This window comes from Agelaius tricolor, unplaced genomic scaffold (assembly GCF_023055355.1).
Source record: "Agelaius tricolor isolate 1412-34295 unplaced genomic scaffold, bAgeTri1.0.p SCAF_2, whole genome shotgun sequence".
NCBI classification, from domain to species: domain Eukaryota; kingdom Metazoa; phylum Chordata; class Aves; order Passeriformes; family Icteridae; genus Agelaius; species Agelaius tricolor.
In genome coordinates this window covers 41584441-41728619 of record NW_027269262.1, presented here as the reverse complement: position 1 = coordinate 41728619, position 144179 = coordinate 41584441, and the positions used below count along the sequence as shown (strand labels likewise).

General features: G+C 36.7%; 1 long non-coding RNA gene across 1 annotated transcript; it reads left to right on the top strand.

The window, feature by feature from the left end:
• The first annotated feature begins 72570 nt into the window (after window positions 1-72570).
• On the top strand, window positions 72571-134384 carry LOC139600646 (uncharacterized). The gene is made up of 3 exons (XR_011682628.1): window positions 72571-72689; window positions 133449-133581; window positions 134310-134384. It is a non-coding gene; the product is annotated as an uncharacterized lncRNA (long non-coding RNA).
• The last annotated feature ends 9795 nt before the right edge of the window (window positions 134385-144179 follow it).

Here is a 144179-nt window from a genome sequence, read left to right as displayed (position 1 = left end):
GAGGGGATGCCCTCAGTCCCTACCAGCTCAGAATAATGAAAACAGTAAATTCCTAGAATTGTTTATTTCCTGCTCTTGTTCCCTTGTGATGCTCCCAGGCTGCCAGGGCTCCTTTGGTCCTTACACCAGGAGGTGACCATGCAAACTCATGAATCCAGAAAGAGGCACAACCACCTTGCTGGGCAGAGCCCACGCTGCACAGGCACCTAAGACAATGGCAGTCACAGGCTTTGCAATCTGCTTAGAGGGTTGTTTTTTTCCCCACCCATTTTTAATCTTTTATTTCTCTCCCTAGGTTTGCTGATGTGAATTATCTCCAAGTAAACATACTGAATTCTTTCCATCATGGCTGGATCTTTCCCTAATCCTTTGCCCCAAACCTACTCAGATAAGTTGTGATTCCCAAACTTGTAATTGTCCTGAAAGAAAAACCTACTGTAAGCTCTGATGACATTGATTTCTGCCTTCTCCATCCTTCTATCTGCTCTGCACTGAGATTATTTTGTTTATAACATTCAAAACAAGAAAACAAGTACCAGTGGATATAAAGCAGTTGGCAAGCAGACAGAGTACACAATTTTTAAATAGTTTATTTCACTAAATTAATGTATATTTTTCCTCCTGGCTATTTTGATGAAGATTGAATACAGTACATGTGAGAAACATTATAATGCAAAATATCCCCCAAAGTGCTGCTGGTAAATGGTAGTGTCTATTTCCCAACATTAGCATGACTAATTGGAGATAGGCAGCATCACCAAGTAATTAGGTACCTTAAGTAATCTCTCTTTGAATTACATATCCAGTCAGAAACAATAGATGAGATTATTCTGTAAGTGAGAACATGCATTATTAGAGCAGCAGAGAAATTTCTGGGCATTAAGTCTTCTCTGAGAAGCACAGCAAAGACTGCATTTTTCTTGGTGTCATTGTCATATAATTTTTAGTATAATTTTTAATTGCAGCAATTTTAGCTTCTCTCCTGTTTTCCACCCAACACTTCTTCTGGATTTGTTCTCTCAATGTTCCAGGAATGTGGATGTTAATGTGGTTAGGTCAAGCTTTTCACAATAACATCCCCTTAAAATGACTTTTGGGAATGGACAAGCTGATTCCCACTTTGCTCTGCTTATTTCAGTCCAGTGGGATGCCCTCCACAGGACATATGCTTCTTCGAGTAGATAACAAAATAGCTGAGCTACAAACTGTGGCTTAAAGAGAGGTGAAAAAAGAGCTTCTATGAAATGTTCTCTAAAATGTTCTCTCCACAGTATATTTTATATGACTTTGTAATTTCCCACTTGCTGCTAACACTAATGGAGAGCTACATCCTTGTGAAAGTAACTCACAAACTTTCCTTTAGCATCTTTAGATGTCACTGAAAGGGTTGAAGGTTAATTTGGGTATTTATCTTGGCTTGTTCTATTGCTCACCGTCCTTCAGTTCCTTTTCTGCCAAAGCTTATTAAGTTCACAACTGGATTTATCCATATAATCATATCTGCTCTCAGGAAAATAAAGTGGGTTTGAGGCCAGTACTCAGTTTTGTTCAGAGGATAATGGGAGGTTTTCTAATTTTTTAAAGAAGACACACAACATCAAAGAGCAAAGAAAGCAAACCTGCAGTGTCTTATTTTTCATTTTTCAAAAAAATAGAGCAGTTCAGACAGTATTTAGGTTTTTTCCCCCTCTCATATTGAAGGTATCAGCTTTGGTTTAATTGCTGATTTCTCTGTGGTACCTGTAACATATCAAATTAAGGCTTTGAAGGAAGGAGTCGAATGTCATCTTTGCAACTCATATACTGAACTGATCAAAAGCTCTTCAGTCTTTTCACTTAAACTGATTTAGGCTCATTTAAAAGTTGTATGCAAAAATGTTCGGAATTTAGCTAACAGGGGCAGATAACTTCACAAAATGGTCAGAAATACATTGTAATATCTATAGGGGGCACATATTTTACATGACTGTTTGCAGACACTTAGTGGATAAAAAGCAGATCCCATCCTGTGATCCTGATGTCCTCCTTCACTTATTTCTTTGCACTATTTCTGTTTTCTAGACTGGTGACTCACTAGGTTTTCTTTCTGCCCTTTAGCACATCCTTATTGGAAGAACTATTGTTGCCCTGTTGCAACTATCTTCAAAAATAGATATCTGGATCTACTGGTAAGAAAAAATAGAAATAGAAACAGAATGAAATCAACTCTCCCAGTTTCAAGACATGCAAAGAAATGCAGTAAATATTTCTTCCATGTGACTGTGTTGTGGGAGAGAAAAGAATAAGGACAAAGAAAACCTGTCTTAGGAAGGGTGGAATGCTCTGATCACAGCACAGAGTGGCATCACTTTGGAGGCCAGAGAAGAGCAGAACAGGTTTGCTGCTGTGTTGTTATCTTGGCAACTTGGGGTGGAAGTCCTGGCTCTGCCCAGCTGCTGCACAGGGAAGCTGGGTGCCAAAGAATGGGGCTAGATCTCATACACATGGACAGAGCAGGAGTAGATGACTAAGATTAGAGGTAAATTTAGCCTAAATTTTAGCTTTAATCCACATATTTACTTACTGCACTACATTTCTGCAGCACAAAGCAGAGCTGAGTCCAGGAGTGTGGAAATAACAGCGTCTGCCTGTACACTGAACCACCCTTCCCACAGATACAGAATGCACATTCCTTGCCTCTCTTCTCCTCCCTCCTCCCTCACTTGCAGCTTACAATAAGTGAGAGAATTAAGTTCCTTTTCATTTAAGGTTCGGGCAACCATTGGTGAAACTGTAAACATGGAGAACTCTATTACAACTTTTGTTATTCTTTCTCAGAAATTTGTTGGTCTGCCTCTACTTTATTACAACTGCAAGGCCAGATTTTTAGCAGGGGCAAAGTGATGTAGCTCTGTGGAGAAAAATTAAGTTATGGGGATTTAAACGAAAGAGAATTTCATCCCTCTATCACCTGCATCTTATGCACCAATATGCCTTTCTCTCAAATGTGATTATGTATGTATTTGCTAAGAATCAGAGCTAACAAAAGATTTCAAGTGGTAAAGAGTGCTGCTACATAGAAAAATAGAAGAAGAAAAAGCAGAAGAGGACAGGATTTCCCCCGCAACATTTTCCCAGTGTTGCAGTTTGCCAGCTTAATGATACATAATCTTAACTTTAAAAACAAATCATGGTAATGGGGCCTCAATTTGTGTTTCTTTTTTTTTTTTTTAATAGAATGTTAAAACAATGCAAATGAGGGTATTTATATTTATATTTATATTTATATTTATATTTATATTTATTTATATTTATATTTATGTATCACACACTGAATCAGCCCTTCACTAAAAAATATTTTCTTGCATGGTATTTGTTGCTGTATAGTTGCCACTGCTGCCATTCACTGACTGAGAGGCATCATGAACATCAAACTTTAACATCATTACATTTTCTGCCTCTTGGATCAGATTTGTGTTCTGTTTCCAGATTCTATTACTGGATGAGTGTCTCTGGCTTGAAAGAAAAAAAGGAAAGAAAAAAGAAAAAGGTATAAGAAATGTTTTTATTAAACCTTCCTCTTAGCTTTACACATCTTTTTTTTCATCTTTGTAGACTCCATGTTTTTTTAATGATTGCTCCATTGCTTGTAGAAAGTTGAGAGGATAAGAGAAGGAAGGAGAAAGCGCTCAGAATAATTCAATTTTCTACTATGTGAAGAGAAAAATCTGTTTCTGGGCTACAGCTAAAAAATAACAAAAAATGATGATTTCCTTTTGTAACTTCTAACACATTTTATTTAAGGAAAAAAATCCTTTTTAATCATAGATTTTTTTTTTGAAGAAGTCATGTGCTTTGTAAAATCTCAGAAGCAGGTGATGCACATACTTGAATTTGAAAGGAATCAAAAGAAATTTATAATGGAACAGACACTGAAGAGATACCTAATGAGGTTCAACAAGGGTGAGGGCAGGGTCCTGCACCTGGGGAGGAATAGCCCCAAGTACCAGCACAGGCTGGGGGCTCACCTTCCAGAGAGCAGCTCTGACTTTTGAGGGATGACCACTTGACCCTGAGCCAGCAGTGTGACCTTGTGCCCAGTAGAGCCAATGGCATCCTGAGGTACTTTGGAAGAGTGTGGCCAGCAGGCCAAGAAAGATGTTTAAGACCCAAATGTTAAAGGCTAATACTCAAAGAAATGGCCATTTACAAAGCAGTGGGAGCTTTGTTGAGGTCACATTTGCTCCTCCAATCAAAGGGGAAAAGGACAGGTTTCGGGTGTGTGGTAGCGAAACCTCTGACCTGCAATTATCTCTCAGTGTTAACATTTGCTCAGGTTGAACACACTTTTTCCTTAGAATGGACCACAAACTGAATACTCACTGACATCAGTGTGGGTGTTAAACTGAGTCTGTGCCTCATTTCAGTATATTTATCCACTATTTATGGTTAAAGGGAAAATCCTTTTCAACTCATGTGGTTTAAATCAAATCAGGTTTATCAAAAATCAAAGCAGTTTATTAATTTATTGACAGAATGTGTTTAACTGGAGAACAGATAAATCCCAATATTAGTCACTTGTAAAATGCTAATAAGCACCTAAAGTTTCTAAACACCCTTCTTTTACTAATCCATAAAAATTTTCATCCCATGAAGACAGATACACACATTCCAGTCCCACCTCCAATCACCCTGCTCCTGGAAATGCTCACATAGTTCTGATAAAGTACTCATCAGCATCACAGCATCCCATGTTTTGAAGAGAGACATCCCACGTCTCTGCTGTAGCAGAGACAGTGTTCAGGACTTGTTCTGCTTTATGAATTGCTGAGGATGAAAACACCCTGTCTCCTAACAGCTGTGTTTTAGAGAAGGTGAATAATGATTATTGACACTTAAAATTACTAACAATTGACTGCTGAAGACAACGAAGCAAGCCTAATGTTAATGCTAATCATGGGTACAAGTCAGGTGTGTTTTAATAGCAATACTCAGGGACTGATGCATTTAACTTCCATTAGTTTTAATAGGAGTTTTCCACATGAATCCATGCATATTGATAAGTAAAGTATACCTTGTATGTAGGAAATTCAGGCCATTCTATTTAGAGCAAAGAAGAATGGTTTAGTTAGAAATGGATTTCTTTTTACAGGATGGCAATTCTCATTGGGAGGTTCATTTTCAGATGCAGACTCCCCACTTTTCAAAATATCTACTGTTTGCTGCTGTCTGCAAAGACCATAAGAAGATTTTTAGGCAGTCTGGTTTATTTGAGTCTGGCTTCTCAGTCAGGAAACAATATTTTTGGTACTGAACTACAACTGACTAATTTATCTGATGCCTTAAATACAAGAGGGATTCCTGCAGCAGTGTGTACTTTGTCATGTTGGGATGCTACTGGCAGGAAGTTAGGGTTCATTTCATGAACTAAAAATAAGTTAAAGAATTTTAAGAGATCATTTAACATTTTAAGGGTCTAGTATAAAGTCGTATTCTTTTAAATAAGACCATACGATCCTTTTATTCTTTTTGATATACCAAAAGAAGTAAAGGCTTATTTAAAATTCTGATTTCCACAAAAAAATGTAAAAAACCCCAATTCTTACAGGTTGAGGAAAATAGAACAGGTTTTATAATGGAAAATTACAAGTGTACTGCAGACTTAAGATACTCCTCTTGTTTGCTGCTCAAGTTGTTTAACAGAATTAATGAAGGCGTCAAATGAGGGAAACAAAACTTCAAGTTTATTGTCCCATTTCTTCTTCTTCAGTTTTCTCCCTTTACCCAAGACTAATAATATGCCTCTAAAAGCTCTAATGTCATTGAGAAGAGAAAAAATCCCCCAGGAGAGCAATTCAGAGAATTTAAATTTAGCTCTGGCTCTGACTCTGATTTGCCAGAAAAGAAGAGAGGGGATCTCTTTTCTTTGCTGACTGCAGATGGAGTCCATGGAAAGACAGTGGCCACCCTAGGCAAAAGTTAGTTTGTAGAAAAACCTTCCTCTGTATCTGGGTGGCTCCCTAAAGGCCTGCACACCACCATCCAAGGGAACTTTTTGACTACTTGTGCTGAAGGGCTTCAGATTTTCTACTAAGATTAAGGATTTCTGGTGTTTGATCATGTTGGTTTTGCCATTGAAAATGCTTCAATGTGGTTGGTAAACCATTTGCTGTAAGAGAGAGAGTGCTTCTTGTGAAAAACAGAGTTCCTTCACTCCAACAGATATTTGATTTTTGTTTATTTTAGTGGTTTGGATAGGTATTAATACCTTGTTTCTCTCTCTATAGTCTTAGTGATTTAGTTCCGGGTTTGCTAGGGAACAGCCTTGGATATGAGTATAGGGAAATACAATGCAAATCATAGCTAGCATTGTTGTCTACTTGATTTTCAGTAAAGGACCCTTGGGAAGTATGCACTAAACAAATGTATTAATATGACAGGATCTATTTCATTGGGTTTGTGTTCTGAAAGACACGGTGAAATATGAAATTCACCAAGCAGGTAGGATGAAGTAAATTATTTGAAGCGAGCCCCAGATGATATAATAGCTCAAATCCACGAAAATCAATAGCAATGCACAAGGCCTTTGAGAGACCAAATTCTCACTGAAAACTTCATAAATTCTGTTTCTTTATTTGAGAGCTTCTATTCTGAGTACACTTTCAACCATATCACTAAAAGCCTTCCTGTTACACAGCAAGGCGTGATCTCATTTTGACAGACTCTGCCTATTTATTATTTGTACTGGATGAGTTTGCTCTGTTTGATAGAATTGACTGTTATCAAAAAGCTTTTAAATTATGCTAAAGGCAATTTTTATTTCTTTGTGATATTTACATTTAAAACCAAAGAAATATTAGTTACTATAATAAAGATTTTTTGGCTTTGTATTTTATCCTACATATGACATACATTTCTGAAGTGGAATGTAGGCTTCTTCTTTTCATATTATAGCTGTTATCAATGCCCTTCACTGTGATAGTCTTTACTGACATCATTTTTTGCTTTCTTACAAGCAGCCTATATATTTCCAGGTTCAAAATTTTATAGATGTTTGATCAGATCTTTTGCCAAGGAGCAAGATATCTCATGACTGTAAGTCTTTGGGAAGTGTTCATGTCTTTAATATGCTTCAGATGATTAATATTAATGGCTCTGGTGCAGTGGAGACCATGTGGAGGTGGCTCACACTGTGTGCAAGAAGGAGATGGGGACATGGCTCTGACTTATCCCTTCCAGTCACTGTGCTAAACTTCCAGTCAGTCTGAAAGGAGAGAAGAATATCTTCTCTTTAGTTCCCCAGCACTGCTTTCATTGCTTGTAGTGAAAGCTAAGTAAAGATAATGACTGTGTACTGTCAAAGTAATTTTCCTTAATATATATTTAGACTCCTGAAAAATATTATCAATTTTTGTAGATCCTCACTTCTTTTCAAAGGTATTGGTTGTTATAGACCCTTATTATATATTTAGGGTAAGTAAATCTTTAGCCTGCATTTGTATACATTGCCTTAATTACTTTCACAAAGTGCAAATGGAGTGGGAGTGCTTGTGTTTGTGTATTGTCCATTTAGTAAGTAGGTCATGCCAGTGGCATGCAATTGTGCTTATCAACCCCGTGGCAGTGCAAAGGCTCCCTGCTGCTGTGTTAATACTGAAGCAAAGCCAAGGGAGCTTATTTTCAAAGACAGACAAACACTAATCCTGCAATGACACCGTTTTATTACATTGTCAAGATGTCTGTGCCTTCTTCACTTCCCGTGACATAAGGGGATCGGTATGGACAGCTGGGTGTCCCTGCTCAGAGCTTACTGGATGTGACACAGGTGTGGCCTGGAAATAGCTGGGGTAGCTGGTAGCATGCTGCTCAGAGCTCTGACTTAGGAAATAACCTCTGCTGAGGTTACTCTGTCACATTAACCGGTGTCATGCACCACCTCTGAGGCTTCCAGGCTGAGCTGGACCCTCTCCAGCCAGCTACAAGCTCAGGCACACGTCTTGACTTGTCCCTGTAGACACACCTTGAGTAACTGAATGACCACTGGAAGACTGCAGGTGCAAATATTTGACAATTCTTTCCTTCTGTCACTGTCCACAGTATCCTGCTCAGCTCAGATAGCAGGGAAATATTCTTGTTTGCCTAAAACCAATCAGTTAGAGAGAGCTGCTTGCACCCCTGTGGGTTTTCTCTTTTAAAAATGCAACCAGGAGTCACAGGCATGGTTTAGCAGTCCACTATATTAGAAATGAATGTGGCAGAAGTTCCTTCGCAGAGAGAAGTCTAACTTAAATTTGGTGTTCTTCTCAAATTTAAGTCTAACTTAAATTTGCTGTGATTTTGAGTGAGTAGAGCTGTGATCTGAACAGCTGGTCCAGATGTGACTTGAATTCTGTCTACAAACTGCCCCCTTTTTAAGACAAAAGTATTTGAATACGTCAGAGTTTTTCACATACAGAAAAGCTATTTTGCTACATTCTGGAATATGAGCTAATTAAGCTCAGTTTTAGTTCCATTTAATTTTGATAGAAATAGATAATTTACATATTCAAAAAGATTTCATTTAGTAAAAACCAATTATTGTGGGTGAAAGAAATATGGGGTAATGATTCATTGAATTTACTGCTAGACAAAAATCTCATCATACTGTTTAATAAAAAAATCACTGCTTAGTGCCTAGTTAAGACGTGAAAAAGCCATTGCACTGTTTAATGCACATCAGAAGCAAAGTGACAATATAGGTCAGAAACTCTACAAGACTGGATAAACTTTTTTGATTGACGAATAAACAATTCATATATTTTCATCACATTGAAACTACTTAGCTTATAAAAATCAAATGTTTAAAATTCTGAATTAGAAAGAGATACAGAACAGGCTGATTGTTGCCTGCAGGAAATCTTCCAGACTGTTTTCTGACATTCTAAATATAAAATATGCCATATGAGAAATGTCTGATTCATTCTGAAGCCTGTGATGAATGTTTGCCAGGAACCATTGACCATTGCCTCATCTCAAGTGGAATCAAATTGGAAATTTTACAGAGAAAGCAAAGACAGACCTCTGGAGTTCAGTATTTAATCTAAGTTCCTTGTACACCTTTCATCTTGCCTGAGCAGATAAAGCATTTTTTTTTTCACAGTTTGGTGAGAAATGACCACTGTCAGCCGTACAGTGAGTCTGTAAATGTGGAAATATAATTGCTGGGAAACGAGGACAGTGAATTGTTAGGAAAGTTGTCCACCCTCATTTTTTTCCATTCCCTCGTTTTCATTCAACCCTTTTTTTTTTTCCCATGCAAAGACTGGGAAAACCCCACCCCAACTCTTTGTTTATTTTAAAGGCGTTCTGTCTCCTGAAAATATTTTAATGGGACTTGTCTCTTTTCCTGAGTTTTTTGCAATAGAAATTTCATATAGAAGTCGAAGCTCTGCTGTTGAAATGCTAGAACACAGCACTGGCATGGAAAGGACAGATAGATAAAAAAGTCCATAAACATACCAAATTTGTACACTGTTTAGCCATAAAACACACACACACACACACAGACAGACACACACACACTATCTTAAGGTATTTTGAATACTACATAATACAAAAAAAAATTGAACTGGAATAAGAAATTTAATGAAACATTCCTAAGCATGGAAACATAAAATCCTGTGAGATTTAATTCACAGTCTGTATGAAAGTTAAAGAACAATAGCAGACAAAGCAACATCTAAATGTGTGATGCATTTGCAGATTTGCAACCTGCCATTCATACTAACATTAAATGTGCAAATTTGTTAGCATTTTCTTGTGCATTTCCTGTTCTTTTCAGAAACTTTATTTTTATTGCTGGGTTTATTGCTGGCTACTGTTCATGCTTTATTTGTGTGAAAACACTCTTTCTTCCTCACAAAAAAACTAAAACATGGGAATTTCAATTTAAAAGGTCAAGTCAGTATTTGTTGCCTTTTAACTACAGCTTTCTATTGTAAATTGTTGCTGAAAAATTAATTGGAAAGAGCCAAGAGGGTATTCTTCATGACATTATTCCAGGGCGTAGTTTTCAAGCTGTTTCCTACAGAGACAGAAACACATTACAAGTTCTGTCCACATGTAAGATAGCATGCACTGGGGCATAATGATAAGCAGATGGCATTATTTGCAGTGGAAGTAATAGCAACCAGAAGCATTTCTGCCTACATTATTTTGCAAATGTTTTTATATTATGTTGTGTTAAAGTCTGGAACTTTATGTGTTTTTCCAGTCTAAAGCATAGGTATTGATAGCAATTGATGAGAGAGCTGGTGGTAATAAGTAAACAGAGTAGTTATTGGGAAGTAGGTGGTGTTTAAAAACAACACAACCACAGCAATCACTAGAAAAAGATAGAACAAGATAGAACAAATACTAGTGAAATACTAGTGAAATGTTCCAGAAAATGGGGGAAAGATGAAATTGGATGATGGTCTTGTGATTAAAGATGTTGTTTTGGAAAATCTTTACATGAATATGCCATTCAGAAAATCTGAAGCTTCTAACTCTTATTACCAATAATATTGCCTAATTTACCACCGCCATCTGCCTGGCAATTATTGCTGGAAGTAATGCATCCAAGGCAGATTATTTTAGAGAATGACTCTATAGTTCATGGATGCATTGTGAGATAGAATGTATTAGGGAGATTCCCAGGCTAGCAGAGACCTAAATCCCAGATTCTACATGCACATGTGCACACACAATTATATGCAGGTGTGTGGATAGATACACAATATATCTCTATGTGTGCACCTATACATAATAGCATAGAATGGAGTCTTATGCCATTCCACTATGATAGAGTATTGCCAGGTTAATACAATGTTCCCCTCTTGAGACTTAAATAAATCTTTGTGCTTGAAAAAAAACCAAAAACCAAACAATCTATTTAGAATAGTATTAAAATAATTTCCTTTGCAAAGGTATTTTGTATGAAGTTGAAGTTATAGTTCCTCTAGATATATGTCCTCATGGCCTTCTACACTTGGAGCCAGACTGCAACATTTTTAGTGTGACCAATACATTGAAAGAGATGGTGCAGAATGGACTTACATCTGTGGCAAGTCCCAAAGGGATTCAGCCTCCAATGGGCTGTATGCAACAGTGACAGTACCTGCTGGAAGACTGCAGCATGTCCTCCCTCTGGCACTGGCCTGAAGCAGCTGGTGTGGAAAAGGATGGGCAATGAGCACAAGCCAGCCTGTTCCCTGCTGGGCTGTGGAGCACAGCTAGCTGCTTTCCTTCTTACCCCTGCAGTGAAGAGCAGGATGCTGTGCCTCCATGGACTTCAACGGGAGGATGACTTCAGAAACTCTGCATTCACTGCAACTGTCAGCTGGGAGGAAGGACAGAGATGAGACCCTGCTGTACATTCTGCTGTACATCCCGTTCCAGAGAGGATACAGTCAGAGGGAGAACCACCATACTCTTGGGAACTGGAGTATTTTGAGTGAAAATAAGTCTGTGCATTTGATCAGAACAAAAATGAAATTATTTTGGAACCAAGTGTGAGAAATAATGCTGCCCCTGTAAACCCCTCTGTTAAAAAACTCAGTAACAATAACAAAAAAAAAAAAAAAAGATAATGCATACACAAAATTATTTTATGGTCTGTCCTGGGGTGACCATATCTCATGTTTTGGAAATTGTTCCAGTGATTCTACCACTCAAATGTTATAACCTCTCAAATGTGATAAGAAGCATCACCAAGGTACCTCGGTATTATTTATTTGTACCATGGTAAGGGCAAGAGATCTGAGAACAGAGAACAGTTACTGCAACATAGTGTACAATCCTGGCACTGAATAGTTTGTAGCCTGAGCAGTGAAAGGCTCAAGACTGGAGAAGGCTTTCATTTTGTGTAGGTGAAAGAGAGCTTCTACCTCAAATCTGGCGTTTCCTGATGTCTGTGGAGTTTAGATTGCACTCTGGAAAGACTCAGAGGTATGTCTTCAGTTATGTAGGAAGCTCTCTAGCACTGAAAGCAATAAGAACTGCATCACAATACATGATTATCCTTGTTTCCATGAGCTGCTCAAGGATGTAAAGGGCCAAGTGTGAAATCAAATTAGTGTCCACCAGATGATTTAGCAACAAGAGTGACAACTGCAGTAACCTGATTTCCTCTCTGGGGTTCAGCTAATACCTCTGTGACTGTAAAATACCTTACAGAAATACAGGGCCTCTATGTTAGCTGTGTTGAGTACTCACTCCTGACTGGTTAGCCACGTCAGCAGGGACATCAGCAAGGACAGCATTTCACTCTTCTTGCTGGCTCTGTCTGCAGTTCAAAGCTGGATGTGTAGCTGAGCTGCTAATGTGACACACATCTGACACAGTGACTTCAGCAGAGAGACTCTAAGAGCTAAATGACAATCTGAGAGAAAAATGATACTGTGAAGAAAACCAGTTGAAGTCCTGAGGAAAGTCCGTCACACCTAAGATTAAGTAAAGTATTGTCTATGTCAACTGAACTGGTGCAATCAGAAAAAAGCTGTAACAGAATGAAGAGAATTATTCTCTTGTACTCAGAGGAAAAAAAGAAATCAATATAAGAAAAAAGTCAATTGTAACATCTAAAATCTGTAACAATTAGTTCTTTAATATATGGCCTTTTGAAGTGCCAAAATAAACAACCTATTTTAAGCTGGACTTTTTTTTAATAGATATGGACTGCTTAATTGTACAGAAGCGATTATGTAAAGCTAAAAGGATGTATTAAAAAAACCCCATTCCTTTTCAAGTCCAACATCAAGTCTTATAAATTTGAAGTACACTATTTTCATAAAAGATCCTGTAAATCCCAGCATGGTACACAAGCCTAAACAGAGCTGTTATATTGAGCTTGAAATCAATGAGGGCACTGCGCTGTAAACAAAGGAACCATTTGCCCCAGTGAGCACAATTAAGTTTGGTTCAGTCTGGGATGTGAACTGTAGTCCGTGTGAAAATCTTCTCACAGAGCTTCAGACCACAGTACATCTGTTTCTCTCACCTAGCTTGCATGGTTCCAAATGGCAAAGTATTAGCTAAAAAACAAACAAGACGATTTTTAATGCATTATGCTTCCATGAAATAATAAAGCTAAATACTGTTTTTAACAAATTGATATCTAGCTATTGACCTACCATATGTGATAATGACTAAAATTTAAATAGAAAATATTATTTTAGGTCTTTGCATATGAATATGTAAGAAATCTACTGCATTGAAGATGGAGAACTTGTCATACAATTCAGAAAATATATCAATAATAACTTTGAATATAACTGTACATACAGGAAGAGTACAGCAGGATCAATACACATAGTCCCAAACACCACCCTCATTTTGATTCTTAAAATCTTCTCTTCCTCTACATATAAGTGATATACAGAAAATCCTGGGTTACTGATGCAATTTTTTTTCAGCAATCTTTATGACTTTCAGAGGATCAAGGTTGTATCCATATGTTCTTGAAATTTTCCCTGCAGTGTTTTTTTTGCAGCCATAAGTGGAAAATGAATTGCAATGGATTTTATAGGAGCATGTGGGTTAAAACTGGCTGAAAGACTATAAACAAAAGATTATGAGAGTGACTAGGGGAAAATATCTAGTAGGGTAATGAAGGGTGCAGATTCAGGATTGCTACTATTTAACATCTTCATTAGCAATCTGGAAGAAAGAATAAACAGCATGTTAATGAAATGCACAAATACTAAATTAGGAGGAGTCACAAATACTATTGAGGACAGAAACATAACCCAAAGGCCCTAGGGAGAAATGTGGCAGGAAATAACAAAGCACTACTCACAAAAAGCATACTAATACATTAAACCTAGAGCAGTGTGAATCAATGAGGGAAAATCCACAGCAGCAGTAACACTGGAAGAGATTCTGGGAGCAACATATTAAATATGTGGTGCAATGTGACAGGCTGGCAATAAAAGCCAATATATTCAGTGCCACATATGCAAAAGCAGAAAGTCATGGATCAAAGAGGCCATAGCTTTAAATGTTTCTCTACTAACAGAAAATGGAATATTCTGTTATGAAAACACAAGAGTCTTGATACTGAAGGAGACCCCCTAAGTCAGCATATCTATGCTCAGTTGAAATATTAAGTGTTTTGGTTAAAAAAATTCTGCAAGAAAGAACGGGAAGAAGTGATATATAAATTTATGGAAAGCCTCTGATGAGGATGAAGTTCAAGATGGGTTAATGGCAGGAAAAGTAACTGGCTATGCTCTGAAAAGCTTTTAAACATTTTTTCAGATCAACCACATTTTCTTCTGTAATGAAAGCTAGCAGAGGACAGGCTGGCACTTAAGTTGCAAAAGGAAAATCATGCACACTTTCCTATTGGTAAAATACTTTTTCCCCACCCATAACTTACATATAAATTGAATGAAAGGAATCCATTGTGAAAAAATTGGGATCAATACAGTTCCTCACACTGTGTTAAATTTATACCTGGTATCACCAGAAAATTGCTTGGTTCATTTGATTTTAGTTTTGATTTTGGGGTTTTTTTGAGAGGTAAGTAGGCCCCTCAGAAAGGAAGAGAAAGAGAAAATGAAGTTTATCCTCATTTTTTGGTGAGTTTTTTTTTAACGAGACCTAAGTCTGTATGTTGCATGAGTTGCATTTTCTTTTGAACAAGCAAAATGTCCTTTTTTTTTTCTTTGCAAGATGGAGGGATACAAAGAAAAAGAACAAAATACAAAAACCAACAATAAAACTAGTTGTGCCATTAATCTAATCCATGCTAGATTTGTGTTTTTGACACTGCATGCATTCTAGCTCTATCATACTTTTCTACAGTTCACCCAGAATCTAGTAAAATTGTAACTGAGTATACTCTGTTAAATCATGCAGTAAACAGTACAATGACAATGAAGCCATAACTGATTAAAGGTCCTTGACCCTGGGAGTGATGCTGCTTCTACAACAGTAGAAATTGAATTGATTATCATTGTTTGTTTGTAAAAAATGGGAAGGCATGGTTAACATTTATTTTTATGCACATTCATATACATACACTCAGTGATATGAACAATATGGAAGAGTGAATAATCACTCCTCATTCTTTTTCTTCTCACAATAAAAGTATGCAAGAGTAGAAAATGAAAGATCAGCAGCTGGTGTAAACCAGAGAAAAGTGTTATTCCACAGTATGTGTAATTAAGCCTCAGACCTCAGAACTCAAGAGGATGGTGCAAAAAGAGGTCAGAGAGGTCACGAAAGATAGGGGTATGGAAGGGCACTGAGAAGAAAGTTTCACATGAAACTTGTTGCTCTGAAAGTCCCTAAACTTCATTTACCAGGGCTATGCATTAAAACCTCAGGGGTCACTCTGTGCATACTCACTGTCTTATGCTGTTGCATATGTGTTTCTACCCAGACACCAGATATGCTATAGGCCTTCTATTATTAAGTTGATCCAAGGAAGTATTTTTTAAGCTAAAAGTTATTATTAAGCAATAATAATCACAATGAAATAACCTGTGAAGGCACTTTTTTAAAAAACAAGCGCAATAGGGGGAAATTTCGAAAGTGTACACATGCACACACACAACAAGGGTTGGGAAAACACCAGAATTGGGAATTGTGAGTACTTTTTGGATGAAAAGCAATGTTAATTGGGTGCCATCTTAGAAACTGCTGTTTTGCCATCAGGACCTGCATTAGGGTGCAAACACTAAGGTCTCTGAACAACTAAGAAACGGTTTTGTGTTTGAAAAATAACCCAATTGCCAAAGTACTTTAAAAATTTAGTCTTCAGGGACTTCTCTCCACAAGCAGAAATGCATAGGATATATTGTATAGGAGTGGTAATAAAATTTTGTGGTTAATAAAACACTTTTGGGGGTTTTAAGGGGACTATATAGGGACACATTTGCTCAGTACACACTGGGTCTAGTCCATGGCAAAATCAAGCTTGTTTAAAAAGATAATGTGGAACTGGGTTGTATCAAGCCTGAAGTGGTGGGAAGGGCCTTGCTCAGAAAAGCTAAAATCCAGCAGATGCTCTTGGGTGTGCATGATTGCTTCTATAACTTGCTGTGGGTTTGCTAGATTTATGCATCTGTCTAGCTTCCTTATGGTAGGTGGAAGGGAATGTGCCTCTCACACTGCATCAGTGAAAAAGCACGACATTATATCTAAGGAGTGTTAGACTCACTTGCTCAGCTCTTCTTTTCCTATCTCCAACACCCCACAGATTTTGAAAGCTCTGTTAAAACTGTTAGGTTTTGGTGGGTTAAATGTGCATTTCAGTTCTCTTTGCCAGGTGAGGAAAATAATTTCAGGTTTAGCAATTTGCTATTGCTTTCCTTATAAAAACCTCTAAAGGTTCTTATAAGGAAAGCAATGGCAAATATCTAAAAATAAGTAAAAGAATAAATTTATGCATGACATGTAGTATATGGTAAGTTATGATCCCAGAGGGAAGATTAACAAAGATGTCATAAATTGTAGGCTCTATCTTATTTATAATAGGTTAGAGATTTCATGTCCCAGATAGGTTACTGGGACATGAAATAGTTTATTTAATTATTAAACTTACTTGGATTGACAAGACTTCTGACATAATGTAATTATTTAATGCAACGTAAAAATGTATTCATAAAATATCTAGTTTCTATGAGAGGGTGAATTTTTCCTCTTTTATGTGGATTCTGTGAACTCAGTTGAATTACTTTTTCATAATATTTTCAGAATGTATTTAACTAGAAACCTGTGTAATTATATTTATTAGTCCTGTAAAGGCTGAAGAAGAACATGTGGGATAAGAATATGTAGTAATTTTCTTATTAGATTTACTGCAGCCTTTTGAGAAGCTATATCCTTACCTGTACCTGCACAGGTGTTTGCTGAAAAATATTGGTCCTTGATCAGTATATTTCAGACTGGAAGTAAATGACAGTGCCCTATTTTTATAGGAGGATCCACTCAGTTTGATTTTCATCCCAGAAAAACATCCTCATTAGCTCTGGTTGTGGGCTGGCACTTGTTACAAAGAGCTACTGATAGAGAAAGGTAACATAGTAAATAAAAAATGTGCATATCATTGAAGGCACAGACAGGCATATTTGGGGAACAGAAGATGCTAATTCGTATGCGTGTAAGTTTGCCTGTTAAGTAAATAAAACCAAATAATAGTAAACACCTTTGATTATGAACAATGATATTTGTATCAAATTCCTTCCAACAACAGATCAGCTTTAAAAATTCATTGAAAGTTTATTGAAAAATTGTCCCACATAGACAATTAAGCTTTTCATGGTAAGACATTTCAGCTTGGTATTTTTCTACAATTCTGTGTCTGAAAGGCATTGCTTTTGTCTCCTTTCCAATTCTTCTGCTCCAAATGACTGATTCCCCTTTCTAGGCTTCATCTGGCTCCAGCTGGTTCCTCTGGAAAAGGAGGTGCAGGATGCTGGTGCTTGTCTTCAGAGGGGCAAGGCAAGCCTGGCAGACTGGTAGGTAATGGTGGTGGGAATGGAGAACTAGGATAACTTCTCTGCTTCCTGAGCCTGAACTGTCCTGCAGTACTTACCCTGTTCGTGGTTGGTAGATGGCTTCACCACATGACTCGACTAAAAAGAAGCTCTCTAATATATTTTTAAAAGCTCTCTAGTGTTTTTTCTCTGTGGCTGAGATTGCTGCAACACACAGGCTCCTTGGCTTAAGCCAAATTATTAATACAGCCACAAAGAATATTTTGCAGTTGTCAGTTATTTTAATTTTTTTCTGTACTTAATTTTGGCCAATGAGTCTTGGCACCAGCCATGAGCTGTAGATCATAGTAGGTCCTTATTTCTCAGCTCCCTGAAATGCTAAAGAATTATGCCAAAATTAGATGAATGCTTCTTTATTGCATCCCCATGCCTTTTTCCACTCAAGTAAGGAGCAGAAGATGGGCTCACTTACATATTCTGTATTTGTCACTGAGTTCTGACTATTGCAGTAGAGTATACCATTTTAACCACAACAGCAGCCACCAGTTTTTAATATAATAAATATACCTAAAATACACTGGAGCAAATCTATGCTAAACTTAATAAGTAAATGGAAAGATAAACCACTTAAAAATAATGGGAACTAACACTAGAGGAAAGAAGACCAAATTCTTGCTGTATTAACAGCATGTCAATTTTTCTTCTGACACTTAATGCTTTGCTATGATTTCTTGGCATTCAGCACAACTCTCCAGAGTATCCCAACTGCAAGGTTTGATACTTGCCAGTTAAGATCCAAATGATGCTGAAGTGTGACGACTTGTATGTGGATTTATAGGTCTGTTAAGCTGTCAGTGTAATTATCATATTTATTTAAAACATTTCAACCTGCTTGAGAAATTAAAGATAATATACTAAATATAATAAATATAATTTTTACTTACTGTGGTAAATTTTTTTACATTGCCATGGTTGTACAAAGGGGCCATATGTCCATGATAATATCATGTTTTGTGCTTTGTGCTAAAACTGAATTTCTGTATTAAGCTTTGCAGTAGCAGAAGACTCAAGACTTCATTTTTTTAACGCTCAGTACTGTAGTTGAACATTACTTCATATCCCTTTGGTAAACACTTATCCAGTACCCTTTATTGTCCTTGGGAATTATGCATAGCTGTGAATGGGAGGACTGATAAGCACAAGTGTTAGAAACACATTATCTTCAAGTTTTGTATATGTTTTGGAAATTTATACTCTACTGCACATGTGAAATAATGGATTTGTTTTTAGATAGCATATCAACAAAAATAAAGTAGTCCATACCATAGATAAAGAATTAATAGTTTTCAAGCATTTTAGTTTGTCTGAAGTGATGACATGAGAATGTCTTGGAATTATTAAACCTCCCTGCCAGAAAGTAGACATGGTGAAGTGCTCAGATAACAGCTTCCTATAGCTACATGTTGTAAGTGTATGAGTAAAGAAACACAAGTGTGTTTCTATTCCATTGCTGGAAAAGAAACATATAATATTGATAAAGCGTATGTACATTACTAATCTGCAGGAAAATTATTCTATCAGTTACCAATCTTCAGAACTGTAACAAAGCATATCACTCTTCTGAATTACATCTAGGCATGTGCAGTATTTATTGAGGTTTAGTCAAAATTTAGCAAGAAAAAGTTCAACAAGCTGTCCGTTTGAGATGATCAGGATTGTTATTTCATGACAGCTGAGTCTGAATCTGCAAAAGACTCAACTTTGGCTCATTTAGAGGGCAGTGCTGAAGCAGACATTGCACTGGCTTCAGAGGATATAAGCAGATGCTTCAAAATTGGAACATCTGAGCACTGACCAGGGTATCATGTTTCCTCTAAAAAGAAGTTGAATATTTTAAATCTAATAGGTGATGTAACTTCACTGTAATCTATTTCCTGTTTTGTGTATATATTTAATAAAATGGCATACAGTGCATACATACAGTTAAAGAAATTGACATGATTTTAAAAATATTTTACTTAATTAAACCACATTATAGCAAAAAGTTTAGTTTACCATCTTGCAAAGGAATTGTTATGTGAGTAGCCATATGATGCTATGAAATATCAAAGGATGTAAGAATTCATTCTTTTGTGTGGGCATAAAAAATAAGCTTCCTTGTTATATATACCTAGAGTTCATAGAAAAAAAATTATCTCTCCAGAAAAAAACTTGCATTTCTTTCACTTGTACAAATTCAGAGTTGGGTTTACAAATACATAATTTTCCAGAAGATAATATATATATCCACTGTTTCTAATGCTCTAGTATTACTAAAGGCAGTCATTATCAAGACAGAGAGACAATCTCTGTTTGTTAATGTAAATCAGGTAAATATCCTGCTTATCCTTTTTGAAAATGAAAAATGGAAAACAGGCACTTAGGAAGACTCCTCTGGGTAACGTCCCCTTCTATAACTCAGTTGACCAAATCTTTCTTTCTAGTAGGAAAAGCATCTTTCAGTGGTTTAATTAAGAATTACCTATATATTAGAGTACAGTCTTCAAATAAGTATGCAAAAAGTTGGAACTAGAAGATCTTTGAGAAGATCTCCAATCCAAACAATTTTGGGATATATTTTATGATCTAAATACATGAAGAAATTGTCAAATACATCATCCAAATGTTGTTTGCTTGGTTTTTATTTTTTTTGTTTTCCAAAGAGGTCAAAAGAAAAATAAGAAATAGCTACTCACACACAAAACCCCCAAAATTCCTGTGTTTGTGATGGTGACAAAGGTATCTGTGAAATATAACCAGATGAATACTAATGTTATTAAATGAAAGTAGAATATGGATGATTTGCACTAAAAAGAAACAGAAAAATAAAAACATGAAGCAAAAAGGAGACATAAACACAGGCTATTAATAGTGCTTTTTAATTACTTTTGGTACTTGGTAAGCCTCAGATCTCACAAACAATTCTGTCAGTAAATGTAACATTATGGAGTCCTGTAAGCTGACAGACAGTTTTGCCTGGCTACAATTATTCCTGTGAATACGTGCAAGCTGGATGAGGAGGACACAAGCTCTGCTGAAATCACCAATAAGACTCTTGCTGACTGCAAAACTTCTATATGGAAAGTGAATTAGAAAATCTTCCATATGAAATAATTAATATCATAAACATGAAGTAGAGCAGATTGAATTATCTGTAGCACAACTCTGTAGAGAATTAAAACTCTTTAGAGATAACTTTCAGTGGTGGGATTCTTAAAGGATAACTTTCAGCTCCTAACAACAAATCCATTTAATAGGAAATGGTACAACAAGGTATCACATGATAGCATCTAATGTATTACAATAGGAATTGAATTAAATGGTTATTAATTAATTACAAGCATAACAGATGATAGCAATATCTTTAATCAGAAGTGATTACATTATACCAAGATCAAATAATATGGTAAAGAAAGGTATTTGAATAAATAATATCAGCTAACGTGCACCATTTAATTTATCTGCTGAGTAGAGGACCACAAAGTGTCTGATGAAGTATCCTTTCCTTCCCCCCCGCCCCCAGAGAAATAAGATTAAAATGGGTAAATATTAAAGGGGTATAAGCGGAACATCTGAATTTGTTCATAGTTATGCTTTCCTCCAGTTACTCTTAACTTTTGCAAGTTATGTTAGAGTATAAAACTCTCTTTTTCAGGTCAAAGGTGTGTTTTTTGGTTTTAAGTCATAATTCAAATTGCTTTTGCACAATTTGAACAGAGAAAAATAATTTTTTTGGAGAACTCATCTTTTACTAAGATTTGGAATACAATGAATACAGGAAGTCATATTTAAAATTAAAATTTTCATAGGAGAAGAAAACCCCAAGTGAAGCAATATAATTTTGAGTTTGCAGGTTGTTAAAGATAATTAATCAATATTTATTTGGGAGTTTGTTGTATTCCTTTCCCCTATACATATTTTTAAAATTCATTTGGTTGGAAAATCATAAAACACTGTATAATTTCTGTCTTAGGTCATTCTCAGCCCGTTACAATCAGAGATGGTTTTTTGTCTTTGCAGTTCAGACTAACTATTGACTTTGGTGCAAGACTTCTTCTAAAACTTTGCCCCAGATGATATTTATAAGAAATTAGGATGACTTCCAATCATTACAAATTTCAGAATGGCAGGACTGAGTAAATCCTTAATCTTCCTAATTCATCTTTTCTTAAAAAGTTCTGTATAATTACATACAAAAGGCATTTTAAACCTATGAAGATTTGGCGTCTTTAAACAGTCTCAGATTGCACACTCCAGGAGAAACATCTAAAATCACTTTTGAAAAATTTAGGTCAGTATATAATTAGAGGCCCAAGTTACCCAAAAGTATCAAATTTGAGCTGTGTAATGTTAGACACACGCCTTGACAGTTTGGCTACATTCAGTGGCAGTTTGAACTTTCAAATGCATGCCTGTAAAAATAGAAGGGAAACAAACTCCTAAAAATCACAGGAGACTTTCTTCCTTTTTTTTTTTTTCCTTTTTGTGCATCAACACCAAAGAGCTTTAACCAAATATATTTATAGTAAATTTTGTGATCCTGGTACTTTCATGCCGAAGTACAAACTTGTCATAGTACCCTCCAAGTGTGAAACTGTAACTGAGAAACTAAAGAGTGGGGTACTTCTCTACTCATGTTTCTGTTTAGAATTCACAGTGCAAAGTGTAAAAGCAAAAAAACATGAACAAAGTCTCTGTCAGCCCCTGGAGATATATTCACTGTTTCATTGACTGGAGAAGGACTGTTACAGCGTTGGTTTGTCCTACTGCCACCCCTAAAACCCAGGGGCTTTGGGAATTGTCATGTCTGGAAGACAGAGACCATCAAAAAATGTCTTTGGTTTGACAGTCCACCTATTCAGCCATCTTACTCTTGTGACCATACCTTGAGTGCATGCCCCTTGCATATAGTCAGAAAAATCTGACAGCTTAAATTCTTATTTTAATCCTACTTGGGATTTCTATGAAGACCTAAGGTACTGCTGCCAACTTGGTCTAATAGACATATTGCTAATCTGCAGTCTGAGAAGTGTAATTTCTATTTCCTTTGTCACATGATGGGAAAATTTTGTGTTTCAGATCTTGTTTTTGCAGAATAGAAGGCATTGTAACTTATTTATTCCTCAAAGCACTGCAAATTTATCAGTAAGTGTAAAAGAAAATGATCTGTGACAAGAATAGAGTGCGTTTCCTCTGGATAGCTGTATTTGTTTAGTTTTGTCTAACAAGAAGCAAATGCCAAAAGAAGTTTTATCTTAGATGCAATTATAACATCTATCCCAAGTGCAAATCAAATCAGGGTTGAATTCATACTTTATCTTTTCCTTAACATGGGCACCAAGAACCTCTATCCACTACGTAATTTCTCAATATCTACAACTTTGGTAGAAGTGAGTCATCCATGGCTCATCTTCCCCTCTGGAAAAAAGTGTTAAATATGGCCAACTCATTTAAAACCCTCTGGAAGGACACACATAAACATATGCACTCGATTTAGGGTCAGAGAAGTCTCAATTCTGTAAGGAACTGGGCAAACAAATACAGAGAAAACACCATCTCTGATATGTAGCCATTGAATCTAAGATACAGAATGACCATATGAACCAGATTATATCATTTTACTGTAAATTTTATGCTGGCAGTCATTGCCAAAAAGAAAACCCATAATCTCCAGTCCACTTTAAATACATGTATTACACTGCTGTGTCAGTGTAACACATTTCAGCCATCTCTCTTTCTTGACATCCTTATTCCTTTAGAAAGAAAGCCTTTTACAATTCAGGTGTACTCCAAAAAATGGCCTCTGAACCTGAAGTTCAAGATTTGGTGATAGATCATCTGTGAGCAGACACAGTAAGAAAAGTTTCCCCTGGTAAAATGCTTTAGATAAAATAAAATGAGGGTTACTTTTAGGTCAGACATACTGACATTTTCCTGGGAAGGGTAAGGAGGAGCCTCCTGCATTAGATGAGCTATCTCTTCAGTAGTTTCAGTCCTGGTGGATAGCAGTGACCTCTGGCTACCTGCACAAGCACTCTGTTGATAGCATAACTGAAGTGGGTTCTGATTTATGATAGCTCACCTTTACATGGCCCTTGTATGCTCCTGAAACACTCCCCACAGAATTTACTTCTCCACTGAGTTTACATATATACTCCCACACATATGTTAAAGTGTATCTAGTATCACAAAAATGCACATGTATATTACTAGCAGAAAGAAATTGTCTTTTAAATGATGATCCATTCCCCACAGAATCCTGACTCTTCTACAGGAAGCCCTCCTAGGACACTTGACTTCAGATATGATGCAAAAGTCTTTTTGATACATATTTGAAGATTTTCCCTTGGCATGTATCATAATACTGACTTCTCAACTTAAATCAACTTTAAGAGCTTTAAGAGGAATTAGTAGATGTAAAATGGTTCCCTTTGTGTCCAGATTGTGCTTAGGAAAAGTGCATTCTTTAATTATAAATATATTAATGTTGAAGATGGCATGCAAAATGTTTTCCATTACCATCTGTATGGCAGATTACCTTTGTCAGGTGGGCAGTTTGCTTTATCTCTCTCTTTGAGTGACCACATTCACACCTGTCTGGGGAGGGGACATCTGCTGATAACAGACTATTGAATGTCAGTGCATGCCTGATAGGAACTATAACATCCCATTGTGAGATGCTCCGCCCAGAGGGAGGAGCCAAGCATTGCTACCCAGATATAATCCAGAAATTTTTGAGACACTGGCATGGCTTTCTCCACGGGATTCCCCAGAGAAACAGCAGCTGTCTTCTTCTTCCATGGGATCTTCAGAGGAAGAATACATCCTTCTCTACAGATCCCCCTCGCTCCAACAGAACCACACCTGATACTTCAGGAGGACTGCAGCCACGTTTCCAATTGGACTGCTACCAACACCCCACAGGGTGTCAGGTTGAGTTCTGACTCTGTCAGTGTTGTTCTAGTGTACTGATCAAATATAAAATTGTTTATTTTATATTTTTTTTCTTTTCCCTATTAAAAAACTGTTATTTCCTGCTCCCATATTTTTTGCCTGAGAGCCCCTTAATTTAAAATTTATAGCAATTCGGAGGGGTAGGGAGGGTTTACATTCTCCATTTCAGGAGAGGCTCCTGCCTTCCTTAACAGACTCCTGTCTTTCCAAACCAAGACAATTACATTACCAGAATCCTCTCGTAAGCTTCAGCATAATGTTCTTAAAAAAGGACATTGAATTCTATGTACATTATGTAATAAAATCAATTCAGTGATGTGGTTGAGTCATCCAGACCAAAAATCAATAGGTTAATGAGTTTTAAAACAAGCAGAATAACATACAGCTCTCTATAATATTGATAGCCTGAAGATCTGTTATTCTCACAATTTCAGTTCTATTACTAATTAAGTTTAAAACTCTCTATAAAACTCTTTCAGAAAGCCGACCAAAGTTAATTCAAAGACCACCACTACTGACTAAAAAATACTTTGTGCTGCCAAGCTTCTGGGAAAAATAGCAGTGAATGATAGCCAAAGGAATTGTATATTTTTCTTCTAGTTACCAAAGAATATTTTAAAACTGCCCTGTGCTAATAATTTCTGCTTGAAATATTTTCTTTTGTAACTAGATTTTAGATTCCTTTCTCTTTGTCAATCACTTAGGCTTCAAGTTTAAATATGCAAGAACACAGAGCACAACAAAGGAACACACTAATCTTACTCTGTCAAAAGCAGATCCTCTTTCTTATTCCCTAAGGCCAGACAAAACAGAGCTGGGCTAAAACATTAAATACAGTGAAGCAAGCATACATATTTTCTTATCTCTTGCTAAAATACAGACCTGATATGCAAGAAGAAAATTCCACACAATTTTTTCTTTGCTACAGTTTTAGTTGATTGCAAAAACAAGCAAGTAAACACATTCCCTTAAAACTACAGGAACAAATTTTCAGAGTTTTCAACACCTAATTTTGGTGGAGTGGGTAGAGCCACCTGCCATTCTGCTGCGCACTTGGCTGGTAATCTGTACCTTGCAGAATTGTACATAAATCTATGAAATAGTGTGCTCAGTTGTGAATCTAATAATGTCCTTCCCTTGGTAAAAGAACTCCTTCAATAAATTGAGGTCCTTTGGACTTTCAGCCCCTTGTCTCACTTGCAAGTATAGTCTCATAACAATTGTACATAGAACATGGAATGTCTTTTTAAAGGCAAATCATTTTCCTGTTAAATACTGCACACAATACATCTTTTTAAAGATGCTTTTTCTTTTATATATTTACTCCAGCAAAGTGTAGCCTTGAACATTGCGGCCTGCTGGACAAATTTCTCGGGAAGTATAACTGAAAAATTGGAGTTGTTAAAAACCTATTATCTGCAAAGAGACACAAGGGTAAAGAAAAAACTCATCATTACAGCTGAAACTCTGTAAGTCAGTTATTGTTTCTGTTCTGCTTTCAGTGTAGCAACTTCACAATGTTTTGGGGTTTTTGTTTTATAATTATAATTATTTTTTAAAGGACACAGTTCGGGGCTTACACAACCAATAATACTTCCCATCTACTAAGATAGAGGTGTAAACATGTAGTATAATGGGTGACTAAGGATAGTCACCCATTATACTACATGTTTGCACCTCCATCGAGGTGTATTGCTGGTTTTCTTCAGGGAAAAAAAAAAAAAAGAAAACCAAAAGAAAATCAGACGAATTCGCTGGTTTTCTTCAGGGGAAATAAAAAGGAAACCAAAAGAGTGTGAAACCATGGCAGAACTATCTGATGCTCATTCTTCAAAATGGAGTTCACTAGGTTCAAGAAAGAACTTTCTGCATTGGCAACCAAATTAGCAGTCCTATGTTGAAGTCCTGTTTTGTATGACCTCACCTATCATGAAAGTGATTCTGGTGCAAAATGTCTGCAGGATTAATAAGACTCCTTTTTCCTTTATCTGTTGCAAAAGAGTAACATCAGGCCTCAAGAGTGACACGTTAACATGTACCATTCTGCACAGATAGCTCAGTGTAAAAGAGTAAACCAGTCTTCCAGATTAGCCACTCTGGGATTTTCTGAGGGGCTTGTATCAGAAATAAGGATGATATGGAAAGAAATGGGCAAACTTACTTGTAATGGTGTTTTTTGCCCTAATGACTTATATAGGTATATACATATGCAGCAAAACACATGCATTTGTGCACACAACTAAGTAGGCACCATCATCTGAGGAGTGTTTCTCACTTTATATACAGTTGCTTCTCAGCAGAAAGCAAAATGAGTCAGTAATTTCTGCTATTGCTCTCTGTGCATAAATTAAATCATCTTTCTATCCTGCTTTTCCCTCTTCTTGCCTGAAATATTCAGTGCCGTCATTTCAATACCCAGATGATTAATCTAATCATTAGAAATTACTAAAAATTTTTTTGCCTGAGACACAATGTTTGAGTGATTGTCACATCAAATTCCAGTTATTATCCAAGTACACATCACCAGCGCTACTCCAAAATAACTCAAAACTGAAAGAGTGTGGTGTCAGTAGTTTTTTTGGTTGGTTGAAGAAGATAGGGGAAAAGAGCATACACCAAGCTACTAACACAATACTACTTTTCCCACAAAATTTCACAGAATTTGCATATCCTGATGATATGCAGATGTTCTCCCAATTTGTGCATCCTCTTTGATGAAAATGAAAGCAAAAGTTTTAAATTCTTTTTCCCCATGCATTTTGCTGAAAATCTGATTGTGGCATTGAAATCCTTACAAAGGTGAGAATACAGACTGGAAAAGTATTTGGATTTAATTAGTTAGAGCAAAAGTCTTCTTTTAAATTTTACCAATGAAGATGTTAAGGAACAAATAGTTAAGTGCCTGAGCTTTTAGAAGAAAATGTTCAAAAAGTGCATAATATATTTGCTTGCAGATTTAGTCTTATTGGAGCTCATTCAATTTTCTACCAGAAAAATCAGTGACATAGGTTGTTTTGTTATTGGATAGTCAAGGTGATTATTTTACACCTGCAAACTAATAATAGTTGTGGGACTATGGAATATATTGTGACTAATACCTGAGTAATAAAAATATCTAAAATTCAGATATTCTCAGAACAGCTGGTTAACCAGCCTTGGTTCAGGACTCCAGTCAAAATTCCTTGAAAGAAGAGAAGAGAATACCACAACACATTAAGAGTGTTACTTTCCTCTGGTCTGGAATCTCCTACCAAACTGAGGCCTGAGCCTTTTCCTTTGATGGTGTTCATGGGTGAATGCATGAAGTGGACATAATTCAACAGATTCTCAGCACAAGTGCTACAGATTTTTAGATTTGTCTGGAGGCAAATTAAAATTCTGTTAAAACCCCTGAGATTAAATCATTAAGCTCTGAAATAACCTGGGGAATTTGAGAGAAAACTACAGTCCCCAGGCTGTGTTCTGTACACAGTTTGATAGTGCAGAATTCATGGGTCAGATGACAGTCTCCTTGCTCCTGGTTGTCTGAAGGGAAAAGGTAGTGAGAGAATCAGGTGACAAAGAAGATGTAGAGGATGCAGAAGAGGAACAGAACAGATGGGCGTGGGAGACAAAATGTGGCGCAAAAGTGACAGCACAATCATTGCATTCTAGGCAACTAAAAATACACAAATACTTTCATATTTGTTTCCCCTGCTGCAGTTGCCAGAAAGATGTCACATTATCACAAGTAAAAGGTGAGGTGGCACATGCAAAGAGAAGTCACGATGAGTGAGATGCACCAGGCACTTTCTTCTTTAAATGATGCTCCCACCTCTGAAAGCCAGAAGGCCTGTGGCTTTGGAATTTCGTGACTCCATACAGGAAAGGAATTGTTCCAGTTCCTTTGTGATGTTTCAAGTGTGTTAGTAAATTGCCTTGGACATGATCAGCTGTAATAAGATATAGGGGCAAAAAAAGAATAATTTCTAAGATATGAGCTATTTAAGGTCTTCAAGGTAAAATCTTACACATCAGGAACTGTAAAGTAACAAATGAAAAGTTTTAGTTTATGAACAGAATCATTGCAAATGCCAAAAATTACTTCTTCTTTATAGCTACATTAATAGTTTTTATAAAACAACTCAGATGCAAATTGCTTTATTCAGAGGTTTGAAAAGCCATCAGACAAATGGGGAATGCACCAGTGCTTTCTCTCAATCCTCAGCTATACTTCATATTGACCAAATACACAGTCTGAAAAGTGCCACAACTTCAGCATGCTCTGAAAGAAATACAATTTTCTTCTCATTCCTCTATAAATAGATTAGACTAGACCACCATAGAAAGAACTGAGTGTATAGCTAAGGTAAATTTACATTAGCTAAAATTAATCAAAGACTACACCCTCAGTTTGCTGAGATCATGAAGCAAGCTTTTGTGTTTTGTATTTTCCCTGAACCAGCTAAAAACATTTCCCTAGTTTGTATGTTGTACTGGCTGCCTGGATTTCTCAGCTTAGGATCAAAAGTTCTTTGCCCTTGGTCTATCTTCCCTTTATTTTAAAGGAAAAAAAAAAGGACACTGACAGAAGCAGTGAAAAAATCCATCATAATGTAATGGTAGTTTTATTATAGCTGAGGTATTTTAAGGACACAAGTAAGAGAAGCTCCATAGAAAGAGATAGCATCTTTTACTGGATCAACAAATACAGCTGGAAGGGTATACAGATCTGGATACATGAATGCCCTCCTGCAAGTTTAAAATGGAAACAGCTAGATGGTCTGAAATATTTATTTATAAATATAACATACATATTAAAAAGTATTACATTATAGAAAGTTTAAATTTTAACAAAAAATTATATCATTTTTAAAAATAAGGACAAATATTCTGGATATCTTGATAGCTAAAGGATACATAATTTTATCTAATTTAAGTAAATTTAAGACTGTTTTACTGTGTTTAGATCATTTTTGATTTCTGACGCTTCACTCTACAAGTTTAAGCTGCCTCATTTAACAGAAGCATATTTGGTCTCCTTTCAGCTACAATATGGCAGAAATAAAAGGGACATGTGTTAGTCCATAGCTTTTCTCATGGAAAACTTTCTCTCTCAAATATGTTTGGTGAGAAGATTCTATGGCTTTCTTATCATATCACACATTTTTGAGTGCTATATGCTGCTTTCTTTTGGTGTCAGATTAATCAGTATTTATTTCCTTTTCCTTTGCCCTCAACATCACAGCCAATTCTGGGGAAAACATATATGCTTTCCAAAGGTTATTATTTACAGAGATTGAGATACTATCTTGTCCAGGTTTTTGGCCAGGATGAAGTTGATTTTTCTTGCAGAACCTGTGAGGGAGTGGAGCCTGAAGGCATGTGGGCTTTTCTGGGTTGTTATCCTATACAAGCTCACCTCACTACTCAGGGGTGGAAGTAAGGGATTCTACTTCCAAGAAGAAGGTGGGGGTGGCTCACAGTTGGAGAAGAAAGTGTGGAGCACAGAGGGTCTGTCCACCACTAGTTTTCCGTGATCAGAGCTTGTGAACAGTTTTGCTTTTATACACTTTTGCTGCAGCTACTGTTTGTTTTTCTGTTCTCATTGCTGTTTCCAGGAAATTGTTCTTATCTCAACCTGTGAGCTCTGCCTTTGGACTCTCCCACCAGAGACCAGGGGAGGGGAAGGACAGGCCACACTGGAGCCTAGGGTGGGGCTGTGCTTCCACCCCTGGTACACTTGGTTCTGGGTGTGCTGCACACCCCTCTGGTGAAACCACAGCACATCTAAAAATAGGTCAGACACAATCTAAATGCAGAAGATGCAATCTGCTCTCAAGAGGCAGCAAGCAATTGTAGCCCAGTAAATGCGATTTTTACCATGACTAGCAAAAAGTTGTAGTCCTTTTGTTGCTCTGGTCTTAAGGCTCGTCTTGGTTTGCTGTGGCTGCAGCTGGGTTCAGTCTGGTTTGACAGCTGTGGGCTCTCCAGTTTTAACTTTTCTTTGCCCCTCAGTGGTGCTGTCCTGACCAAGGCAGGACTCAGCAGATGACGCACAGCAGCCCAGGTGCAGAGCTGAGGCTGGGGGAGTCCTTTGTGCCACATTTTGGCTTTAGATCAGAGCCTCTGAGAAGGAAGTGGGGGCTATGAGGGGAAAAAAAAAATAGTAGTCCTAGGTGGAAGATCAAGGAGAAAAATTCCCTGAAATTCCCTGTCAATATCTTCATATTGCTTCCAACAAAGACCTCTGGTGCTTATTGCTATACTATCCTATTCCCCCCTACTTTCTCTAGGAAGACTGAAACCATCACCCTTGGGATGCAAAGGGATACAAGAAGGGTGAGCTCCACACCACAAAAATAAACACTAGGAAAGGTGGGGTTTTGTTGGCTTTGTTTGTTTGTGGTTTTGTGGCTTTTTGTTTGTATGGGTTTTTTGTTTTGTTTTGTTTTGGGTTTTTTTTTCAATTTTATTTGTATTATTAGAATTTTCCGTTTTAATTAAATAAGCCATGTTGTTAAATCTGCTAAAACAGATTGTTCTCATTGCACACTAACATTTTAGCCTATGCATGCTTTTTTTGTTTCCTTTTGCACACAGCAAGATTTTGAACCTAAAAATGAAAAGCAGATTCAAATATACAATAGAACAAAATACTGCTTTTGCATTCTGCATAATTGGGAAATAATTCCTAGATTTAGCCAAATAGATCTTTGAAAAGGAGAAGGTAGAGAAAGTCACTAGGACTTAAGAACTAAATATTGTTGTGGAAAATCTGTGGGCTGGGATTTTATTTGACCTTTCAGCAGATACCAGCTGTACCTCAGTTTCTGGGCCTGTGATTGTAACACATATGTAATGCTTCAGTTCTCAGCCTTCTAGGTAAAATCCAGCACAATTTTTTTCATAAAGATATTAATAATAATCAGCTTTTTAATGGGGATGAAGTAAATGCATTCTGTTTTGCTGGTGGTTTTTCCCATTCAAGAAAGATTTTTCATCAATTTTCAATAGCTATGGTGGAGAAGAAACTTATAGGCAAAATTTTAAATATAAAAAGGATTAAATAATGAAGACATTATTAAGAATGCAGTATTAGTAAAGTTTCATCTTGCACACTCCCAAAATGTGAGGACAATCTTGATTTTTGTGTATGGTATTTTAATGTGTTTAAAGGCAAATACTTGCAGACTGTGCTGACAAGCTGGGAAATTTTAGCCTGGCAAACAACAACCTTGAAATGAATTTGAATGTTCACAGTGGATAATGAGCTAAATGGGAGTTCCCAAAAGAGAGAGTTAGAAGTATAAAGAGGGAATTTTTTTTTTTAATTAAGGGGCAATCTGATCTTACTATAGGTGCAAGCACCCATATGGAATGCAGTGCTCTTGGTTGTAGTTGAAATTGGAGAAAGTTTGTAGAAAATACAGGAGAATGATTCAAAGATTTGGAAACAGGCCCCCTTGAGGGTTTTAATCTGTTTATCAAAGACATAAAAGAGATAAATTTAAGGAGGATGGTGTACATGCTTGCATGTGTGGGTGAATGACTGTCGTGCATCCTGGAAGTATCTCCTGGCAAACAAAACTTTGATCAAGGGTTCTCTAATATAGTAGACAAAAGTGTAACAAAATTCAATGGCTGGAAGATGAAGCAAGACAAATTTAGAGTGATAGAATAAGGCTCCAATGTCTAACAGCGAAGATAATTAACTAGTGAGTACTATGATGAAATTGTGGTTAGTTTTCTGTGGAAATTTTAACTAAGACTCAACATAATTTTCTCACCACACTCTTTTAATTCTGTGGAAATTGCTTCTAGTAAATCCTGTAACCTTTGTCATTTGACAGGTCAGCTTAGATGAGGATGATAATTTTTTCCTGGTTTTGCCATTGATGTTGAAAATTCTTTTATCTCATGTTCTCATTTTTTATATACCAATATTTTATTTTAACATTTGCCTTCTAAACTCCCTGTCCCTGGACACAGGCCCTACTTTCCCTCTGTGGCCTTCACTCTTTTCTCTTGGGCCCTTCACATTGCAGACTCCTGTTCACATAAGCATTTTGAGTCTTTGGCTCACTACCTCACTGAAAGTAAGTCAGTGGATTCAAACTGTAAGAGGTCAATAATTGCATATCTATATATTAGGGACCTGAGAGTAGGCTAGAAGTGATTAGAAAAATTATTTCCATGTGTAAAGGTTTTATGGCTTTGGGTTTGTGAATTCCCTTGTTATTTTGCCAGGGATCTGTCTCTGGAACCTCTGTCTCCAGTAGTCCCCAGTGAGACAGAAAAATGTCAATGAATTAGGTTTTTTTATTTAGCACTCTTAGAATGATCCTGTTTTAAAAAGAAAGTAAACCTTTACTACAGCAAAAATGCTGCTCTGATATAAGTTTTCTGAACAGTAAGTGGATGAAGATCCAAATTAGGTTTTCACTGTGTCAGGTGCAATAGTAGCAACCAAACAAAAGCATTGCATAGCCTTAGGTCTGACAGTCTGTTAAGTGAATTTGTATGCACACAAGAAGTGTCTTTTTGAAACATGAAGATGCCCAAGAGAGAGACTCTGGAAAGGTTTTACAGCCATTTAATAGTTCAAGACATTATTTGTTCAATAACAAAAGAAAAAGGCTTAGAGAGCAATCAGATTTTCATGGAAAAAAGCTAGGCTCTTGTCCTGAGGGGAGAAAGGATCATAGGCAGTGATTTTTGTGTGTGTCAGGAAGGGATGCAAAAAAATGGTTTGACAGCTGGAGAAGCAAGAGAAGAGCTGCTCATTCTATCTCATCTATTTTGTATGCTTTTATACTCCATTTTATCTGAATGAGATTTCTAGCTCTTTTCTCCCCTCTCTAATGAATGTTTCATTTTCTTTTTACACTGCTCTTAGCACAAAAAACCCCCATTCTTCTTCATGTTCCCACTCAGTGCTTTTCCCGTCCTACACCCCTTTCAATACTGAATGACAACAGCTCCCTAACTTTCTAATAAGGATGCAAGTGCATTCTGATTTTGGTCACTTTTGTGTCCACATGGCTGCTATAGTCTCCCCTGTAGTCCATGTGATTTACCAGCTGTGCAGAATCTAGTGAAAGCTGATTACAAGCATGAGCATCCACTCCTCTGCCCTGAAGGAAATGGTACTTGTCAGCAAATGAAACTAGCTAAGAGACCCCCTAGTAGTGTAAACACAGCCTCAAATTCCCAAAGGACTTTAAATATACTTGGCTCTCCAGTTTGGTTCTTTCATGCTTTTGTTTTGTTTCTGCTCTTCAAAAGTGCACTAAGAAATCTATCTGAAGATGTGCCCAAGTGATAATTTTCTGGCCAGATATTTTTCACCGGGAAAAATATCTCAAAAAGACAACTCCAAGAATTATAGCAGTGCCAATACAAGGGGACAGATACTAATCTCCAAGCTACCTTGCAGTTTAACTATTTCTTCCACCTTAGCATTTTCTGGTTTTGAAGGAAATTGAAGGGACAAGATGATGAAACACTACTAGTTTTGAATGAGACAGGGCGACCTTCTTTATTTCTTCAGCCACAAGGTTGCAGTAAGGGCTAAAAGTGTCACTTATTTACTTATGTCCCCTATGACTGTGAAAAAACCCTCACATAACCCTAAGCAGAACAGTGAGCCTCCCCTGAAAAGAACATCTATCTAACTGTAGCAATGCTTACTTTATGTTTTTAGTAGTTTAGTCTGTTCAGGAGCTGGCTTAAGCCAAATGGTTGAACTGAATCTAAGCTGCTGCCCTGGGGTTGTTGTATACCATCAAAAACTTCTGAGTGTAACAAATGATATTTTTGCATGTGGGAGGATGATAGAACCAAAAGCATAGTTTACTTTTGTCAGGGACTGGGACAATACTTGTGGCATAATGTTTTGTTGGCCTGGCAAAAAATTCTGAGCATCGGCCTCTTAAATGTCACAGAGTTTTTGTAGGAAAGATTTTTATTAGGAAATGTCAAAGCAAATATCTAGGCATAGAATGGCTCAAAGCTGCCTGTCATAGATACAATATTGATGGATTCTTGGCTGTATCTTTTGTTAAGAAAATGAGAATACTGGCTTCATGAATTCTGGTTACATGTCTAAATGCAAGAGCTGCCCACGCAAAACCTGTGTTGGAACTTTCTAAGCTGACATGGTCGATAGAAGTGAGAAGTTCTGATTCAAAATAAAGAATCAGGACATCTGTTTCAAGTTTCATGCTTTTGGGGGAAAATGATGGAGGGGGAACACATTACTTTAATGTCACAAATACTGATCAATTTATTTCAAACTTTACTTTGATGATAAAGATACAAAGTGAAATACTAAAGTATTTGCCACTTTTCCCTAAATGCAAATATAGATATATCTTAACCCTTTCTTTCAAACTTAAACTTTATCATTCATCAGTATGATTGAGGCATACAAAGCAGAACTCGGGAATAAGAAGGAGCAATTCTTCTGGAAGGTTATATTGAGAATAAATATTTGGACTACATGACCATCGTAGTTCCTTTCCAACTGTAATATTCTAATACAGCTGAGTACCAGCATAAATACTGATAAAACTGCTTAACTGTGCATAGGTTTCTGAAGACAGAAGTGTATTTTCTAAGCCTGTTTTCCATTTGGCCCTTTGGCATCTGCGCCACCAGTGATATAAAATTCTGAAGCAATAACTTGAATATCAGCTTTTATCCTACTAAATTACAAGGTCAGCCAATCAGCATTTTTTTTCACTGGGCTGCCATCCTCCTGATAATCTTCTTGCAAAGCATTCTCATGAAAAACTTCAAATGACACTGTAGAGAGGTTTTATACAGCATATTTTATAAAATCAAACTCTGAGCAAAATTGTGTACAGAAAACGATTTTCATGCTTTTCAAAATATGGATTTGACATTATATCACAGAAAAACACACTTAGAATCCAAGAAAAAAAAACAAGGATATAATTCTCAGTTCTGACTGAGATTCTTCTATTCTTCTTGAGTAACCTTAGTTTAACCTGTTACACATTATTGATTTTTTCCAAATGGAAAGGTAGTTATCTCTTCATTACCTATATTTATGTTAGCAAAAATGCTTTTACAATCCTCCAGAACAAGTGTAGGGAGAAGATCCTAGCTTTTCCCATCTTAATTTTTTTTCCCAGTTGTTTTTCTGAGAATTTTTAATGAACAGATTCTCTCAGGACTTTCTGGAATTCCATTTAAAAGTTTTGCACCAGCAGAATACAGTAAATTTTCATGAGTATGTTCATCAAATATATATGGCTGCTTAGCCGGTCAGCAATATTCTGCCTACATTGTAAATAAAAGAAACAGTTGTGGCATAGCTGGCGTGCAGTACTCTAATTAAAAGCTGTGACCAGTAATTATGTGTATGACAAAATAAATGGCTGAGAAGCACCTTTTAACTTACCCAGCCAAGTGCTGAACTGCCATGTTACTCAGCAGCTGTAACTGCTCTACCCTTCTTACTCCTAGCATATTTTTCTTGAGATAGATAAAAGATCATAGTTTTCAAAAATGGGCTATGCAACTTAGGTACTGGGTTGGGTTGACCTTGATTGGCTGCAAGAAACCCATCCAAGATAGTCTTTAAGTCTCCTTTCTCAAGAGAATGAAGAAGGAAAACAAAATGAAAAAGCCCGTGGGTCAAGATAATGATCCCTTACCTAGTACAGTCAAGGCCAGAAGAGGCTAGGCATGGGGAGGATAAATTTAATTTATTGCTAAATAAAATAGATTTGGATAGTGAGAACCAAAAAGAATTTAAAACACCTTCCTCCCTCCCTGTTTTCCCAGGCTCAAACTCACTCCTTCATTCCTACTCTTCTACTTCCCCCTCTAAGGTAGCACAGTTGGGAGAGTGAATGGGGTCTGTGGACAGTCCAGAATGGTTCCTCTCTGCTGCTCCTTCCTTGCACTTTTTCAGCTGGACTCACCTCAGGCTGAAGAGAATTCCCTGCTCCAGTACCTGGAGCACCTCCTCACCCTTGTCTCAGCTCAGTGTCTCTGGGGCTGTCTGTCTCATGGGGGTTTTTCTCATTCATCACCCTCACCGCTGCTATGCCGTGTTTTGCCCTTCCTTAAATACTCTTCCCAGAGGTGCCACCATGTTGGCTGAGCAGCAAGATACGCTCAGCAAGGACTGCATTGGAGCCAGCTGGAAACACATGGAACTGTCTGGGGTGGGCTGTGTGCAGTCTGGGGCAGCCTCTTCTCACAGGAATCACCCCTACAACCATCCTGCTGCCACCACTTTGACACCATTTCCCCATGGATGCACAAAAGTGTCAGTAAACTGTCACCTCTGTCCAAAAAGACATGATGTTTCAAGCTTAATAAATACCTTTACTAGAGGGAAAGGCTAATTTTTAAAGAAGAGACATTGGGAAAATACTAGAAAAAAAGAAATGTCAATTTTACGTATCAAAAGCCACATCATCGTAGGAGGCACAAGTGAATCTAAATAAGGATTCTGTTTTGGCATATTTAAAGTTTATTAAACCTATGATTTCTTGAAAAAGTCAGACTTTTCCCTCCTCTCTCTCTACTCAGTTTAAATGTTAATTTGATAAATATCAGTCTTCAGCAAAAGCTATAGGAGAGTGTCATGATGAGTAATCTCACATTTCCTCTAGCATTTCATTTATCATTCAGGTGAGTTTAATTAAAGCCAAATGACAATTTCAGTGAAAAAAATAACGTGTGATTATTTCTAAGTTGGGAAATGCTTGAACTATCATAGCAAATCTTCTCTCTAGTATTTCTCAAAATCTGCTACATGTTTTCTCTCCCTCTTTTGGATTTGTGCTTTTATTGGAGATTCTTCTCTGCCCCAAATGTGTACTTAGGTTAGAGAGGCCACAGAAACAAAACTCACTCTTTAAGAGACTTCACTTTTTTTTCTTTGCTGCAGTGTACAGAATGTTCCCAAAGTGAGCTGCAAGTTCATGTTTGTGTGGTTGCAAAGAGTACACTAACCACACTGCGCCGGCATATCTAATTCATACCCCAACTGATAATTTACTAAATTTTTGTAACTTGATTGCATTTAATTAGTGTAAAAGGAACATCAGTTCTGATAGGTCTATTTATTCTTCACCTTATGAAGTAGATTCAGGTAAACCCATGCCACAAGTAACAAAAAGTTTCTCTAATTCTATGTAGATTAGACAAATACTGTAGTTTTACATCCTGTTGTGATTTTTTCTGAGCCATCCTAATTTCCAAAACTTGAGAATTATGTCCCAAATGGCTCCAACAAGGATATACAACTCAGTAACATGCTGCTGTGCTGTTTTCTTTGGGAGTGGTATGGTACTTTGCAGTGAGTTGGTGGGGCAGAGCAATGAAGATTGTGGGAGCTTATCTGATCTTTCCCTTTGAGATTTTTCTGAAAGAATTAAAAAGAGTCAATCCTTAATATTAATTCAAAATGGGCAATCACTCTTGTCATTCTGTCTCTTGTTGAAGGAGCTTTTCTTGAGAACAGTCATTAACAGGTCAGGAGATTTTAAATTGCCCCCTCAAATCTGTATTACATCATTAGAAGAGCTTTCAGTAATTTGGGATTACTGTGGTAAAAAAATTCTCTACCTGTCCATCATGAAAAGCTTTGCAGTAAAGTTGTACAGCTGTGTTTTGCAAATGTACAGTAGGGAAAGAATTCAAGAATACTTCAATCAGAAGCCTTTAAAAATAAATGTCAAAATTCCATTTCTCATATTAATAGTTTATGTAGGGCTTTGTATTTAAAGATTACATTTATTTAGTTTTGGTCTGCTGCATGACTTTGCTAACTCCCACACTTATGCAAATTTTATCCATGGGATGCAAAATATAGCTCTCATGCATATGTTACCCATTGTTCCTGATCTACTTCTATATTAAATGCATTTGCTAAACAGTAGGACAAGCTTTAGAGTAATGATGTTGATCAAATAAAAATTTCAAGTACAAAATGAAATGTGACACTTTATAATGGTCTTTGATTTGAAATATGTCCAGATTGGCATTGCATTTACTTTCATAATGACTTTTTTTTAATGGAATCAACTAAAGGCTGAAGTTTGTAGAGGGAGAAGTTCCCTTTTTAAGTAAAATATAAAAACCTGAAAAGTTTTTTTACCCATGGGAAAATACCATAAAATGATTTTACAAAAAGCAATAGTGGCCTTCACAAAAGGCCTCTATTATGAGGACACAATGTTTATCCATCTATAAAGAAGAGTCTGCCATCCTGAAATCAATTCTTTGCAATAATACTCTGCCATTTTCCACTATAAAGACTAAGTTTTATGTGCGGCCTAGAGAGACAAATGGCAATAATTATCCTTTTAAATGTATCATAATTAGGTGTAAGATATGTGAAATGTACAAATGTAATGTATTCCAGAATTACAGTAAATTTTGAATACACTGAGTAATGATAATGCTACTGCCACTTGGGAGGCATTACTTTTTTTAAAAAATAGTGTGAAATAAATTTATTCTATTTGTAAACCCAAAAAATATTAATTTGTTTTTTAATTCAGATCTCTCAGTAATCATCTTTTACCATAGAGATAAATACTATTCAGCTGTCTGGATTTTACAGGATGTTGATTGGTTAGGCTTCCTAGTTTATTTGGAGTTTAGTTGGCTTTTTGTAAGGACAGGTTTGGTAATTGGAATTTATTGTTAGAACTATTGTTTCATGATCAATACTTGTGTACTTGAAGTGGTAACTTCTTAAAATGCAACAGGAATTCAATTGCCATCAAGCTTGTGTGACCAGCTACAAGAGTTGTGAGAGAGTGCTTGTTAAATGAGACAGTGGATTTTCCTGCAAAGAGAGAGATATTCTACATTAAAGTGAGAACCATAGCTAATAAGCTGAGCAGAATTTTCCTTTAGGGTTCTAAATATTGAGATTTGCTGAGCCTGTAAAGTTCTTCCTATGGTGGCACCCCAGGAAGCATACCACAAGGTAAGAAAATGACATTTTAGGGTGGAAAGGTTTCCTGTCACAGAAGGAAATGAAAATATTAATTCTGCAAGTAATGTATGATCTGAATCTCGCATCCACCACTAGTGAGGGGTGCAATATACATAACAGCTTCACAGATACACTTAAAATGTGATTAATTCAAAGAGAGTCTTCTGTGATTCTTGGAGAAAGATATAAAAATGCCTTGTACTGCTTGATTTATTAATTTGAGTAACTTTGAAGTGTTGCACAAGACTTTCACTCTGCTTCCTGAATCAAGTTATTTTATTTCATAAACACCAATAGAATTTGCAGTGCTGCTGCAAACAGGAGTGGGATTTCCCAGCTGGCAGATGGTCCACCACGATTCAAAACACAAGCAGAGCAATATGAATGGAATATCTCACACAACTGAATGTTGTCATTTAAAGACTCCTACTTAGCAATAGCATTAAATACCTAATATTGAAGTCTCTTGAATATTTAGCTTTTGGAATATGTTAATAAAAATAAAATACTAAAATTTAATTGAAAAGAATTATCTCTATGATCTATATGCCTCGAGCCAAATGTGATTCGTGGTTATATCTGCAAAATAATTTTTAAGACAATGGTGTAATAAGGAGATAATTGAAACATCAGTTGAATGATTTTTAAATAGTCAAAGTTCAAGTCAGATGTATTTTTGAAAGAATTTTAATCTGAACAGCCTTTTTTTTAACTGAATAATATCTTAGAACTTTTGATTTTTTTTTTAAATTTTTTTCCAGACAGTTTTGTTTTTGCTAATTAAGTAAGAAAAGTTATTCTTGTTGGACAAAAAAGAAATAGGTGGAATTTTTAATGAAAATAATGTGATTTAATTCTACTTTCAGAAGCAAATTGAGTCACAGAATTTCAGAAGGCACTGAGCAAACACAAGAGTTACTAAGAAGAAATTAGTATGATAAAAGAAATAGTCAAACAAAGCAGAAATCGATGACTCTTGCCCTGGCTAGTTATCAGTAAGTCAGTCTTGAGTAAGCATAGAATTTGATCAAAGCTGCAGTTTTAATATTGTTAGCACGAGTAAAGCTCCATTTTCAATCCTGCATTTTTTCTTTTTTTTAGGTTTAAGAATATATGTAATTCTGAAATAAGATCAAGTCATGTCCCATCAAAACAAAAAAACTACAAAAACACCAAATTCACATACTGAATACTGAATATCTGAGGCAATGTTAGAGCTCTCAGGTGATACATAAGAAAAATTCTACCTGGTAATGTTAGATGAAGAGTCCTTAAATTGGAGTTCAATCACATCAAGGATGTGAATTCCTGGATGACTGGGATAACTGGGATACTGCTTACTCCAGCATGAGACACTTTCACTGTCTCCTGTTGGAGCCATTTCATTTTGGGTAGATAACGCATTTTCTTTGGTAGAGAGATTTTTATGTTGTTCTCTAGCATACCTAATCATTAGACTATGAAGTTACTCTCCCTTTCCACCTCTCGTTGTGTCCAAATGCAGTTATAATGTTTTATATAACATGAAAAGCCTCTGACCAGAGGGAGAGGGAGAGAAATACAGGTTGTCTCCACATAGATATTACCTAAAACTCCCATGGTAGTAGCTGAAGTTGCTGTCCTGAATAAATTTTCAAAATTTTGAACACACTTCCTATGTGGATTTAGCTCAAGTCCTGGAGATATTTCTTGCTTTCCTCCTACTTTGTTAGTACTAGAAAGTCTTTTTTTTTTTCCGTATGGGGGAGTATGTATTTGTGGAAGTATTTACTTCTGATAATTTCTAGTTTTCATGTAATTTTCAAGTGAAAAGACGTTGTGCTGGAAAATGCCCAACAAGCTCTAGTTATGTAGTTAATCTGAGATCAGATGTCTTCATATCTCTAATGGGATATTGCATAGCCTTGCTACTTTATTCAAGGGGAAAAAAATAAGGAATTTGTAACAACAGGAAGATTATCTTCATTCCTGTTCCTGAATCACCATATAACTGTCTAAGCTTCATGTGGCAAAAGAAGCTGAGTATTTCTGAATGACTTTTTTACAGTCCTAAACACAGATAAACTTCAATCTGGTTATTTTTAAAATGTAGTTTTTAATCTTTAATTTTTGTTTAAACATGGGCATGACATTACAGATTCACTGGGGAATACTTGCATGGTTTTGGGAAACTAGTACTTTTCACCAAAATAAATGCAGTGCTTTCCAGATCCAGACTACTGGTCTCTTAATACTCCAGAAAATAATGATTCCTTAAAAAGGTATTTTGTTCTATGAGAACATTTATGCTTTATCTTGTGGTTTCCTTATGTTGTTCTAGTGCTGTGTGCAATAAACTATAACCCCTATAAATATATAAGTAAATAAAAAGCTGTGGCATGGGAACAGAAATTTAATTTAAGTTCTCTGTCTTAGTATCCAGTGTATTCCAAGAAAATCTGCTTTTTAAAATTCATTATGTATTTCTGTTTTCTGTTTTAGTTGAAGTATTTGTACTATGCTCCTCTAGAAAAAAAAAAACCAAAAAAAGCTTTTAATTAAGAGTTGTTCTAAGTTAGTTGCCCAAGGGCAAGTAGCATTGTAGATGAAAGGTTGAAAGGTTCATTTTTTTTTTTTTTTTTCAGTTAGGACAGTGATTTATTAATTTTTATGTTAACTTTCTGTTCTGTCCCTAGTGAGCTGAAAATGTTATTGGATATTTGACATTATATCAGGAGATAAGAATTGACCTTGGAACTCTATAGTGAATGTTTTTCTACTAGAATATAGTACTGGACTACTACAAAGGCAGTTGGTAAGAGAAATCTTAAAAAAGTCCTTGGTTTATGTCCCTGCTTTTGAACCATCAGCACTTATAAATATACCTAACCCCAAAGTGCAGGCTTATGTTTTATGTAAGAGAATTGGTCTTTTAGAGGAGTATGTTAAGGGAAAGTGATGTGATTATCTGTTTTATGTGAGAGCTGTGCCTGTTTCAGAAGGCCATGCCTTGCCTTAAGTTTTTAAATACCAGAATTCCGTGCTTGTTTGTAAAATACAGGCTCATTTCTTTGAAAATGTATTTCTCTATATTTTAACATCTGTGTTCAATTTCTCAATAATTTTGATTTTTATCAATATTTGAAATGGAGTTTCACTAAGCCTAATATGTGTGCAGAATTACTATCATTGCTAGAGTTCTCTTCACTTTCCCCCCATTCCAATCTCTCTCACCTACCTACTGTATCACACAAAGCAGTGTTGAAGTGTTGAGATAGCTTTTCAAGGACTAAAGTCTTTAAAGTTTAAAGAAAATCTTAAAAAGAAGACAATCAAGTGAAGAAAAAGAGACCAACAATAGATCACTGAAGCTTGAAGAACAATGAAATCCTCTGTTTCAGCTCTTATTTAAGTTATCACATCTGGCAAACTAATAGAAAAACAATGCTGTGTTTTCTGGGCTTTTTTTCCCATTTCTCTTGCTTTCTTTTGTAGGGACTAATCTAAACTTCTTTGCATTTTGCAATCTGCCAGTACCTACATGCTGCTGCACAGTTTATTAGAAAAAGAAGGATGTATATTGAATGCAGTAGGAGAGAGAGGACTTTGACTCCAAATTATGCAAATAAAGAACAACAACAATACAAAACCCAAAGCAATACCCCTACCTGCTCTGCTGCTTTCAGATGGCTGCCACATTATGCATGCAGTGGTGTCTTGGAAGCCAGAGCTGGTATTGCTACGGCAGAACTTTAAACTGTCTGCACAGTACAAAGAACTTTAAGGAAGCTGGGACATTGCTTCAGAGTGTCAAAGTATTTTAGGGCCTTTAAAAAAAAATCATTATTATTGTTATTGTCATTGTGGTCCAGTATCTCTGTCCAGCATCTCCTCTGTGGAACAGGAAGAATTGCGGACTCTCTGGGGTTTGCTGATTGTGTTCAGCTGCAAACCAGAATAGATTCATGCAGCTAAAAGAGTGCTCATATTGTCATTGTGGCACTACTCCGTGTGAATAGCAATAAAGTTTTTTTTGTGATCCAAGTTTTCAGAGGTCCTTCTCACTCAAGTATTCGGCTTTGGTGAAAAAAAAAAGGTCTAAATTGAGGCATCTAAAGGTCCTAAATTGACTGTGAGATGAGAGAGCAGATTGGCATGAGATTCAGCAGAGCATGGCTAAGGAAAAAAAGAGTGAGGCTGTTTGAGTCTGAAAGGATCAAAGTATTAAAAGTCTTTTGCATGAGATGTGCAGTCTTGTAATCGATATGATGTTTAACACAATGAACAAATACTTCAATACTGACAATATACATTCTAATTAGTTCAAGTGATAAAACATGCTATTATATTGTGAAACTGCTGGACCCTGAACAATTCTTTATGAACAAAAACTGCAAACAGAATGGTGTGTTAGTCTCATCTCACATATATGAGTAAGGATGTGAAAACCTTTGCTTAATTGAACTTCAAAATGGAACAATGGCTTAAATCGTATGTAAAATCTTAGCCATTAGAAAAACCCTGCTAAAGAAGCTATTTTTGTACTCACAGTAATATCTACTCATGTCAACTGGCTCAGTCAGTAGAATTTCTCTTTACATTTTTCTTACTATGTTCCTAAATTCCAACTTATAATTCTCATTAGGAGAAGGACATAGAGCCACAGCAGCAGGAATTATTCCAACTCTTTTGTGCTGCTCTACTTGTAAGAGAATAACACAGTGAAGGCAGGAAAAATGCAAACTTTCTCTCTTTTGAGGTGGAAAAGATATAGGGTGAGCATAAAAATAGAGAAAATAAACTCGTAAGATTACTGAATAGATAATGATGTTACTGAGCTCTGTAGTGACATGGCACTTGCTATTGCTCTGTCTCTGTATTTTCTTGACAGCCAGCCCAGATTATCAGAGAGCAATGTAAACTATACTGCTGAAAAGGAATATTTCAGCTTAGAAATTCACAACCAACTTAATGCATCCTGCCTTGGTAAGAAGGCTGAAAATATAGTGTGGATATACACAATGTGATAACTGTTCTGTGCCAAACAGGTTTTACAAACAGCCCCACAAAGCCAGCACTTGGTGGAATCCTTTGAGTAAACACTATTTTTAGTACCTCCTAGTCTCAGTTTTGTGTTTTCAAGCAGACCAGGGACATCATGGTCTAAACTGGGGGGGTAGGTGATTGTAAGGGAGCAGGAAAAAGGAATTATTATTCTATAGATGGGGAATTTTGACTGAAAAGTGTGTGATTTGGTGTCAAAATAAATCCAGATTACCATGTCATTTCCCCAAATTAGGGGCCACTCTAACTTTCAGTGGAAAAACATCTTTGAATCATGTAGCAGTTGATGGGACAGGCATGGAGTACTTGATGAAGTTGCAGTACTCCAGTTCCCGGGGCTGCTTACACTACACACTAATTCAGAAGTGTTTCTTTAATGTAAAATACACTTCAGAGTTGATTAAGATGTTTTCAGTCACATTTGCTGGCAACTTTTCCAGTCTGTCTAGTAACAATCCATCCCCTGGCATATTTCTGGAATGCTTGTAGAATGAGCAAAAGCCTATTGAACAGCAGACTTTTCCTGGGGAAAGCATTTCCACAGAGTGGGCTCATGAATGGCTTCAGTCTGGAGGAAAGAAGGGCTGTGCAAAGTCTACAGGGACTTGGGTCAGCTGGAACACACCACTTTCCAGAGATCATCCAGATCCACTGGGTTTACTCCTCTGGATTTTCTACCCACTGTGGCAGCAATATCACATGAAGAGAGCCTGTACAGAGGGACAGCAATAGTAGTCAGACATAGGCACCCAAGATGACATGCACTGGTTTTTGAATGGCTAAATTCATTTTAATATCATGAATCATAGCTGAGGAAAGCTACAGAGAGGGAGAGACAGAGGATACGTCATATTTGAAGACTTTTTAGATGAAAAAAATCACTCTTAAGTTTGCTGGAACCAGGAAACAAATTAAAAAACAAACAGACAAAAAATATAGATGTGTTGCTTTCTATGTCACTAATTCTTTTCACAGAATGACCAACTCACAAAATGGGCAAGTTTGGAAGGGAGCACAGTGGGTCATCTGGTCCAACCTCCCTGCTTAAGCAGGGTCATCCCAGAGTACAATGCACAGGATTGTGCCCAGAAAGTTCTTGAATCCAGTGAGGGAGACTTCACAACCACTGACTGATAAATTATTACTCAGAACTGAGTAATTAAATGTTCAACATGGAGAGAGAGGGAGGTACTATTTTCCAGAAAAAACAAGAATGTTCAGAGAGAAAATGACACAGCTTTACAACCAGTTTTTCTTGAATTTAGAGAACACTGACTGTCTGGACTCAATGGTCCTTGAGGGTCCCTTCCAAGTCAGAATGTTCTGTGATTCTGCCTGCATTAAAGGTATAGAACTCCCCTGCAGCCCTCTGAAGGAAATGTGAAGGAGAGACTGAATTAGAAATTGGATGGTTGCAGCAAAAATAGTTTCTGGGTAGCAAATAAAGGTTTCAGTGGAGGTCAGGAGCTAAAACACTGTCACCTTTATCATGGGGCTGGATGGCTGTAAGTCATGGTGAGAACTTATCTGGCTAGGGACCATTGTGTAAGCATAGAAGAAACATAATGAAAGTATTTTTCTTTTCGTAAAACTGGATAATAACAGATTGACTTAAAACTACCTAAGGTGACTCAGTGTGGGGGTGAGTATCCCCACATGTGCCACTGGAGACTGAGATGCGCTTCTCCATTGGTACCAAAATCTGAGGTCATGAGGTTTTGAGATAAGGATAGTAACTGGGAGAGGTAACTGACAAAACAAGTACAGAACAACTCAGAGAGTAGAATGATCACGGGGGTTTTTTGTAATTATGGTGAGGGGAAAAGGAGTGGATTTTGTCTAAATTGTCCATTTTTTTTAATGTGTTGGTATGATGTTATTTTGATTTTTGATGGGAGAAATTTTCGTCTTACTTTGTTTGGTTGTTTTTGTTGATGTGAGTATTGGTTGTGTGATGAATGTGGATTTTAGTGATAATCCTTAAATATGTGATTCACAGAGGTGAGAGATGAAATGTATGGGGTTTGCATGGCCTGGTTCTGGTGGTGGGGGTGGGTCTACAGGTGTGGCTTCTGTGAGAAGGTGCCAGAAGCTTCCTTCATGTCCAGCAGAGCTAATCCCTGCTGTCTCCAAGAGGCATATGCCATGGTCAAGGCTGGAGCAATCAGAAATGATGGTAACACCTTGGTAATAACATATTTAAAAAGAAGAAAAACAAGCTTTTGTGCAGATATAATTGCAGCCAGAGAAGAGCAGGTTGAGAACATGTGAGAGGAATGGCCCTGCAGACACCAGGGTCACTTAAGAAGGAATGGCTGGAGTGCTGAGATTCCCCAGCAGCCCATGGTGCAGACCATGGTGAAGCAGCTGCACCCCTGCAGCCCGTGGAGGATCACAGGGATGCAGAGATCCCCCTGCAGCCCATGGAAAAGATGCATTCCAGAGCAGGCTGTTCCTGAAGGACCACACCCCATGAGGAGTGACCCATGTTGCAGAAGTTTGTGGAAAACTGTTGCCTGTGGGATGGCCTGTGTTTGATCTCAAACACTGGAGAAGTTTGTGGAGAACTGTCTCCTGTGGGATGGTGTCCCCTTGAAGAAGTTTGTGGAGAACTATCTCCTATGTGAGAGGCCCCATGGTAGAACAGGAGAAGGATTCCTCTCCCTGAGCAATAGCAGAAACAGCTTGTGAGGAACTGACCATAACCCCCATTCCTCATCTCCTTGCAGCTCTGGGGTAGGAGGTAGAGCAGGGAAGGAGGGAGGGGTGGGGAAAAGGTGTTTTTAAAGCTTTATTTTACTTCCTTTTATCCTGCTCTGATTTTGCCAGCAATAAATTCAATGAACATCAGTTTAGTGCTTCTCTTCAGAAACATTATGAATTTTCATTCCTTGTGAGCAGGACCTATATTCCTCACCAGTACTGCCCAATAAGTGGATACAGAGATGCTGCAGTGCTGCTTTTTTAAATTTTTTTTTTTTCAGAGCTTAAAAGCCAGTGAATAAATTTATTGCTTGAGGAAATTTTAAGTAAGTGAATATCATTACTGAAGATCACCATCAAGTTGCCAAGCTGAGGTACACGCAAAGGGAGCATGTGAAGTGAATAAACTTAGTGAACTAAAAAAAGAAGTGCTTTCTTAAGCAGAAAAATATTTCTCAGTGAAGTACATATTTCAACTCACTAGCTTTGATGATCAGTGAATATGTAACACAGACTTCAGTGATAATGACTCCTCCATTAGGGTACAGTTGATCAACTTTATCTGAATTCCCACTAGCAGAAAATAAAGCCCTGTACAGGGGCATAAGTAAGAAGAAGTGGGGAAAATTGTGTTATGCCTCTGGGTGGCACTAGGTATATTTAGGACTTTCTTGGTGGAGTTTAGAGATTACAGTTCAAATTCTCTCATGCAGAAGTCAAGAATTCAGAGTCAATCTCCTATAGCTTAAGAAAACCATAGGCTATTCAGGTCAAAAAGGAGCCAATTTCCCTTTGAATTTTGCTCTGAATATTTTGTTTCATTTTTTTCCAAATTTAGCTACTTGATGAATTAAGTTCAAATTGTCTATTATTTTGTGCATTTTAACTAACATACTATTAATTGCAAAACCCGTTTTTTGCTTGAAAGTTTGTGGTTTGATAAGAGAAGGGGAGAAATATATTGTTGTGAAAAGAAAAAAAATTGAAAATACACAATTTTTACAGTGAAAATTAACCCCCATAATTTTGGAGCCATCTTGCAGGTTTAAAGTACATGGATTCTATAATACTTGGAATACAGGACAGAATCTTGATTTTTTTGCAGTTTCTAAAAGGAATTGATGATTTCAAGTTTCATTTGTTCACAAGCCTTCTATCCCACATTTTTATTTCTTCCTTAACAAATGCTCAGTAGGTAAATATCCCAGCTGTTTTATTTGAATACTTAGAGGGGAAATAAGTTCTCATCTTGCTCTGTGCAGTATTGTGAGAGTTATGTATGGTTTATTATAATAGAAAGGTGTGCATGGAGTGGGGCAGAAAGAAAAACGGTGGAAACCGGTGAAGGCAAAAATTGCAGAGGGGCTTGGGCTTATACTTTTACTTTTCACTGAACCAGCTTGAGTTTTGAATTCACATACTGCAGCATGAATTTCAATCAAAATCCTTGAAAGAAGGTGACTCCTTTAAAATACTGAAGGGGTCAAGGAATTTATTTCAGGTGCCAGTGATCTTATTTACATTTTCAAAAGCAAGAGTTCCAATTGACTGGATTATTACATTGAGACCCTCAGAGCAAACACTTCACTAAGGATGGATCTATGTTCTCTTTCTACTTCCAAGAACACAGGCTCTATTTTTTGTAACATACGGAAATATTTGTTACCAGGGAAATTTCAGGACCCAGAAGAGAGATTGAAGGACTGAGATTCTGTGTGTATGAAAAACAAACATTAAAGTGAAAGTTGCTCTCAGACTCTGAATCGTCTCAGGAAGAGATAAGACATTAGCAGAGTCAAAGTGGGTTACCCCTGACTTAATGACATCTCAGATGCTGTGAATTTGTTGTTTAAAGTCTAGGTAGGTCAATGGTGAAACATTTGTGGGTGAAATGAGCTAGAGAAATGTGCATCTTTTGCAACTTCGAGCTGTTAAATAAACATTCTCATGCACTTATCAACAAACTGTACTGCTTATTTCTCTGAGAAACCTCTATGAATGGACCAACATTTTATTGGATTTGATAATGAGTGCATAATACTGCCTGACTGCTGCAAAAATGCTCTCTAACTTGCTTGACAGCTATTCTTTATGAGGTACTAATTATTCAAAATCTCCAGCTGTTTTAATGGAACACTTGGGTCAGGTGGGTTTCCTGATTAAGTGAGATAAATAGTGTCATTTAGACCAGCCTGGTGCCAGAACCGGTGTACATGAATCATTTTGTAGTTGAAATAACCTGTGTGAAAATGTGCTGTGTACAAAAACCCAGCACAAATTTTATGTACTGTTCAAATTCCGTCCTGAAAAGAAAAGCATGCATGATGAACCTCTAGGTCTTAAACTGTCTCAGTACAGAACTGTCTCCTTTGCATTTTGGAATGTTTAATTAACACTCACTGAGTTGTGGGTGGCTTTTTGTGCTTGTGTTTGTCAGAAACCCACTAAAACTGGTGAGATCACAGAGTCAAAATGCTTTCAAATAGTGTTCCCACCCTTGGGATTTCACTGTGTTGTAACATGACTGCTCTGCAGAGGTTTGCATTACACCCAGCTGATCATTACATCCTCAACCGATACTAGCCTGACAACCCATTGCATACTGACAAAACTTCTCAGTGTATCCAGTACATACTTCAATGCATTTAATGCATTAGGGGTCTTTGTGTCATGGCTGTGCCACGGAGTTGTGGGCTTAGTAGAAATGTTTTTAAGTTTTTGTTTGTTTTTTTTCTAGTTTAGAATAAAATAAGTAAATTGTACTCAAGTTTTCAAGCTGAAATCCTAAATTATGGCAACCTCAACTTGCTTCTGGAAAGAAATTATAGCTAAGAAACTTGTCTGGAGAAACCAGACTTGCAAGTTTCCAGCTTGCCAACAGCACACGGCAATGTGTGAGTGGCAGTGCTTACAGGGATAATGACACCCAGGCTTTTTCCCAGTTTGACTCTTACATTGTCCTTCAACACTATTCCCTAATCCTGTATTTCCTGAGATATTAACTACAATTTATTGTTTCTCATTTCCACATGCTGACCCATTCCTTCCCTCACTAGAATAATGAATAATTACCTTTGGGGCTAGAAATAAGTATCTTTAACTACATTTCTTGACCTGGACATCCCCAGTGTTAAGGTCATAAACCTTTCCAATTTTAGTCTCTTGAAACCTTCACACAAGTATTCCACAGCTTTGATCTTATCACCAGGCTTCAGTGAAAGCTCCATGCACAACATGACTTGCCTGTCTACTAGTGACCACTCAAGTTCAAACATCCCTGACTTGGCTTTCCCAAAGTCTTTGTCTCCTTTAAAACTCTAACTTACTTAGAACAGGCTTTCTGAATTGAATATGCTACAGCTGAGCTAAAAGACAAGGTAAAAAAAAAAAATCCCCCACCCCCCCAGCCCAACAAAAGTACAGAGAACCAAAACACCATAAGGTTTGCCTGTAGATATCACAGCCTTGAAGTTATTTTAAATACTGAGGCCTTAAAACCCTAAAGATCCCAAATTCTGGGCTGAAAAAAAAGTATATGTGTGTTTTCATTTGAACACAAGCTGCTGCATCATCTTTGATTTATCTTTGAAACAGATGTGTTTTGAATTGAAGCTAGACTTCAAAGGAGAAAGTAAATGTTCAATAGGAAATATTTTTCTTATTCAAAGTAGAGTCTTAAAGTGTAAAGTTTGCTCTGAAAAGATAAAATTTTATTCTAAAAATTCCATTCCAAAGTTCAGAAACGGTTCAGAGCTTTAGCTCAGAAAAGTGCAGAAAATTACAGTAGTGAACCTTAGGCACATTTCTTCAAACGAACAAGTCTGGAGGGTTAAGCAGGAAGATATAATATCTGGCTGTTGTTATAATTATGTATCTTCATGATAGAAATGCCGGAACACCCTATTGACACAGTTTTTCAACCAGCTTGACTTAATTTCCCCTATGCAGAGCCCAGAAATAGTCTGATCCTTCTTTTGTTCTTCAGCTCAAGCACTTTATATCCAAGCTCAGCTCCCTGATATTTTTGTCTTTGTGTCTAGATACTCACCCTTACACATATCCAGGCACATACTTATTTAGACATCTTGCTGAAACCTTCCCTCTTCAGTAAAGCCCTGGGCTAACTCCTACAGTTTTCCTCACATCCTCCCCACCAAGTGTGAGACTTCCTCTCGCCTGTCAGCTTTGCCCAACCGCTCCATGCCTTCAGCTTTGCTAGTGCTCCTTCCTGTTTCCTCTTTTCTACTTGTGCTTTTTACCAGCCCCTTTCTTGATGTACCTTCCTTTATACTTCCTCAGCTATCCAGGCCCGTGCTCAGAGCTAATTAGGGCTTCCTACTTTGCTCTGTTCTCCCAAAAAACTTCCCTATCTTCCATTGGATGGAAGACATACTTCAGCAAGAAGCTTTTTTTACCAATAGTCCAGTCAATTATTTGTAAAAAAGGAAGTCCGCATTTCTCCTAAAATATGGTTTCCAGGCACACATCCTGTTTCCTGTTAATAAAGCTGGTATCCTGTGTGAGCAGTGAGCAGGGTCAGGGCTTCAAACATCAACGCCCCGTTCTAACTGTCTAGGACTCTGTTATGATCCAGCTGTATGATCATACATCTCGATGGACACAGAGAATGCTGAAAAATTTTTTTCCTGTGAATAGTCAGTTAGAAGAGATTTCTAACCACGTCCTTAATAATATCTGCTTCTGAATCCCTTTTGCATGTAGTCAAAAATTATGTCTATGTAATATTTGGAGACATCTATCTTGAGTTATTCAAGGTCAAGCTGACATATATAGTAGGGAAGTGATAGCATGTCTTATCTTTAACTTCACATCTTATTTATAGTACATTTTCTCCTTTTGTATCTTCACTGTGAAGGCAACAATGTTAGTGATAAAGAAGATAAAGAACTGGCAGGCATCTGCGTTTAACCATTCTGTCATTTAGACTGCTCTCAAGGTCTCTGTATAAATAAGCTTTTGTGAACTTGACCACCTTTCCTTTAGTATGTAAGAAAGAGTGATTTGTACTGAAATATGAATGGAAAGCTATATGCACATGGCTTTCTATTACTACATAAAATTGTAGTTAATATATGTATTATAAATGTAAAACCTATGTAAAACTATATACTGGTTATATTTATTATATATATAGACCTATGTGCTGTTCATCCCCACCCTGCAAAATGTTAAACCATTGTATAATTTTATTGTTGTCTATAAATACAGAAATAAAATTAGAATGATATTTTATATATATCTGTGCTTTTCCCCCCCTTAAATATTAATAAAACAACCTGGACTGAAATAATTGTCTGAAAATAAATGAGTTTATATTAAGCCTTATGCATCATTTGAGGTTACAACATTCCAGCATACCAGACAATCAGTGAATTCATCTGACACCTCCCACGTCTGCTGTATGAACACCCCATTCTAACAAGGAGAAAAGGAACAATATAAAACCAACCAAACAGCAACTTCTAGATGTCTTGGAACAGTTTTTTTTTTGTTATTGATTTCATCATCTACCAGTGTTGTTTCCGTATCACAATGGTTCTTTACTTCTGGACTTATATGAAGTGGCCTGAATAGCATGACAGATTTCACTTGCAGGATAAAGATATTCACAGATGAGGCTTTTCTTTCCTTGCTGTTCAAATAAGATACCTGAACTTATTGCATCTTCTTTATCACTTCCCTGTTATCACTGTTGTGCATGATGATCTCAGGAAGAAGAAACTACAATATTCCAAGGTGTCAAAAGGCAGGCAGTTGTATCATAATTACTGTAAAGCAATTGAACTTGGCAGCGGCACTTTTCTGTAGTGTTCTTTTGCCCTCCTCACCTCTTGCTTTTGTCCCTTAGCACTAATCTCTAGATTCTGGTGTGCTGGTGGCATAGAGAAGAAGCATGTTCACTGGCACCCTCTGGAGGGCCCTCACAAGCCTGAAGGCTGGTTCTGTGGATGTTTCTGGACGGCACACTAGATCTAAACTGTACGATTAGCCTATTCCTTGCAAACTGGGGTCCAGTTCAACAGCCAGGGTTGAACATGCTTATTCCAAATGCTCATCCTCGTTCAGAGGCTGACCAACACAATGCATCCTTCTGAAAAGATAGAGGGGTTTGGGTCTTGACCACTGAACGTTTCTCTGCCCATCCAAGGTGTATTATCAGAAGGGGACTGCAGTGTCTAATCCTAGCTCAGCACGTCTGCTTACACAGTGAGAGCAGGGAACAGCTAAGTGACAGGTCCTTCGATAGCAGTCTGTCTGTGTGCTTGGGTCTTGTTCCCTGATTATCCTGAGGCTGAATTTAAAGTTCTGTCCTTGAAGCTCCTAGGAGTCGATGATTTAGAGTATCTCAGAGCACTGTTTTAGTGAGACACTTCCTCTGTGAAGGCGTGGAGGGAAGAGTGGAGGAGTTATCCAGGCTGCCAGGCACCTACACAGAGTGCCTACTGGCTTACTCCCCATCACACAGCTCATATGTGGTCAGAGCTGCACAAAAGACTTCTGAAAAGGATAAAGTCTACACACAGAAAATTTTTTAGTTTAAACTAACAGAAGAAGATTAAACACTGAATTCCATTATGAGACCAGAGGCGAGAGTGACTTCAGGTGTCATCTATTTTATGATTGAAGTTAATATGCTTTTAAAAAAGTGAATCAAAGTAGTATTTCAATTTAAACTGTCTTGTGCAAGTGTCTCACTGACCTGAGAGATAACGAAATGTAAATGGTATTCAAGCCTCTTAATTGCTGCCAATAGCAATTCTTTTGTTACTCTGCAAGGAAAACGGTAGAGGCATCTCTTTTAGAGAATAAAGCCCCAGGTAAAAAAGCAGTAAGTACCTCATTAGCAACACTGAGCTACAAGTGTGCCTAAGATCCCACAGACTTCAAGCCAAGTGTTAAAATAGGTTGCACTGAATGGATGACTAAATTGTTCCAATGACAGTCTCTCTTTGATGAAAGGTGCCTAGAGCTACCCTTACTTAGGTTTGCCTACCGTGCCCATCTGTCTTTTACCATTCAATACAGTTCACTTCTCTCTCAATTCCGTATCTTCAAGGTATTTGAAAGTTGGGAATTAGAGATTATAAAATAATAGCTCTTGCAGTAGGCACTCACAGTTAGGAGACTGTTAAAGTGATTGGGTATTTATTTTAGTGAGTGTCACAGAGCACTAAAACAAATAAAACCCACATTAGTTGTGAGTTACTGAAGGAGATGTTCTGAGCCATTGAAACTGGGTGAGTCAAGCCTAGGAAATTTAAAATATCCTTTGTGTGCTGGCAGATATATATATACACACATATATATATAACGTTTTAGATATACTCTAAGCTAAACTGCAGGCATTTCCTTTTCATCTTCTGTATACTTAATAACTCCATGAAAAGCATTGAATGCCATGATTGAGAGATGACATAAAAGTGTCTGGCCAGTTCCTGCTTGCTTTGCTCACGCAATTAGGTAGTGCCTGAATCAGTAAATCAGACGATGCTTTTTCCAGCACTTAGATGAACTGATTTCTCAGCTGCCTTCAGCAACCAAATGAGAGCACTTTTAGGTGTTTTAGGTACCTCAAAAATGCTCTAATGTAAAAAAAAAAAAAAAAAAAAAAAGCAAAGCACTTGCCTGAAACAGCCACCTCCTTTTTTTTGTAGATAAAACATATCATACAAATGGGTGGTGGATGGAAAAGTAACTTGTCAGTCCAGCACAGATATCACTGGAACCAAGTAGATTCCCAGTTCTCACGGTGAATTTTCAAGGCACAAGTATAGTGCCAATAAAAAAGGTGCATAAAATTGAGTCATAAATGTATATTTTAAAGTAGAATGTTAAATAAAATCACAATTAAGCAAAATCCAAGAGCTAGTTTCCAAATAAACAAAAAAACCCTACTGTAGAAAAAAAAAAAGGAAGTTTGTGTTTGATTCTCATCACATATTTTAACACTTGCTTTCTGGGATGAGGAATGTAGCAGAGAAATCTTATTAGAAGGAAATTTATTTGCCTTGTTAATTCTTTTCTTTATTTCCACTCTTTTGCCAGGAAGAACATTCACGGAAATCATTCAGTGTAAATTAAGTGGTATTTAAAGAGATGCAACTATTCAAAGTGTGCATGTGCTTCATACAGTCACATAAGCCAAACAGTTTGCTTAAAATATTTTACTGCCAGTTCCCAAAATGTATACTCAGTATGGTCTTTTTGGAAGGGCACTGCAGACTATATGTATCCTAGCCTGCATATACCCAGTTCCCTCAGCAGAGTTGGGGCATGCTTCTGGGCACAGGGCTCCAGCCCCTTCCTCATTAAGTGACAGCACAGTCCTAGCACCAGGTATAGTTCAGGCCAGCAGTAACTCTCTCCCTGGCCCCTTTCTGGTATTTACACATTCCAAGGACCACAAAAATAAAAGAATTTATGGATGTGCTTCCCACAAGAGCTTTGCACACCATCTGGATTTATCTGCGGGGGTAAGGATTTTGGGAATGAGTTTGCTACATATGAGGAGCATCCCATTTAAGAAATATTTGAGGTGTGGTCCTTATTCCCTAAAGAAACATCTCCTAAATCTTGCCTCCCCTAGGGCAGATTTCTCCTGCACTGTTGGCTTGCCCTGTCACTACAGTAGCTTAACCACAGTTAGTATTCAGGTGATTCAAACTAGAGCAGCTGACTGGGAAAATGATGTGAAAAATACTCCCTCACAAATGTTCCTCATTCCCTGTTGCCTTCTTACTGACCTGCACACCTAAGGCACCACATCTCACCAGCTGGACCAGTGAACTCCAGCCACGTGCCATATGTCAATGGGAAGTATTAATGAGAGAAGTACTTGGACTGGGCTTTGTAAAACTGGAAAATCTGGAAGCATGAATGTTCTTCACACTGTCCTGTGACTGCTGTGGATTTAAGTAGGCATTTGGAATTGTCCCAGCACTCTGTCTCTTCTTGACAGAGTTCAAGAAGCATTTGGAGAATACTCCTGGGCATATGGTGTGACTCTTGGGGATGCTGCTGTGGAGGGCCAAGAGATGGACTTGATCCTTGAGGATCACTTCCAAACTGTTTATTCTGTGATTCTGTGATTGATACCACTGTTTAAACTTCCTGGCAAGTTTAGAGTGTGCCAAGAAAGTCATAACCTCAACATTTACTGAAATCACCTAGAATATATCTGGCTTTTGGGATGTTCTTTCACTTATACATGTGATAACAATTATAAATTACTGAAATGGCCCCTAATCACTATGTCTGATGCATGTTTCTAAACATGGCCCACCTAGAAACTTACAAAAAAATGTAAATCTGGCTTGTATTGGTAACAGGATGGGAGAGAGAAAAAGTTGTTGAGAAGTCAAAAAAGAACGTTGAAGAAGCTCAAAATTTCCTATCATCAATATGGTAATGCATTGTTAGACACCTTTTGTGACAATTTCCTTCAGGTTCTGTAAGGAATAAGGTTTTTAGTCATCTGGAAAAACTTTGTGTGATTAAGTCTGATGAAAAGTGGATTAAAATGAAACAGTAATTAACTTGATTGTAATAATAATAAAAATGAATTATTGTCTTGCTGCTTCATCCAAATTGTTTTCTATTTATCACTTCTACATCATAAGCATTTGTTGTAAGTTTCCAAGCTTTTTCATTATTTTCAATGATAATGTACTATAGGGTGCCAATCAGCAAATTAACCACGTATTTTGTGAATAGAAAAATAAGTAGACTCAAAATAATTCATTAATAAATATGATAAATAAATTTTGTTATTAAGGCATCAAATAATGTCCTCTTTAACATCACACAAGCATGACATTCTTAAAAGACTTATCAGAATTGGGATTTTAGCTGTTTAAAAATACTATATGGTGGTAGGGCAATTAATTTCAGAAAAAGAAAAACAAAACACATGAGTTACGCATAACCTGAAGTTAGATTTTTAAAATCTGAATTTCTTTATGTCTTTATTTTGTATAATATTGCTAGATGATTCTTAATGCAATCTCATTTGTATGCATATAGCTTTTTTCATTTCATAATGGCAGCTTATCCGTTCAGTGCCTGGTCAAGAAGTATACAAACTGGTAAATGTTCACAATATTTTCTATCCTGTGCATGCTAAATTGGTCCTAATTAAGCAGGATTAAAGCAGCATTGATGCTTCCATGTGAAATAAAAACCCCTCACTACCAAGGTCCAATTTACATTCTTATTATTCAACACATGTGAAAATAAAATAGCTTCGGCACAATAAATGAGGATTCTTTGACAGCAATCCAGTGTCTCCATACATTTGGAATTGGTTTCTTTGCTCGAATTGATAACAAATATCTGATGTGGAGAAAATGCTCCCTTTTGGTTTTCTGACACCATGCTATTTCACACTGAATTACGCTATGTTAGACGATGAGCCAAGCAGTGGGGGAGGAGGAAAGGGAGAAGGGTGGGTGGGGAGAAGAGTGAATGTGTGACATAATCTAAAGGGAGCTTTCAAATAATTGGAAATAGAGAGGAAAGAGCAATATATCAGGAGCCCCCATTAAGTGCTGCAGTGTGGGTTCAAAAGGGCATAGGTCCTGACCCTTGCCTTCCTAATCACTTATTTATGGCTTTCAGAGGCACAGTATTATGTAGTGACACTGTGACAACATGCAGATGCAGAAGAGCAGCATCTGTGTGGCTGGCAGACTCTAAAATCTCAGCCACAGAAAACTTCTTGGTATATGAAGCATCATTATAAAACAAAGAACAAAATACAAAATCCCTGACAGGGATTAAAATAAACGGTTAATACTTAATAAAGACTGACAAAATCTGCTACCCAGCACTTAATAATTTACCAGTGGTTTATTATGATATGACACTTCTGTAATTTATTTTTCTTTAAAGTCATGTAATGAAACACTGTGTTGTAAATCTAAGTTGTTTTCTTCCTACAGGAAAGAGAGAAAAGCATCAGGCTAAAAGAGTCTAAAAAGATGTTTAATGCAGGTGACAAGAAGGAAGTGTAATAGAAATAGTTGTGGAAACTGTTCAAACACTTATTTGCTAGTGGAAATCTCAATTTCTCTATATCCTAATGGCTGAAAAAATTATTTAAAATGCTTGTGAAGATGCCTGTCACAGATTCAGGCTGTGATAGCCAACAATAAGTGTGCATGGCATAATTGGCACATCAACTGGCAGGGGCTGATGAGGTTGTAACATTCTCTCTAGTCTAGACTCTTCTGATTACATCCAATTTGCTTTCCCTTTTTACTGACAAACTTGACTTCCAAATTATGGTAATGTTATCATGCTCTTTATACTGGTTGTATTTACATTTCCTTATCTCAAGATCAGTTTAGAGAAATTCAACAGAAAACAAGTTTTCCTTGTTAAGTTTTTTCATCATCCAGCCAGTTTCTGAGATATTTGCTGGTCACTTATTGTTTTTTGTGTTCTTATTTGCATCCAGACTTCTCCCAACAGTAATTCAGAAAAATTAGATAGAAATTTAAAACCTAGACATTAAGTAGTGCTCTGAGGCAAAAGAGCAATAAGTTGGAAGTTTAAAACAGCTCAATTTAAACTAGTTTTGTGCATTTCAAGGAAATTTGAGATTAGTTGTTTAAAATAAGTGCTGTGCACCTCATCTAGAGTGTGCATTTAGGAACAGCAAAAACAAAGCTGGTCTTTAGACCTGAGTTCAAAGATTCTGTAGCTTACATCTCAGGATTCTGAATGCTATGAAAACGGAAAATTTATTTGAGAAAAAAATGCTTTTTGTTTCTTAAACCAAAAAATTGTTACTGTAAAATCTTTTTGCAGGTTAAAAAACCCCAAACCCACAACTTCCTCCTGCATTGTAGAATGCCTTAAAAGAAAGGCCACTTTGCTGCATGTAGAAAATGCCACTCTGCTCAAATTCTGATGAAGTTTTGAAAGACAAATTCCATCTCAAAGAAATGGCTCTGCTGCTTTTGTTGGAACAGGATCTCTCAGTCTTCTCTGTGGAAAGGAAGCTGGTTAATCAGTGTGCAAAGTTGATTAAGGCAATATTTTCTAATTGGCCTAAGTGACTCCAAGCCCCGCCTTTTGAAATAACTTTGAAACTCCTGCTCCTCAAGTAGAAAAGTTTGAAGACATAGTGAGACCCTTTTGATTTCAAAATGCAAAGGCTAAATAAATGGCCCTGGAGCAGTAAATGACCAAAATCTTAGCTGCAGAGAAATAGGAAAGAGAGTGAACAAAGCTATGCTTATTCAAAAGGGACACAGGACAGAAAAGAATTTTCCTCTAGATAAGATACCTTTTAAGGTGTGGTGGCAGAATACCTCCAGCAAATTTGCAGTATTGAACACTCTACTTTTCTTTTTGATTTGGAAAATCCAACATTTTTCTGCTTTAATGCTGACATTCTTCACAGCATGAATAGCTATACCAATCCTTACGGAGACTTTCCAGAATACCTTCAATATGTAAATGAGTAATAAACCCCATTTTGCTTGAGTATGCAAATCTGACATACATTAAAGAATCATAAGCCTGAAACATATTTTCATTGAAATGAGAAAATATGTCAGCAATGTAAGCAAAGCAAAGGCCTGATTTAGGTCCAGTTGTCTTTAGCTGTGCAAGACTAAGCTCTACACTTTGCTGAACTCCTTCAGATTCCTGGTTTTTACTCACACACTATCACTCTACCTAATATTACGCTTTTATTCTCCTACCCTTCTGCTGTCTTTGCTTCCTCTTGTGTTGTGAATTTCATGAGACATTTTTGCCCTGGTGATCTTGCATCTTTAAATATTTCTGAATCTCTTCCATCTTTTTAACTCACCAGTCTTTATCTTGATGTACAAGAACCGATAACCCAATTCTTACTTTCCCCCTGCACTCCTCCCCCACCATTTTAACTAATATTATTTGTCCTGTTTCTTCTGAAAATAAGTAATAAGCAGCACTGTAAAAATGAGCATGTTGTACTGAAGTGAAAAGGCAGCCTGTGAAACCTGTGCTTTTGCACACAACATCAATACCTCTGGCATACGTCTGGGGATTGGTATATCTGTATCGTTGTTAATTAGTGAAAATCTTTTTATCTCATGTTTCTTTGAGTGTTTATTTAATGTTATCTACTTAATGTCTTACAAACATCTCAAAAACAGCCACAATCTTTGTTCCAATCTCAGGTCCATTTGTATCTTTGTTCCAATCTCAGGTCCATTTGTATCAGTTTGCTATTTAAAGTCCAGAGCAATTCATAGTTAACTGTTTCTTCTGTAAGAGAAGCGACATGAAAATCTTTGCATTATGAACCATTTGGGTATTTATTCTCTTTCTACGGAGCACTGAACTCAGCTGTGATGTTTACAGGCATACAACATAGAGAACAGAAAAATGAAGGACTAACAAAGTGTCTGTAGTTTGGTATTTATGGTTGGAATTACGGTGTAGAAAGCTCTCAATCATCATCTTTTGGTTCACTGATCCTCCCCACTGAAGCATGGGCAAGCTGATGCAGAAGAGAGGGATGCCCAGGTAACCCTTCTGAAAGCAGAAGGCTGGTAACAGAGCTGAGTGAGCCCCAAGACAACTGAGCTCAGAGCAGGTGGGCTGAGAGAGCATTTTTGGATGCCTGGATGAGGCCATCCTGAGCTGGAGGATGACAACAGCTCTGACAGACACTTAATGAAGAGTTTGGGGGCTGGCAATGAAAAAGAACCCAAATGCTATGCCCTAGTGGAAACTGTGAATTCTTGCAAATAAATTGTTTCACAGGGGTCAAACCTTGTTTTAACATTGGAACGTGGTGCAATGACAGTGTCCAATTTCAGTCACTGAAACAAAAGCAGGAGGGGGAAAGCCTATATTGTGAATAACAGATTGCAGTCAGGCTTTCAGTATGATTTAACGTAGCCTCTATGTTTCCTTTTAGTGTTATATACATTTTCTGCATGTTAGCCTGGAAAGGAATTAATAGTATTTCTGTTCATTGTGACTGCTGCCTTTCTTTATCACCACAGCTCCCTGTGAATAATTCATACAATTTAATGTACTTCTTTTTAATTCTGTAACACTAGGACATTTAATTTAAGTACAAAATAAGAAAGGAGATTCCTTTTATCAGATCAGTGAATTAGCTCTGAATGGAAAATCATCTTACTAGTTAGTGGATTCTCACTGTCACTACCCCCTTATGCAGAAATAACAAATGGCTTTTTGTTGCTGATACTGGAGATTTTAGGATTTGGGGGACATATTTTTTTTTCATCTGGGCTACTCTGTAATAATTTCTAATGAATAATTCAAATGTCATGGGAAACCAAAGCTGCTAGATACTCCCTTTCTCATTATTAATTGTAGATTTTGCCTTCTATTAGTATAACTGCATTGGAAGTTTCTACTGAAGAAATCTAATGAGTGTGACTTAGAGCATTTTTAATTCTCCATCGTCTGCCAAAGGTGCAATGAAATTGCCTTGGGTTATGTGCACAGACCTTCCCATGAGACATAAAACTAAAAAGATTTCTTCTCTTTCTCAGGGAGATTTTATTTTACTTCAGACATGAATAGCAACACCAGGGATTTTCCTTCTTCCTCTGTAAAACTAACTTAACTTTCTTCATATGATTGCATGATGATTAACTTCAGCAATAAAAGAGCATTAATCCCAGAACATGAATAGCACACTTTGATGTTGCTCATGGCCAAAATGCACCACCCATTCATTTAAATATCACAGAAAAAGCATCTACTTCCTGGAACATGTGGAATTTTTTTCCTGAGTTATTATAACAGGTATAAGTATTTAATAAGCTTTAAGCTTATTTTAATTTATTTTAATTTATGTAAATAACTCTGGGCCTTTTGTTTCATAATCCCAGTAAAGTATTATATCTGAAAGAAATTCCAGAAAAGTGTCCCAGTCCTCACACTGGGAAAGGGAGCTGTTCTTCACAAGCTATAAATTGCCTTAATGTAATGCAATTTTGCACCAGCTGAGGAATGGGTATAAAATAAATCTGGGTTGTCTGACAGTTGAACTCAACTTTTCCATTAGCATTAAGGGAATGACTAAATTTTTAACAATGATGTTCCATCTATACTGAAATACACGAAGGGATACAGGAATGACATTAGATGAAATCCCACCCTTTTCTCTGTATTTAAGTGACAGGAGAATCAAAATGATGGCCATAGTCATGGTTGTTATATCCCTGTCAGTCAGATCCATCAGGATTGATGACTGAGATAGCAGCTGAATCTTAGTCCATGCAGCAGTGGCTTACAAGGCCCAAAGATTTCAGGTTTGTATTTGTATTTAATTTGTATTTGGTGGCTCGTCCCAGAACATATTATGTACAAGAAGCAAATGTGTGCAGCCAAACCACAGTGCACAATTTATCTCAGAGACTATAATGAAGATAAGTTGTACCAAAATAAGGCTACGTAAAGTTTTCAATGCCCCACAGCAGGGAGCTGCAGCCATGCTCTAGAGTCAACTATTGTGAGAACAACAATAAGGCTAGCATAGGGGATATTCTTAGATTCAGGTCATAACTAAAGTGGTACTTTAGTTATGACCTAAATCTAAGAAATAAATCTATAAATAAGCCCTCTCTACTCTATAAATCACCTTATACACTAGACACTTATACAAATGTAGACATCCTCAAAACTATTTGTTCAGAACTCGTAGCAGCATTAGAGGCAATTAGAAGCACAATACCCTGAAATATTTTGAATAGAATGTTCTAACATAATTTTTTTAAGATCCCAAACTAAGCATAAACATTGTTATATTTTAAAAATATATATTAGATATATAAATAAAAACATCATAACACTCTATTACTGCCTTATTGTCATCAGCTGAAGTCAACTGAAGTTAAACTGTTCATAAATGATAAAACCAGGGTCAAGAATTCTGCCTCCAGGTCTGCTGCTCTAATAGAGCTGTGAGAGTGTATTATAACTGACTAATTTACAGAAAAAGGCATCAGGCTTGACTCATTTTCACTGTGTACTGTTATTATGTGTGCCAGGAAATTACAGCTTCTGTGGACTAGAAACATTGCTTGTATTATGCATGAAAGAAGGGATGCAGGGAAAGTTTCATCAAAGACTATGGTCATGTCACCTTACAGCTTGCCTAAACATCCATGCAAAGGATGTTTAGGTAAGCTGTAAGATGACATGATCATGGTCTTTGATGAAACTGTTGGATATCTCTTTGTTTTGTATATACTACTTAGTTTGGAAATTTTCAGGAACTTCTGTGGTTACCAGGACAGGTCAAACCTTTGCACATCATCTTTTAAACAGAATTTGCACAATAAGCCCACAGGGAGGAGAATGACTGGCCTGCCACAGGCTATTGTGCAAGATATTAATTTAAATGGCTGGAGCTAAGAATGTGATCCATCGTCTTAATTCATTGTCCCTGGACACCACAAAGTTTATGGGCTTCAGTGAGCACTCTGCAATTTACCTACCAGCCACCATGGATACTGATACCTTCTGCAGCTACCTGCTGGGACACTCAAAGGCATCCAGCATGTTTCACATGACTTTGTCCTACAGCACAAGTCCTGCCTTTTGGTGGTGTAATGTGACATGACAGGGTGTGATACCCTCAGGGTCAACTGCTTTGCATTTACAGCCAAGTTTTCCAGAGGAGATATAGGCACCTTGAAACACAAGCCCAGTTTATGAACTCAGCTGCAAAATTCCACTCAGATTTGAATTACAAAATGTGATTTATATAATATTCTGGATAGCAAAATAGATAATGGAGAAAGGTATTATGATGAGCCACCCTCCATCTGTCCCAGTCTCTGTTAGAAAGTAGCACAAGTATCCTTGAAGTTAGAAGGACAGCAGACCAGGAGCAAATTGGCTGTGCTGTAACTCTGTTAGGGGACATTCATAGGTGGAGGGTTGGATGCCAGTACATTTGAAATTTATATCATTGAATGAAACTAGGAAAAATGCTGGGAGAAGGAACTTGAAGTCTTTTATTGTAATTGTCATAAGGCCTTTATTTGTTCTGAGCCTGAAGTAATGTTTAATATTTCATGAAGCATTTTGACAAAATAAATTAGGGCACTGTACTGTTATCACTGCTAACATCAGCTGATGCCAGAAAGTAATGTGATCTAAATTTGTTGAAGATTTCTGAAATATTTTAAGGTCTATTGAAAACTGACTGGTGCATTCACAGTATTCTATTCAAGTGCTTATTAAAAGGTTAAATATGTCTAAAAGAATAAAGATTCATCATTGTCACAAAAATCTGTGGCTGATACCACAGCCACATAAAATCAGTCCTACTCTATGTCCAGGTGGCAGAAATTATAAGAGACAGACTTAGGCTGCAGGGGGAAATAGTGGTGGATCGACAACATTAGCAATAACACATAAAGGTTAATGCCTCTAAGACTTTCTTTCTTCGCAAAGTTTGCTTAATAGTCAAGTCTCCCTCCAGATTAATAAAGAGGAAGTGATTATGAGAAGTGTCTGGAAACATGCTGAAATAAAAGGTAAATTGTCTACTGAAACTAATCAGGACTCATTAGCACACATCCCAACATACCCAAAATAATAAAGTTCTGACACAGGGAGGAACATGCAGGTAAATATGCTTTTTTTTTTTCTCTTGGTGTCAACAGGACAAGTCACTTCTGAAGACAACTTAATACAAGGGATTATTACTGCTAGCTTTACATGCATATGATGAGGCCCTAATTTACCTTTGCTAGAAATCATACAATAAAAGTTACTTTATACTCCAAAGAACTTGGTAGTGATAGCTGTCCTTTGTAGAAGATGGAAGTTCTTCTGTAACTCCTGCAACATTAACTGTCCTTTCAAAATTAGAGTCACAGAGGCAAGCACAAGAATAATGTTACAGTTCTTTGTATGAAAAATCGAGAGGTGTATGTACAATCTCAAGAGATACAGTCAATCAATCTGTAGATGAGCATAGGGCAATCAACTGTTCTGTCTTCAAGTACTCAAAATAAAATTAATTTTGAAAATCATTGGGCCACTGTAGCCCTACACTAGACATTTGAGAAGCAGCATTTTCTTTGGTGTTGGTAAAGTGATTCATGTAAAACCTTGCAATAAATCCCTAGAAAGGGTAATAATTTGCAGGAGTATCCCAAGCCAGCCACAGAGGGTTATGGGTAGGTGAAATTCTTGATCTCTTCTGAGCAAAACTATGATAATATTCTTCTTATTGTTCACCAATTCATCTGCCATTAAATACATGGCTTAAATCCTTTGCTGCTTCTCAAATGAACCAGTTTCAGGATTTATGTTAAAAAAAAAATTTAAAAAATCAATATTTCCAAAGAGTTATTACTCTCAGATCCAGGACAGAGCTAGAAAGAAGGCAGAAGTGCTACATGAGCTAGCAATAACATGCCTGTGTTTTGTTGCATGCACATTTGTTAAACTCCTCTGTTAGTAGGCACTGCCAAAAAAGAATTTTGTGTTCAGGTACACAAGTTTAAAGCTCTGTTATAGTTATAGAGCTTCATGTTGTATGGGAAGAAAATAAATGGAATTACACAGAAAATAAGAAATGTACTATTTTGTCTTTCTGTGTGTTCATATAATGATAAAACCCAGTTTTATTTATACCTACCCTCAAGTGTTTTACCACTTAAATATAAATCCTTTTAAGAGAATTAGGGAATTCTAATAGGTATGATGCTCAGATATATTTTGAAAAATGACAATGCAGTAGCCATTTGAGCTTATTTGTATAAAATGTTATGAGTTGAAACCATCTGCTTAGAAGTAAATCAGAGGGGAAATACATATGTGTGACTTTAAATCTACAGAATGGGGCTCCAATAATTCAGGATCCATCAATCAGTAGTTTGCATTGCTACCTAAAATGTCTTTAACATACAAAGACTTAGATAATTTTTTTGGCACTAAGCCTGTCTTCAACACAATGTATCATCTGCAAACATGCAAATTACTTGGCTTCCAGTGTGTCTCCTATAGAAGGTTCATTCTAATTAAATTTAAAGGCAGACTGGGGTTTTTTAATTAGGATGAATTATAAAAATGTTGCTGTTTATGGTAGTGTTCTTTATGCTTTACAGTACAAAAACACATTGTAATTTCTAAAATTACTTCAAACACTGGTAGAAAATTTTATTTATGCCTCTGCACTGCATTAAAACCATAAATGGTTGGTACTGTCACCAGAATGAGAAAGCCATAACACTAGTTAAATTAGAATATAGTAGAGTGTGAGAGTGTGTGTACGTGTGAACAAGAGAGAGAGAGAAAGAGAGAGAGAAACACCAGGCAAAAGTGAGTAGCTGCACGTTAAAATTATTTTCTAAATTATCTTCTTATGCAAATGGACTATGCCATATTGCATTTATTAAAATGTATTTATGGAACATTAAACATAATACTCATTTCTGATAATTAAAATAAATGAAAAAATTGCCCAGGCTATTTATCAAGAAAACTTCTTGTGCCTATATGGACTGTGGAGTGAATTCTGATCTCCCTCCAACTGGTCAAACTCTGTCAAAGCCAGGGAATCATTTGGTGCTTGAACCTCGGTAATGAAAGGTAAATATTTAATAGGGTCTAGTAACAATTCCTATCAGTTTCTTTTACGTAACCATTGAAGTTCACAGTGTTTCTCTTTTTTATTTTGTACTATAAATAGGTGCACCCACTTCAAGTTAACCAGTGAATCAAATCAAATCAGATTAGATTTAATCAAAGCAGGTTATCGTAGAATCTCATTGTGACAGTGACCAAAGGAGAAAAAAGGGAAAGGGAGTAGAATTCATGGAAAGCAAAGAAAACCAACAACCTTATACTTTGCCAAAATCTATCAATGGGAAAGTTTATTGGGGTCTTCCATGCCACTTAGACTCTATAATAGAGCTTGAGGCAGAATGATTCTGTAGCCATCTCTTTTGCTGCCAAGGGAAATAATGCAAATTGCTGGTAAGGAATCACAGGATTGCCAGACAGTTCGCTGCAATGTCTGTAACACATTCGTCCAGAGGTATGCAGTAGTTTTGTCATGAAAACTACAAAGGAATTGCTTAGTCTGGATGTGTTGTGTTACCTGTTCTCTCATTTATATCCTGCCTCTTTTGTTCTTATCTGTTACTCTCTATCTCAGAGAGCACACACACTGCAAATTTATCTCTGCACAACACAGTAGATTTATTCAATAATAACTTTTCCTGTAGCTTCTTCATACTCCATTTGAGTATTTTTGTTCTTGCTGTATTTTCAAAATTGCTTTCATACTTCCCTTAACACCTCTTATAGGACTATGAAACAAATTTGGGTTTCTCAGAGAGTGCACAGTTCTTCCTTTGTGGTCTTTATATCAGAATTTACAAAAAAATATTTCCTGTACCCAAATTGCTAACAGTCAAAATCTCATCTCTTAAACCAAGAGTCTAGGCAAATTGAGTACAGGTTGGCTGTATGCTTCAATTGACTGTTTGTTGGTATTGTTATTTGTTGTCCAGTTGTGAAGATGTGGAGGCTGGGCCCTGGTAGGGAGCCAGGCAGGTGTTCCAGCAGTGCTGTTGGTATGGTGTCATGCAATGGAGCCTGGATGAACCGGGATGCTCCTTGGTCATCCCTGTGTCAAATGGACCCACTGCCATCCATGAGTCTTCCTGAGGGAAGTTCACCTCCATGATGTTTAAGCTTTTCCTTGTCTAGTAAAAACCAATGGCACAATTGTGTGAATTGTTGGATCAGCATCCAACATCCATGGGCTCTGTGTTGTTCTTTGGTGGGCCATCACACTGGGATTCGCACGATGGCTCAGCAGATGGATATGTGAGGGCTTGTCGTGGAGGTGTGCACACACACACGCACACACACACACAAAAAGGAAGTGGATTGGGTGGCCCAAAGTCCAAACTGCAACTTTTCATGTTTTTGTTTATCCCTTTCTCAAGGCTTGACTTGCATGCTATTTATTTCTGTTGATGCATCTTCTTCTCAGAACCTCAAAAATGTTTCTGCTAATACAGCATTGTTGGATTACCTAAGTCATTGTAGACTTCTTTAAGTCCAAGGTTTTTTGAGACACTTTGAGCAGAACAAACTGACTCTGCCATGTCTCAGATTCCCTTTGCTTTTGTTCTTCAGAAATTCATCTGAGCACATTTAATGTCATCTCTGTTCCCCATTCCTGGTGACTTGTCTTTGTCACATTTCTCTACCTCTCAGAGAGGTGAATATTTAATTATAACATGTACTTGCCAGGTGGAAAATTATTGTTAATGACAGTTCCTCTTTTGAAATGATTTTTTGTGCAGTATCAAAAAATGTTTATGTTCCATGAAAAAATAAAGTAATTGAAAGGTAAAAGTAAGTACTGCCTTCCTAGATGCTTTAAAACATTGGCCAAATATTTTTTTCAGTATATGTAATATCTAGGATCTGTTGATTAAACCAGAGAGAGAACATAGGAAACTTCAGGAGGTGATGTTCAGTTGTGTTTCTGTTACCATCAACAGAATAAATAAATGCATCTTTAAAAACCCAGCTGATAATAATTTTTTGTTCTTTGGCTTTTCAGCAACAGCTGTGAAATCTTACTTCAGATTTTTACCATTTAAAATACATTTATTATTCTATTTCGATTTTTTTTCCGAGTTCTAAGAATCTTTTCCAATGTAGAAGGAAAACAAAACTTTCTTTTTTCAGTCAAGTCAACCTTATATATTACTTTTTGAACTAAAAAGTTAAAATAATTTTCACTGAGGAAAGAATCCCCACTTATTGGGAATCTTAAAAGGATTTTGCTGAAGTGTGAACTTCCATCATTCTGTCACTTTGAAATTGCTGCAGGTTCACAGCTGGACTACAACAACCCAAAGTGAATTGCTAAGTGAAAGGACAAGGCAGGTGACAATTATACAAAAAGTCACTGCAAGTAATTGGTAAGGAAAAAGGTGCCTGCTATAAAGCAGCATTTATATTAAAAAAAAAAGAAAAAAGAAGGAAAAAACTTAAAGAAAGAAGGCAATAACTCTTCTGTCCCAAACTATCCTTAATCCTTTGCAAAGTTATTATCTCCTAGTATTGGGAGAAACAAGAGGTATTCCTAAATCAGCTTCTAAACAAAAATAACTCACTCCATCAAGGAAGCTGGAAGAGTATATCTGGAAGAATTGCCTTAAGTTATATGTATTACTGAGGCTGAACTGTCTAGGTAAAGACTTGGTAAGTAAGGACAAGTGATGTCAGCCTGCACATCTAGTACTTTAAAATCTTTCTTCAATAGGTACATGGTACAACATAGCAAGAAATCTTATATATTAATTGAGAGCAGTTATTTAGACACACTTAAAAATTTATAACCCCCACAACTACAAACAAAGAGTTATCTTAAATATATTGTAAGTTGTTAACAGGATTATTGAGGTTGGTTGAGGCAATATTCATCACAAATATTAATGATGGGAACTTTCCAGACTATATTTCCATATAACATCTACAAGTTTTATTTTGTCTGTGTGACCAGGATATTAATCTGAAATAGGTTATATTATTATTCCATTTACTTTTCCCCTACATAATGTGCTCCCAGTATGCTTTCAGAGTTGAAACAAATAATTTCTATGTTGAGTTGACACTGACTCAAGCATTAATCCAGAGAAGTTACATCACTTTCTAGATGACATGTTGGTAATGAACAGTAAAAACACACAACCTCCCATAAATTTTCCTTATTCTGGTTTTACACTATGATCCTTATCTTCGTGCTCAATTGACAAGACCAGAAGACATGAGCATTAAAGCATGGCTTACACAAAGATTAGGCAGCAAAAAATACTGTTTGGAAAACCTCAGATCAACCTTTGCATGATGCTGAATTTTATATTCCATAAACATATTTGCTCCCATCTTAAAGGCTCCCTTTAAGAAAGAAAGAAACTCATAGAGTTTTGTATGTCTGTCTCCCTGGATATATCCTATGGTAGGCGTGGCTGAGGAAAGGGTGCTTAACTAACGACTAATGAAATCCAAACATTGGAAGTCTTTAGATGCCACCTGAGGGGCTGGATCTCTCTATGGACTTTTGGAGCAAGTCTAACATGCAGTGGGTGTTTCCAAAACACACTCTCTCTACCACTCTGCTTGATCTTCCCAAGAAGATCAAGCTCTATGTAGTTATCTTATACTCTGTACAAATATACAGAATAAAATGATATTTTATCATGGAGTTTTTTTCTTTTCTCTCTCTGATTTTTCTGAACTTTTCTGTTACTATATGTGTTTCTTAAAATGCAGATATATTAAGAATTTCTGAACAGTTTTCTCATTATTTAATTGTATTTTATGCTTTGAATATCAAAATTAAATTTTTATGCAAAGAAAATACAGTTATTCAAAATATTTGGATCCATTTAATGAATTCAAATTCCAAGGAACAGATTACATATATAGATCCTTCAAGTTTCTTGTCCTAACTTAATCCTTGAATTTATGGGTGTTTTTAGCATCAGAAGTTACTCTTAACAAGAATAGAGCTAACGTCTCTTTCTTCCTTGTGAATAAAGGAAGCTTTAAGAATACAATGCTTATTTATTAAAGTGTCTACAAAAAGCAAGACTTATAAGAAATGAACCACGTCTAATTTATTAAATTGGATTTCTAATACTTCCTATAAATAGTTCTATTCTTAGCCTTACTATATGTGCAAACTTGTTAATGTGGGATATGGAAGAATTTATGACCTTGTTCCTTTAAATACCACAGACTAATGTGGATATTTTCAATAGCTAGCCTCTTCTGCTATGTGTGCTTAACAAAGGCCACTGGCTTTACAAAGCACAATTCCAGCACACACCTGCCTGTAAAACTGATCTGGTCCCCACTGTAGACTCATCAATTCTCCAGTCTCTCAATACAAAACCACGTTAGTGAAGTAAAAGCATCTCTCTGATTCTTCAGGCCTTAGATCCTTAGATTTAACAATAAATTAGGCAGATTAATATTATTATATGTAACTGCATTTAATAAGTGGAAATAACTTGTATATTTGATGCATATATGCATACATACATCTATCTATATCTATATCTATCTATATCTATATCTATATCTATATCTATATCATCTATCTATATCCTTGTCCTCCATCTTTTATATGTTCTTTTTCCTGAACTATTATTTATTAATGGGATGGGGCAACTGTAATTTATCGTCATGTTTATGGAATGCTGAGCATAAGAAGTCTGAATTCTGGTTGTCTAGATGCCACATGGCCTATTAGTAATGATTGTTATTAATGATATTTTTTCCAAGTTTCAGAATAAGTAGGTTGTTAAATAAAGAGATTAATTTTTCACTTTCTAGTCAGGAAAGACAAAGAAAATGGAAACATGGATCCCTGTTGCTTCATCTCAAACTAATAAACTCTATTAGTAGGTCATATACCTACTCCTTTACATATACATATAAATACATATATATATGCACATATAAAAACAGCAGTCAATTTGAGCATACAGACAACTTGTATTCAGTTTTCCCAAACTGAAAATCAAGATGACATGCTGACTCTTAGCAATTTAGGTACAGGAAATCTCATTTTGTTGACTTCTGTTAGAAAGAGAATAAAGGAAGAACTGTGGAGGACTCTTGCTGTGGTTTTGTTTTGGGGCTTTCTTTCTCTTTCTTTCTTTCTTTCTTTCTTTCTTTCTTTCTTTCTTTCTTTCTCTCACTCTCTCTCTCTCTCTCTTTCTGTTTTTGGTTTGCAATTTTGAATTTAAAAATTTTTGGTGGGTTTTTTTTGGGTTTTGGCCTATTTGTTACTCTGAATGTAACAAAAAAAACCTGTCTCAAAATGCATTTTTGGCATTCTCTTCCTCTTTCATATCTGGCCTTCTCAGAGCCCGATAGAATCCAGAAATGTCTAAAATGCATGGGCTTCATAAATCCAGATATCCTGGATCTACTTGCAATACTTACTTGAAGTCCTTGCTGTGTTCATGGGTCAGTGAGTGTCTGCTGTTCATTTACATCACATTATTAATTTAAGTTTTCTACAAGTCAAGTTGTCAATTAAAACAGCATCTTGCTCACAAAAATTCATGACAAACTGTTAACTCAATTATTTTAAAAAATGGCATATAGAACAAATACATCATTAATTGTGCAGTTTGGAGCACTAGAGTACTGTTCTTTCAATGTGTAGGAAATAAAACCTGAATTATCTCCCGGGGATACAGAGAAGCATCCCGAATGATACACAGAGAAGCACTGGTTTCACAAGCATTCGTTACACATGTGAACAGAATGTGCCTACACCTACTGTGTTGAAGGACAACCATGAGTCATATTTATAACCATATAAGATTATTCTGCAGATCAGCTAAAGCTATGGGATTTGCCTGATATAGTTTCTGTATTGTTCTGCCAAATCTCTTTGGTTTCCCCATTTCTACTGACATCTGGGATCTGGCTAGCTTTTGACACTCTAGCGGGTCAGCAAGGTAAGGAATGAGGGGATTTGCTTCATAACTTCCAATTTTCTTGCTCCAGGGGTGTTCTTGCAGTTATTCTAACCAAACTCAGACAAATAATCTGGGGCAAAAGAATTTATGATGTGACTTTCTACCTAAAAGGGACTTGAAAATGTGTATTTTACAGAACAACTGTTATTTCATCTGCTCTCTCTACATATTGGTTTGGTTTTTAGATGTGTCCCAATGTGCTCTTGTGCAGTCTTGCTGTATGCTCATTAGTATCTCTCTCCAATAGCCTCTAATGGAATGACTAACATAACATTTGAAATAAATATAGATGTCTCAAAGGTAATAGCACTGCTACACACTTCAAGCCTGATTGTCTGCTGTCTGCAAGAGAAGAGACACAAATGAGAGTCTCTGTTGAGGGAAAGGAATGCAGAACTCCTCTGTGTCATGCTCTGTCAAAAGCTGCTCAGCCAGTCTTTACTGGTAATGGCACACTAATAGCATTGTGTCTCTTTCTGAGTTAGGACACAGTAGGGGTCATTATGGGGAAAAGGATGTTCAGAAAAAGGATCCAGACTGTAGGAAATCAAATTTCATTCTCACCTTTCAGACTAAATCAATTTGTTATTTGTTTGGGGTCTTTTGTTTTGGTTGGGTTTGAAGTCTTTTCAGGTTTTGTGTTTGGTTTTTGTTTTCCCTTCAACCCTCTATCCTTTGTCTTCTCTAGAGCTCTATCAGCCTGGTAAACTTTATACTGATACTTAGATTACTGTAAATTTTGGGAATGGAGTGCATGGGAAAGGTTTGAAATACATCCTTGCCAAGCTGCCTGAGGAATATAGAGTGATCAATCTGATATTCCATGAAAGTATATTCTCAAGTGATTAAAATATTCATCAGTATTTGATCAGACCTCCACTAATCCCATGCCTTTTCTAATCTCACTCCTTTCCATGACTTTGTTGTCACATGCTGAAAACATAGCAGCAGCAATGAAAAAAAAAGTGATTTTAGGCTGCTGTGCTCCCCTTCATGAAAGTGTCCTGGAAGTGTCAGTCTGTTTAGTTTATGGTGTCTTGAGATAAAGTCCCAGTATACTAAAAGAACAATGGGGCATGGCAGCACTGCACTGATTTCTGACTCATCTAAAAGTTGATGTCATTATTCAGTGTTGGCCTGATTACTTTAAGTACATAAATTCATCACCATGTGAATCAATCTAAGTAGGCTGATCATGAAAGATCCATGGGGTTTTTGTGATCAAGTTTGGTTTTGTAAGTTTGGGACGTTTTGAGGCATTTTTTGTTCATTTGTTGGTTTGGTTTGGTTGGGTTCGGTTTTTGATGTGTTTTTTTCTCTCAAAAATGCTGTGATTTCTCAGAATTCAGATTTTCCTAAAATATAATCTGTTTGACATGGGTAAAAATATTTACTCACACAACCCCATCAGTGTTAGTGTTTGTCTTGAGTCAGGCAATTGTGGATCTAAGACAAAGGTATGGGCAATATAAAGTGGCTAAAACCTGAATGAACGTTGAATGCATATTTTTAAGATAGCCCATTTCTGGTGTGCTGTGATTCTCTCAGAACTTGATCAATGGCTATCAAACAGTTCCAGCAACTCAACCAGGGCTGATGAACAGCTGATTTTTATGTATTACTTTTATGTATTATTTTGCTTGCTTTCTTTATGAATGCATATTCACTTTTTAAATGTTTTCTACAAATTTTTTTATCAGAGAAGAACATTCATGGAGGCTGGAAAGTTTCTGTGAATCCTGAGTACCTGCAAAAATATATTTTCAATTCCAAGTTTTTTGTCACATATATGAATAGGCACAAGCATGAGCATATGTTTGGACTGTGGTTGAATTACAGTTTTGATCCAGCAATTCTTTTAAGATCCTGTAAGTGCAATTTATCTCAGGACTATCCACTACAATCTAAATTATGCTTCTAGGCATTGTAGCCAGCAGTAGCTATGGCTTCTTCAGATACTTAAAATCTGATAAACAATTAAAAGGTTAGGAAAAAAGTTATTAAAAATAAGCAGCTCATTCATTTGCTTTTTTAACACAATCAAAGTATCCAATATGTGCTTTTCATTGAAAACATTTAAATTTCAGTAACCATCATCACAAAACTTAAAAAAAAATCATAATACTTTACAGGATTGCCATTAAAAAATATGACAACTACAGATTAAATAAAATATGCCTGAAAATTGCACTTTCTATTGCCCTTCTAAACAGGAGAGCTATGTCTTTAGAAGTGTAAATTTATTTCCTGAAAAATAGTCCTAAGAAAAGGGTAATGAAGCTCCAAGGTGCTATAATTTACAATTCTTCAAGTGCAAAGCATTTTCCAAATGTACCTATTTCCTAGCATGTTGTATTGCTTGTATACTAATTTAAATGGGAAAAGAGATATGGGATCAACCAAAAAATAGTCCGCCAAGATAAAAAAGTGTTTTTTTTTTTTTTTACTGCAAAGATAGTTTCAAGACATTTTATAATAATTAAAAAAACCAAAAAACAAAAACCAAAACAAACCACCCAAAATTGTTTTCTTATTTCTTAGACTTTTTTAGACTGAGAGAAATTGAAGGAGTAATTTTTTTTGTCTCTGTTCTCCACAGCAGTCAAAGCGGTTGTGCTGTCCTGATCAGCATCACAGAGAAAAAGCCTCTAAATGCTGAAATTGGTGACCTTCTCAGCAGAATACTGCTAAGAAGCTCTTTGTTGCTTCAGGTTATTTCCAGTTCATTTCTCCTTGGATATGAGCTTTTCATGGCATTTAATAGACTCAGTTCTAAATACAGAAGTCAGGTTACAGTTCAGCACCACATGGTCACTCTCTTGAAGGGATAATTGCTGAAGAAGGATGGTAATCCCTATAGCACAGATGATGAAATGGAACTTCACCCTTCCCTAATGTAGTTCTTCTTGTGACAGCATTCAGTGCCTTGCACTTGGTTTATGCTCTCCCTGACTGGAGGTCTTTGCATGCTATAAAATCCACATCGCTAAAACTATTGTTCATTGATGCAATCATGAAGAAAAAGTCAAGTACAAACACCACAGAACATCATTTCCAGCTCAGTGACTCAACACTGGTTAACTGTATACAACTTGACAAGTCATGTTTTCAATTCTCAACCCGAATACTTCTACAGAAAATAGAGTTTCACACAAGACACTCAATTTTGTTTTCTACCTCAAATGTGAAATTTCAATCCTCAGCAAAATTATGTATGCATATATAAGTTCCAATAACTGTCAGAATGTCCTGAGGCTGTGAACATCATATTCCTGCTTGAAAATACCTTGAAAAATATAAATTTTGAATGTACTTAATTTTAAAGATATTCTAAAAATAACAAATATCATTAGGAAATGATGTTCTGTTGAAAGACAAAATCCTCCCTGGAGTCTTTTGTGGACCTGTTTCACTAAACAGCACTTGCTCTAGCAATTAAGCTGCCCATGTAGATGTAGGTACAATATTTCAGTTGTGGCTTAGAAAGGATTCAGAGACAAAAAGGAGGAATAACATTCCTGAAGAGAGGGAGGATAAGAATATTTCTTCAAACTGCTCTGATGACAATTCAGTTCAATTCAAAATGTATTGTAAGGGAATTCATTGAGGTCTGATGTGAGCAGCATGAATAAAGTGTTAATTAGTGTTAATTAGACTATGGCAATTTTGTTTCCAATTTTATATTTAAGTATAGCAAAATCTAATACGATAAGCAATTTGATTAACAAAACTCTTTCTGTGTTAACTTCAATGCATTTAGTTATTTCCAGAAAGGTCATTCATGTAGAGATGACATTTTGCAGGATTGCAGCTTGCTAGATGCATGTCAAATTTCCAGACAAAGAAAAATCAATGCAAATGTTGAATTGTCAAAATATCATGAAAAACTGTACAACATTCTCTGATTTATCTTTTAATGTTGCAACAATAAACAAAACATTGCAATGAATAAGGAATGGCCTTAATCTACAAAATAGTAGAATTTCCAAAAGATCTATAAATTGTTTCCTTGTAATTAAATTATTTGCTTCTCAAACACTAAAATTACTTTAAAATAGATTATTGTAGCACACATCAAATAATTATCACATTCCCTGTTTCTTTGCCCATTTGTACACATTTTGATGTTACTAAGAACTTTGTTTAGAGAAAAAAACCCAGAAGCAGACAGTTAATGTGGAATTAAGCAGGTTTGAAATGACACTAAGAATTTTGTTCTGGCATGGAAATGTCACAAAACTTTGTTAAAACAACCCTGGACTGTATTTGAAATAGACACAACCTGAGGTTTATAAGAAATGAATAACTTTCTGGAAAGTGAGAAAATATCCAGTTATCAAAACATTCACACTTTTTGTTTGTTTTTTCTATTTTTGTTCATGGCTAGGAAATAAACTTGCAGCAAGAAATCTATTGGGTACATCTGAGAAATGATCGACAAGCTTTCAGCATTTAGGCAGCTTTTCTTTGGAATATAAGCTGTGAATACTATGTTTTTACATAACTTTCACAAGTACACTAAAGAGAGAAATGATAAATTCAAGTCCTAATTAAAATTTGAAAATTATTGCTACGCATCATTAGCTAAGTGGTATATGTTTTGTAGGTGTAATGAAGTGATTTAAGCTACATCTACAAAGCTCCCACCATTTATGTGTCAATGATTTCCTATTGCTTTCTCTTGATCACCACTACAGTATATAAATTTAATCCTTCTGTTAAATAGTTCATGCCAGGAAAGAACTCATATCAGGAAGAGTTTTTGACAACTCATGACCTGTGTTAGTGATGTTAAAATCAGTAATTAAACTGATCTCTAAGAAAAATATTCTGTTTATAAGATTTAAATTCCAGATATTTCTCATTTAGCATATGTTTTATATTTTTTTTTCCATGGAATTATAAGTGAAAAGTAATAACTGAATTTGGGGTAGTTTTCAGTTGATAACTGTTATTGAGACTCAATGACAGAGACACATGGAACTATAGTGAGGGTTGGAAACTGTTTATGAGGATCTCATATTGCAGAACCTACCCCTGTGCAGAGGGGATCCCTCTGACTCTCTGGGTAGCATTAAAAAAAGTAGTTGTCAATCAGTCCTACTGACTAAAGGCAGAATGCTGTACTTCCAGGTTGCATCCACCAAGATAATTGGTGGTGAGTTCAGCTATATTACACTGATATTTTCATATTACTCTGTGTTGATTTCCTGGGTTTCTTTTCTTTGACATGTCGTCATTGCTCCCAATTTTCAGTTACCACTGAATTTAAACTTAATTTTTATAGCAGATCAGAGGCTTTGCTTTTGCAGCTGAAGCAAATGGGAGCTTTGCATTCGAATTACATGGAGAGACTCAGATACTGCTCACTTGTAGATAAGAGATGTGTCATAAACATCAAATGCTGAGTCATTCAAAATCATCATATAACTTGGAATCTTTCATGATTATAGTCCTAGCCTGGAATATTGGAAGAGATGAGGTAGAGGAGCCTTCCAAGGAAAATCATACTCTGCAAGGTGAAATTCCTGCATAACTTAAACACACACAGCAGTCAAATAAACCAGTCATTCGCAGAGATCTGCTATTTTTTATTCTGAATTCTGACCTGAAGACCAACACATAGAAGAGAAGTCAGAAAATCACCATTGCTTTCTCAACAACCTAATCTCAGGAAAAATAAAAAAAAGAGCAGCTGTGAATAAAGTGACAGATATTTTGCTTGTCTTTCTCAAAACAGCATTTTAATCTTCTTCAAACACTGCCCATCTGTTGAAATGCCATCAATACCATCAACATCCTCATTCTGCTGAAAAACTTTCAGGGTACTGATTTGGTACTTTGGGATAAAGTAGATTAAGAATTGTCTTTGAATACCACATGCTCTAATATAAACTAAATACGAAATCCCCTGTCCCTGCTGACTTCCCAGATGAAACAAAGGATGAGAAAGGCGAATCTTTAAGAAATATCAAAATCCACTTTACTGAGTCAGACTCCATGTGAAATCTCAATAAATTTTCTTAAGTGTTTGTCTATTGAAAAGGGACATTTTGTAAGGCAGAGATAGCTATGGTAGAAGACAGGTGAGGAGTAAATCTTTTTAAGTTTACTGAGATCTTCTCCTAGGGAAATTGCCAAAAGGTTATGGAATAGGTATGTTAGAATTTTAAACAAAATCCAGTTTAATATGCTCACAGTAATTCTGCTACTGTTCCTGACTTGGGAAAGGTTAATGAAATATTTCGCCTTAAGTAACTCTAGCTCTCAGTGTGGGATATAAATTTTCAGTTTCATTCAGCTGCTAGTTCTAACTTTGGACCATCAGCCTTGCAATTGGTCTAGTTATTTGAGACATCTGCTGAAAATACGACTGGTTTCTACAGTAATGGTCAAAAGCACTAGACAGCACCTAAAGTAAAATGTAGGGCAAAATAGCCAAAGGCAAGAAGCAACTGTATTTCGAATCAACCCTGTAAAAGCCTGTCTGTAAAAGGTTCCTTGAAATGATGGAGAACTGAGAATGCAGTGACCCTAGTGAGAAACTGGATTTTGCTGAACCAACCATGAAAGATTTTGTTAGATTAATTTACTCTGAAGGCAGTTATGTGTGGAGTTCGTTACTCCTGTTCCAGACTGAAAAAAAAAATTATCTTCAGGCAGTTTCATATTAAGAAAATTAGCATGGGAAAATATTATTTTTTCATTTTGCATGACTGAGCAGATTGTTCTTGATTTCTGTTAGCCTGAGTTACATGTGTGCTCTTCGTAAAATAATTTTGTTAATATTTAGGCTTGAAAAACATTGCAATGATTGCTTTTCTCATAAAGAAAAGGGCTGTTTTGCTACTTTCCACTCCTAAAATTTCTTCCCATTTTTGCCTGAGCTGTTCCTTTGTACCTTCCCCATGCAAATATTTAGTCAACCATAGATGTGCCAGCCCACCTTTAAATACATGCTTATAAAGATATGCCTCTGTTTGAAGTGAAAAGAATTTTCAACTGTGTGAGGAAATAATCAGAATAATTTTCTAGCCACCTGTGTAACATGAACCACGACCCAGACCAAACCACAACTGCTCCCCAGCCAGTGAGCTATTTATGAGTCTTAATGCATGTTAATTCAGTTGAGCATTTTCCTTTTCATGCTGTTGCCAAAAAAGCAAGAGAAGGCCTGATTTACATGCAATGCTTGGCAAAGAGAGAAAGAGAGCAGTACTAAGGAAAATAACAATATTTGCTTTTGTAATATATTTGTAAACTTATGAAATCAAAGTCAACACAATTCCATACATTTTTGAGCTATGAGCAGAAATCACTCGATAAAATAACCAGATGACATAGGGCAGAAATAAACATATATACTATTTTTTACAGAATATTTAACATTACAACAGTAAATCCTTAACCAGATGTTTGAATAAGTAACAGAATTAAAAAAATTTTGGGAAATAATCAGCAACTACTGATGACAAATATTTTAGCCTCTCTGTCACTTAATTATTGAATCATGTGTATTGAACTACATAGTCCATACAAATAGACCAGTCTGGCAGAAATAAGATGCAAAACATCTTAGCAGTAAGTGATTGCTCTGATTTTACAAAATGAAACCTCAGGGCTTCATCTGGATTCCCAATGTGTTTTTCTAGCGAAGATGATGGTATGTGTCATTTACTGGTTTTTTCCATCTTAACAGAGTTTAATAATGCAAATTTTTAAACGAATAATGTGGTAATTCATAAATATTAAGTGTTTTAGTTTTGTAAACACTTCTGCCACCTTTATCTCCTCCGATTCAATAATAGGATGTTGTAAACTGCCAGGGAAAAGCAAGTTTTCCTGATCTCGTTTGCCAAATAACTCAAATCCATGTTAACTGAAATATAAAGAAATGGACTCTTAGAAATTTTTGATTCAATTACTCCCATATTACCCATGTGAATGCCTAGATTGCCACTGGGCCATGGTTATTCATATATTCATGTACACTGCTGTTCTTTTATCAAGGGCAAACTTTTGGCCATTTTTGAATAATAGTACCCTAGAACAGTTCTACTTGCCTTGAGAGAAAAGGGTGTTTTACCCTAGCTATATAATTTATGTGCATGTGCCAAGGTTTTGCCTTCAATCATTCTTAAAAGAACTACAAAATACAGAATAATGCAGAAGAGAATTATTATACTTCTCTAATTCCATTTCACAGCCTGCAGCTCACAATTTTTAAGTCCGTGCTCAGCTCAGTTTTGGATTTCAGCCCACACTAGTTTTACATCACTTCTGTTTCCCCATTCATAATGGCAGACATCTTGAATCTAGCTTTGAAATTTTGATGCTCTTCTTGAACTGCATTTTGAAGGGACCTTAGTTCACTTCTCTGTGGCTTCCTTACTGCTGTCTGTATGGCCATGTAATGCAAAGAGTGGGAAATAGATTTTTGAAGATTAATTTGACCAAAAGATAAAAAAAGCCCTATTAGGTTAGCTTGAACAGAAAGTTTAAGTGCCACAACTCAGCTTTATTTCACACTACAACTAAAGGGAAGTTTATATAAGTGGGAGTCCTTCGTGGCTAAAAGAAATTCACTCCAAAGGAAATACTGCACTGCTGATATCCACTGACTAGCCTTACTTGTGTTCAGACTCTACCAAATCCTGAAAACATCTATGACATTTGGGATATCCTACTGCTCCCACTTACATGACTGGCAATGGAAATGGAATTGAATGGTGCACTTCTGGGTTATATTGCTATCAAGATACTCTGTGATTTGATCAGGATGGGGCTGTGCAAACTTGTCTCTCTCTAATCTTGGGCTATCCCTCTCATTTACACTAATATAAGTTTCATTCTATGATCCTCACTGCCTTAATATATTCCTTTTTTTCCCCTGTGTGTTTATATATATCTCAGAAAACAATTCTTATGTACATTAAATAAAGGCTTTGCCTGCACAAGTGTGCACAAAACTGCTTAACACCACCATCACTGCTTAACACCACCATCACTGCTTCACAATGAGCAGGATCTCCCTGCAAAGGAAAAAATAGGTCCATTTGGAACTTAAGCCACTCCTTATCTTAAGTAAAAGCTTGCCAAATCCAAAAGTGTGTACAGATCTAACATGCTCCCTGGAGATTAGAGTTCAGTGATTTCCGGTGACTGAGCAGGGTAGGTAAGAGTTTACTAGAGCATGTGGTGGTAAAACAAGGGGGGAATTACTTCAAATTGAGAGAGAGTAGGTTTAGATTAGATTTTAGGAAGAAATTCTTTACTGTGGGGGAGGTGAGACACTGGAATAGGCTGCACAGGGATGTTGTGAATGCCTCATTCCTGGAGCGTTTATGACTAGGTTGGATATGGATCAGAGAAATCTGATCTAGTGAAAGGTGTCCCTGTCCATGGCAGGAGGATTGGAACCAGATGGTCTCTAAGGTCCCTTCCAACCCAGGCCATTCTATGATTCTATGATTCCGTGATTCTATGATTCACTACCAAAATCTGTACTCTATAGTCACTTTTGGTATCAAATTTTACTATTATATTGATATGTCCTTTCAAACTAGATTTTTGTCTTAATTCTCTTTGTCTACATAGTAGAGGAAGATGCATGAAATACTACCCTCCTGTGTCATTGGTCTTGAATTGAACATAGTATGACTGAGCAGGACATTAGCATTTATGCTGAGAAAATAATAATCTCCCTCTATTTCTGATTTTAAAAATATGAAACTTTCCCTTCCTTGCCTTTCTCTTGGTTACACCCTCTGGTGATATGGCGATGAATTCCTAAAAGTGTTAGGATACCCCACCTGGTAAGGAAGATTTTGAAATCATATCTCTCTTATCTCCAGATAACAGATCTAACCCGTGCTGGTGTAAGTTATGGCACAATTCTCTCGTACAAACTCTCCAAATATCTTCTTTAATTTTGCATTTTGGAAAAAGTAATTAAATATATCAATAGGTTATCAATAATAAAAATAGTAATAACAGTATTACACATCAGAAGAATATTTGGCACAATTAAGTATTTATTAAGAACTCAGAAGATGAAGCAAACTAAATAGGTGCTAAGCCTTCTAATTCAAGAAGTTTTGGGAATACTTTTCCCCCATTCTTGGAATTGTCTGTAAAGATTAACAGACAATTAAATAGGTTTTAAAACCTATGTATAAAGCATTGATAAAACTTTTAAGCAGTTTTATCAATGCTTTATACATAGGTTTTAAAACCTTGATTTGGCTTTATGAAGTACAACACCTGTGGCTATATCACTTTTTTGCTCACACAAGCACCAGAAATGTTAGTGGGACCTAAAGATGCACAGTCACTGTGGGCTCTTTTATTAAACTGACCCCACACAGGAAAGCCTGCTTAAAAAGTGACATACTGATATGGACTGTTGTTTTGTCCTTTCTCATTACTAAAGCAATTACTCCCCACATACATACAGATTCATTATGGTCACTCCATGGAGCTAAACACTAACTCTGTAATACTCAGATACAGAATCAGAGAGTGAAGTCAGGCTAATTAAATTGGCCCAGCCACTTCAGCAAGAAAATTGGGCCAAGTTAATTGGCACAGAGTGAGATAAGGAAATTCAGGCACCATTCTGTGAAATACTGTTTTAATTATATCTAAAAAAGAACATTGCCCTTAATTTCAAATTTCTTAATTAGGAACATGAATAAGTAGCAATAATAATCTTTACAGTATACAAATATAAAAATGTAAGATGAAGTTTGTTTTGGCCAAGTCTGTTAACCAGTGAGCAAAGATTAATACAATTATTATTGGTTATATTTGTCCTACATGGAGACCTATAGCCCAGAGAAAAGGTTAATAGAGGGGTTATGAATCAAAAGGAAGATAAATCTGACATAAACAGTATAAGAAACTCTGTATTGGAAGGATTCACTTGCAATAAGATATTTAACACCTGAAGAATATAACATCTATGCCACAAGCAATGTTTTTTTCAAGACAATTCTGGTTTCAGTTTAATTGCAAGTGAAAACTTTTGGACTCAAATGGAAAAAATTCAAAACACTGTTTCAAGTTTAGCTTTGGTGTAAGAAAAAGAGTAGAACAGTTTCAGCTGTCTTTGATTATAAGAAAGTTTGGAGCAGGAGCAGCTGGTGTAACTGCACAAAGTCAGTAGTTCTGTCACATTTTTTGTCAGCTGAGTTTTCCTCCACTAGTGCTTGGTTTTAAAGGAACAAACTACATTACAGGTGTTCATGATAGTCACTGTACAAATACAATCAAATAAATTGCATCTCCCACTTTGGGAAAAATAGGGTTAATAGGTTTATATTCCACTCTGTGCTACAATACTAATAGGTGTTAAGGCCCTTTCTGTGGAGGAGTTTTGGTTTCCTGAATTTGAGCTTTTACTGGCAAAACAACCAATTACTGATGTTGTGGGCCAGGAACAGCTGAGTGAAACCGGTGATGACTACTTTGTCTGCAAGTGTAAACAAGACCAAAACGTTCTGTACGATTCAAAAGCAGCGCACTTTTAAACTTCTTGGAGAATTATTCTCCATCTCTTTAAGGAAATACTGCGAAGCTCTGCACTGAAAGGGTGTCAAGGATATGGAAGTGAACAAGATAAAAGAATGTTACAACTAATGTAAGTGTGAAAATTGTCCATATGGTCTCCCCGTTCTAGAAGCTTTAAAAAATAAGACCATATTCTTCAACAGTTCCAATTAAAGGACATCCTTTGGGGTAAAAGTCTGAAGGATGATACATATTCTAATTTTTGATAAACAAAACCATATTCAGTTTGTAACGAAGATAACTTGGTCTAAATAGATCCAAGTATGGACTACTGTGGTAAATTCATAATCAGGAAAAAAACGCCTAATTGGTCTCATAAGCCAAACTATATATAACACTCAAAAACATGCAGTAAATAAATTTGTTGAAAAACATGAAAGAAACGTTGATTAATTAAAAAAAAATCATGTGTGATTCTGTAAACCCTAAGCAAATTAACTACTTGTTTTTGCACCATGTTAAGGAAGGCAGAGGAATGAATAGATGCACTTTACATGCTGCATCTTCAGAGAACTGAATTCTGCCAGGCGAACACATTTCCATGTCTTATTCACTAGAGAAAAATACTAAATAAGAGATAGAGGAAAAATGGCTCACCTCCCTGAAACACTAATACTAAAGCTACTCAGCATTTTGCTAGAGAGGACATCTGAATGCAGCTGAAAACTTATGGGCATAGTGGTGGCTTACTCATCTTCTTCATGTCTGTGTGCTGCAAAATAAGGGCAGTGACAGCAGCCAGGCTCATGTCTCTGAATCTTTAGCACAATGTAAGTTTTTCTGGGGGCAATTTTGAGGAGACAATTTCCATTAATAGCTTTATCACACTCTGCCTCTTCTCCCTGTTTGGCTCCTCTCCCTGCTCTGTCATAAAAGCAGAGCACACAAAAGTCTCAGAGCTGACTGTGGCTAGAGATTACTCCTCTGTTAAGAATATTGCTTTGGCATTATTGAGAGTAGAAAATAATACAAGTAAAGAGAAGAAATTGAATAAAATATTTTGGAATTTTTTGAATTACACATATATATGCATATATGCATCATATGTGTATTCATACATGGGCAGGCTGTGCTTCTGTGTGCATAAAAATGGAGTTTAAACTTTAGCATATATGTGCAAGTATTATGTATTTACATCCATTATATACGCATACAAACTTGTGTCTAAATAGACTTTATTTTTTGCATCCAGAATAGAAGTAATAAATACTATGGATATTGTCAGACTTTGTGAACAGTATAACTTTGACTTTTAGTAGCAAATTTTAGTTTGGACAACAAATCATGGTTATAAAATCCAGAGAAATAGGAGTTTATGGTGTAAGACTAATACAACCTTCACTATAACATGAAAACAATGCTATAATACTAGTACTACATAGAGGCTGATAAAAGTGGAATTATTTTTATGCTGTCCCTGAAGTAATTTTCAGAACAATACAATGTCTATAAATGCCTACTATTAGAAAATAAACCAACTTCATTTTAGATGAGCAATGTTTTGATGAAGTCATGAAATCTGATAGCATCATAACATGGGCCTTTGTAAATATGTGTCTTCAATGTACTCTGGAAAGTTGTTGCTTTTATTTGAAATGCTACAGACACAGGTAGTATAACACTGAGGGGGAAGCTGTAATCATTTTAAATGCTAAGGTATTATATTAGTATATTTAGTTACGTGTTTAATTTCTTAACAAATTTAATATGCATTTGTTTTAACTTATACACCATTCAAATTCAAAATTACCCTTCAAGGTGCAATGAATGGGATTTGATTTGATATTTTTTGCTATAGAGACTATTATTTTTTTAATTACATGTTAGTAAAAAGCTTTGCAAAAATTTAACCTCTCACAAGGAAAAGGAGGCTGGGCAAGTCAGTGCCTGGGATAATCTATACTGTGAGCACACCCTGCCTCAGTAGAGGGGAATGGGTAAGACTGCCATTTCAAGTTGCTGCCAGCTTCCTCTCATCTGTTTCTCTGGAGTGGAGGAACTGTAGCTTAGGAACTGATACAAAATTAAGGACAGATATTAACATTTTTAAAACCAATTTTACAAGATTAAATGGAATTAGAGAAAGCATCTCCATGCTCTGCCCTCCTCCAATATATCCCTCAGAAAAAGCTCTTTTTAAAAAAGAGGTACTTCTTAGGTATACAGAAAACACTCAGATTTTATTGTGAAAGGTTTGTTTCACACATAGTAAGTAACTCTTAGAAAAGATGCTTTTTAAGACCTGTAGCAATGTAGCACTGTTTTACAAGTACATAAAAATAATTTAGCATGTAGTAATCTAAACTCCAGGTGTTTTGTGGCTGATGACAATTTTTCTGAACTCAGGAAATAAGTGGCAATAAACTTTTGTCACAGTGGTTAAAATGCATACTGTTAATTTTGTGGGGGGTTTGTCCTGGTCTCGTGCTTTTCCTCAGTAATGTGTCTAATTTCCTTGGATAATGTTCTAATGGCACTGACATCCACAGTAGATTTACTTTATTTCTCTACTTTTTTTCTGAGGCTTCTATGGTGTAATGAAAACATTTATTTCAGTGTCCCCAGAGACCTGCTTTAAATGGACCTGTTAGCCGGAGCTTTATTATGGACAAAGGCTAAAGAGTATAATCTAGAAATCTTTATTCATTACTATTGCTTTAGCTTCATGTTCAGCTAGAGAGCCACATAATTATAATAATTTATATCTATCTGGAATGAGGCACGGAACACATTTTGAAGAATATTCTCTTTCTGCTCATTTTAATCTAGGGAGTATCTTGGCTCTGGGAAACTGGTTACAGGACTTATGAGAGCAAGATTCTTTGGAGCCCTCTCACATCACACACAAGGCTTGCTTTTCCAGGCAGAAGGTCCTAGCAGGCTCTGAACACATGGTGTGGGGTCACTGGGGCAGGTAGGAACCAGAAGAGCACTTGATTTACCCCATGTTGCAGTATCAGTAAGAATAGGGAAGAAACCTCCTCCTGATGAGCCATAGAAGCACATTTGAGTTCTCTGAAGCATAGTATTTTCCCCTCTGAGCATCTGCTGGAATATTGTACCTGGAAATCAAAAGTACCCAGAACCGTGTCCACAGACTCAAGTATTCACACAAAGAGCCCCAGTTGCTGTGGATGAGGGTGCATGGACAGAATTACTTTAAAATAAGATTCTAACCCTCCTCTGCCTGCACAGTGCAACTCCTGATATGCCACCTGCCAACAGTGAAACTGTGAATTTCTGTTCTATTTCTCCTCCCCAAACTGTGGAATAACTTGCGTTCCCTTTGAAGTTTCAAAACTTTTGTTGGAAAGAACAGTGAAAGGATCAGAATATTTCACAAAATGCTAAGAACATTTGCTCAAGACATTCATCAAACCTGCAATTCTTTCACTAAATGTGTAATCAGCACAGACTGATAAAATACTGATCTCAGTATTTCCAATTACTTTTCTGTCATCTCCAATAGCCCCACCATGACCTGTCCTATCTATCCTGTTAATTTTATTCTCTAGTAGTTGCCTAGTTATAGTTTGCTCAGTGCTGCATCTCTTAGGCTATGACTGAAGAAAATATTTCTAAACTGAGATTTCCAAACTAAGATTTTTAAACTTTCCCACCTGCTCTGCCCAGCACTGCCCAGCCCAGGGCATGTGTTTCAAGACATGGAGGAGAAAGCTTTGCTCCCCACTGAAAAGACTTGTTTAAAAGTGACGTTTTATCTGGCAGAAGCACAGACAGCAGGGACCAATGCCTGGCTGTCACTCCAGATGAACAACACTTGGTTGGTGTGTGAGTGAGAAGAGCCTCTCAAGCCTCGACTATTGCAACACCCACACACAGTCCAACTGTGCTGGCAGCTCTGAAGCTCTCCAGGCTAACCCCCTGGTGTCCAAGCACAGACAGAAGGATGTCATCAGGAAGATGAAGACCTGCTGCTCAAACACAGAGCCATTAGCCTTTTCCAGTCTAGCTGGTTTTATGTGAAACATCCAGGACCTGTTATCATTTGAGAAACTAGTATTGTTGAGAACCCAAGGCTTGGGAGCTGTTTCCTAAAGGAGAAGTTGTGGACTGTGATAAGTGCCCCAGATATAAACACTTCTTAAATATGAGGGTGTTCAAAGTTGGCTCAGGTTGTTCCTGGTAATATCACTAAGACAGAAATGAGAACAGGAATTCTGGATTGAGCTTTGCCCTGCATCATATTTTTGAGTCACATAGCAGAGCTTTTAATGGTGCTTGGGTGAACCTAACACCAAACACCTCACACTTCCTCTGTTTCCAGGAATGCATCCAGAAGAAAGCCTCAGAATGAGTTTTGAAGAGATAGTTCCTAATTTAGGAAAACATTGCCACTTAGGACATCTTTCAGAAAATAAAGCAAATTTAGACCAAATGACTTGGAAGAGAAAAAAAAAGAGTGCCTGAAAATAAGGCATCATAACATGAGAATGAAGTGAATACGACTTTGACAATCTCTGGGAAAACACATGTGGACATTACTTGTACTTTCTATTTCTAAAATCATTCTTAATTTAGTGTTGTGCTTGTAAAGCAGATCACAGATGCAGACTTCTATTTTAACTAGAATGAGTTTATGTTGAAACACTTGAAAAAGAGGTAGGAAGGGGCAATGTATGACATTGCCCCATTTACTTCCTGTTAGTACTTGCCCACAGCATCTATTAGCTGCCTTAAGTGCTTTGCAAAGTACCTTATCTTATCAAAGTACCTTATCTCATCAAAGTACCTTATCTCTTTCAGCTATATTGTAATTCATGTAATACCTTGTTTTATATTTTACTGATATACTGTATTCTCTGCAACACTTTTAATTTCTGCTTTATCCCAATATTCATGAAAATAAACAGTATTTAGTAGTAAGCACATTTCTCAGCTGCATTAATTTTTATCTTATGTTGTCATTGAACTGGGAAAAGATCCAAGGATATATAGGAAAATATTTCAGTGCAGTGCTGTTTTTATGGTTTTAACTTTTCTTCTCAACTCATAGAATCATAGAACTATTTAGCTTGGAAAAGACCCTTAAGATCCTCAAATCCAACCATTAACCAAACACTACCAAGTCCAGCACTCAGCCATGTCCCTAGGCACCACAAAATTTGAAACACTTTTCTCTTCAAATGGGTATATAAATAGAAACTCTGAGAGCACCCTATTTCTAGGGCATCATTACAAAATTTCCCTTCTTTGGAAAACTGAAGTGCAGTGTTATTGTTTGTTCCCAAATGGTCTTTTGTCGCAGCAAGGCATCCAATTAGGAATTCTGTGTTGGCAGGTGAGAAGCAAACAGTCTCTTCAGATCCACCTGTGCTTATTTTCAGAGCAACAGCACATTTTGTTGTTTTTCTCCTTTTATAGAACAAGATGAAAGAAAAGATTTAAAAAAAAGATACAGAGAGCTTGAACATAGTTCATCTAACAGAACATGATAAAAGTCTGATGAATAGAAGCTTATTTAGACTAAAGGATATGGAAGAAGTGTGATTACAGATTACTAGAGGGAAGAAGGGTTGTGTTCCTCTGCTAGCTTTTAAATGGTGATTATCTATCAGGTTTTGGGCATTCTTTTATACTGTAGTGTCTATCACAACAGAATATCACAGTGCTACAGAAAGGAATCATTGGTCCTGAAGGGATCACAGACCTTGTTAATGTGAGAATGCATCCCACTCACTCACCCTTTTGGGACTGAAGGCAGAACTGCTTAAGTACCCTTATCTAATATAATATCAGTAGGTGGTAAATGATTGCCACTGGAGACATTAAAACAAATGGCTGGGCCTGTGCAGGCATAATTCAGATAAAATCAAATCTTTGAAAGCATATTTTATTGGAACATGTAAATTAGTGTGGGAATGGCAGAAAGCAGAGTTATGAAAGTGATTTTTAAGGGAGAGAGAAACAATTTCTCAACTATTGAATTTATTGTAGAGCTGTATAGGAAACTGCTAGATTTCTACTGTAATCAAGAACCAAACTTCATCTACAACTCTTGCAAATGAGCAATATTATACCAAGAGCAGTCCACACTTCTATCTGGAGCTGAGTCCCATCAGTTATCAAGCAAAGAGTGAAAGAGTCAGCTTTTCACTTGAGTTTTTTCACTCAAGTGAAAAAACTATGTGCAACAATATTTTTCTCAGAAAACCTATAGCCGGCCCTGAAGAATAGAGATTGAATCCAGAATCTAAGTTTACATAGTATTTGGATCCAATTATATTTGAATAAATTCCTTCTGTTTACTTTACACAAGCATGGAGGGATAAATAGGTATCTTCTTTTCAGACTCTCCCCTTCATGTGTGGTATTTAACACTGTCTGCTTTAGAAATAGTGGAAGTAAGACAATAAAAACCAAAATACTTCTGCACTGTTTTACTTTGCAGTATTTCGCTGGAGAATATTTGCCCCCACAATAAATGCTCTTAAAATAAAAGTTGATGTACTTGGGTTTAAATTAGAAAATTCCAATAAAGTAATTGCTTTCCCTTTCCCTTTCCCTTTCCCTTTCCCCTTCTCAGTTGTACATGCTGGACATTGGTATGCTGAACACACCCAGGAAGTGAAAAAATCAAGAACTCCTAGTTGCAGAATGGCACATTTCTAGATATGTTCTTTTATGCATTTCTCTCTTCTTTCCTTACTCTTGCAATCTTGAGGGAAAGAAGAGAAAAAAAACCAAAACAACCTGTCAAGCAGATGAACTGGAAAGGGAAGAATTAGGAACAGCTAGCATATTTCCACAGTTCTATTGCTGTATGCTCACTTTCCTGTGCTGATTACCAGCTTTGCTAAACATCAGCCAGATCCTGTCCCTTTTTTCATACTGCCTTCCTTCATTTTTCTTGTTGGTCTGTACCTCCTATTTTCTCTTACCTTTGTCCTGCTCCCTCTGCTACTCTGATAAACAACATCCATCATAAGACAAAAAGAAAATGAAAGTTCTTTAAACAAAATATGGTACTGATACAATGCTTGCCAACTATGTCTGTTCTTTCAGCTTGTGTGAGTAATTCTTTTTCAATAGTTTTCTGTCTTGCTTATTTATATTACATGCTTTTTGGGGCAGGGACAGCCTAACTTCTCAGTTAGACTAACTTTTTGAAGTACTTAGCAGATGGCTCCCTTCTCAGTTTTTTTTCTTCTACTTTTTTTTCTTCCCAAAGCACTTGGATAAGTGATATTATGTTCCTCTCTATGTTCAAGGCTGAACTTAAAGTATCATTTTACTCTATCTGGAGCTTAATTCCTCTCCAAGCACTAAAGCAGTGACTTTAAACATGACTAACCCGCTGATTACTGTAGGAATACTAATACAAGTAAATTTTTTTCCTGTTTAGAATCCTTTAGTAAATTTGGGTTCTATGGTGAACATTCTTAAATTCTCCACTCTTTCCAGGAAAGCCATCCTAGTCCATGAAAATATTTTTATATATTTTGCAGGTTTGATGTGAAAAAAAAATGCAGTTATTACCACAGCCTGTAATGAAAATGTATTTTGTACTTCTATATATTTAAAAATACTTAAATTTTCATATTCTCTTTAGAATTTTCTCTTCAAAAAAATATGTACAAAATAAATAGTAGCTGAATATAATAAAGGTAAAAAACAACTGTTCATAATACTGTGAAAACACTGTCACCTGAAATATAATTTTAGCTGTGTTATTTCCTGATAACTAAATTTATTTGGAATTCAAAAATTCCCCAATTTCCAAGTATTGCTAATTACATAAGGGATAAATTTTTCTTTATGTAAAAAAAGGGCCAGAGTGAAAAAGGGGCAGTGAAATTCATGACATCTTTGCTCTGTGAATAATTCTTATATTTTGTGTTCTTTTGAATCTCACAAATTTTACAGCAATTTTTTGGTGTTATGTCAAAATTCCTTCTATATGAAGAGATGAAAATTTGCACATATTTTTGTATAATTGACTCATGCTGTATTATCCACTAGAAAGACTTTTGTAAACAAATATCTTCTCAGTAGTGACTTACAAAAAAGGTTCATTTTTTTTTTTCAGTATGCGTTTAAAATTATTTCAAAAGTGTTCTAGAAGGAGATAGTAGGAAATGCCAAGCCAATTTTACTGATAGTGCAGTCTGAGGAAGAAAACCATGAATTTGGAGTTATTTTTGCCTTTAATGGAAGCTACTAGAATGATGGATGTACTTAGACTATCCAACAGAATGACTGTACATTTAGGAAAAATTGTATGGGTAAAAGGTGAAGAGAATTGACATGTTTTAAAGTGCAGCTATTTCTGAATCAGTTTTTAGTCTCTGTTCAGTGTTTCTTGAACAGCTGAATGTTTGAAAAAATTAATCAAGGTAGGATGGTAGTCAGTGATGGCTACAAACTACAATGTCCTACAAGAGAACAGGATCATTAGCTCCTTAAGTACCTGTTATGTTAGCATTACACATTGTCATCAAACTGTGTTACTGAAGCAGCAGATGGTTAAATTCTTACACCACAGAGCTTTCTGAACACTGTCAGCATTGCTAAAGAAGTCATTTAAATAATTAAAAAGTGTTGTGTATGATCGGAAATCTCATCTGGACAACAAAATTTCTGATAAGGAAACTAATCAATAAATGCTTGTATGCATATCAGCAACCACAGCCTCTTATGCTTTATTATGCATGAACAATTAAGCCCTTTCCACAAATCCATATGTAAGCTGAAAGCTTTAATTAGTACAGTGTCACAGATCTGAAAGAGTTCTGATCTAAATTATTTATCAGTAGAAATGTGAGTGATAGATAGATTTAACTAGATTTTCCCAAATCCGATGCATTGAGAAAGAAGGCACAAAATAAGCCAAACTTTCATCCACCAGCCTGGCTCTCTGTGGTGTGCAGACTGCATCAGAGCCCTGACATGTCTCAGTTACAGTCAATATCAGTCTTGCATGGGCGTTGAGGTGAAAACCATAAAGAATTATGTCAAAGAAGGGCAGATGAGAGCTGTAATTCTGGAGTTCTGTGCCTCCAGGTCAGACAAGGGAGTGGAACAAACTTTGCCCTGATTACTTGGGGGATATAAGCAATGAAAGAGTAAATGGAGAAACAAACGGCAGCATATAAAAAGATGAAAAATTGCTGAAGCCTCCTGCTTACAGCTGAGGCCTTTCTTGTAGGAGGTAACAGTCCCAGTGTTTTACAAAATGTGTGCAGAGCACATTGACAGGAAAAAGGCCATCATTCCAGATGTGACAGCATATGGTAAACAACTGGAACTGGGGTTAACATCTATGCAGGATCCTTATGTTACTCTTCTAAAATCAGTCATAAATCTGGTTCACTTTTTGATAAGAATTACCTTCTATCAGAGTAATATGGTATACCATACAAACACTGGCATCACACCTGTTCTATGGTATTTTCTGAGACAAAACTGGGAAAACAAATACATTGTCAACTAAACGGAACTGCAGTTTTCCCCCTACAAAGAGAAACAATTTCTATGGTCCATATGTTCTAAAATATCTCATGTAATACAGAAATATATTGTGCTCTGAAGATTTTGTACTTTCAGAAACTGCTGGAAAAAACTACTAGCTGTTACCTCTCTGGGGTAGATCTACATTGCACTGGTGCGAGAGTAGAATGGGTCCCAACATGAAGAAGAGAGGTTAGTGTTGGCACAGATATCCTGGGGTAGGGAAGCTTGGAGTGTTTGGCAGTGTAGGAGAGAGAGAAGTGGATGGGCAATAAGGCAGATTGTCAAAGCTTGAATAGAAGAAAGAGGCAAAGAGTGAGAGCTCTTTCCTGAATGAAAGAGCTCCTCTGTATATTATAACTCACACACTGAAGCTTGGATGCTTTATGTAAATATTAAAAAACAAAACAAAACAAAACAAAAAACACCAACAAACAAAAACCCTACCAAAAATAGTATTTTTGTTAATGAGGATATATTATTTGCCTGTTATATATCATAAATAGCAAGGTTTATTATCCTGTGGTTAAAAAATTTTAAATAACTAAATAGTAGCAAGGTACATGTGTTAAATGTATAGGAAGCGTATAAAATATACTAAACTCTGACATCAGTAAAACTTGTTTTGGCCTTTTGACCAGGGCTGGCAAACATATATGAGTTATTTTTCTTCTCCTGCACGGTGTTGCATGTGTTTTGTGTGGGGGGGTCTGTAGTTCCAGTGTTTTCCAATGTCTGTCTTATTTAAGAAAGAATAGGACAAAAAACTCTTTTTGGAAAAATTCAGTGGAGCTTGAGTACCATGAAGCAAGTAGCAGCTGGCAGAGAAAATGTAGAAAAATTTAAAACTCCATATGAACGCTTGGCCTGGAATTTCTGATGATTACAGGTGTGTGTTGGATGAATAAACTCATGGAATAGGAACTTCTGCTTGCACTGCTCCCTACACAGGTCTGGAAAACTCTAGATAAGAGACTATGAAGTCCTCTCTAAGACTTTGAGAGTGCCTTGTAAAACCTTTTTGTTCCAGCTGGATTAAATGGAATTTTTCCAGAGAGGCCAATTCTACCACCGCATGATTGGATCTCCTGTGCAATTCAATGAAATTGCTTGTTTCTGTAAAACTACTACAACAGTAGATTTGGGGCCCTGAATGGTGTAATTTATTATGGAAAATAAAATGAAAAGCAACTTTTCCCCTTTTTGCACAGGTTTTTTGTGCAGATGTAACTTGAGAAGGATAGATAAGTGAGCCATAAGGAGATAAGGAGATAAGGAGATCTCTGGTTTCTTTCCCCCTTTTTGCCTCCTGTCTCCCCAAAAGAGTCAAAGTGTTGGTTCTTCTAAGGTGATCCAGCAAGACTTGAAAGATCCCTTTTGAGGGGTGTGGGAGTATGTGCAAAGATTAATTATATAACTTTTGTTGTAATCCCTAAATGGACATACAAGAGACTTGTAGAGAGACTTTTTGCAAGGGTGTGTAGTGAGGGAATAAGAGCCAATGGCTTCAATCTGAAGAAGAGTAGGTTTAGATTAGATATTAGGGAAAAATTCTTTACTGTGAAGGGGGTGGGACATGAAACCCAGAGGTTGTGGGTGCCTCCCCCCTGGAAGTGTTCAAGGTCAGGTCAGATGGAGCTTTGACCAATCTTAGTCTAGTAGAACATATCCCAGTCCATGGCAGGGGTGGGGTTGGTACTAGATGATGTTTATGGTCCCTTCCAACCCAAATTATCTTATGATTCTATGTCTCTGTAACAAATAGCAAAATAGTGACTAGTAACTATGAATATAAATTGGAAACTAAGTATGGTGAAAAGCTGATAAAGAAGCGAAAAAGACAAAAGGAAATCCGTAGAACCTACCATATAAGAGAGTTTTTTACCTACAATGAGAAAGAAAAGAAATCCTAATAACTTTTCCCTTACTAGATTGAAATGATATATCATAAATAATACATATTTCTCTTTTCTATTGAATAAATATTTCTGCTCTCTATTTGAAAAAATGAAATAAACACAGTCATTTCCAAGGCTGCTGATGAAATACTTTTCATACTAACAGTAAATCAGAAGCTGCAGCTCCTATAGCATGCTAGATTTAAAACGACAGATGTGAGCAACCTCCTGTCCCAGAGGTGAAAAATGAAAAAAGTAAGAAGCTTTTTAGTATCTCAGTGTTGATTTCTAATACGACTTAAAACAATTAGGAAATTCCAGATGATTGAAAGGCAAGGAAAAAAAAAGGAGAAAAATAATTCAGTGTTTTAATTTTAAAAATTTACAAATGTGAAGACTCCATTAGCTATATAATTCTCAGATTGATTCTGTGTAAACTAATCAAATACTTTATGTAGGACTGTATTTATAGAAGATGATAAAGCAAAAGCAGTTATCTCCAATTAGCCTTAGTTCACAGTAGCCAGATATTACCCAAAATTATTCCTAGTGAGTTTAAAAGTGAGATTCTTGGTGGATCAGTATAGCTTTATTATTTAGCATTACTGAAAACACTTCTCAGATGGACAGTTCAGAAACTGAATTAAAATCTGAAGGGGTTTCAGAGCAGAGGTTTAAACAATTTGGAAAAGACATAGCAGTACAATATGGTGCCCTGGGAATCTAGGATATCACAAAGAATTGAAACTGATAGTCACAGAGTATATGAAGAACAGATATGAGATAAGCAGAAGACTCTGATATAGCAGACAAAATATGAAAATATCAGATGTTTGGAAATAAAGAAATAGAATAAAGGCAAAATTTTACTGTGATATAATGAACTCTTGGAGTAAACGTTTAAAGGCTGTGGTTAAATCACTGATGAGAGAGGATTCATAGAAATACATAAATACATAAATTTGCTATATGTTAGTACGCCCATGTGATCTTTCCAGTGGCTTCAGTAAATGCAAAAAACAGACTACATGTGTAACTATCCACCTACTGTGAGAAACAGTTCATTGGCTGTTTATGGTCTGCTTACCGTCTGCTGGCTTATGAGTGCATCATTATGAATTTTATTATTATTTCCTAGAAATTTAAATCAGAAGGGACTATGATATCACTGTTTTCTTGCTTAGATGTTGTAGGGGATTGCTCATCCTTCACTAAGCCTATATTATGCTTTTTAAAACTCAAATAGTCAAATATAGAATGCCTAATAACAAGCATGATTTCCATGTAAATTGTTTAATTAAAGGTCGATGCAAATGTTTTTGTAAAATTGGGTTTTTTTCAGAGAATATAGCAAGGCATAGAAATTACCAGGGCAGTTATAAATGAGAAAGCTGAGAAGTTATAGCATTGTGCAGGTGTATTTGACTTTTTTATTTGAGAGCTTAATAGGTTTTTATAAAGTATAATCATTTGGGATTTAAGGTCAGGAAAGCACAAGTATTTCTAGCCCATAAATTTAGAAGGAAGAATCCCAGCAAAGAGGAAAATTAGGGGATGTGGATGCCAAACAGGAAGACAGAGTCACCCACAGTAGATTAGGGACAAACAATCCTGTGTCTGAGCCAGAATGATTGAAGTCAGTGGCTTTGTGCCCTTATCAGGAGTTAGCAAGTTATGGGCTTGAAATCAACTGCAATGAGACTGGATTAGTCAGTTGGATTAGTTCAAAATGCCTCATAATGGCACCATAAAGTATCCCAATGACTCCCTATTAGGAGTAAATCCTTAGCTGTAAATTATGATTAGGATTAAACACAAGGCCAGTTGACAGTTGTCAGCAGAGAGGCAGGGACTTCCAGGTGCAGAGTGAACTCCTCCGAAAGAACTCTTTCCTGTGTGCTCATCCATCCATGTATTCAGACCACTGGAGCAAGGATTAATTCCAGCATTCTGGTAGCCATTTATTTCCAAGATGTGTTAGAGGTGGTTTTGCACAGTTAGAACAACCTGAACAATACAGTTCCAATGAGATGGTGTGAGAAACCATCTTGATATATTATCTTAGGTCATCCAAAAGTTGCAGCTGTTGGCTCTGGTGCCTTTTCTTTCTCTTTTAGAATATATCAAGATCTTAATTTATTATAAAAAATTTCATGAGGATGATGCTTTCAATATTCCAAGATGCAGTACAGAAATTTACTGGACTGGAAAAACATGCACTGACTTTTGTACAGTCACTTCAAAGCTTTAGAACTGATGAAAGGTTAGCTGATTTCTCCTTTTTCTTGTCATTTAAAATCCAGCATTTCTGGAGTCAGCTTCAAATTGGATTAAAAACATACATCTGAGGAAAATTGTCTCCAGCCAGAATATCTTTCAGTTTAGGGATGCATCAAGTCTACATTAAATATGTTTTTTGTGCAATGAAAAGCCAGATTTGAATTCAATTGCATGATTTTACCAAAACAACACTTTATCATATTACCAAAGGTTAGAAGTTAACCTTTTACTATTCACTGCTTTCTCTTCTAAGTATACTGTCTTGATTGCAGGCTGCTTTGTGCTGTCACTCTGAGACAAGCACTTTGAGCTTGTTTATTCATATTGACAACAGGTTTAAACAGGTTGGCATTGCTATACTGTGATCAAAGAAGTAATCATTTGTGGAATAACAATGCACAGAACATTCTCATTATGTACTATGCTTTCATTTTGGGTGCTGCACATTGAACTGAATATCACACTTGGAGGAGATCATTCAGAATCAGAAATCAAGAATCATAATATAATTTTCTCTCTTTGACTGGATATCAGGAAATTATACAAATGAGAGTGGAAGCTGGCATTAAAACACTGCTGCTAAGCCTTAGTCACGACATCTTTTAAGCATGCCTTTCTGATTGCATATTGAAAACAAGGGAACAATGAACTTCCTGAACAAGAAACACTAGCAAAAGGAGCACTTTCTAAATCAGAGATTGTTTAAGAGTATGGGTGTTTAATTGTTTATTTCCAGCCATTGATATTGTACTTTTTATAACTCTATATATACACACTAGGATAGAACAATTATCAAGGATATTAAACCAAAATTAGAATATTTGAAACGTATACAAATCAGTATGAATTAATATTGCAAACTAAAGGGGACTAGGAAGAAGCATTCATAATAAGTCAAGGGAAAAAGAGCCCAGCCATATAGCAGAAAAGAAACCACATCTTGAAGTTAAGTGGTGCAAAAGCCATCTGGTTTTACTTTATTCAGGGGTCAAGCATTCCTAATGTTTCAGTTTGCTCTCCTTTTTTAATCTCAAGTTATCATTTGAACAGTCAGGAGACTGTTCAAATAGAATGACCTTAGAGCAACTTGGAAGTAACTTAGCTGAGAATTGTCAGTCTTCCTGACTGGGTAGTGGGAAGGAAGGGGCTCCTCTGAGGGCATCAAATCTAAATTGTTTCTGAAGATTTCTAACTGTGCTGTAACTCCAGAAGTCAAGTTAACTGCCTAATGTTGGCAATACTTTCCTTAGGTGCCCAGACTAATGCACTGTAATTTGAAAGAACTTCCAACTTTACTTTAATGTGTACCTCAGTGCATCCATGCTTTCAGAAGAGAGTCTGGGCGTGACCTTCTTTATGATTGATGTCCCTGAAGTGTCTGAGAGAGATGAACTGCTGCTAAGGCCAGCTTTCCAGAGATGGAGAGTGGAACTGTGAAAGACAATCATTTTGTGAAGCATTGAACTGGAAAGGACCAATTCACATGAAAGACCTCTGAATGCCAAGGAGTTCAGTAATTCCTGAGTTTTCCAGAAAAAAAATCCTAAAGAACAAGATAGGTCATTTGAACTGGAATGTCCTCTTCCAATCCAAAGTGCATGAAACATGTTCGCCTTGGGGTTCTGCAGCCAATATGCTCTACATTTCCTCTAATGGTAAAAAGTTACATGTAGGCAAATGCATCAGCATAATTCAAAGAGAGAAAATGTCACGTGGGATTAGACTAATCATCAATCTATACTGGTATCCTATAGTGGCCAACAACAGATGTTTCAGAGGCAGATATGAAAACTCTGTAGTGAGAAATTCTGTAATGCCATGTAAGGGATTCTTTCTATCCAGGGAATAAATTTTTGACATATACTACACATTTCTTATAAAAAATATAAATCAATGAATATTTTGCCTCATCTGAGGTAGTAGCACCATACCCTGTGAAAAGCACTGCAACTTTATTCCATCTTGTCACTTCAAAGGGGATTTTAGAAGCATTTGAATGTCACTGGAAAATAAAAATTGGGTCTATGTTCCCACCAGCCTGGGACTTTTGTATGCTGGGTTAAGTCAGACTGGTGGGCAACTTGAAACAAGCTATCTCAGAAGGTCACACAAAAAGGTGTGAAGGTGAAATAACACGGTCTTTTCTGGGATAATAATGGCACTTCATTTCTTCAAGTTAGTGCAGGAAAGAAACATAAGTTGTAACCAATATTCCTATTTGCCCTTTTGAATGTCATGCATTATGTCTGCCTTACCATCTGAGAGCAATCTACAGAAAGAAATGATACCTGCTTAGATGAAGCTATTACCTCTTTATTATAAAAACCTCAGCTGTTTTATGAGAAGCAGGCAAGCAATATTTTTATGTGATGAAACTCAACTCTTCAGTATAATGGGAAATACAGAATATTTTTACACTCTTTTTGAATTACTGCATCTTAGTATAATTTACAGTATCTTGCTGCAGTAACTAGAAGTGAACCAAACCTATGAATTCAGCAAATCTGGGATAAGTCTGAATTTGTAAATAGTTGTAGGGCATTTTGCCTATCTTACCCTGAAGAAGAAGTGGAGACTAAAAATTGTTCTGGTTCCATTAAAAATACACTTCTTGAAATATTTGATTCAAATACATGTAAGCAGTGACCTTATTAACCTTCCATTGAAATGTTCAAATAGGCTAATATGCCTCCAACTTATGGTATGCATTAAATTTACAAGTAAAAACTATACAAATCCTTAGATTTACAGAGACCTGCATCTGCTCCAGAATTATCAGTTGTTGGTGTTGCTGCCAAATGAAAAAAAACCCTAATTTTTTTATAAGACAGAGAGATAAGGAAAAAAGTTCTGTGCTTGCCTTCCTTGTTATACAGAGGAAAGTTTCACACACATATCAGGAAAGACCAGAAGGCCTATTCCTGCAAAAGCATAAGGGAAACCTGAATACAGCATGATAAATGTGATCAACACTGTTCCCTTAACTGGATTTTGCATCTTTTATCAGCACTAGGTACAGAAGATGATACGTTTTAGTATAGCTTTCATGTAAGACTTTTCTATTTTATATAAGGGCAAATGTGATCCACAAATACTCCTGGATGAAATTTGCCCTCCAGAATGAGATACTTCATTCAAAAGCATGGGAAAGAGGGAGGGAAGTGACCTCTAATTACTCCCAATTTTGTATAAACTGTTGACACCACTGGTCTTATCAGTAGGATACAACCTTTAGGAGATGACTGGTTGTGTATAGTCTTTGAAGTCAGGTGCTGGAAATGTGATTCGCCAGATTTGAAAATGTTTGCAAATCCATTGTCCTTCAAACTTGTAGAAATTCCCCTCTGATTTTCAGCTTAAGAAGAGTATGTATTATACACTAGTTTCTAATTGTACTTCTTCAATTGCATTTGATGAGCAGGGACATGAAATAAGTGCAGATTAAGTGACTTTGTTTTTTTTCCATTCAGACTTAATTACCCTGATGACTTGTACATTTCCCAGTTGTTAAATAAGCTTGGCTTATGGCAGATATTACAACTTTGTTATGCTGATGTTTCATGTGGCATTGAACCTTACTGGTGTAAAAAGGGGTGAATGAAATTGTGTATAGAAACAGTAGGAAAGGTGGAATTTCTCTGTTTTAGTTTATGGCCATTGCTACATGTCTTGTCACTTGACATCACTGACAAAAATATGGCACCATTCTCTTGGTGCTCTTTGTGATATTTTCATGTATTGATGAGATCCCCTTTCAGTCTTCTCTAGACTAAACAGGTCCAGCTCCCACGGTCTCTCTCCATAAGAGAGATGCTCTGCATCCCTAACTATCTTTGTAATTCCCCACTGAACCCTCTCCAGCTCCTTCTCTGCTTTGACCTGCGGAGACCAAAATTGAGCACAACACTCCAGATATGGGCTCACTAGGGCTAAATAGAGAGGAAAGATCACTTCCCTTGACCTTCTGGCCATACTCTTCTCTATGCACCCCAGGATCCCATTGACCCTCCTGGCCACAAAGCCACTGTTGGCTCATGGTCAGCTTGTCACCCACAGGGACTCCAAAGCCCTTCTCTGCAGAGCTGCTCTCTAGAGAGTAAGCCCCAACCTGTGATGGTACTTGCAGTTATTCCTCCCCAGGTGCAGGACCTTGCACTTGCCCTTCTTGAACCTGATTAAGCTCCTCTCTGCTCAATTCTTCAGCCTTTTAAGGTTCCAATGAATGGCAACAGAGCCTTCAGGTGTATCAGCCACTCCCCCAAGTTTTGTGTCATCATCAAACTTGCTTAGGGTGCATTAGATCCCTTTGCCCACATTGTCAATAAGCAAGGTCAACAAGACTGGACCTAGTATTGATCCCTTGGGAATACCACTGACTACAGACCTCCAAATGGGTTCTGCTCCACTGATCATGACCCTCTGAGTTCTGCTATTCAGCCAGTTCTTGATCCACCCCACTGTCCATTCATTCAACAAATGTCCTGAACTTACCTATGAGGATGTTATGGGAGACAGTGCAGGTAGAAAAAATCCACTGCTCTCCCCTTTTCAACCCATCCTGTCATGCCATCACAGAAGTCTATGAATGGTCAAGCATGATTTACTTTTGGTGAATCTATGTTGACTACTCCTGATGATCTTTTCTTTCTTTTATTTCCTTTGTGATGACCTCCAAAATTATCTCTCCATTATCTTTCCAGTGATGTAGGTGTGGCTGACCTGACTGTGGTTTCCTGAGTCCTCCTTCTTGAAGGAGACCCTTTTTGAAGATGGGAGTAACACTGGCCTTCCTCTAGTCATTGAATATTTTCTCCTATTCTCTGTGATTTTTCAAAGATAATGGAGAGTGGCTTAACAACATCTGCCAGCTCTCTCAGCAACCATGGCTTCATTCCAACAGAGTCCATGGATTTATGTGTGTTAGTATATGTATAATGAAGAAGTCATTTGAAAAATATCAGACTTTCAGAAACAAGTGTGCTAGTTATTGCATATTCCCAGGAGCCACTCAAGAATGATGCATTTTTAAATGGCTAAGCTATGTGCAAGGTGGCAGTCTTCCCTAATTCTTCCCTAATCCCTTTCAGGCTCAGTTGCAGATGCAGAGACAGTCAAAAAACTGAGCTAGTCAGAGTGAAATGAGAATAGAATATTTTACATTTAGGGATAAAAGGAAAAACACCTCTGAATAATGGGTGTAGAACTGAACATCATCTGCTGTGAATGAGTACCTCTCTCTAATCATTGCCTTGATAATCTGAGAAGTGTATGTGGCATGTCCCCAAACCTTTATCACTTTGACTATGTTGCATGTCTGTTTTAGCAAAACTGAGGTGTCCAGACATCTGCTAAACAAAATAGCTAATATTAGGTACTGTGGAGACCTCAGCTAGTTTAATTGCAGCCCTCTGTTGTAATTGGAAATGGATCCAAGTTCTAAGATACCTACTGTACACCATGATGCCTTTTGCAAAGGATGAGAGACCATCTCCTCACAAAGGAAAGCCAGCAACCACCTCCTATGCATGCATCAAAATATATAGTGATAAATGTTAATTTAAAATTATGTATTAAAAAGAAACAGGCACGTTTGCGTGATGGATTCTAGTTGTGATGAATTTTCTTATTATTTAACCTAATTCCTAAAAACTGAAAACCCCAGTTTTTTCAAAGTGTAATTTCAGTGATCTCTGTTTGTAGTCAGTGCTTTGTTTATCAAGGACAGTTTCATATACTAGATTTTGCTGTCTGAGAGGACAGTAAAGTAAAAAATTTCTTTCATCTGACTTGCTAAAAAGTGGGAAAGCATTATTAATAAAAATTACATTTGTAACATAAGAATGGATATTTTTGTATGTTGGATATTTTGCAACACATATGTAGTCTCTATACATATTTTAAAGTGGCATTCCCTGGTTAACCTAAACCTGTTTCTTTATCATGGTCTCCAAAGAGTCCATGAAAGCTACAGCCTTAATTCAAAGGAAAATGAAAGGCTCTTGAAGAGAGCAAACAGAACATTACAGTACTAAAAAGATATAACTCTTCTGGGTATGTGGTAAAGACAAGAAGTCACATTCAGTGCTTAATATTTTTAGCTGAATTTCTTTATATTACTGGCCAAAATATGCCTGATGATGTTACAAAAGTTGTGTGATGTTATATATGTTTGTTTACCTCTGTGCACATGCATATACATACCAAGTACATATGTACTTTGTACATATGTACAAACCAAGTCCTCTTGTTCTCTTCATGTCCTTTTAAGATCATCTGTTTGTTTTCATCTTTCTAATTAAGAACATAATCATAATCTTGTTTTTCTGGAACTCATATTTGCTGTGACTGAAGTCTGCCTTGACTGTAGTGTGGACTAGGAGGAAAGACGTGGAAGAAGAACCATACTGCTCTGGAAATTATAATATCTGCTGGCAGCTCCTTATTGTGTTCCAGGAAGGCTGATGCAGCTCTAAGTTTCTTCAGGAACTGGGAAATATTTTCTGCCATCATGTAAGTGTCAGGGGAAGGGCAGAAAATAATTTTTTAATTCTGTGGAAAAATTCTTATGAGCAGAGGTAGACCAAGGCCTGTTGGCTAAAAAAGGAGAATGGACAGAATTCACTTTACTGGATGAATTTTTTCCCAGCTTTCTCTTTTTCCAGAGTTGAGGCCACAGGACCTGCCTCAAGTCTGGTTTGAAGAATGCAGAAAACCTATATTGCCACCCAGGAATACAGCAAAAAATGCCAGAACTGATGATAGACTACCACTTTCTATAGTCCTAATGGAAAAGGCAACTGACTTTTATGTCACATATATACCTTGCCCTATATAGGCCATCAGGGTTGCTTGAGAGAAGGCCCTTCACCTGCAGGTGCTTGGAGAGGAGAAACAACTGTAGTTATATGATGGTTTTTTGTTTGGTTTTTTTTTTTCCTGTGGACAAAGGATTCACCTTTTCTCATTTTTCTGAACATTCATTTAATGTTTATCCATCCAAAGTACCCATAAATCAAGGTTAAAGGCAACTTTTAGGAAAAGTGCAGTCCACCTAAAATGAAAACAATAACAAAAAGGACAAAGAGGAAAACAAAACAAAAGAAAAAATACAGCATTTTTTTCCTTGTCTAATTTTCAAGACTTAAAAAATCTGTAATTAACAATGGTAGCTATCCCCTTGCATGTTAAAAGTTATATTCTCTGCTTTCAGATTTGCACATCCTCCTCTTGCACTTCATAAGTCTCATTTGCTAAACAAAAATAACTGTTCAATTTTGAAAGGCTTACAGGAACTGTCTAAAAAAAGTAGATAGACATAGGAAAACTTGAAACCACAGAGCAGTAAAGAGGAGACAGCTTGTAAGAGAGCAAAACTACATTAAAATACAGTACCCTTTACTTGTAAGGAGTTTACCTTGAATCTAAAAATTTTAAGCAACAAACATATGTGGGGATCCAGTGTTTTGTTTCCTTAGTGATTTCTGTCATTTAGGTATTGATTTTTTTTATTATTACTCAGGGATTTTAAAACTTTCCACTGAATTTTGAGTTATGCCTTAATTCCAATCAAAGCATGTTTTCCCACGTTTTCCCATCACAGCATGTTTTGGTAAACCTCTTGTACTCCTAGTGGTTTTTGAAATATCATTTAAACAACAAATAATTTTGTGAAAAATGTTTTATTTAAACTGATAGTGGTAGAAAAAGTGGACATCGTATTTAAGCAGTACTACTTTACAAAATTTTGCTTCTGAAAGAAAAAAAAAATCTATTATAATGTACATTTCTCCTGGGATATCTTACAAGTACAGTAGCTCCTGGGTCAGCAGAAATCTAACTCCAAAATTCAACAGCAGCTTTTCAACAATTGATGATGATTACCCTAAAGGTGAACAACTGGCCCTACCTCCTTCAGCACCCAAGGCCAGCCAGGCCAGAAGGGCCTGTCAGCACTTTGAACACACTGAGAACTGACAAAGGGTGCTACCAGACAGAGGGCTGTGCTGGGGAAAAAGTCTGCTCCAAAGAAGTAGCTCCAGATCTGTCCCAATGACCGGGGAAATAAATCTGCTCCAATAGAGTAGCTCTTGATCTGTCCCAATCCTGCAAAGCCCCTTGATCAAAGATCCTGATTGTCTGGTCATGGCTGAATGGACAGGCTCTTTGTGACCCTGCCAGAAGTGTTTAGCCCAAGCCATATGTTTCTAATTCAAGAACTTATGGTCCAGAGATATCTTTCCATAAATGTGGATGGTAAATGAAAGAGAGGTTGAACTTGCTGTATTAATCTGTGTTTGCACAAAATACAGAAGGATGGGACAAGTGCCTCGACAGATAAAATAATGAAAGGTTTGTGGTTTGTTTTGTGTGCTCTACAAAGAGAAAAAGTGGCCATTGTGATGATCTTGTATGGTAGAATATGGATTTTCTGTTCTCTTTTATTCATAAACTGCCTATTAAGAAAGGCCAATGATTTTGTGCTATGTCTCATATGCCAAATAAGGATCTAATGAGTTAGCCTCTTTTCCGAAAGCCATGTTTCAGTTTTCATGGCTACTGTATTGTCTTCCTCTCTTCCAGTAAGCTGATATATTTGATAGCAGAAAGCTGATTAATCCCTAAACACTGTGGTCTTTGTATTCAAACATGACAGCTCTTTGCAGTATTTAGTTGCCTAAATAACCACATTTCAGTCTTCAGAAGTACTTAACACTCATAGCTCAAGTTGACTCTGATGGAACTGGAAGAAGCTCCATCACCTTGAAAAATGTTTCATATTTAGTCAGATGTACATATATGCTGCATACATGACCAGTTGATCTCATTCTTATTTATATAGTTATAAATACATACAAATATATATGCACACACACACATATCTATATACATTTTTATTTATATGAAAATGTCATTTGTAAATTTTTGCACTTATTTTGGGAACAAAACATATATGAAATCATGAAAGAAAACAGATCTAAGTTCTGTAGCTCTTTTTTCCACTGTGAAATCAAAGCAATATTTGGTCAGACAATCCATCTGTTGAGATGTAGTTTCTTTATGTGGCAATGCTAACTGATATCACCACATTTGGCATGTTTGGAACTGGGGAATTAAGTCCCCACTGTGTAGTAGTCTTTTTCAGTAGTCTGCTGTGACATTTAGATTACTGAAGACTATTCAAGGGATGCTAGAAGCCTTGGGAACCCAAACTTTACTGTCTGCTATAGGGAATCCTTCCTGTAACTTTGCCTTTTAAGTATGTCAGCACACAGCAAGAGTTAGAAAAATCTCATTTATACCTCAGGAGCAGCCCTGAGTACAGTAGCCTTGGGATCAGGAAAGTGATCCATCACTTTTGTACATGCCTCATCCCTCAAATCTTGCCTTCTCTCTCCTATGCTCCAAGATTTCTTTCTTCCTTTGTAATATGTTTGCAAAATACTGGGTAAGAAACTTCGGCTGTGAGAATGCGTAGACATTCAAATATGCATAATGCACATCCAAATAATGTATTCCAAATAATGTAATATACAATCTATAAGAAATGTGGGCATGTAGTAAGTATGTACTAATTGAAATATGGAGGCACTGAACACCTACTGAGAACACTTAATTTTTTTAAACATTACCATGGTAGCAATGTGTGCCTTGTAATTCTAGATAATAAGTTTCTGGTAACCAGTTTGATTCTGAGCTCTGTAATGTGAGAACAAATGCAAATGTAAGCCTCTATCTATTCTTATGGTCATATGTCATCCTAGCCAATTGGGCAATAAAACAGCAGGACCAGACTGCTGTTAAATAATACAAAATGTGATGCATGGGTATGGAGGCAAATGTGTGCCTATGTAAGTTATGCCTACCCAATGTTGGTCTGCTTTGCATTTCTGAGGTAAAAAGCCAAATTTAATGAATAGAATAAGCATTTACCATAAGTCAGCATTCTCTGTGACATTTTAAATTTATGAACAGTTGCTCTGTGTCTTCAAGAATTAACTTAAACACTTGCCAGATTAGTGGTATAAGATAAGCATTGTGGCTGATGCAGATAAATCAGGAAGAATGCGACAAAAGCCAGAGCCATCACAGAGTTTGTTAATATTAAAATATATGTATGTAGGTACATAAACAAAGCACATGCACATACACATGAAAAGCTATATAAGCCCATAATTCTAAACTTACCGTGGGAGCAGCTTTCCTAAATTTCAGCCTCATAATGCTCCTAATCTGCCTAAAAATAATTCTAGTTTATTATAAACTAGAATTTTTCATGAATAACTGAATATAACATCAGAACTAGAGATCTCAATATTTTTCAGCAAAAGAGAGTAACCCCTTCAATCTTTTCATTATCATATGTTAAAAAGTGGTGAGATTTTCTAAGAAAGTGGCATTACTTAGGACACTTTACTTTACAAATTAGAAAGAGGAAAGATTGCTGATTTGCCTATTTCTTGTATGAAAACAAGAAACTAACTTGTACTAATTCTTTTTTAGATGATTGACAAGGAAAGGCCATGGTAGGAGTTAACTTTTTGTCCTTCCTTCCTCCTTTAACAAAATATATCATCAGTGCTGAAACTTTCAGAGAGAAGCTATATCCAGATTAATAAACATGATATCTGAATCACTTGTATACTCCTATGCAATAGTAGCTCTACTGTATTCTTGCACAACAAAATCTCAGTTTTCACAAATTAGTGTACATTGACAAATGAAAGCACAGGGAGCAAGAAAGTCACATAGTTCTCTTTAAAAAAGTGGAGGTTGGGATTTTTGTTTTGATTGGTTGGTTATGAGGTTTTGTGGTTGTTTGGGGTTGTTTTGTTTTGTTGGAGTTTTTGGGAGTTTTGTTTGTTTGTTTGTGGTTTTGTTTGTTTTTGTTTTGCTTTTGGTTTTGTTTTTTGTTGTTTCATTTTCTTTTGTTTTGTAAAGAACCAGAATGTCTGTCCATACAGAGAAGGTTATCAAGATTACCAATACAAATCTTATCTTTCATTTGTATCTGCACTAGTATGAGGCAGGTAGGCAATAAATCAATCCAGTGCTCCATTTATTGTAAGTACATATAAGAACAAATCCTGGTTCTTAAGTCTTTCATGTACTCTCTTTCACTTTGGCCTTTTTTTTTGAGGGAGACATTGTACCCATAGGAAAAGTATAATGTAAAACCTTTCCTAATATCGGTTCGTTCTTTTCTGTAGATTAAGGAAAATCACTGCTTTACAGATCAAATGACCAGGTCATCCAGGAAAATGGGAAATTCTCACTTAAATAAAATACATTATAAATTACTTTGCTGCTGTTGAACATGGAATTAACTGTAGACATTTGAATATTGTTTGAGATGCAAACAAAAAAGGAAACTGCTGTAGGAATGTGTTTGTATATCCACCCAAAAAAAGCACTGAGGGGTCTATTTTTGGACTATGAGTATGTCTTGATGTGGTTGATGTTCCCTGAGTCCTCCAAAGACCATTTTATTTTCATTCACATCTGGCCAGAGAGTTTGTCCTGCCAGACAACTCTGGCACTACTTGTATCTCATGATGAGCTGGTTCAGTTCAGGAACCAGCAGGAAACTATCTTTTTATGCTTTTCCTTCTGTTTGTTTAGGGACCTCTGCTGGATTATAGGAGAGTTAGGCAGAGCTGAAAACTGGTGGAAAGGAAGAAGACAGAACACAGACCATATTGTGGCATAAGGGAACCTCACCATATTGTTGGGCTATGCCCTGCAGTCTACCCCACATAGCTCCAAAAGCTTTATCAAAGTGCCGAAAACCTGTTTTTTATCAAGATATTCTAATTGTCTCTCCAGGGTCCTGCACAGTGAGTAAAAGCCTTGTCATTTACTTCAGCGAGGATAATTGCCTGGACATACTAGTGTGTTTAACGGGGTATTTGAACTTGTGTTGGGTGAAAGCTGTAGTGGATGTACTGTGTTGAAATACCTTAGCAACTTGCAGAGTCAAGGACTTGGAAATAACTATACTCTAGATCTTTTATATTGAGGGATTGACCTTTGTTTCCTCAAAAGCCAGGGTACCACCACAGGGAAGAGATAAATGAGATAAATGCACATAGTTGGTCATCAGAGCTCATCTCAGCCTGATTTCCATTCCATTACCTTCCACATTTTCTTTCCTGAAGGTGGAAAATATTTGCATCCAGAAACAGCCTTTATACAGAGATATATCTTGTCTCATTCTTGTTTTCTGTGTAGCAAAATTATTTAGTGACTCAATTTGAGTTTGAAGCTTGGAGAAGCGTAACACAGGAGACATATTGCTCCATCTTAATATTCTGTGCAGTGCCTGGAGTTAGCAAGAGCTCTGAAGACTTGAACTTCTGAACCTATTTCTAGCAGGAGCCAATTGCCATTATTCTTGCAGCAAAGCAAAGCAAAGAAACAACCCTTGTACTCAAGAATAAAAGAAGGCACAGGTAGAGATAAGAACAAAGGTTACAGAATTAAAACAAAACCAAAGGAAAGTTTGAAATTCCAGTTGCTGCTCTTCTGTATGCTCTTCCATTTTGCAGCTAGCCTTGTCCCCTGTGATTTGCTTCCCTCACTTAGGCGTGCCAGTACTACTCTAAGCACCAAGTGTGGAACATCACAGGATGAGTGTAATGAGAAATCTGCCAGTGTGTCACTTATGTCTCTGCCAAAATAGAGGTTAAAATCTGCTTTCAGGCTGCTCATTATAGACAGAAAGGCTTTTCTGTCCTGCTTCAGAACTGCATAACATCAGGAATGCCAAGCACAGCTAAAGAGCTTGGCTTCAGTGCTGTCATTACTCCCCTGCCTCTTTGCATGTTGTCCGTAGTGGCCCAGCTGCTCACCATGTTGTGGGCATTCCTGGAGGGCTCCTGTGGATAGTGAATACCCCGAAAGAAGCATTAAATCCTTGAAAATGTAGCAACATGAAGCTCTGGATGCATGGGCTTTTGGGTTTTTTGACATTAATCAATACATGTCTCCTGCTGATTAGAGCTACTCTTTTTAATAAGTAAGAATTTTAAGAATTTGAAAATTAATCTGAAAAAAATATTTTAAAAGTCACTCTAGTGTCACATTCCTGTATGAGAAGAGTTAAATTATACTAGCTAGAGAGCTACATATATGGCAAGGTTTTGGTACTGGGGGCTGGTTTCTGTGGGAAGTTGCCAGAAGCTTCCCTCATGTCTGACAGAGCCAACGCCTGCCCACTCCAAGATGGATCCACTGGCCAAAGCCAAGTCCATCAGCAGTGGTGGTAGAATCTCTGGGATAACAAAGTTAAGAAGGGGGGAAAAATCTGCATTGTGCAGATGGAGAGAGAAGTGAAAATATGTGAGAGAAACAGCCCTGTAGACAATGAGGTCAGCTGAGTAGGAGGGGGAGGTATTGTTCCAGGTGCTGGAGCTGAGATTCCCCTGCAGCCTGTGGTGCAGGCTGTGGTGAGGCAGCTGTGCCCCTGCAGCCCGTGGAGGCCTGTGGTGGAGCAGAGACCACATATATCCCATGGAAAGACCCATGCTGGAGCAGGAGGATGTCCAAAGGATGCTATGACCCTGTGGGAAGCCCACGCTGAATCAGGCTCCTGGCAGGACCTGTGTACTCACGGAAAGAGGAGCCCATAATGCAGCAGGTTTTATGATCCCAGGGAAGAGATCCAGACTGGAGAATTCACTGATGAACTACAGCCCTTTGGAAGTGACTCCCATTGCAGAAGTTGGTGGAGGAGAGTCTCCCATGGGAGGGACCCCACAGTGGAGCAAGGGAAGAGTGTGAGGAGTCCTCCCTCTGAGGAGGAAGGAGTGGCAGAGACAATGTGTGATGAACTGACCACAACCCCATTTGCCATGCCCATTTGCCATGCCCAGACAAAAAAAAATCCTGTATTCCTTTGTTTCCACACATGAGCTTTTATTTTGCATTATTAAACTGCCTTTATCTTGATCCACAAGTTCTAAAAATTTTTTTTCTCCCCCCATTCTGTTGAGAGAGTAATAGAGGGACTTGATGATTACCTCGTGTCACAACACCACTCAAACCCAAAGCAAATTGTGTGTCGCAACAGGTCTCTTGGGTCTAAGTAACTACTAATTAAATTGCAGACTGCTGTGGCTGAACTAGTAATAGAAAAAAAATCTGAAAGTACTGAACAGTATTTTCTTTAGACATATTATGAAAAAAATCTAAGTGCCCAAACCCTCAGAATTATCATGGATAATGAGCACTTTACATTGACCACTTTACTTTCAAACATCTATTTTCCATGCCAAAAAAAGAAAATTAGTATTAAGGTCAAGTCTTGCATTTGATTCACATTTTGGAGCTGTTTATTTGATTCTGAATTATTTGAGTTATCTTGCACTATTTCTTTTACTGATTAGCTAATGAAAATATCCTTTGTTCAGCTACATATTTCCATTTTCTCTTTGTTGATTTTTCATGTATGATTAACACAACCTTCAGAAAATTCTAGCACTACAGGGCATCTCATTCTGCAAAATAAGTTTTCTTAATCGGATGCTTTTGTCTCACTGTAACCCTTTGAGTTAGATTATTAAATTAGACCATTCTTCTTCAACTTCCAGATCACTTAGAAAGGCCACATGAGATGCCTCACAATATTGCCTTTTGGTTGCACTTGAAGCTTGATATTCTTTTTCATAAATTCCTCACGTTATTTTTAGAAAATTGCTGCTGTGTTATGTATGGCTTTTTATGGAGCTATATCATACAGCCAGTTCAGTATTAAAAATAAAAATGTAAAACTGAATTGTCCACTTAAACTGAAATGCTACTTTATGAAGTGCAGGTCATTTTTTTATATGGCAGTATTGGCAGAATGAGTCATCCTTCTAAGAATATAGTTAAATTGTGCTGTGGCTAACTCAGTGTAGGCTGCTTTCTGAATGTTTTGCCTCTTACCTCCTCACCTCTGGTCTAAAATGTATATCTCAGAAGATGTGTAGAGTTTCAATCTACGATTCTTCCAACTGTGCCTACATATTCTCATGCCAACTGTGCCTGCCACCACACACTAAGAACAAAAAGCATTTCTTAAATCAAAATCTGGAATGCAAACACGTTACACTGTACTAGACAAGGCAGGAAACAGGTCAAGCTGAGCAACCAATAATACTTGTGAATATTTGTTCCAATTCAAAAGTCAGTTTTAAAAGGAATGTTTTTGCAAACCTGTTCTAGTCTCTGCAAAGCTATGTTCAAACACTTGAGCTTCAATTGTGTGTCCACTCAAACAGTGGAGGCCTACTTCAAACATAGACCTTGAAATAAAATTTGAAATTTTGTATTTTATTGCCCATGCAGAGCTCAAGTGATAATGTTTCCACAACCTGAAGGAAAAGTTTATTTAATTACCACCCCAGTGTACAATATATGGGAAAGAAGTAGTCAGATATTGAAGTGTGCTGTAAATAAAGTCTCTTTATATACTCAGACTCTACAGTACAGCCTGTGTTCTAGAACCCACATAGGTCACATTTGAATAGTCTCTTTTCTTTGCGATCCACTTCAATTTTCCTAGCAAGGCCATATTCCCATATTATATGAGCTACAAAGGACTGACACAAATAGCCAGAGTTTCCTTGAATTCCAGGGACAGCAGGAATATTTATCTAGTTCCTTCCTCTTTGTTTTCACCATCAAAGTGAAATGTTTAGTACCTTAAGCATTTTATCATACAGAATAGTCTGGTATTCAGCCAAATAAATTATGAGGTTTCTTTATTTCAGATAAAAATTCTTGTCAGCAGAAGCAATAGCCAAATGGATTGTTCATTCAAATGCAAGATGTTGATAATTTAATCAGCACTGTTTTCTTTTTAATACTCCCTATGATCACCACTGTAAAAGAAATTATGATGGAAAAAATCTTACCGAACTTTAAGGATAATCTTGATATTCTCTCTGTTTGGCATATAAGCTTTATTTTTGTTTGGAATTTTACTCTGAAACACCTTATGAAATGAAAATACATAAATTTCTTGTGGAAATTCAACATTATTTCCCAGAGAAATTTTGAGGATGAGTGTGTGTTTGTGGAAAGTTTGCAGATAGTGCACAAAGGAAAAAAAGACCACTTTCTTTAAATAAATTCACTGAGAGATACAACATCCTTCTAATTAGTCTACCAAAAATAGTAGTGGGTGAAGTTCTTAGGTCTGTTGTACCAGAAGTATCAGATGAATGAGAATTCTGCTGATTTGGCATGCAGAGAAAGAAGGGTGCAGGGTAGAACCCTTAAATGAGTTATGTGCTTTTAATCATGGGGAAGCCCCAAAGGAGATACAGTTTAAGCCAAGACAGCAGAGAAATCTATATATCATTTTTGGGATACAGACTAGGACTATAACAAAGCATGAGATTAATTTCTTTTAGTATTTCACAAATAATTTTTATAATGTAGTGAATATATACTTTCTGTCTTCTTCATTTGACAGAACTACTTCACCATCACTGGGCCCTAGAATCCTATTGTAAGGACTTTGACAAATTTAAAATATCTTTTACCTCATCCTTTTTCTCTGAATCATGGCAATGTAAATGCAAATGCAAGTTTTATACACAAAGAACATTTAAAGAGAATCCTGTTGTCCAAACAGAGTTTTCATTTATGGTCTTTTAAATCAGTGAAGTAAACTCAGTCAATCCCTTTACACTGAATAAAGCTTTGTATCAAATTACTTTTCTTCTTTGTTTTTCTTCTGCACTTTTCTTCCAAGATGATTTAAATATATACATGTATTTTCAGTCAGAACAAGAATTCATCAAAATGTTTTGGTGTAACTTTCATATCTCTCTCTCATTTTTGATTGACAGATATATTTGAATCAGTACAGTTAGTGTATTAGAAAGTCACTCTTTTCCTCGAAAACCAAAAATACACAAAGGAAAAAAAAATAGTCTTTTCATGATACAAATGGACCAACATTTCAGTTCCTTCACTTGGTGATTTGGCAGTTCTAAAGAAGGAAGCACTTACGCACTTGGCAGTAAAAGCAAAATACCCATCTTTACTTTGAGTGTCTGTTATCAGTAGAACTGTCCAGCAAAAGAAGATTTGACGATTCTAGAGGAAATATTCTGTAACAAAGCTTACAAAGGATGCATTTTGATTCTTGAACTCTGTGTTATAAATAGGATAGTACATACCAGTAAAGAGCTAGCACTAGAAGAAATAAGCAACAAATTATAAATAAACTTTATATCAAAGTCATATGAGGTATAAGTTGGTCTAAACACAGAAAAAAATGTACCATTATAGACAGAAAAAAAGATGTGAAAGAACTCTCTGTTCCACCTGATTTATGAAAAAATCAGAATGCTGTCTTTTAAAAAACTAATTTTGTATAATAGTTCCAACCATTCTCCTTCATTTCACAATGTGCTGAGGCTGGCTGTGATGGAGTTAACTTCTTTCATAGCAGTCCATATGGTGCTGTGATTTACATTTGGGTCTAAAACAGACTTGATAACATAGCAGTGTTTTGGTTATTGCTGATCAGTGCTGGCACAGCATCAAGGCTTTTTCTTTTCCTCTCCGAGGAGACAAGGCTGGGAGTGGGCAAAAGATCAGGAGGGGACACAGCAGGGACAGCTGACTGCAGATGAACAAAGGAGTACCCCCTGCCATAAGATGTTGCACTGGGTAATAGAAGATGTGGGGGGAGAGGAGGAAAGGAGAGGATGCTGGTGGTTGTGGTCTTTATCTTCCAAAACACCTGTTACATCTGTTGAGATTCTGTTTTTCAGAGAATGGTTTGATACTTACCCACAGATTGGAAGCAGTGAATGAATTAGTCTTTCTGCTTTGTTTATTAAATTGTCATTATTTAGATCCATAAGTCTTATTTTCCTTCTATTTTTTCCTCATCCCACAGGACATTGAGCAAGAGGATGGGTGGGTATTTGGCTGCTGTTTAGGGTCAGCCTACCACACAAAATATGTAATTTTATATTAAAGAAGTCCAATCTACCCATCTCGCTCAATAGGGAAATTGGTAATATGCATATGTAAGATCACATGAATTATACTGTTTTCTTTAATGCCCCAGTGCCTGCATAAAATTTAATGTAAATCAGGGGGGCCCTCAATTACATAAGTGGATAGCAGAACAAAGCTTTGTGGCAATCATTACAGCCACATGGTATGAAGAATTTTATATTTTCTCATATAATTTTTTCAACTGTTTTCTGTATTAGAAACCCATTGGCTCCTGTGGAAGCATCAAGTTGTGTCTGCTCACAAGAACACAAGAACACAATAAGCCATGAAGCCCAAGTGAACCCAACTGAAGGAGAAATTTGATTAATTTTTCCTCTATCTTATTTTATTGCACTACATTGGCAGTGGAAAAGTCTATGGAAAATTGCCAGTTTTGCAAGGACTTGATATAAACAAAACACTTCAAGGAATCAGAGTTAGAATCTGAAAACTGCAAAGGAGCAGGTTACAGGTAAAGTGTGATGGAAGTCAGACAACATATACTTATGAAGGGAGGACATTCTCGTCTCCAACTTCAGCCTCATTAAGAGTTAAGGGTCTCTTATAAGCTAATTGTATGGGTCTTCCTTCTCCATAGTGAAACAAAAGCATCTCTAAAAGAAGATTCATCCCATTTGTCTTTAATGAAAATCTTAAAATGGGGTGAATCAGGTTTTGGATCTGTCTTTCACCAGGCAGCAAAAGAACCCGGGGCAATTTGTTGGGGTTAATTGCTTAAACTGTTAAAGCAGAGTGAGATGGATCCTAGCCTTACAAAAATAAAAGGTCTATTGATTTCTGGTACACCTGGAAGACAGCAACTTCTGTTAAAACATCCACTGACTTTTCTAAGATCAAGTTACCCAATTTTCCCATTTCCCACTCAGCAGGTAGAAAGATTGACTGGAAATTATCTGTGAAAGATCACTGTTAGCCTAAGATAATGTAGCCTCTAGGACATTTTGACATCTACCTCCCCCTGGGTCAGGGATGAAGGGTGGTTCTAAGCAGTTAATCAGTGTATGAGAACAAAAGAGAGGGTCTGGTTCTAATTGGAGCCATTTTGCCCTCTGCAGCTCTGGGAGTACAGCTCAGTCATCTATTAAAGACAAAAACACTTCAAAACTTAAAGAAAAAATAAGGTCACTTTAATCAAAATACAAATTTATTTTAAATTTAGCCACACTGATGAAAATTTAGTTTTTCTTCCTCATTAAGTATAAATACCAAGCATTCCAATTTGAAGTAAAAGTCAATTACAGACCAAAAAAACCCAAACAAGCAAACAAATAAAAGATGCAGCAGGACTTTATTTTATTTTATTTTATGAAACATTGAATAACAACAGCATATGAAAGTACAAATTACAAGACTGGGAGACAACATTTTTATAGCATCCCAGTGCCTTAAATAATTTTACAAGCACCCAGTGAACTTAGTGGGTGACTCCCTCCTGGGGGGATCCGAAGGCCCCATATGTCAATTGGACCCAGCCCGCAGGGAGGTCTGCTGCCTCCCTGGGGTATGGGATGATACTGAGAGACTCCCTGAGCTGATTCAGTCCTCTGATTATTACCCAATGCTGATGCCCCAGGCTGGAAGTGGTGAGATTGAAAAGAGGAGCATCAGGGCAATTAAAAGGGAGTTTAAGGCACTGGGTCAAGAGGTTGATAGGGCAGGAGCACAGGCAGTGTTCTGCTCAGTCCCTTTGGTGGCAGAGATAAATGATGAAAGGAATAGGAGAGCCCACATTAACAAGTGGCTAAAGGGATGGTGGCATCAGCAGAATTTTAGGTTCTTTGATCACAGGGTAAATTTTTCAGCACCTGGTCTGCTGGAATCAGATGGGCTCCATCTCTCTGTTAAGGGCAGAAGGATTTTACCCCATGAGCTGGCAGAATTTGTTGAGAGGGCTTTAAATTAGGTTTGAAGGGGAAAGAGGATGCAGCTGGGCTGTCTGGAAGCAGGCCCAAGGGTGGTAAGCCTGAGTTAGGGGTGATACCAGCTGCCCAGCTGAGGTGCACAATATGTGCAGCATGGGCAACAAACAGGAAGAGCTGGAGGCCATGGTGCAGCAGCAAAGCTATGATGTAGTTGCCATCAAGGAAACGTGGTTGCAAGACTCACATGGCTGGGGTGCTGCACTGGATGTCTACAAGCTCGTCAGAAGAGACAGAAAAGGGAGAAGAGGTGGAGGCGTGGCCCTTTATATTAGAGAGGCTTTTGGTGCCGTGGGTACTGAAATTAGCGACGATGAAGTTGAATGCCTATGGGTAAGAATTAGGGGGAAGGGAAACAAGGCTGACATCCTACTGGGAGTCTCTTGTTGTACATCCAACCAGGAAGAAGAAATGTGTTTAAAAAAAGATTGGATGTGGCACTTGACATGGTTTAATTGAGGTGTTAGGGCATGGGTTGGATTTGATGGTCTTGAAAGTCTCTTCCAACCTAGTGATTCTGTGATTCTGTGATTCTGTAAATCACATAGCCCAGCTGTCAGTCTGGAAAATATCATTGCTGTTTTGATGAGAAGTCTGCATTTTCCTGAGGAAATTCCAAGGCTCTTCTATCTTAGAAAAAACATGTTGTGACTTCAATTCAATATTTATCTACAGAAGTATTTTTACAAGATTAAAAGTTGTTTCAGTTTTTCTTCTGTCTCTGTGTATCTCTGTGTCTCTGTTTTCTCTGTTAATTATTCATCAAAAAGAGAAAAGGTTCTTAATCTACTAAGTGATCATCACTCCTAATTTCTTCTAACCAATAGTTTTAGAATACTTTTGTTTTGACTATAATGGTGCTGATACCCTATGACTCTTCATTTACTATGTTGTTGATGTGGAAATCTCTTTCATTTTGGTATTTCATCAATTAATTGTACCAGTTTGAGTGATAAAGGATGTCAGAGTAGAGAAAAAGAAGAAATATGTCATAAAAGTGAGATTTCTTGTCTTATGAACTAGTCTACCAGTATAAAAAATTCAATACCAGAGTTTCTTAAGGCTTCTTAAGAACTAACTTTATCATGGTACTGATGTTTTGGATCTATCCAAACATTTAACCCTTTGGTGTGACAAAAGTTTATGTGAGTATTCAGTTACTTCAAATTTGCTGCTGCAACTGGGGCGTGTAGATAGTATTTACACTTACAAATTTTAATAAATGAGAGAAGAATTATTGAGGAATTTTCCAGCTGGACTAGGAGGAAAAACTTGTAATATACAGGAAATAAGCTCCACATGGAGAAATTAACTTTTGGAAGAGAGAATCCTTTTCAAGTTGTGTGTGCCTGCTTGCTGCACTCAGCTCCATTAACTCTGCAATGAGCTGTTGCGACATCATTGCAGTTGAAAAGTGCATTAAAGGAGACTAATTGGGTGGCTGACATATATTACTTGTTCCAGTCTCATGAATAATAAAGTTTCATGAAGATGGAGTTTAGAACTTTTGCACATAAAACCAGCTATGTCAATGAAGTTTGCAAGCCAAGGCAAAGAATCGTGGGCAAGTCTTACAGGGGAACTAACCTGGTCACTTCAGGAATCACAGTCACAAAGCTGGCAAAGGAGAAACAGGCAAGAACAATGCCATTAAGGTGTCAGTCTGAGTTTGTCCATATGTAAGAGAGAAGGAAAAATATAACCTTAGTGAAAAAATTAAGTTTACTTATTTTCTACTATAGAAATTGAATTTCCCCTTCAAATCTAATCACTAATGGGCCAATTGAATTTCCCAAATGCTTTTAGATCAAAGAATTTAAAACAAAAAAGTCTCTCAACTCTCTTGGGCTTTTTTTGTTTTTCATTGGACGTTTTTGTTTTCTTTTGGGTTTTTTTTGGTGATAGTGTTGCCTTAGAGGTTCCTAGAGGAACTGAAAACTACAAGTAATCAAATAATATAATTGGGGATGTCAAGTTAGCTGCTTTTCTTAGCTTTCTTTTCTGTGGACTGACCAAACTGAATTCTTTTAATGCATCCTTGCACCCCATGTATTCCAGGTCTCTAGTCAGCTTTGTTGCTTGTTCCTGGCCTCATTCCAGGACATCAGTTTCCTTGCTGTCCTGGGGAGACCAAAGCTGGACATGGTAGTCCAGATGCAATATCACAAGTAGGACGGAGAGAGGAGGAACAGCTTCTTTTAATAGCTGTGCTCCAGTCAATACAGCCCAAGATGCAGGTGGCTGTCTTTGCCACAGTGATGTGCTACTTACACATTTGACTTTTTCATCAGGAATGCTGAACTTTACCTTTGTGGACCCATCTGAGGATTTTTTCCAGCCTGTTAAGGTCTATCTCAATAATAGCCTTGCCCTCTATGGACCGTGTCCACCCCAGTTTGCTGTCATCCGTGACCTTGCTGGGAGTGCATGCCATTTCATCATGGAGGACATTAATAGAGATGTTAAACCTTACTAATCTGTGAATCAATATCTGAGGAGTGACACTAATAATTAGTCATCAGCTGGACTTCATGTCAGGGATCTGATGATAAGATGATTAAGACGATAAGACTCATTGAACGCTTGCTACCACAAGAAACCTGTTCATGAAGGTAATGATCATACCTTGAGTTATTGAAAGCAAAAGGATGAAACAGGTGATGAAAGTCACTCTGAACTTTTAAATAAAACAACTTCTGAAGCTTAGAGCAGGATTCTTGTGAAGCTCTTTATCTGATCATTGTCTATCAAATGGCGATATTTTTAAACCCCATTTAATCTATGGCAATGCATTACAACTAGGAAATCCATGAGGCTATAGAGTCCTGTGCTAAAGTTTAATATGAGGAATCTGATTTTTTTTTTGATGGTGTTTGATAACTGATCAATTTCTGTTATTTTAAACTCAAACAATGCCATTTGAGCGTAGTTTTTATACTTTGTGTCTGCCAAGAAGAGCTCTGTAATCCATCAATGTAATTACTATAGTGTTTAAGGACTTTGGATTATGTTATGCCCAATGTTAATTTTTTAACAGCTGAATCATATTCAATATCAAATTTAATCTTAAAGCCTTGGCAGGACCTTGTTCAACTACCTCTAGAATAGATCTATAACCTTCGTACAAAATAGTTGCTGCAGCATGCAGCTGAAACCCAGTAGGTTTTCTTTTGGTTGACAAAACACAAAAACTCGTGTACCAGTTCTGACCAAAGCCACAAACATCAGAATCAAACCAGAAAGCATTTAATAATTTATGTTCTATTAGAATTCAGTTCTCAGCTATCCGATGTGATGCTGTAAAAAAAGGAAAGGAAAAGCTTTTTGTTGTCACTAAAGAGGTAATCACTTCTTCCATGGACAAGTATCTCACTGTGTCGTTGCCAAAAAAAGATATGCAAGCACAAGAAGCTGTAGGAAACCAGTTTGACTATACTTCTGCAGGTCAGTTCTGAACTACTTGATAAAAACTGACAAAATGACATTAAATGAGACATCTTCCTGTTATTGCTGTCCTATATTATTTAGAAGATGACTTCTCTCTTTCTATAATCACTTGCCAAACAGAAACACAAGGTAGAACAGAAACTCAAAGTGTCCAAAAGGTATTTTTAAGCCACTACTTCTATTTATTCTTTTTTTCCAAAGATCTAGAATATAAAAATAGATTCAACTAATATTTGGGATCATTTTGGTCTGTAATGAGTCTAAGTGAACAGGGATTGTGAGCTCCTGCATAATTGGGCCTGTGTTAAAGGAACTTAAGAACAAAACTGATAGTTACCTAGACAGACAGAGTATTAAGAGACTAAAGCAGACTTTAAGTATCAGACTTAAAGTCTGACAATATCATGCAAGTGATTTCCTTCTCAGTAAAGTGCATAACAGCTGAGAATGTGTGATTTCCTTTAAACCAGGGTGGATTCACCAGAATGCACTACTTTATTCACCTGAACAACCTTTTAGAGTCATAGGAGAGGGTCTGGATGTAGATCTCATTGCCATTTTTGATAGAGAGAGTTTGTTTGCATGCAATTGGCAATATTTTTAAATTGTAAATCTCTACATCTAAATTTGACATCTAAGTGGATTATATGTGGTTACAACCACAGAAAAATTTACTCCTTCTTTTACTTTGTGTGAAGTATATAGCGCAGCATGTGTGTTTTCTTCCTCTGTAATCCTAAGTTTTCTTCTGGAAACAGCTAGCTGATATAAATGTGATTCATCACAGTTTATATGGAAATTCTTTCTGCATTGCAAAGGTATTATTTTACATTTCAGGACACAAATTTTAATTACCAAAATTAACAAGGGTAACAAAAATCTAGAAGTTATTAACTACATTGTATTTTTAAAATGTATGTCTAAAAACCCTCTTGTGAACAAGACAGTAAAAGTACAATAAAAATCACCTAATTCTCCATTTCAAGTTTATTACTTCAATAATTCTAAGTTATACAAAATGACAATGTATTCAATCAAGTATAAGGGGTTTTGTTTGTTATGCTCATTTTTTAAATTCAGCAATTAAAGAAAGTGGCAATTTATTTTGTTTATAAGGTACAGTTTTCATCCATACCCAAAAGTGCCCTCTAATTATTTTAGTATGAAAATAATTTTGTAGAGCATAGCACACTTCATATTGGCTACTTTTGCACATAGATTTTTATTGCTTCTCCAAAATCCTTCAGAGTTATGTTTTGCCAGCTATGCTAGTAATAATTATTCTGCAATTAAAATCCTCATACCTCCTTATTACCCCAACTAGCGCCTCTCTCCCAACAATGAATCAGCTATAAAGGGATGTTCTGCATTGAAAACAAGCTGGAGCCTTCACATCTCATCAGAAAAACTGCTTAACTAGATTACAGAATATGGGAGATAGGGGCCTGCAGTGAATCAAACAGAAAAGACTGCAGGAAACAAATATTAATTACAGCTGCATAAGTCAGGACAATCACTAATGAGTTTGGAAATAATGGAAGGAATGGTTTAAAATGCTGACAGTCACCAAGTTACATCTTAAATCTAGTCTTTTACCTCTTACCTTTCGTCCTCTTGTTTCTCATCTTATTTGAAGTTTAACATCCAGCACAAAAGACATAGCACTGTCTTCTAGTGAAAATATGAAGATTATTAAACTTTCAGAATTCGCTGTGAAGTATACTGAGAGAATCCACTCACACTGAGGTTAATTATTTTTTTTCTATTATCTTTCTGCAGAAGCACCTGAAGGCCTTAGCTGACATAAAGGTCTCGTTATGCTGAATGTGCTGTATTTGTGTCTTAACACGTTGCAGTCTAAATTTGAATGAACCAAACAAAAAGTGTATGGCTAATCTAAATATGAGAACTGAGAGATGGGGAGATTAAGTTACCCACTAGACTGTACTAGAAATCAGTATTGGAGCTGGGAGAAGGGGGTAGATCCTGACTGTGGTGACCTAATTCAGAATAATATCATGAAGACTGCTGTAGGGAGTCTGCCATTGGAAATCCAACCTCTTGTCAGCTGTTAGGACATTTGCCATGAGTTAAACTGGGCCACTAACACATATAATGGATATATATGTGCCTTTGTGTGTGAGGATGAGGGGGTCTGAAAGTTGTTGAGAACTCTTTCCAGACAAAGGTACATTTGAATTTCAGAAAGTCTGAAAATTCAACACAGACTAGTTGGGAAAGAAAATTGCTTAGATTTATTTTTTTAAAATAAATTAGTGGAAAAGAAGAAAGGTAAAAATGAGCTGTTGAATCCCCAGTGTCTTCAGACTGCATTAGGGAGTTCTGGAAAGAGTTGTACACAAGCTAATTCTTGTTCCAGCTTCATAATCCCTAAGAGCTCGTCCCTGGTTTCCATTTTTCTCACAGAATTTTCACTGCCTCCAAGTTGGTGCAAAAAGGGGGCAACTGGGACCTACATATATGACATACATGCCAGGGTTTCAGGCTTGACAAAGTCATGTATTCAGCATAATTACAGCAAATAGCCTTATAAGTCAAGGTTGAAGAAATTAATCACTTCAGATGTTGACTGCTGAGGACATTTGCTATCATCTATCAATGATTTATGAAGAGAGCTCCCAAGTGACAAGATTTTGCTTTAGATAGCATTTGAATGCACACAAAGTATGTTATATGCAGGATTATTATTCTTTCAATTTCTTAAATTATTCCTCTTATCTGGGTAATAAAAAGGTAGCTACTTGTCTATCTACGTTTATAGAAGATACCACAGCAACACAAATCCTTCACATGGCTTCCTCTTTCTTTATATTATCATTAATCAGCTAATTAAGAGCAGCTGTGGTGATGGTCTCTGTGTGTTGATTCCCATCAATATGAGTTACACAGAGTCCAGTAACTCATTCATCATAAGGCAAGTGACTGCAGCTTTGGGCAGGCATTAGTCTATCAGGGCTAATAGGAAAAGATGTGATGTTGTATTCAGCTGTATAAGAAAAAAAGTAAGTTTTGCTTATCCCAGAGTGGAATCCTCTGTGTAGCCATTGTTTTTAGTACCTGCATTTGAATGATTTTGCTAATAGGAAGCAGTAAGAAAAAATAATTTTTGTTCCCTGAGCCATTTTGCTGCTTGGACAACTTTGATTCTTTACTGGATGTCTATTGTACAATTTCAGATTATGCCTTCAGTGTTGAATATGTGAAACACAGAAATGTGTTTCAACTTTGGTTTGGCTTTAGTGATTTTAACACCGGCCAGATTTAATTTTCCTATTATTTACTTTATGTAGTGGTATTCTTTTCTCTCCAGTTTACCAGATCTCACCCCTCTTAGTCAATTGAAAATCTCCCTCCTTCACTGTTAAAAAAAAAATTAAATGGGTTTTGGAGAAGGTGGCTTTTTGTTCTATTCTTGGTGATGTATCAGGTAGGCCTATGTTTTGAAATAATGTAAATAAGTTAATTAGTCTGTGTTTCAGTCCTGGATAACTTTGAGACAGCAGTGAAAACTTCTGAAACTCTTTTACCTTCCAGGTCATGTTCCTGTATTTGGAAAATGAAAATGTTGGTAATTATCAAGTGGACAGAGTTTATGGAGAGAAGTACAGTGCCAAAGAATTAATAAGTTAGAAACTGACATCAACATTGATTTTGTCATTGCCATCAAATGGGCTTTGTTTGTTTCTTTGTTTCTTTGGTCATCTGTCTGCTTGGACAGAACTGCTGGCTGGCAAAAGTAGGAAGCAGAAACTAGTGTCACCAATTTGTACTTTGAAGACCTTCATCCAATGACCTCCTCACAGCACTGCTGTTGTCTTATTTTTAAAATTCTGAAGGTCTGTGGGAGGCCAAACTGATTCCTTTCTTTTCCTCCCATAAAATTCACCACTATCACCAGCCATGAAGAGTGGTGGACTGGAGGAATTGGGAGAAGTGAAGTAGGTGAGACTTTTAGAAGGGGCAGAAAAGATTGCCTAAACTTTAGTTTCATCTACTTTTAAAATGTTACCTTCAGAAACCTTTCTGACAGAAATTGGTTATCCCAGATTTATTAAAACACTTCTGTAGAATACAATTTTTCACATTTCGTGTGGTCAAAACAATAAGAAGTTTTATATGGTTCCTTGCTTCCTGAGCACTTCCCACAGTGTTTTTACATCTCATTTTCCATAGAATTATTTGACTGTGGAAATGTGTTCCACAATTTCCACAATGTGTTCCTTAAATGTTCTGCTGCCATATAGAACTATATAGAACTATCCCAACTGCTGTAAGAAATTGATTTATATTGAAAGGCACATTAAAAACTCTGAAGTGTTTTATTCCTTCTTTGCTAATTTTGAAATATTAAATTCTGGGAATATAGTGCTGTTGAATGAAAGGTTTCTACTCCAAAAATGCTAACTTCACAATAGTAGATTTTTGTATGGTTACAATTAATACTTCGAGATGACATAGAAGATATAAATTCAAGTTGTCATTATGGTTGGGAGATTGTGTCAAAAGTGACCTTTGACCCAAGCTCCACAAATATATGAGGGAAAACTTATCACACAATCAAGTTCCAGGATTGGGAAAATCATAAGATGAACATCAGTAAAGTATAGATTCTATGTGGAGAGTGCAGGTTAGGTTCTTCTCCATTTTCATTGCTGTAGTCACTTGCTCAGTATGAAGAAGAAATCTTTGTGATGTAACAGAAACTGGTGTCTTCCTCTATGGCCTATTGGTTTTATTGGCCCTCCCTGTGAGTGTTTACAAAGTAAAAATTATACAATATTGGGTAAGTCCCAAGAAAGGTAAGGTGCCATTGTTAATGAAACCTGCTAATGGTAATGTCTTTGGTGATGTGTCATTGTCATTCTCGATATTGATATGAGAAAAAAGAGGTTGTCTCTTGACCTGGATATTTATTGTTGTTCCATATGAACCTTGTCAGTCAACGTTCTCTGAAAGAAAGTATATATTCTAATGAACCTGTATTTTCAATGAGTTTTACTTTTCCCATTTGTGTTTGCAAATAGTGGATGGATTTAGGTCTTCTCAGTACTTCATGTGCTGAAGCGATGTCTTGCTCTTGGTTATTTTTATTCTTTCCTTTGATACAAAGGTAGTGAATACTTTCATCTCTTTGTGTGTAAGATCACACAGATATTTAATGAGGCTACAACAAAGCCCCAGATATGATTAAAAAGTATCCCATGTCATCAAACTGTCTTGTCCTCACATGATTTCCAGGTTATTGTAAAATACATAGCAACTTCAACTGTGTTGGTGAAGCAGGAAGTATGTATCATCAGTTTGATTAATCAAATTATAACCATAGTACACTTCAATACTCTGATTCTAAATATGATTTAAATCATATTTAAGTTTGGAGAATTCAGAGTACTTTTAAATTATGACAGGAGTTTAATCTGTTGGCATGTTCCAATGATTCAGTATTTCTTGGTGGAAAATGGCAAATTTTGGAGCCCAGTCATAGCAAAGAGAATACCTCTTTGTATATTAATAATATTGTTTTAAACCACAGATGGACTTACTAAAGGCAATACCGTCTCCTACTATAGAATGCTTTTCAACATTCATGCTCATTCTTTGTAATCCTGTAGAATTTCTAATTAAAATAAAAGTCTGATTTGTAATTAAAAAAATATTAGACTTGACAGGGAGGATGAAAAGACCATATCCAGACACCACTGAGGCTAATATTTTCAATCTAATTGATTTTAGTCAGAACTACTAAAACTCAGGAAAAGCATTAAAATGACAATATATTATGGCTTTGTCTGAAGAACTGGAAAAAGTCACCCTGGAGGGAATGTCATAGCAGAAGGGAGGGAGGGAGGGAGGGAAGGAGGGAGGGAGGAAATGGCGGAAGGAAGGAAGTGGCGGAAGGAAGGAAGGAAGGAAGGAAGTGGTGGAAGGAAGGAAGGAAGTGGCGGAAGGAAGGAAGGAAGTGGCGGAAGGAAGGAAGAATAGATTTCAAAGCTGTCCTGGTGTCCTGGGTCTGGCTGGGAAGGAATAAACTTTTGTCACAACAGCCCTGACGGTGCTGTGCTCTGCACTTGTGGCTAAACCACTGTTGATAACAGTGTTTTAGCTGTGCTGAGCAGTGCTTCCACAGCTTCACGGCTATCTATCTGAACCTCTCCTTTTCCCAAAAGCCAGTAGGCTGGGGGTGGGCAAGAGATTTAGAGGAGAGAGAGCTAGGACAGCTGACCCAACTGAATAAAGGGATATCCAATATCATATGACTCCATACTCATCAGATAGAGATGGGAGAAAGGAGAAGGAGGTGGCGGCATTCATTCCTAAGGCATTTGTCTTCCCAAACAACCATTATGAGTGGTGAGGACCTGCTTTCCAAGAAGTGTCTGGACATCTGCCTGCTGATGGGAAGTACTGAATTAATTCCTCTTTGTGCTTTTCATCCATATGCAGCTTTTGCTGCATCTCAACCCACAAGCTTTCCCATCTTATTTTATCCCCCTGTCCTGATGAAAAGGAGGAGTGAAAGACCAACAAAGTGGGAGTCTGGCAGCCAGACAAGATCAACCTACCACAAGAGCACATATCTTATTTTCAGGTTTTTGAGTCGCTTTGTTGTTTTTTTCACAGGGATAATGAAATCAGTAAAGGAAGTTTTTGGGATATGAATGTTGTTTGGATTTGTGAGTTTAAATAGACTGAACTGGATTTCAGGTTCTCTTTTGTTCCTTGAAAATCAAAGCTATTATACCTTGTGGAGCTATCCTTAATTCTGTTAATTTGAGGACTGTCTGCTCCAGGTCACAAAAGAAACTGTGATTTACAAGGTTAACTGACTAATTGGCTTGTTTCAGACAGGAATGTCGATCCTCATTTTGCTTCTAAAGACATTAGGTGATATGCTAAGATACTTAATTCAGATTGACAAAATTTCTCATATATTCAATGAAGGCTCCAAAGTGGCATATTATCTGTCTTCATCTCTCACCCTTTGCATTTGGATTATGCAACATGGGATAGACATTGTCAATGTATAAGTATTTTCTGCAGGTGCTTCTCTTTCTCTCTCCTGTGCTAAGTGTCCCACAATCTCTTTCCTTTCTTCCACTTTCAGAAGGGAGTAGTCAGAAAGAATTATTTCTGAGTTTCCACATGTAATGGCGTAGCTGAATCCATCATGATCAAGGTAAACAAATACATTACATACATTCGAAGATTCTCTGAACACCTAGTGGCGTTCAAATCCTAAGGTGCCTCCACATTAATAGATTGAAAATAAATTACAGTCTATAAGTTTGTTTCTTAATGTATTGGTTTTGTGAACTTAAGAGCAATTTATCTTCTGTAGATGAAGATTTAGGTGAACTGTCAGACTCAATAGCACAGTCAGACTGAAGCAAGGCTGGCAGTTCCATGTATAATATTTTAATTAAGGCACAAGTGCCCTTTTCCTAGAGCTGTAAAATAAATAGCTTATTAAAGAATCACTTTAACAGGAGTGTATTTAGGATAAATGGAGGGAAGTAAACTTTGACCTTTTCAAATAATGGAACTGTATTCTCACGCAAAAACAGAAGAGCAGAACTTTTTCTGCTTTGGAGAAGAAGAAAATCCAAATACTGTGAAATAAAGAAAAAAATTTTGAAACACATAGAGTTATATACTTACTGAAATCTTTATGCATTTTCAGTTTAAAAGGAAGAGTATTAATAAAGTATGTGGCTTTTCTTCTAAAATATAACATTGCAGTATTACAGTTTTCATTTAAATAGTTCAGTGGTATAGGAATCCAGCAGCAACAAACTCATTGGCACCCCAAATTTTTGGAAAAAGGGCATGTATTTCTGTCATATGTCGTCAGGAAATAATTTTGTTGCCTTTGAGGAATTGTTGCATGAATCAGAGTCACGCGGACCTCTTAGAGGTAACCTTGGTAAAATAAGGTTTTGTGAGAAGACCAAAGGTCTTCCATCTATATGTTTCACTTCGCTCAGTCATTTTCTAAAAAACTTAAACAAATACAGCAAGTGTTAATCTACCATAATGATAATAAAAAAATTCCACAGACCCAACACTACTTTTGTTAAATCATTTGTGTATGATATCATCTAAACCTTTCATATTCTAATGATTACAATCCTGAAGATCAAACATTGTTGTGTTTTCTTAGAAGAAGAAATAATGATATTTCGTTTTGCCCTCGGTTTTACTTCCTTGTTTTAAGCTATGTTGAAATTAATATCACCTGCTTTGTATCTTAAATTGTGGCTCTATAGTTTCTTTAACAGAAGCATAAACTAGTTGCCAGGAGGTACCCAGCTAGATAACCGAGTCAGGAGTCTTAAGGTTACTCAGCATATTTACAAAGTCCTGGTTCCATAGTACAAGAGACTGCCACAGCTGATGACATTTTTCTTGCCTTCATCCCTGATGGTATTTCGGATCCTGATCCAAAGGCCTTCTCTTTAACCTCTTTCCAGGGTTGTGTCTCATTATTTTCCTGTTCACTGCTCTCATGTATGAATGTGGCCTTTTGTGCTCCTTGTCTCTGGTTCCTGACTTTCATTGGTTGTTTCACTTCAAGCTAGTTCTCAAAAGTCTGATTGACCAAATCCACAGCCTTTCTAACTGCACTTGGAATTTAATTTTTGACAGTGAGTTTGTGTCTGTGTTTTGAGATTCCCCTTTTTTAAAATATTTTTTAGCAAAACCAGGAATTTCTTATATTACCAATGCTTTTAATCCAATACAGTCTGTATAGAAACTTAATCTTTTCATAGATATGGGTATTTACCACAGTTTTCAAATATTAGTTGTGGTTCCCTTTTGTGGCTTTTCCAAAAAGAAAAGCTTCTGGAGAAGAAAGAACTGTTGGAGGAATATTATCTGGAATCATATTTTTGCAGATCAACTTATGACCCTTGCAGCTGCCAAGTACCAGCTGAGGTACAAAACATCAGGCAAGAAATGTGCATTATACTGTGGTACACACTGGGAACAGACAGACTGGTCTCCTCGTGTATCTAAATGATGGTTGCTGTGGCTCTACTCATGCAGAATAATCTGACTGTTTCTGGGGAAAGAGTGGCTCTCAATAGTTTAACATGAGTATCTGTATATATAGATAATTTTACAGTGTTGAATGAGGATGCAAGCTAAATAGGTTGAGAAATCTAAGGGGTTACATGACATATTTAACTGGTCTTTTACATATACCCTTGAAAACTGCTGGCACTTTTATTTGCTACTATATTACATAACCCTCACAGACCGTTTAGGGGTATCCAGGGTTGTCATCTTAGTTATCCTCTGCATAGCACCTACCACTGCTGAACTTGAACATTTACTCTACTTGCTCATGGAAAAAGAAAAAGCTAGCAATGAAAATACAGAACAAATGGCAGCATCACTTGAGATATTAAAAAATTTTGCTCAGTCCAAATCAAACTCATTATTAGTTCCAGCATTTTAGGAGCACAAACACATGCACACAAAAATATAGACATGCTCACAAACATATACACGTTTGTTCTGCCTGTAACTAGTTTCACTTTTGATGCTCATAAATTTTTCAGCTTTCTCTTTATATTTGGTGCTTAATAGCTGGAAACACATAAAGGAATAGTCCATAAGGAGAAACTACATGTGAAAGCAAACTATTGTGAAGGTACATATGAAATCCATTGGATGAAGGAAGACTATGTTCCCACACTTGGAGTTCAGCCCTGCAAAAGCTGCAAATGTTGAGATAACAGCTAGAAAATGAGGAACATATGGTTCTTTTTGTGGTTTTGTTTATGTTTTCAGCATAGATATCTGATAGCTAGTATCATGTTTAGTATTGGTAAATGGAACAAAGTCAAGCTAAGAAATTACAGAGTACCTTTCAGAAGATTAGTTTGCATGATGGAAACATGCAAATGTATTTGGAAGCAGGATGTTGACTTCGTAGTTCAATGACCTCTGTCTCCTCTCTACACGCAATTTCTAATGAATTGTTCTGAATTGTTCTTCTGACCACTAGCCAAGAAAATAATACTGTTATTGCCAGATCCCAAATATCTCTGCAGTAACAATGTCAGAGTAAAACTATTAGTGGAATTACTATGTCAGAAAGGCATCTCACGAGCTAAGGACAGTCTGTGGCACAAGATCTCAAAGCACCTTGCGATCTGTCTTGGCCATTCTGTCATATTCTCAAGTTAGTAGTTGCAACTGTAACTTCTGAGAGATTGCAACATTGCAAGCAAATAGTGACATCAGTGTGCATAGCCTGAAAGGACTGGAAAAACATAGGGGATTGAGAGACCCTTTTGTCTTAGCTCAGCTGCCATAGTGCCTGATGAATTCCAGATCTAGCAACAATAGTTTCCAGCATACCTGTATCTCCTTGTCTCCACTCCTAGTTTACACTCTAACAACACATTTTAGTGTTTTCTTATGACACTGGAAGACAAGATGGGGTACAGAGACATGAAATGAGGTGAAAAGTGACTCTTTGATGTGGGGGGAATACTCCATGGAGCAGGAGATGCTGAGGACTGGTTAGCTGACAAGCTGCTTTGCAGAAAAAGACCTGAGAGTCCTGGTGGTCAAGTTGAACTTGAGCTAGCAATGTGTGCTTGCAGTGATGGCCACCAGCATCCTAGGCTGTAGTAGGAAGACCACTGCCAGCAGGCTGAGGAAGATGACCTTTACAGTCTGCTCAGCTCTGGTGGGGCAATGTCTGGAGGGCTGGGTCCAAGTCTGGGCTCCCCAGTACAAGAGGGTAGCCTGCTTTAGCAGATCCCTCTTGAGCAGTAGGATCAGGTAAAGGGGCAAAATATGTCTCAGGAGGACCCTTCAAACTTTAACTTTCCTAATTCTGTGATAATGTGTTGGGAGCAGAATAAAAGGAAGTGGAAAATCTAGGGAGATCTGCTATAAGTGGAACAACTTATAGAAACAACTTGTCAAAAAAGGGGATGTAATGCACAGGGTAATGCATAGAAAATGTATGGACATATTAGGGAACTATGGTTTCTGTCAAATGCATAGGGCAGGGAGTGGAAATCTATTGGAGAAATGAATAAGGGTGAAAAGGAATATAGTGGTTTAGGACAGAAGAAGGGTATGGAGCTTATAGACAACCTAGCATGAAGAGGCTGACAGAGTACCTGCAGTTTTAGGCAGGAGGAAATGAGGTATGCAAAGTGTTTTTCTGTTCTTAAAAGGAAAGAGATAGGTGGAAAGGGAGCATATATGTGTCTTGTAGGGTCCAGTAGAAGAATGTGAAAAAATCTCTGCTGTGTTTTTGGTTTCAGCCTCACAAAGGGAATAACATCGGTGATCCATTTGAATATCAGAATATTAGCTAACTCAGCCTTACTGACCCATCTTTAATAGAGAATGACTATGATGAGGAGAAGAAGAACAAGTTAGGAGTTTGCAGGATTGGCAGGTTGAAGGGAGCAGTCACAGATAAAGAGTTATCGAATGCTAGGCAAGTAAAGCCTGGGATATAGGCAACAGACACAGGAACAGACCAGATGGATTAGCAGGTGGTGTGGGCACAGCACAAGGAAAAGATGGGTAGAATACTGATAGAAGGAAGAAATATGACCAGATTCAGTAAAAGTCATCTGATTTCAAGTTCAAGCTGCTAAATTTCAGAAAGCAGAATCAGAAATCCATATGGGAATTTGTTGTTGATCCAGGACACTTGCCAAGCCCTGATCTAATACAGAGCAAGGAGTAGATGAGGCAAGATTCAGTGGTTTGGCTTATCAAAACTCTTGATGACTGCTTAAGTCTAGACTAGACTTAGAAAGCCCTTCAATCTGTTCTGTGTGAATTTAGGACAGTCTCTTCCCAGAACTGCCATGCAATGAAGGACATATGATTTTAGGATAGGCAGAGGCCAAGAAGCTCCTATACCACCGCCTATACAGAGTTAGTAAGTAGTAGTGCACAATATGCTTTTGATCTAAACACTGCTCTAACGCCTTAGAAAATGAAATATAGATTAAATGAATTATAGATGATAAGCCTCTTAATGCTATGCAGCCAAGGAATGCTGAGTGTTTTAGATAGCCTACCCCTGCCTCCCCAAAATTAAAAATCACTTGTTCCTGCAGGCCAGACAAGAAGACAAAAGAAAGACAAAAGAAAGAACTTTTCAGTAAGAAGCTGAAGTTATCAGGACTTTTTTCCTGAAGGATGAATTATCTTCCAGCTGTGCTTTGGACCAATCAAACTCTGCTGATTCATGTGAGTAACCCTTTTTAAGTTAACACTCATACAGCTCCATACAAGAAAATTTTCATCTGAGTCAGGACATAACTCCACAAACAGTATCATTTTTGGCACTTTGGCTGACTTCATGGAGATGTATAAAGGAATATATTGTTTTCTTGCTGGTGGCAGTCTTGAGTTTTATTACATCTGTTATTTATATCTTGTATTTTCCTCCATTTCTAGTATAACTCAGATTATTCTGTGCTATATAAAGGCAAGAACTTCCATTCAGCAAGAGTAACATTACTGTAGCTACCAACAGTGTATTTTGGTATTTAATTGTATCAGGAATGTCCCATATTTTTATCTTATATTTATGGAATTTGAAATGTACTTTTGTTACTATTTTTTTTGTTTCCCATTTTATTTTATATTGATCACAGTGCATAAGTAGATGGAACTGATTTGCTAAACTATCTTCTGTATAGAGGACTATGATTGTGAGAATCTTTCATCATAATGTATGAAACCACTATGGAAAGATACTCCTCACTGGGATACTATCATATATAATATGGTCTGTGTATGTGCTGCTATCCCACATTTCTCAATGAAAGATATCTCAATGCCTGTCTGTGACATAACAGAGATAGTGGGTTTCAGCTGCTTTTAAATTTGTGAATGCCTAAAATATCGTTGAGGCTGGTTAGTTTCTTATAAAATAAGTGTAAGTCTATTAACTGCAGATATATTCTTTTCAGCTATTTGTTGAAGAAACTTCAAATTATATTCAATATCCACTCAGGATTCAGAGATCTTGGCTTGAAGACCAGAGGTATAACATGATCTTTAAACTACCATGTAATATCAGTTTATATAATTTTTCACACCCATGCCTAAGGTGAATATCGAGAATAGCCCTATGGCTGTCTATGCAGACAATGACAATTTTACCCTTTGAATGCAAGAAATGAAATCAAGAATGAGTCTACTTCTTATCTCTCATGCAGCATGCCTTCTGCTCAGAAATATTTCCACAAAACATCTTCTCCATTTGAAAACACTGATTGAGAAAAATAAAATATTTTGTGGGCAGATATAGGTTTGTTTCATATTTCAAAAAGAAAATTGATAAATATTTTGGTCTGATTTGGTGAAGGGAGCTTAAACAAAAAAATCAAACCCAATGTTTTTTAAGCCCTACTGAAATATATATTTTTTCATAATTTGCCATCTAAATTGTGGATGATATGGTATTTTTTAACTGGAAATATTAACATATAAGCATCCAAATGCTTATTTCTTGTTCCAAGTAACTTTCTGAAGAAATATTTCATCCCAGGTCAGATTTTCAAAGTTCAAAACTAAGTTTTCTCAGGAAGAAAAACCAAACTGGTTGTAAGCAAATTATATAGAGATAATACGTGGGGAGAAGAGACAGAGAGCATGCAAATATCCAATATATTTTATTTTCTCATGACCTTTGCTCTTTGCCTTTCTTCTGTTAAGTGCTGCTGTTTCACCAGATGCTTTGCAGTAGTTCCTCTTTATAACATCAGATTTTCAGATTTTGTCCTTTCTTCCTTTTTTTTTTATCCTTTTTAGGACTTGATTTTTCCTATTGCACCAGTTTTTGGTATCTGAAACACCTCTTTCATCCCACAGTACTGTTTAGTCACTTTGGGACAGACAGTCACCCCATAAGTTTTGTAGAAATGTGGTTAAAGCTCTACTTCCCACCCTTTTTAAACAACAGGAATCCATCTAAAAGTGATGTTACTACAAAACCACATTAAGAAATCACAGTTCTGATCTGGTTTTACATCTTCTTTATGATTTTATAATTACCAACTTAATTATCTCCCAACAATTACTCTCAAATTGCCATTTTTAGTTGTTTGGGTTTTTTCTTTAAAGCTGCTTGAGCTACGTTAGAAGATACTTGGCCCATCAATAAACATTACTTCTCAGCTTAGCAACTCATGGATAGAATGTTTTTTTCCCCAGGATGATTAGCAAGTTTTTGGATTGCAGTTAGTACTGCCATTTGTAACACGCTGATGAGGGTAATTCACAAAACCTAATTCATAACCCATAATGGATAATACCTTTAGTGTCAGGAAATTATCTTCTTCCTGAGAGTGGTTTGGATTTTGTTCTCCCTCCTTTCTACTCTGACAGCAAAGGGTGCACAAGCTGATTATGTATGAAGCCCTCACTGTCCACATCTGAATCTGCAGGAAAAAGTGACTTTTGCTGAAGCACCTTTACAATTTTCTTAACTAGGGTTTTGTAGACCTATACAACTGTCTGCTGAAAGAAATTATGTCAGTGGTAAGAGGGTTAACATCTACTGTTTACCAGTAACACATGAAAATAGGAAAAATAAAACTGATGAATAAAACATTAAACCACCTTTCATCAGCAACTCCCCAACTCTGTCACCACAATGATAAATTCTTTAAACTCCTTACTGCCTTCCTGTCCTGCACGTCTCTGCCCATCCCTGTGGCTCCCCACACCCAGTCCATGTCCTAGCACCCCACATCAGCCCCCAGAGCCTACCAAGGGAGGTGCCCAGGGCTGGGGCTGCCCTGGTGCCCCCATTGCCCTGTTCCTGGCTGAGGGGGTGGGATGGGCTCTGGCTGCCAGGCTCTGTCCTGATGGAGCCATGGTGAGCCCCCATGGGGCCCTGACAGTGCCTTTCTCATGTCAAGAGGGCAGAGGTGAATGGTGGTGTTAAAATTACCTGCACAGAGCAGTTGCTGAGTGCCTGATAAAATGTTCGAGACATCTTCTCATGTTCCTTAGTTCTCCAGTGCTCTGGAATGGAAAGGCTCTACACAATGAGCCTCTCAACCCTTGCCTCTGAGCACTGTCAGACATGTTTCAAAATGATGCAGGTACTGGACTGCATTTGCAGGGAAAATACATGTCAAACCTTACCTTCCTGTAAATGGCTTTGTCTATTCCTATGCAATGGTGGATTAGGCTTTGACTATCTGTAGTCGTTTTCTAAAAATAAGTCCTGAAAATTCAAAAAAACCATCCCAAATATGTCATATTTTCCTGCCTCAGTATCTTTTTCAAACATTTTCTCTAGTAGTGCTGTTTGGTTTAATTTATGAAACCCTTAATGTAAACTCTGCCAGTGTAGCTTGACAAAAATATTTAGTGTAATTTTTTAACATATACAATAATCCTCTTGTGGCATATATTCTCCCTCCTTCTGCCTCTCCCACTAGATATATAACATCCCTTTACACATATGTTTGTATGAATATATTTATATGCGCTTTTTTAAAAAAACCCAAGCAGTTGATAGTTCTAGGCCTCATAGGAATAATAGCTCTTTCTGTGGAGAAGGGATGTCATTTTACTGGTAATGTAGGAGTGTAGCAGCAGCTATAGAACACCTCTTCCTTACTGTTTTTACACAGACAAATATGTTTCCATCTAACAAGGGGAATTTATGATTGCTGAGCCAAAGGCATGGCTGAAATACACCACTGAGTAGCACAGATAATAGAATACATAAAGACTGAGATTCAAGGTACAAATAGCAATTTCAGAAGCAAAGCATATTCACAAGATCTTTGTAGATGCTCAGTGACACTATCAGGGACAATAGCTGCAGAACAACATCACTAGGAAGGTGACTGGAACGTACAAAGCACCCAAGTTTTCCATTAGACAGTCCCCTAAAAGTCAAGATCCTTAAGAGGTCATTCCAAGTCAGCTTCTTGTAGGGATTCAGGCTCTGGAGGTGACAACTAAATTTTGGTTAGCATAGGGATTCCTGAAATCTTTGAAGCATGGATTGAACCTAGGAAAGGCATAGTGGCTGCTTGCCCTGGAGAAACATGATGAGGGAGCATAGCCTGTCTGGCACAATTTTCCCAAGCCAGTGGACTCCAGAAACCTGTCAGAAATCCAGTCAGGATTTGCTGTCCTCCATCTGCCTGGTTCAAAATCTAGCCATCTGGGCAAATAAACATTTACTCCCTTCATTTAAGCTTTTTTTTAATAGAAAAATGATGAGGAGAGTTAAACACAGAGTTAAAAGAAGTTTAAAATGAACGCAGCCATGTGACCATCAAATAACGTACCTAGCTCAAATCGTGGTATTTTTTCTTATTTGTATTGCCCACTTATCCTGACTGTCACCACTGGGACTAGTAAAGCACTTGGCATTCACTGATTCTAATGTGTACATGAAACATGAGGTCTCTAGAAGTAGGGGAAGAGTTTCTCTCTGTTGCAGACATTGTGATTTACCCTCAGGCTCTGTGTCTGGCTTTGTCTTTGTGAGGATCTGTCACTGGAGAAATCTGCCAACTTGCTGCCCTTTTACAAGTCTCCCAGGTCTTTCTGAGGTCTGGCAATTTCTTACAAAATGGATATTTCTCTGTTTTGATGCTCTACACATCAGAATAGAGGCAAGGTTGTGACATGAAGCTGACTGATGCTCTGCTAGCTTTTGTGTCAAAGTGTTGGGGAACCCAGGATGTCCGCGTCCACAACTTTAGGGCAGTCCAGACAGAAAGCTGTTATAGCTTCTGTTATATGTACCCTATGGTACTGAGAAATTGGATCTTCTACATAGAACTGGGAAATTGGCCCAGTTTGGGGTTTCTGATTCTTCAGGTTGGACCCAGGAAATGTTAGGATGCCAACTGAAGCAAACCGGTTATGCAGTTTTGAAAGGATGAATACACTCAATTCACAAGCTGACGAATGAATTACAAAGAGGATAGGTAGTTTGAACATGAACATGATATTTTTTTCAGTAAGAAGAAAGGTGTATCTGCTACAGTCTAGAAGGTAATTAAAAGAGGTGACATTAATTAAAGCAGTACCTGTTCACAAGTTTAAATTTATGCAGTACTCCTAGTAACTGAGAAGATATAGATACACTTGGCATCAGTTCTGCCTGTCTTGAGGGAAAAAAAGAGATTTATCAAGGTTAGCTACTTCCGTCATAATTTTCAAGGTAATGGAAATACCTCACAGATCACTGCAATAAATTTACCTAAATGCTTAAAAGTGGTGCTTGGTTTTTGCCTTTGAGGTATAGCATTTCTGAGTTTGTAGGCATAGAGCTTGGAGATGAACATTTAGCAGCTTGGTAAGCTTTTGTTATAGTAATTTCATGGCCATAAATAATCTTTCAAATATCTCAGTTTTGAAAAAGCAAGATCTGAAATTGTCAATTCTTACAAGATTCCTTTGAATGACCAATACATATCAAAAAGTGTGACAGAATGATCAAAGTTGAGGACAATTAGTGGCAAAGGAGCTTTCTCTAAACAAAAGGGAATAGCACCTGTGTGTACATGGTGCAGAGATGCACATGGAAATAAACTCTTATTATGAACTCTGTTTATTGCATTAATGGCAAAATGTCTGGTAGGATGATGAAGATTTATGTAGGGGCCCTTAAAATGTAGGCTGAATAACCTCAATGTCTTCACTCCCCCACGAAAGCAAAGTGTAAATTTGGTTTTAAGGACAACTAACACTTTTCACTCGGTTTTAAAGATCAGTTTTAAAGCAATTTCTTACTTGGCAGATGGGTAATTTTGTCTTCACTTACATCTGTTGAGGTGCAAATTAATTTTCACTCCACTGCAAGTTATTCCATTTTTACAACAGAAATTTTATCAATAAGATATAAATTCACTTCTATGCTAACACAAAGATTTACTGACTGTAGAAATATGTTGGACTCCACAAATACAGAATTGTTTTGAATTTGTGTTATTCCAATGCTAAATATACCCAGAAGGATAAAAATATTTATATTTGTACAAGTGGTTGGACGTTTAACATTTCTTAATTTTCCTTGGGAAGAAATTACTCTTTGTTATATTATTATATTAATGGGACTTAATATAGTTACTTTTAGATAGAAGTTAGTGCTTGAAGTAATCATGCAGTTGATGATATGTGGAAAAGCAAATTTCTCTCTGAGATGATGAATTGTATTTTTTGATATGCACTGTATCATAAGGCATTATTATTAAAATGTCAGGTGACTTTTTTACATCAGTAATATCTACTGTTGTGCAGACATTCCAACTTATGGTTTTCCACTTCAAAATGTGCTCTGTCTCTGCTTATTTAAGCATGTTAGCATTAATAAAATATATAAACTTTCACTATTTAAAAAGGCTGAAAGGTTTTTTCACTGCAATAGTAATAATATTTTACCTACTTTCACAAGTAATTTAATTTTATTCAAAGAATACCCTAAGAACAATTTTTTCTGGTTTTTGTGTTTTTTTTTCTTTTTACTATAGCAGTTATTTACTTTCATATGTTTTCCATAGTGGTATAGCGCTAAAAACAACACTACAAAAATTAAATAACCAAATCAAATGATGCAAGAATAGAATAAGTAAACATGTACTTTTTTTTTGTCTCTAAACAGTTTGGCCTCATAATAAACCAAAATTAAAAGCGTATGAATAGTTTTCTTAATTAACATTAATTAGAAGAATAAAATTTGATAGAGTCTTTTTCCCAAAAGGTAACATACATTTGTAACTCTGTGCCCAGTAAAAAAATACTAAAACATATATGAAATTAAACTAATAATTTTAATTCATTACATCAATGTGCCAGTAATTACAAGTTTTCTCAGATGAAAAATACACTTTGTAGCCCTGACAGCATTGCTGGCACAGACAAATAATACTTTCTTATAAATAGAAACAGATTTTAGTAAAACAGATGACAATTCGAATTATTTTAAATTTTACCTAAGTCAGTGAAAATAGAAACTTTCTATCAGAATAAGTGGTAGAGGTGCTGGGCCTTGCATCCTTTAACATTTTCTGCAGGCAGATGTACCAAATCTTATTAGTTCTTCTATGGATTTTAGTACAATCCATAGAAATGTCTTAAAATTTTAAAATATGCAGAGAAAAAGTATATGTGAAGTCTCAAAGATACAACTAAATATTTTAGATCTAGTAAATGCTGTATGTGTACAGTTATTAGATATATATTTAAAATATGTACAAATCCACAAGTCATGTTGCAAATGTATGAGATTTTTGAGTAAAATGGCACCAGTTCTAAAGAATTATGCTATGTTATGTCTGTCTTTGATTTATTGCATTTTGGTGTTGGAATTTGTTTTGAACTGGATCAATCCTGTCAACCGTTGTCCTATTCTTTATAGACTCCGTAAATAATCAAATCTAAATACATTTGTAGTTACCCACCTTGTCATATATAGCTGGTAGAGCAATCAATTTCTGGAGAGCAATAAAGAAAAGGACATATTTTCAAGGACTTCTATTTGATTTGTATTTGTTGCTGCCTTTGGCTTTAGCACAGTAGAGGAACATACAAACACGCTTCATTGCTTTCCTTAGAAAATAATTTTCCACTTTGGAAGAAGTCTGAGACAGAAGCTTAGGAAACTTTCTTTTCTTTCTTTTGCTTTTTTTTTTTTCTTTTTTCTTTTAATTCCCATTCCCAAGTGCAAATATTCTCTATTCATGTTAAAATATTCATTCAATAAAAGTACATGAAACACATATTTAGATCTCTTAAATTTGGCCAAGCACAAAATGAATATCCACAGTGAAATTTACTTAAAAATTCCCTTGAAATTTCAGTCATTTACTCATTTTTGTGCTGAGGTTTTTAAAAATGGGGCATAATAATTTTTCTAAGAGAAAAGTGAACTCTAGTAACTCCTTTGAGAACAGTTTTCTTGAGGACACTTTCACAGTAGTAGATTTTGGCTTTGTTCTGCTGAAAAAAGAGAATAGACTGATGAATGAATGCTTCAGAAAACACTGAGTAAGTGAAAACATTTAATTTGCAATACAATTCTGAATGCAGCCTAATAACAGCTGTTGGCAGTGCTGTGTCTATAATATGTGGTATTTACACTCATTTCTGCTGCTGTGTTGGAACAGTTATAACTACAATAACTATTTGCACTGCTGAGGCTGCACCTCAAGTACTGTATCTAGTTCTGGGCACTACAGGGAAAACATTGAGGTGCTGGAACATGTCCAGAGAAGGGCAACAAAGCTTGTGGATGGTCTGGAGGGTGAGTCATATGAGGAGCAGCTGAGGGAGCTGGGGCTGTTTTGTGACAGCAGTCACAAGGGTTCTTGGATGAGGGAAGAGACGAGAATGTTGACTTCATGTTCAGAAGGCTTGATTTATTATTTTATGATATATATATATATTACATTATAACTATACTAAAAAGAAATAGAAGGACAGGTTTCCTCAGAAGCTAGCTAAGCTAAGAATAGAAAAGCATGATAACAAAAGGCAGCTTTCTTGGACTCTGTCCGAGGTAGCTCCGTCTTGATTGGCCATTAATTATAAATATTCAAGATGGCCCAATCAAAAATCCACCTGTTGCATTCCACAGCAGCAGATAACCATTGCTTACATTCTTATTCTGAGGCCTCAGCTCCTCAGAAGGGAAAATCCTAAAGAAAGGATTTTTAGTGAAATAGATGTCTGCAACACTGTTTACCCTGGAGGAGGCTCCAGCGTGACCTTATAACTCCCTACATCTCCCTGAAAGGTTGGTTTCTTCTCCCAGGTGACAAGGACAAGAGGACACAGCCTCAGGCTACACAAGGGGATATTCAGGCTGAACATCAGAAGGGATTTCTACATGGAATGGTATCAAAATATTGGAACAGACTGCCCACAGAGGTGGTGGAGTCACCATCCCTGGAGGTGTTTAAGAAATGACTGGATGTGGCACTGAGTGCCATGGTCTACTTGACAAGGTGGCGTTTGGTCAAGGATGATCTCAGAGTGATTAGGTGATCCTGTTTCTTTTAGAAATCCAGTCTTCTTCAATGTGATTTTTTTGTTTCACAATGAGGAACTTTCAATTTTTTTTTTTTTCCACATGATGACCTGAAACAGTTAATTTAGCTGAACATGTGCTTACTTTGGTTATTAAGAATTCAGTTTTCCTTGCAGAAAAAAGGTCATGGTAATGTACTGGAGATCTCTATCACCGTGAACTCTGTTCTCTTCAGCCAGCATCAGTGTCATGTCTGGTTGACAATTTTTTGACCTTCCTGTGCAAGTTGTGGTCAGATCCTACAACTTCTAATCAGACAAAGAGCCAAGAGGAATAGCATGGCTTACATCTTTTTCACAATTGCATTCTATATGTCATGAACATGGATGCATAATATTGGACATGTATGCTGCTATGAGGCTCATATTTTTAAAGCATACTCTCAGGCTAAAGTTCTTGAATTTGATTTTGCTTTATGCTTACTTTAAAGACTCAAACTGGTTCTTGCAAGTCTTGCCACCAGAAATACTCATATTTCTGGTACCCTATAACTGGTAACCTATAACTGGTGCTGCCATTTCATTCCTTCACAGACTTTCTCATATACTACTAGCTTACTAAGCAAACACCCAGACTAGCAGCAGCCCTGTACATGTGGGGAGAGAAAAATGAAAATGGAAAAAGGACATTTGAATGAAGGACATTTAAATAAAGGACATTTAATGAAGGACATTTGAAAACATCTGCTCTAGACATATTAGCGGCACTTAAAATTAATGGCAGTTATAATGTTAATAATAAAGATGTACAATACATGGTTTTCAGTATGATTCAGATATTATGTTAACCTGGATTGCTTATCATGTCATTTCAGTAAAGAAAGATGTGAAAAAAATGAATATTTTTAATATTAAATTATTTAGTTATTTAGTTTGGGGTTTTGTTGGTTTTTTTGTTTTGCTTTGTTTTTTAGTTTTCACTTTTTTTTTTAATTAATAAGTAATCTGTCTCTTCCCAGAATAGATATAAGTACTCAGTTCAGTAACATTATAAGTAACTTATCCAAATTGATAAAAGAGGGGGAAAGGAACCCAACAAAAGTCTATTTCTTTTCTCCAACATTCTAAACATTTTTTTAAAGACTGCTATTTTAAAGTAAATCCAGAATGGATTTACTATGTTTTATTATGTACATGTGCATGTACTATTTGAAAATAATAATTTACAAAACTTTTAACCTAATAAGTTGTCACAGAAAAAAAAAGAGATGCAAAATAAAGGCAAAAGTATGCTTTTTAAAATATTACTTAAAAAGTATTTTATGCAGCTACTACAGTTTTGTTCAAGTTTTAGTTGAAGACACTTCAAATCAGATTTTTTAACAATTACTCCTGTCATTATTTGCATCAAATGGTGCATTTAAAACTAAACAAAGTGAAGAGACATAAGAGCTACATTTGATTTATATGCATTGCAGACAGAGAATGAGTGAAACCATAGGCAAACACAGGACGTGGTACTGGAATATGGAGAATAATATTTTGTTAGCTAAAGAGGAACTTCAGTATAACTTGAAAACACACCTGTGGCTGATAACGCAACAGGATTAGGACGAGAGGGACAGGACAGTTAAATCATTACCATTGGACAGTGTTTTCCCTTTCTGAAAAAGGGCTTAATACTATTTTGTTGTAGGGATTTCTAGCAGGAGCATAAAATAAATGATATTTTTTCTTACTTTATGAAATATTTTGCATACTTGTGTAATCTTTCACTCTTCAGAAGTGTATGCTATGTCAAAATTATTATCTTCTGTTCCTCTTATGATTGC